Source organism: Nuphar pumila, chromosome 5, assembly GCF_984573655.1.
Source record: "Nuphar pumila chromosome 5, dmNupPumi1.hap1.1, whole genome shotgun sequence".
NCBI lineage: Eukaryota > Viridiplantae > Streptophyta > Magnoliopsida > Nymphaeales > Nymphaeaceae > Nuphar > Nuphar pumila.
This window is the reverse complement of record NC_143253.1, coordinates 13,440,485-13,584,663: the sequence shown is the minus strand read 5'-3', so window position 1 is coordinate 13,584,663 and position 144,179 is coordinate 13,440,485. Positions and strand designations below refer to the sequence as shown.

Below are 144,179 nucleotides of genomic sequence, written 5' to 3'. Positions count from 1 at the left end.
AACGTTGCAAATTGGACACACAAGTTTTTCTTTTATAGACCACCCTGATAAGTTGGCATATACTGAAAAATCGTTGATAGTTCATATTACCGCTGCTCGTATATGAAATATTTTTTTAGTTGATGTATCATACATGCTAATGCCTTCATCTCATAACTCTTGCAAATCTTTGATTAACGGATGCATGTAAACATCTATTTCATTTTCAGGTGTCTTTGGTCCAAAGATGAGTAAAAAAAGTTGTATAAAAAGATTTTTCATACACATCCATGGAGGTAGATTATACAACAATAATACTACGGGTCACATGTTGTATGACAGGCTTATATTTTTGAAAGAATTGAAATCGTCGCTTGCCAAGCCAAGACAAACATTGTGAGGTTCCACCATGAATGATATATGTTTTTTTATCAAACTCCTTCCACACTGCAGAATTTGATGGATGAATTAATATATTTTCATCGTTTGTACGTCGGGTCTTGTGCCACCTTATATTTGATGTTATTTTTGTTGTCATAAACAAGCATTGCAACCTCGACTTTACAAAAAAATATTGTAACACCTTTTGAGGAACTTTCATTCTTTTGCCTTTATGTGGTTTCCATCTTAAAGCATTGTACTTTGGGCACGTTTCTTTCTTCTGATGTTCTTTCCATAAAAGCATGCGTACATCTATCTTCACGTAGTCAAAGTCAGTGCAATTCACAAATTTATTTGCCTCGTAGTAAAAGTTTGACAATCTTTTCCACTCGGGCAACACCTCCTTCAACAAATCAATCACCATATCGAACGATTTGTTACTTCTATTGTTCATTGATTTGATATGTAATAGCTTGAGGATGAAAGCTAGTTATATTAACTTTGTACAGACTAAATATAGATCACTTAGGTCATCACCCATTAAGTCTTAAAGGGGCATACATTCACCATCATCGTCTGGAGTTGGATCCAATGTTATTCTCATAATAACGACATTCAACATTTCTTCGACCCAATCATGAACCTTTATCGTATCCTTGCTCTCATCATGATGTACATGAACTGCATTTATATGGGTTTAGGCCACACTCACATGGGGCTGAATATATTTCATGGTAAAATCATGTCCAATCAAGTGTAGTTTGATCAGTGGTATAAATTTATATTTTTTATTCTTGCAGTTTTGACATGGGCTTCGCATTCTACCAATGGATTCGACATGAGCGCATGATGCTTCAAGGAATCGATCAATTCCAGATGTATAAGGTTCAGAACTTCTGGCATGAATGTGTATTCACGATTAATTCATATTCACATACGACGACCCCACTATATTCAACAAAAGAATCTTTGATCAGTGATATTTATAAATAAAAACATAAATTTTTAAAATTCAAAAAAATGCTCTTGAAATTCTAAGTTTCTAACATTCATATAAATATGACTCATTATTGGAAGTTAATGAAAATTCATTGAAATCAAAGCATAATGAAAACCCCCATAATTAATCTCTTTCCCTCTTCCCTCTCTCTACCAATACAGTGCTAACTACATTGAATATGAAGATTAAATATGCCATAAGAGTCCCAATATATATGTTGTAAACAAGAAAGCATGTAATTCTCTAGAAAATTAGATTTTAAAAACAATATTCTAGATCAACACATTCAAATATATAACACCCTAAAGCCCTAAATCCTTATAGGTACCTAATGCTCCGTTATGCTAATAATGAGCATAACCAACTAAGCAAAAACCCTACATATGCAAACAGATACACACAAAAACCCTACATATGCAAACAAATACACTCTTAGGTTTGGGTCTCATGAAAAAAATGTTTTAACGTACCTATATATAGGGATGGTTCAGAAGCAGTCTGGTAGAGAGGAGAAAGGAGGATTGGAGGTGGCCGGCGATATCGTAGAGAGAGGTCCAATAGTAGTCCGACGAGATCGCAGAGAGAGAGAGGGAGAGGTCTGGCGGTGGATCAACAGTGGTCCAATGAGGAGGAGGGAGGAGGATTAGAGGTGGCCGACGAGATCGCAGAGAGAGGTTCAGTGAGATCGTAGAGAGAGAGAGAGAGGGGTCTGGCGATGGTCCAACAAGATCTTAAGAGAGAGGTGTGGTCCAACAAGAGAAAGAGAGTAAGAGAGAAATATAAAATGGTTATCAAATATTTTTTAAATACGACTCTATAACAGTGACATAATTGTCGCCGTTATAGAGTAAAACCCTATAACGACATGATCCAGATGTCATCATTATAGAGTAAAACCCTATAAAGTTTTTTAATGATAATATTTAATGGCCAAAAATCTTATCGTCGTACATATGTCTTTAATGATGATAATACTCTCGTTGTTATAGAGTATAACCTTATAACAGTGAGATTCAGATGTCATCGTTATTAGTCTATAACAACGAGATTTTATGGTCATTAAATATTATCATTAAAGTGTTTTAACGATAATATTTAACGAACACAGAATCTCATTGTTATAAACATATCTTTAATTGTGACATCCAAATGTCGTCGTTATAGATATGTCTTTAATGAAGAGAGTTATATCAAGGGCAAGGCATTTATGGCGCGATCCAGCTTGCTGTTATTGATTAAGCAATAACGGCGAGATGCATAGCCGTAGTAGAGTAATAACATCATGGTATTTATGTCACATCTATTATCTATCAATTAGCGGGGACACAACTCTCTTCGTTATTGCTTCATCAATAGCGATGAGTTTTCTTCTCGCTGTTAAAGAGTCACTGCTATTGACCCTCATCCTTGTAGTGATTTTTTACAGGGTATGGTTCAGGTATGATTCATGTAATTCTTATTGGATCCTGGTATGGTTTCTCTTATAGTAGACCCGATTAGACCTGAGTTCAGAGTCGATACCATACCTGAAAATCTGGTCTAAGTCTGGTTCCACTTGGGTCCGAACCAAACCTAACCCGTTGACACCCTTTTTAAATCATATAAAAATCATGTTAAAATGGAAAACCCTGGTTCATGTGTTGGGGCTCCAAAGAGAATGATGCCCTATCGTATGGCGTATCACCAAACAATTAAAATCCCCCAGCCGCTCCCTTTGCCACTAATGAGCATCCTTGCGACAAGTAGGGATGGGAAACAGGCCAAGCCACTAGTGACTTGGCTCATGTTTGGCTCATAAAGAGCTCGTTCAAACTCATAAAATAAGCTAGGTAAGCTGAACATAAACAACAGGTACTCAGCTTACTTGACTCATATGAGCTCCTTAAGTAGTAAAAAAATATATTTACCTCGTATATGTAGAACATATGATCAAACTATTTGCTTCGCAAAAAATAAGTATAGTAATAAAATCTTATTACTTTTAGCTCTGAGTCCATGCATTTTTTTAATCCTATTTCTTCCAGTCTAAAACAATGTTCTTGTTTATAAACAAGCCACCTCCGACTTGGCTCATTTAACTCGAGTTCATTATGAGCTCAAACTCGGCTTAGCTCACCACAAGAATGAGCTCAGCTTGAACACTTTGAGCTTGGCTCCTTTACCAGGCCTAGCGATGAGAACTCTTGACATCAACGTCCTAAGCCAACCAACCTAGTCAGGTGTGCAGAGCCTTGTGAGTGATATACCGTATATATGAATCACCTTACTACCAAAATCATGTGCCATTCTACGTATTCCACTTTTTTAAAGATGACTTTCTTTTGGAGCCAACTAGGCCTCGATCATGAGAGGTATGTTGGACAAACATCATACCATCACATCTGTCACCTGTTGGGTTCAGCCTACGCACAAACAGAAAACAACAGGAAAGCGGTGGAGAGCATACCTGAGGCGGCCATCGGAGAACCAGATCTGATGGTGATGGTGATGGTGATGGTGATGGTGATGGTGATGGTGATGGTGATGGTGATGGTGATGGTGATGGTGATGGTGATGGTGATGGTGATGGTGGCGGTGGCTAAAGCAGGGGGGCTTCACTCCTCAGCCAGACTGCTGCCCTCCACGAGCGCAGGCCACTGGATGCAGTCGGTGAGCAGGATCATTGTTCCCTCACTGGATAGAAAAATATTGGATGAAAGGTAAAGTTACCAACCTATTTTTCCTTTCTATTGTTCACTGTATTTCTTCTACATATGGGGTTGCTCATGATACCCCTTTTATAAGCACAGAGTGTGAACAGTTTGCGTAATTGTTTCCCCTGATTCTGTGTGAGTTTATCAGAAGGAGCATCTTCCGTGGGGATGTTATCCACATCGTGGGTAACCACCACCACTTGCGGTGGTTTATCCCAACATTCTCTCACTTGTTTCGACGATAAACCCTTAACCAAAAAACTTTATAGGAATGACTTGAATAGATTGGCCTTTATAATCTATTCTATAGATCCTTAGTTGAATCTCTAATCCTTATAAGATTAACAACAAACAAGTAATAACAAGAATCAAAAAACTAAATGTAATCACTTTATTCACATGCATATGTCAAAAAGAGTTTAACAAGTTCATCCTCAATACATGTTTAAAATATAATCCCGGTGCTAGCCCTTTCATAAGAGAATCAACAATCATCTCTTTTGTACCAATATTGACAATATGCACCAGATGATTCTCTGTCATTTCTTTAGCAACAAAATAATTCAGCTCCATATGCTTGTATGACATAGTACTTTTGTTGTTGTTTGAAAAGGACACTGCAACTTCATTATCGCGGTAGACCTTCAATGGATTCTCAATATAATCAACCACCTTTAACTGTGATATGAAGTTTTTCAACCATATGGCCTGCGAAGTAGTCTCGTACAATACTATGAATTTTGCCTCCATGGTGTGAGCAGCAGTGGTCATCTGCTTTTCACTTCTTCAAGAGATCACACCTCCAGCAAGTAAGAAGATATACCCAGTAGTAGACTTTCTACTATCAAGACATCCTTCTAAGTCCGCATCTGAGTAGCCAATGACCTCGATGTGATCAACTTTATGATATGTCAACATATAGTCTTTTATCCCTTACAAATACTGTAAGACTTTTTTAGCAGCCTTCCAATGGGATATGCTTGGATTGGGCTGAAATCTACCAAGCATCCCTACTGCGAAGGAAATATCTGGACGTGAACAAGTTTGCGTGTATTGTAAGCTGCCAACAACTGATGCATATGGATAAGCACTCATCTGTGCTTTGTCAATTTCGTTTTGTAGACAATCTTTTAGGCTCAATTTGTCACCTTTTGATATGGGTGTTGAACCAGAAGAACAATTCTTCATCCCATATCACTTTAATACCTTATTTATATAGGATCTTTGGGAGAGGCTTAGAAAACCTTTTGCTCTATCTCGACAGATCTCAATGTCAAGTACATAAGCAGCCTCACCCATATCTTTCATGTCAAAATGTGATGCAAGAAACTATTTTTCCTCTTAAAGCAACTTTATATTGTTGGTTGCAAGCAAAATGTCATCCACATACAACATCAATATAATAAACTTACTTCCACTTTTCTTAAGGTATATACATTTATTAATAATGTTTTCTGTAAACTCAAAAGTCACAATGACTTGGAAAAATTTAATATACCACTGTTGGGAGACTTGTTTATGTCCATATATTTATTTGTTAAGCTTGCAGACCAGACGATCATTTTCAGAGAAACCAAGAGGTTGATCCATGTATACCTCTTCATTCAAATCTCCTTTAAGGAACGTTGTTTTCACATCCATCAGATGTAGCTCTAAATCATAATGAGCTACGAGGGCCAAAATTATCCTCATTGACTCCTTAGTTGAGACAAGAGAAAATGTCGCATTATAGTCAATGCCCTCCATCTGGGTGAAACCTTTAGCAATCAATCTTGCCTTATGTCTCTCTATGTCACCTTTGGAGTCATTTTTGGTCTAAAAGACTCATTTACACCCTATGAGTTTCACTCCTTTAGGTGACTCAACAAGATCTCGCACTTGATTCTTAGCCATAGAGTCCAACTCTTCTTTCATGGCTTTTATCTAGTGTGAAAATTGTTTGCTTTCAACAGCTTTCATAAAAGTCAATGGGTCATCATCTATATCTATGAAATAATCAGGCTCCTGAAGATACACCACATAATCAGGATGTATGGCAGATTTCTTAACTCTTGTGGATCTCCAAACAGGTTATTCTTCAGGCTCAGATTGAACATGTTTGTGCTCTTCTACATTGTCTACAATGGGTTCACTTTAGATTTTTGCATCAACAACCGGGCGATCAACCACATCATCATTAGAGATAACAATGTGGTATCTTTCGGTGTTTTTCTTAACAGGTGGTGAGACTGAATCCTGTATTTCTTCAAAACCAAGGTTTTGAAGTGCACTTAATCCTACTGAACCATCTTCAATAAATTTTGCTTTTTCTGTTTCAACAATCTGTGGTGAATGAGATGGGCAATAAAGCATGTATCCTTTTGATCTCTCTGGATAACCAATGAAATATCCATTGGTTGTTCTTGGATCAAAGGCCTTAATGTAGGGGTTATACAACTTAGCCTCTACAGGACATCCCAATATGTGCATATAGGACAGTGATGATTTTCTACATATTCACAACTCGTAGGGAGTTTTAGGTACAGATTTCGTAGGAACCTTATTCAAAATATGCACAACAGTCCTTAAGGCTTCACCCCACAACTTCATGAAAAGTGTTGAATAATTCAACATGTCCCTGACCATTTCTTTAAGCGTACGATTTCTCCTTTCAGTTACACCATTCTGGTAGGTACTACCAGGCATGGTATACTGAGGCACATGCCTTCTTCTTTTAGAAATCGTGCTAATGGTCCTTCCCTTTGCCCCATCTCAGTAAACCTACCATAATATTTGTCACTTCTATCAGACCTGGCTATCTTAATAACTTTATCGGTTTGTTTCTCTACTTCTTTCTTAAATTCTTAAACACCTGAAAAATATCAGATTTTTCAAAAATCAAGTCGAGATACATATATCGTGAATAGTCATTCATAAAGGTGACAAAATATTTCTCGCCTGTGTAACAGGGGGTAAATTGTTCACATACATCCGTATGGACTATCTCCAATATCTCACTACTATGTTTGGCACCCTCTTTATATATGTTTGTATGCTTAGCCTTTATGCAATCAACACACAAGTCATTATTGGTAAAATCTAAAAATTTCAAGATAACTTCATTTACGAGTATTTTTATTCTCTTTTCAGAGATATGACCCAACCTTTGATGCCAAAGCATGTAGGATTTGTCATTAATCATGCTACGTTTATTCTCAACCGATGTGTATTCCGAAGTCAAAGACTCCTGGGTTTGAATCCTTACGTTCAATTTATACAAACCATCATAAACTGATGGAGAACCAATTTCAATAGAATTTCTGTATATGAATAACTTAAAATTTTCAAATTTAAAGCAATATCTAAATTTATCCAATCTTAAAATTGAAAATAAGTTTCTACTATATGATAGAACATAAAAGACATCATGCAGATCCAAATCTACGCTTGTATCTAAAGTGATCATGCAGGTCTCAACACCCTTCATATGTGAATGCATCTTGTTTCCCGAATAAATGCTCTTCTTATGCATTGTTGGTTCCCTTCTGTTCAGGAACGACTGTAGACAGTTGAAAATATGAACACTAGCACTAGAGTCAATCCACCAACTATTTTCAGAAATTTATAATAAATTACATTCATGAGAAACAAATGATAAATTACCTTTCTTTTCCAACCATTTTTTGTACTTTATGCAATCTGCCTTCATGTGTCCCTTCTTCTTGCAAAAGAAGTACTTTATGGGAGCAGAGTCGGATTGCTTGCCTTAGGATGTCTTATCCTCTGCTGGCTTCTTCCTAGCATTTTTCTTGAATGCATTCTTATTTGGTCATACCTTGGAGCTATGAGAAGCCATATGTGCACTTTGCACCTTCTCTTCTTTCAATATCTCTTCTTTTTCAACACACTTAGACATAAGTTCATTGAATGTCCATTTATCATTATGTGTGTTGTAAAAGATTTTGAAAGGTCCATACTCCAAAGGTATGGATGCTAGAATCAAATGCACTTAAGAAAGAATTAGAAATGGTCAGCTTCATGTCATTCAGTTGAGACACTATGTTCCTCATTTCCAAAATGTGCTGGCAAATATTACCCCTTCCAGACTATTTCATAGTTATAAGCTTTGACATTAGGGTACTCGCTCTGGCCTTATTTGAACTCACAAATTGTGCTTCAATAGCACTCAGAGATTCCCTCACTGTCCTGCATTGTGGGATAGCACTGCGAATATTTTTAACCACTTTAGATTACAAAAGAAACAGGCTAAGCCTATTCGAGTGCTCCCACTTCTCAAAAGCAATTTTTTGATCAGCAGTGCTTTGATCAGCGAGGGCAGCGGGTTAATCTATCCTTAGGGCCAAATCTAAATCCTTATATCTTAATGTAAAAAGAACAGTTTATTTTCAATCATTAAAGTTAGATCCATCAAGAAAATGTATAGAACTTGAGCCATCTAAAATCACAAAACTAGAAATTGTGTGACAAAAGACATGTATCAAAAGAAAGCATATACGAGACAAAACCAGATGAAAAAAATAATAAATAAAATGCCCTAAATATACTTATTTCCAGTCGAGTGTAGGGGGGTCATCGGAGTCCTACTTTGGTAAGAGCTCTGACACACGTAATCACTACACCTACATACCATAGTTGGTAAGACCGTGGCTCATGTGAAGCTAGACCATCAACACATGGTACCTTTGGATACACATGTGAATGTATCTCAATACATTTGCCTCATTTTACCCTACCTAAATTTTGAACACAATAAAACTACCTTTGGGTCATTTATTGTTTCATGAATCTAAGTACAACAGTAATATTGGCTAAATCTATATGACAGTACAAAATTTTGACAACATATGTGCATTCAGTCACTTTGGTGACATGAATTCACTAAGTCATCTAGTTATCCTTGATGCCAATGTTATACATTCATTTATGCATGCATAATTTATAAATAAAATGCATGAACAATAACCAAAAGTCAAGCTTAAATGTGTAAAACCTTGGGTCCTTAAGTAGGAACCGGTCTGAAAACACTTTTAACCGGTCTGAAACAGCCCCAAACTGATCATCCAAGGGTCTGAACCGGTTTTGAACCTTATGAACCAGTGTCAAGTATGAACAAAAGTTCATAAAAATCCTATAACCGGGTGCCAAAATCCCTGTATCTTCTTATATTTATGAAAACAGGGTCTCAGCATCTCAGAACCGGTGAGAAACTGAAAGGAACCAGTCAAAATGGCTCTGAACCAGTCCCGAAAATGGCTGAATAAGTTCCCGATCCGGTTTAAGCCAAATAGTGCATTGACCCTTACTGGATCCGGGTCTGATCTAGTTATAACTTGATCTGGGTCTGACCTAGTTACTAACCGAATCTGGGTCAGACCCGGTATTAACCGGATCCACTCGGTTCCACCGATAAAAATAAAAAAATAGAAACCTGAAGGTTTTTGTTTATAAAAGTCGGTGAAACCGGAAGGAGGGGGGGTTGCCCTTTCGGCTTGCTGGCGTCCAATGTCGCATGTCGACGACGCACCGCCGATAAAGCCTGTCGTCGACGACATATATGGAGCCCCGCCAATGACGCACCACCGACAAAGCATGTCGCCTAACACAACCCCACGACTGAAAATGAAACGGCGGAGTGCCCCGGATGTCGTACGTCGTAGATGGCCCTTGACATCGGCGAATTGGCCATTGAAGGCCGCTATTTTCTCGGTGACACGCCTTCATGGCAACCCCCATCGCCCGACGGTAGAGGGGAAAACTGAAAAAGGGTTTTTCGCCGCCCTGGATGCTGCGTGACGTCGAACGAACCACGACGCCGGTGAAGCGGCCGGCGAAAGCCGCATCTTCCCGACGACACACCCTCAGCGTCGTGCAGACGATGGTGAGAAAACCCTACTGCCCGACGACAGATGAAACATGGAGAAAGGGGTTTTAAAACCCTTATACTGCATGTTGTCGGACAAAATACCAACGATCCGACGAAAAGCAGCCCCCCCCCCCTCTTTGCGACAGTCCGCGGCTGCCCCCGGCAACGGTGGAAACTCCTGCAGTCCGATGGCCATAGGTAAACAACCAGATCAGTTGTTGTTTTTTTACTATGTCGTCCCACGACGATAATCGCCATCTACTGGTGGCACCATGTCTCCCCACGGCGACTTGCAGTTGACTGCCAACAATGTCGCCCTACGACGACTCCGCTCTGCCGAAAAAACATTGTCGCCCCATGGTGACAGTCGCTGAAAAAATGATCGTGCAACGGAAGCGTAGTGTGGGTCCATAACCCATTGTTGGGTTCAGCCTGCACACAAATAAAAAACAACAGGAAAGCGGTGGAGAGCATACCTGAGGTGGCCATCAAAGAACCGGATCTGATGGTGATGGTGGCGGTGGCTGGAGAAGGGGGGCTTCATTCTTCAGCCGGACTGCTGCCTTTCATGAGTGCAGGTCATTGGATGCAGCCAGTGAGCAGGATCACCGTTCCCTCACCGGATAGAAAAATACCAGATGAAAGGTAAGGTTACCAACCTGTTTTTCCTTTCTATTTTTCATTGTATTGCTTCTGCATATGGGGTCGCTCATGATACCCCTTTTATAGGCACAAAGTGGAAATGGTTTGCGTAACCGTTCTCCCTGATTTTGTACAAGTTTATCGAAAGGAGCATCTTCCGTGGGGATGTTATCCACATTGTGGGTAACCACCACCACTTGCGGTGGTTTATCCCAACATCACCACTCCCGCGGCACATTATTGAAAATGCACCCTGCACAAATGCGGGACAACTCCATGTCCACACGGCGCTGTCCCTGTGCGGCATTTGTCCCACATATCAAACACCCCCCAATGCCCCCCAAGGGAGCGTTTGAATCGCAGACAGCATAGGACAGGACAGGACGTGCTGTCTCTCACTGTCCAAGCACCCCAGAAAAAAAAATAGCGTCCATGCCTGTCCGTCCTCCGTTATTGCGTCTGTAGGAGGGACCCCACGTTTGTGTGGGCATGTCTTCAGCACATCAAACGCCCCCTTAGTTTCACCCTACAATTGAATTGGGAAGTTGGAAGCCACAATCTCCTATTTCTGATTGTATGACCTATACATATTCCGAATTGTAAATTCTTGGGGAAATGAAACAGGAAAAAAAAAAGAAAAGGATAAAAAATGAAAAAAAAAACATTAGAAAAGTTTTTGGTCCCTTTTCTTTGTAGCAAAAATATTGGGAGATTGATGTGATATAGCCAGCCTGACGATCTAAATATCTGAATATTTTGCTGAATTACCAAATTAGCACTCGTCTTTCTCCAAGCGGGCTTTTGAATCCTTAGGGTTTCTTCATATAAATATAAAAAAATAATACAATGTAAGAGATGTTGTGGCATGTATAATACAAGTGTGGTCCTTCCCATATATTTGATGGACTGTAATGTGCATACGGAGGGAAGGAAATCCTAGGGGCAATGGGACTTTTGGATGCCCAACAAAACGTATTATTCATGAAACTTTGGTTGGTAATTTGGACACGAAAACTTTTACAATGAAAGGATAATATGGACCACCACCTTGACATAAGGAAGCAATCTATTAATAATATACCGTTGTTCTAAAGGCATCAACCCATAACCGAGGGTGTATATATAGATGCATTGATGAGTATGCTCATACCAACCTCAATGACATGTTTGTATTTTTTCTCAACAATATCATTTTGTTGAGAGTATGGGGACAAGTCAACTACCTAACAATACAGTGTGCAAATGTAGTTTTGAAGACCTCAAAGCATTTAAAAGCATTTGACTTCTTTACTAAAGGGAACCATGAAAAGAGAGAATAATCATTAACAATTAGCATATAATATTGATAGAGTTCACAGGGGATGGTCCCTATAGATCCACATGTATCAATTCCAATGGCCTGCTAGTTGAAAATTTGGACTCAAAAAGCAATTTATGCATCTTAGCAACAGCACAACTCAAACAAAAATCAACTGAACTTTTATCACTACTAAAATCAAGAAGTTTATTCTTATGTAGAAAATCCAAAACACTATGACTAGGATGATCCAAAAGACAATGTGGCTTTTCCTTAGAGGCAACCTGGGCAGGATTAGCATGAGACCTTTGATCCTAGCCGATCACCTTAACTGCCCCACGAGTAGAGACCACCTTCACGCTTTCTTGGGTGGAGGACACACCTGCTCTTTTGATCCTTGACATAAAAACCATCACCATCAAATTCAAAAATACAACTATTATCTTTTGTGAACTTTGTCTAAGGATAGTAGGTTCTTTTTAATTTTTAGAAGGATTAAAGCAGTTGCTTATCATAATTGAGTCTGGCACATGATACTCAGTTTTGTTGATTATAACCCTGTCATTTGTGGTCACGTGATTGGGTTGCTCTTATATTAGGATACCAATTTTCTCCAAAAGACGAAGTATTCATGAGCATGGCTACAAATGCTTTAGGAATATCGTAACATTGTCTTGTGTGATTTTTGACAGATCACATGTTAAGTTTCCTCTTGAGAGCGGGAACCATTACCACCTTTCTGATTGCCTCTTCCATTATGATTCTCACGTCTATGAGTGAAACCTCAGCCTCTTTTATGACCATGGCCTCTGAATTGACCAAAACCATGCCCCCTGCCTCTTTGAGCATAAAAGGCAGTGGACCTAGACTCTTAGGAGGACACCCTATGATGCATTACTTGTAATTTCTTCTCTTGATTAGGAAGCATGTCATAAATTTCATAAAAAATGGTTACAAGTAGTCATATATAGTAGTAACAAAGCTCTCGTAATTCATTGGAGAACTCATTTAGCATGTATTAAATGAGATCATGCTCTTTAATGATTTCCCGTATTACACTCAAGGAATCAGCAACAAACTTAACATGGTTGAGATAATCTACTATAATATTTTCCTCTTTTCTGGATGTCTTGCATGTCCTTTTTCAATTGAAGAATCTTGAGAGATGAGTGAGAAGAATACGACTTCTCTAAGGCAATCCAAGCCTCTCGAGCAGATGGAATGTCTATGATTTGGCTAAGCACATGATCGATAACAGTGGCCTTGAACCAGCTCAATGCGAGTTCCAACAAGCTACACGGCTCAGCCCAGTGATGGGCTCCGATACCATGTAAAGCTAGAAAATGATATGCACACATGATAGACACTCACATTTACCTAGTTGGGTTTGACATGAATCTATGTCCACAGGACCAAGTAATTTTCTCTCACACACCTTTTTCATGTTGAGAAGGTTCCCCTATATAATTTAGTCAGACATATTAGCTTGTCAAGGTACAAGTTAACACCCCATGCTCTCTAGGACTCTTTCAGAGTTCTGTTTTACAGTGTGAAGGACTCTTTCAGAGTCCTGTTTTACATTATGCAGAATGCTCTAGAGAATTCCTCTTATGACTAGGGACTCCCTTGGCCTGAGAAATCCTAACAAGATTTGAAACCTTCTTCATTAACGTTATGAAAATATCACATCCTTAGCACATTATTAATGTGTTAAAATAATGGTTTTTGCGAGTTTTGTATTATTTATCTTTCCTATATATTTTTCTATAGCTTTTAACATATGAGATTTTTTTTGAAATGTGGAAAGATTTTCTCTTGCCGAGATTACTTTCCGGAAAACGAAATTTTGTGACTAGGCAAAAACCTTGTTTGATCAACAATTATGTGATTTTAAATGGTATAAGTACCTACTTAGTGTAGAACTCTCATAGTTGCTGTCTCAAAATAATAGTGTTTGATTGAGTTGTGTTTTTGGTATCTTTACTCGTCTAGGTTGTTTCTTGGCATCTACCTACCAACTGCTGGTTCATCCAACGACAAACAGTAGGGCCAAGTGCCCTTTTAGTCAGAAACAACAAAAAGAAACTCTAGGATACGTACTTTCTCTCCCTCTCTTTCTCTTTTGGTTGCATGGTCATGTGTTTTTTCCTTCTTGTATTGCATGGTGATTTTATCAATCAACACATAAAACTATTTAACTTTTGAGAATCATGACGGGCCTGCGGATAAGGTGTTGATTCCTTTGTCACAGGTTCGACTCCCATTTGGGTGTGCAGGTGTCTTTCACTGGTGGGCTCTGTAAGGGCTTGGGTGTCGGTAACCTCACCTGGAGATTACCGTGTTCATCAAGGAACTTCGTCGTCAAAGAAATGATATAAAAATAACTATAATAACTACAACAAGGTAATTCATACTTTAAAAGAAAAAGGAAGAAAAAAATAATAGTTGCATAACCAACACAACTCTCTTTCTCTCTCTCTCTCTAAGCTTTTAATTAATAATAAGAATAATAATAACTATAGTAATTACATCAAGGCAAATGAAAATAAAAAGGGAGAACCAAGAAAACACAAGCAAGACACAAACAAACCCAACAAATCTCTCTCTCTCTCTCTCTCTCAATTGAAAAGTTAAAAGGAAGAAAAAAGAAAGCATAATTACTCAACAAACCTTCTCTCTCAAATGAAAAGAAAAAGAAAGGGTGGGTCAAGTGCAATCAGATTGTATGAAAAATGCACCACCCTGCTTGACTGTGTCGGTATAGTTCATGGGCCCCACCAATTTTAACCAGTCCAAGTGCAGGCTGGTGTAGTGGGGTGGGGCCTTGGCTGCTAGATGGGCAGTTAAGGATTGATTCTCTTGAGGGTTGCCCCTCTTCTCAAGCCAATGGGTAGCATAAGCCCCATGGGCAAGGGTCCTAATCTAAGAGTTTTATGTCGCCGGCACGACGACTATAGGTATGTCAGGCTGAGCCAGTGCAACCAGATCTTCATTCCAGGTGTGATTTCTTCGGGTTATAAATTTAAAAAAAAAGAAGTGCTGGCTGGGGAGCCACATTTCGTTTGTAAATGTGATTGCATATGACTGGCAGCCGTGCACATTTGTAACCTAGTTTTTTTTGGATTGCAAATGGGTCGATTGGGGTTGGATCCAGTTGATTCCTGGTGTGGGAAGCACGATATGTAAAATTGGTCTACGTATGGATCCATATCCATACATGGATAGCAGAAAATTGGTCCGTCTAAAACCAAGTTCCAAACCCAATTTTTAAAGTTCTGCAGGAATGCCTTAACCCCACATCTTGGCCTTGATCTGATTGGATTTCGCCTGATCACCTGCATCCCAGTCCAGATGTGATGGCATCCGACTATCTAGATCCGAAATAAAATAGCTTAGGTTTGATAGCGACTTCAGGTTGGGTGGGTCGCAGCCAGTTCATGCTAGAAGTTGGCTGGACTTAACCAGGTCAACTTTCCACTTCTATGATGCAATTTGGTCAATGTTCCAGCATCTTTTGACCATTAGAACCGTGAAACTGGGCCATCGTTGACCGTGAATGAATCTGGTATCACAATGGATTGACTTACAATAAGGTTGCCAACTGATCATATTAGGGTCAGACCCAGACCTGGACCCACAAGATTACATACATAACCTTGTGTACGCTCGAATTCTAGACCAGAATGGTTGGAACCCAAACCTGACCCAACATCTTGGATGTCAACATCTTGGATGTGGTTCTACTACCTTTTTTTTAAAGGCTCCATAGAGGAAAAATGAGTGGTATCTAGTTTGAATTGGATTTAATTGGATACGGATCCAATTCACACGCACCTGCCACTGACAGAACCTAGATAAGCTACATTTCTAGTGTCTAGGCGTGAGCTACCTTTTTAAAAACTCCAAATATTTCTGATTACATACATATCTCTCACCTGATAATGTAAATCATTGTTAGTAGTTGGTTAAGTTGCATTATCATTAGGGGTGTCAATGGGTCAGGTTTGGACCCGATTTTTGGGTATGGTACCGGGTGATCAGGATTTGGGTCTAATTGGGTCCACTATAAAAAACCATATCCAAACCCGATAAGAACTACATGAACCAGACCCAGTCCATACCCGGTAAAATCATATTTTTTATCATTTTTACATTGAAAAATTACGGTCTGGTATTAAATTTCACAAACTATACTTGGGCCCATGTATTAATCAGACCTTCAAGTCCAAACCGGGATCTTAATTGGGTCTTAATATTTATCATCATACCCAGACCCTATAAGGTTTGGTTTGGGTTGAGTCCAGGTAAACCCGTCCGGTTGACACCCCCAATTATCATATTCGAGGGGTCATGGTTGATTCTTTAGCTAGGCTATCAAATAATCATCATCACCATTGTCAGTAGTTTGCGACAAACTTTAGATGGAACTCGTAACGATGGGACAAGGCTTGATGATCATTATCATCATTAATAGTTTTGGCATGGAACAAGGAGGTTGCCTTTTTGTTGTTGTTGTTGTTTTGTTTTTAATCAACATGTTTATATTATCAGGTTGGGATGATAAGGATGAAGTGAATGATGGATTCAACAAATGAGATATTGTTTATAACTGGTATTCTAGTCCACAAATTATAGGGTTTTGGGGGATAAGCTTCTTTAAGAGTTTCATTGTTTGGTATATCAACCCAAAAAATTAAAATGTGTTGGGTTTGGAGCTTCATTGTTAATTTGATTCCTGGTAGATGATAAGCTTGGCCATGTTTTCCATGACTCAAAATGTGACAAAAAACTGCATGTACTTGTGGGTGTGGGATATCACCGCAAGCATCCATTTCATATGTTTCATTCTCAGCATGTGCTTGGCCATCTGGATTGCAATGAGTGGACACCTACTTAGTGTGAAGTGGATAGAATTGCCTTGTTAGATATTTGTCATTTGCTTGATCCAGCCCCTCTCTCTCTATATCTCTCCCATTGCCTTGGTAGATATTTGTCATTTGTTTGATCCAACCTCTCTTTCTCTCTCATTGCCTTGGTGGATATATATTTGTCATTTGCTTGATTCAAACTCTCTCTCATTACCTTGATAGTTATTTGTCATTTGCTTGATCCAACCTCTCTCTCTTTCTCTCTCTTATTGCCTTGGTAGATATTTGTCATTTGCTTGATCCAACCTATCTCTCTTGTGTATACGAGGCAAGGATTGGTAGGGGCGGCAAGTCCCGTCCAATTTAAAGGGTGGTGCAATCAATTGAAAGGGCCCCTTACATGTGAGGACCATGCTTGTCTTGCTTTTAAGACAGTGTCCTCTGTCTCTCTCTCTTTATATATATATATATATGCGAGTCACTGGAATATGAGAACTAATATGTGAACAGCTATTTTCATGGATTTTTTGTTCATTTCTCTTGAATCTAACCTACCTAACTTGGTTTTATAAGAATCCTCTCTTGAATCATCCCATTTTGATGCATAAACAAGATTTATTTTTTAAAAGCTTTAAAATAAATGGTTCATAATCTTCATAAATATTCAAATATTCAAACATTCAAAAATCACATTTTTCATAAAAATATATACTATCCAATGGTTGATTCCTAGCAAATTCACCATGTCGAGCACATCCACATGGTTGGATTTCCAAGAAAACTGTTGAAAATGCTCATATTTCTAGTTTTCATATTTCAATTCTTATATTCTAGTACTATATATATATATATAGAGAGAGAGAGAGGAGAACCCATATCATCAATCAGGGTTTCTCGTCAAACTCAGGTAGCAGCGGTCAAGACTGCCACTAAAAGTCTCAGGCGCATTAAAAAAACTGCACCGCTGATCGTGCACTATCAGCAGCGCACAAGTGTGAATTTTTTGAACACTTTAACTGTTTGACATACAGGTTTCTCTCTCTCTCTTTATATATATATATATATATATATATATATATATATATATATATATATATATATATGTTGGGTTGGGTACCGGTTCCGCCCATGATGGGCGAGATCCGAACCCGGCCCACCATTTAAGGAGGGGACGGTTTTGGAAACCGATGCCCCCCTTCTTTTTTGGTGTCTCTCTCTCATTTTGAATACACAGAAAGAAATAGAGGGAAACAGGGCAGAAAGAGTGGCTGTGCACATTGGCTGAGTATGTACACAGTGATTGAATGTGCACAGTGGAAGAAAGAAAAAGAAAACGGTGATAGTGAATCAGTGGGCATTTGGTCTGTGGATAATCGTTCTCTCCAAGTGAGAGCACGAACTCGTTGAGCAAAGCAAGCATCATCGATCCGTTGTTTTTTCCGCTTCCGCAACAACCTGAAAGGTATGTATTCGTATCTCTTCATTGGTATCAGAGCAATGGGTTTTAGATGCTCGTTTTTGCTTGCGAATATATTTTTTTTGATTCATGGCCGGAACAAAAGAGGTTCGTGGTGGACGCATGCTATGGGGGCTTGTTTATATCCCTAGTGCCGAGGGCAACCCGATGGGCCAAGCCTACTCGGCTTGCCATGGGACAGGTTAGGGAGGGAATGGGCTGGGCATGAGCCATGTTGGGTCTGACCTGCAGCCAGAAGGGCATGGGCTGGGCACACGCCACAGGTCATGCTTTGGCCCTGCAGCACAGGCCACAAGACTGCCCAGAACCTGTGGCAGCAATGGCCATTTTTTTTTAACTCCCAACCTGCGGCATATGCCGCAGGCTCAGTCCGGCCAGCCTGACCCAGTTTTGCGGCTCGAGCCGCAGACTTGTTTGCTCCTGGCCCTGCGGCATAGGCCGCCGGCTTAGCCCGGCATGACCGGCCTTGCGGCAAAGGCAGCAAGCCGAGTTCTTGGAACTGCAATGCGGGCTGAAAAAAAAAATTTTTTTGAACCCTAGAAGGGCCAGGGTCCTTGTGGGTCGAGGCATTTTAACTAATGGTTGGAACCACGAATGAGTCGAGCATTCATGAATCCATTTTATTATATATTATATATATTTTATTCATGAATGTGTATGAATATAATATAATCATATTGATTATACGATGATTTTTTTAAGTACTTTGGAAGTACTTATTCCATAAATTAATATCTTATTCAAACAGTCATAATACAGTTTAGATGAATATAATTATCTTAGGGAAAGTGGGAGATGATTGTGAATGTAGTGATCTTTCGATTCCACACCCTATGAAAAATTATATGTTATCTAATCGTGTGATTATAACTGCATATAGATGTGCTAATGATGAGATCATAACATGCTTGAATAACATTATTTTTTTTGCATTTCTTTATTCTTATTTAAAAGGACATGGCTGCACCAAGTAAATCAATAATGGACTTGGCACGAATTGAAAAACTGAATGGTGATAATTATGATATATGGCATAGAAAGATTCAGTTTACACTGGAGGAGGCTGAGGCCTTGGAGGCTCTCAACCATACTGTGGAACGACCTGAAATTGGTACTGGAGCACAATCTCGTAAGGATATGGAAACCTATGAGAAATGGAAGTGCATGAATACTGTTGCGCGTGTCACCATGCTATGTTCTATGTAGGATGACATCATGTGTCAATTTGAGCATTATAAGACTGCTCAACAGATGTGGATGGCTCTTAAAGATAAGTTTGGGGGAACATCAGCCACAAAACTAAGGAGGTTGACCATCAGGTTCGATTCATACAGAAAGTCCCCTCAGCACACTATGAGCCAGCATCTCAGGGAGATGGCAAACATGATAAGAGAGCTCAATAGTGCAGGGCATACCCTTACAGATGAACAACAGGTCCAGGTTGTGATTCGTTATCTGCCACACAGTTGGGAACATATGAAAATTAATATGACTCATAACGAAAGTATTAAGACTTTCGATGATATCGCCCGTCATGTAGAACTGGAAAATGATCGCCTTGAAGCGACTCAACAATCTGGCATGAGGGCATATGTGGCAGAAAGTTTGAAAAAACAAAAATCTTTTAAGAAGAAATTCTATGGACCAAGAAAGTTCAAGAAGGGTAAGAAGAAGGGACAAGACAAAGAGCAAGAAAAGAAGCCTTATCAGCGCTCTGGGAAGCGTGGAAGCAAGAAAAATCAAGCAAATGCAAAATGCTTTAAGTGTGGAAATTTGGGTCACTATGCTCGTGAATGTCATGAGCAGGAGAAGGTACATTTTCTTATGACTCCTATTTTTTGTGCAAATATTTGTAGTTGTGCACTAATTATTGAATCTAATCCTATGTGGATTGTAGACTCAGGAGCCACTGACCATGTGACCAAAGACCGCACAAACTTCGTCGAATATAGGAAGATGCCATCTGGTTCGAAGTGGTTGTTCCTGGGGAATAACACTAGAGCAGAAGTCAAGGGAATCGGGACTTGCAAATTGGATTTGCGAGGAAGACGATCTCTATTATTATATGATGTTCTGCATGTTCCAGAGATTCGACGAAATTTAATTTCAGTTTCTGCTTTGTCTATGTTAAACTATAAACTTGTGTTTGGGGATGTCAATGTTGACATCATTTGTGGACAAACTTCAGTTGCTTCTGGTTTCTTGATGAATGGTTTCTATGTGTTGGACACATAACTTATTAATTTGAATGTTAATAATGAATGTTTTTCACTTGTTTCAACTGCTAATAATATGGATGTGGATGTATCTGTATGGCATGCTCGGCTTGGACATATAGGGCAAAAGAGAATGGATAGGCTCACACGAGAGGGTCTTTTGGGATCCCATGCGAAGATTGAAATGCCTATATGTGAGCATTGTCTTGCTGGAAAAGCAACTCGATTACCTTTTGGAAAGGCAATTAGAGCAACCTATCCTATTCAATTAATTCATTCAGATATATGTGGGCTAATGAATGTGACAACGAGGCATGGAGCTTCATATTTCATCACTTTTATTGATGATTATACACGATTTAGACATGTGTATTTAATTACGCATAAATCTGAAGCATTGGATTGTTTTAGATCTTTTATGAACATGGTGGAGAATCAACTTGATCATAGGATCAAGGCTTTGAGAACAGATCGTGGACGTGAATATCTATCCGAACAATTCAAGGGATTGTGTGATGATAAAGGGATAGATAGACAATTAACTACTCCTCGAACTCCGCAACAAAATGGTGTTGCAGAAAGGAGGAATAGGACCCTCTTAGAGATGGTCAGGTCCATGATGGCGCAGGCAAATTTAACTATTTCCTTTTGGGGTGATTGCTTATTAACTGCCGCTCATGTATTAAATCGTGTACCATCTAAATTTATTTCTTCAACTCCCTATGAATTGTGGAAAGGCAGAAAGCCAGAATTGGCTTATCTCAGACCCTGGGGGTCTGCTGCATATGTCCATAATCTTTCCCATCAATATGGAAAATTGGGTCCTAGGGGAAAGAAGTGTATCTTTATAAGATATTGTGAACATTCAAAAGGATATGTATTCTTAGGAGAGAATACTGATGGGAGTATTTCTGAAATAGATTCTAGAGATGCCACATTTATTGAAAGTGAATTTTCTAAAAGGGGAGAGATAGAGCGTCACTTCCATTTCTATGAATTGGATGATGAAGATCAATCTAAAGAGATTGATCATCATGTTTTAGAGACACAAGAGGATGTGTCTATACCACTATTGGATAGTGGGAGTAACACTCAAGTGGATATTGATTTTGATGAAGATCTGACAACTCGAAAGAGTCTGAGGAAGAGAATTCCTCGTCGAAGATTCCAAATTGAAGGGGAAGCCTTTGTGGTTTTGCCCCAATATGATAATATACCTAAGAGTGTTAGAGATGTTCTATCTTGTCCTAAAAGGAATGAATGGCACAAGGCAATGGAAGAGGAAATGAAATCCATGGCATCTAATGAGGTCTGGGATCTTGTTAATCTTTCAAAAGGAAGAAAACCTATTGGGAGCAAATGGGTTCTCAATATTAAAAGAAATGCTGATGGATCTATCGAGCGATATAAAGCTCGTTTGGTTGCTAAAGGATACACACAGATGGCAGGGATAGACTATGATGAAACATTCTCACCTGTGGTCAAATTGACCTCTATTCGCCTTTTGTTAGCCATAGTGTCACATATGGATTTAGAATTACATCAGATGGACGTTAAAACTGCATTCCTTAATGGAAAACTGGATGAAGAAATATATATGGTACAACCCGAGGGGTTTGTTACTGCTGGTTTTGAGCGCAAAGTGTGCAAGCTCAAACGATCCATTTATGGATTAAAGCAGTCATCCAGACAGTGGTATTTAAGGTTTCATGAGACCATCATGAGCAATGACTTTGCTATGATTGATGAGGACCACTGTGTTTATCTTAAGCGTCAAGATCCAAAATTTGTGATTCTAACTCTATATGTGGATGATATTTTATTGGCTATTAATCATTTGGAGTTTCTAAAAACCATTAAAGAATGGTTGTCTATTCATTTTGAAATGAAAGACATGGGTGAAGCATGCTTTATGTTGGGCATAGAGATAAAAAGAGATCGTTCAAAAAGACTTCTTTCTCTTTCACAAAAATCATATATAAAGAAGGTCTTAGAACGATTTCATATGCAAGATTGTAAACCCATAGATACTTCTGTTGCAAAAGGGAATGATTTAAGTCTTAAGATGTGTCCAAAGGAATCTAAAGAAATAGAAGCTATGTCCAAAGTCCCTTACTCCAGTGCAGTAGGCAGCCTTATGTACCTTATGATGTGCACCCGACCTGACATATGTTATGCAGTAGGGTTGGTGAGTAGATATCAAGTTAATCCAGGAAAAGACCATTGGAAGGCTGTCAAGAGGATTATGAGATATCTTAAAGGCACATCAGATTCAGTTCTTTGTTACCATGGTGGTAACATGCGTGTGATAGGCTATACTGACGCAGATTGGGGTGGGGACCCTGATGAGCGTAAGTCTACGTCTGGCTATGTGTTCTTGATGAACAATGGAGCTATATCTTGGTGTAGCAAGAAGCAGACGTGTGTAGCCTTGTCCACAATGGAAGCTGAATTTGTTGCAGGATCGTTCGCAGTGCAGGAATGTGTTTGGTTAAGGAGATTTATCAAACATTTGGGACTCTCTTCTGAAGCAAAACTGCCAGTGACTTTATTCTGCGATAATCAAGCGCCAATTGTGTTTGCTAAGGATCCCAAGTTTCACAATAGAACCAAACATATTGATACGAGATGCAAGTATATGCGCGATATTGTATCTAAAGGCAAGGTTGCCTTGGCATATGTTAATACTCAAGATATGGTGGCAGATCCCTTTACTAAGTCAATCAATAGGGATTCTTATGTTAAACATGTAAAATCTATGGGTATTTGTAAGATTTGATATGCTAATGTTATTCATATTTTCTTTCTATGATCATTGTATAGCATGTTGCACATCTATATGAGTATGCTACCAGGTTTAAGATAAATCTTCTCACACGGATTTATCGCCTCAGACGCTGCTTGTGGGCAGGCTGAGATGAGATGTAACAAAATCCAGGATTGTTGAATTAAGAAGCATGTCGGATTTTGGGGATATCATGTGATTATAACTCAAAAGAGTGGGAGTATAATGAGTTATGATATCCGCCATATATACGTATATGGGATGCATCGCCCTAACCGGGTTAGGATGAGGTCTTGTGTATATTTAACTATATGGAGAGACCGACCTTGATATCTAAATATCAAGGGTAACCTGGTTGACCAGATCTGAGGACTTGGATAGACATTGCATGGGAATGTGCATCCTGAAGAACTCAAGTTAGTTTCTCGGGGAGGAACTGAACTAATAAAAAATCTGTACGACAAAGAATTTATGGTGTATGCATACACTCACTGGAGTGAGAAAGTCTTGCCGTAATACGTGAGTCATACCACGTATGTCACACCATGACTATAAGTCGACCACAAAAGGAAATGAAGAATGGTCCCTGCTTCTTCATTGTGTGAGTCCTTAATATATATATAAATATAGATATATATATTTTGATGTCCTTATTGACTTTTAACCTTATTTTAAGGAGAAAGATGAGTGTTGCTACTTTAGCATGTTGCTTAAGGCCATGTATGATTCGGTCTAAAAGAACATGTCTGGGAAAGCAACATATATTGATTCAAAGAATAAGAGTTGGAAAGGAAGATCATTTGACATTTTCAGATTATGCACATGTTAAAAGTTAGCTTATTTTTCCGCATCCTGGCGATGTTTTGGGTTTATGATGAAACATGTGGCATAAATGAAAGGCCTTGTCTAGCATAGCTTAGCACTATTATATGTGCAGAGGGATTCAGTATGCTAGAATATGAAAAATGTATTTGATCTAGGACACAGTGAGCTTCTTACTTGGCTTGTGCAGGTATACCTTGTGTTATCTTAGTGTTTGCAGGTTTAGACTATTATGTTACACTAACCGGTACATAATATGTCTTCACTCCCTAAGCTCATGGATCGCACGGTCCATTTGCCAATATGAATATCTGATGTTATTCACCATATGAACACTTTTGGTGTTCTTTCTTCTTATATCTCTTCCCATCATGTACGAGTGGGAGAATGTTGGGTTGGGTACCGGTTCCGCCCATGATGGGCGAGATCCGAACCCGGCCCACCATTTAAGGAGGGGACGGTTTTGGAAACCGATGCCCTCCTTCTTTTTTGATGTCTCTCTCTCATTTTGAATACACAGAAAGAAATAGAGGGAAACAGGGCAGAAAGAGTGGCTGTGCACATTGGCTGTGTATGTACACAGTGATTGAATGTGCACAGTGGAAGAAAGAAAAAGAAAACGGTGATAGTGAATCAGTGGGCATTTGGTCTGTGGATAATCGTTCTCTCCAAGTGAGAGCACGAACTCGTTGAGCAAAGCAAGCATCATCGATCCGCTGTTTTTTCCGCTTCCGCAACAACCTGAAAGGTATCTATTTGTATCTCTTCAATATATATACAGTAGCCCAGTCCTGCCTCCCGAAACAGTATTTTTTTTTTTTTTAAAAGCCCAATCCTAGCCCAGCCCTGATTCCATATGAAATAGATTTTTATCCATTTTTGTAGCCTAGCCCAGCCCTGACTGCAGCAAATAGTTTGATTTGTCCATATGAAATAGATTTTTATTAATAATTGTAGCCATTTTTTATTTTATCTAAAAAAATAATTTCGGGGCCGCTGCCCCCGAACCCCCGACTATCGCACAGATAAATTTTTTTTTTTTGATACACCTCTCTTTGCCCCCGCCCCCCTCACATGAATCCTAGCTACGCCCCTGTATATATATATAAGCTGTAGCCTTGGTACTTAATTCCCCAGTGTCTGAGTGATTGCTTGCACAAGTTTTGAATTTCCCTAACCGATACCTTTCAATGGGTGTCAGCAGTGGCAGATTCAGGATTTTGCTTAAAGGGGACAAACAATTTTTTGTTTTTAAGATTTAAAATTTTTAAAACTTTTCAAGGGGGCATCACTTAATCCCTTGAAAATTTTCTAAAATTTTTTTTACTAATATTTAAAAATTTCAAAACTTTTCAAAGGAGGCATCACTTACTAGGTTGAAATTTTTTGCTTAAAGGAGGGCAAAAAAAATTTGGTTTCTAATATTTAAACTTTTCAAAGGGTGCATCACTTACTCTGTTGAAAATTTTCAAAAAATTTTGCTTAAATGGGGGTAAAAAAATTTTGGTTTCTAATATTTAAAATTTTCAAAACTTCTCAAAAGAGGGCATCACTTGGTTGAAAATTTTCTATACTCTGTTGAAAATTTTCAAAACTTTAGGAGGGGCTTGAGCCCCTCCTCGCCTCCTCAACTCTGGATCCACCCTTGTGTGTCCGGGTTAGGAACTACTTTGCCCTGATTGTAAAAAGCTTTGCTTACTGTAGGGATGCAAACAGGTCGGGCTCGGGTCAAATACAGTGTTACTCAGTTCGACCTAATCGGATCTGCCATAATCGGATTTGAGTCGGATGGGGATCAGCTAAGTCCCGCTCTATATCCAACTTGCTTAAAATCCGACATTTACCTGTATTTGGATTTGAAATTTAGTTAGATTCGGATGCAACACTTGATGCCGAGTCTGGATCTATTGTTAATTGGGTCTGACTTTGAAGCTGATTTTTATTTGTTTGGATATCTGACCTGAGTCATACCATTTAAACCCCTTGTGTATTGTGTATTGCTTCCCTTTTGCCACTCAAGTCGGATCTCACTCGTACCCATCTAGGGATGGCAGTGGACCGGGGCGGGGGGAGGGGAACAAGGTATCCACCCCAACCCCATTTCAAAATTTCGTTCTTCGTTCCCGCTCGGATTTTGATTTTAACCTCCATCCTCGTTTCATGTCCTCCATCTCCAGTCTAAACAGGGCGAGGTGGGGCGGGGCCCCATTTTTCCTCGGTCCATTGTCATCCCTGAAGAGTGTTTTAGCATTTTACTAACCCAGGGACGGGATGGGACGGGACGGGGTGGGGCAAGGCGGGGTGGGAGAAAGTTCATCCATGCCTCCATCCCCACATGGGTTTTGATTTTAACCTCCATCCCTGGTCTAAACGGGATGAGGCGGTGCGGGGTCCGTTTTCCCCAAGTCCACTGCCATCCCTATACCCATCCCCATCTTTAGACTGAAGAGATGCATGCAAGTCAAATTCAACGTTTTCCATTGAACCTTTTGTTGTGGAAGTTTGGACCCAGATTCAATTATCTGGGCCCTGGCAGGAGCCTCATTGAAAGTGCTTGAGATGTAAGCTGAGTTGGATTCTGATCTGGACCCACCAGTTGATTTGACCTAGATAGATTCTATTTATATATAGATCTACTACTACTTAGATTAACTTGGTAAACACGTGCTTTCCAGTGGTGAAACAATTCACACACATAGCAAAATCCCCTTTTGATTGTACCTGAAGCAATTCAGATCGATGTAGGACAAGTCATGTTGATCCAAATCCAGCAGACAGGGGAGAACATGTTGCACTTTGGATGGCCAGTTCTATTAACAGCTTTAGGTTTAGGCTAGCTGTAAGCAGGTAACCTAAATCAAGTTGGATCATTGCCCAAAGGGTTTCGCTCATTTGGTAGGGGTCACTTGTGAACTTTATCAAGTTCACAGGATCTCCCGAGTTCAAAACCCACAGGGAGCATCCCTTGCTGCAACATTGAAGCTAGGTGTACTCCCCAATGAGTAAAGAGGATCTCAAGGTTTTTTATCAATAGGAGGTCTGTCAATGTACAGTTTGGGGGTATTTGATTGTGCAGATAGAACTGTGTAGAACAGAGTCATGTCTGGACACTGCTAGCCAAGCACGGAGATGTCTTGGACAAGTTAAGTTTTTGCCCCAGGTGTTCTTTTCATTTTTAAAAATATTTTAACGTTTTTGTTTTTGTCCCAATGTTACAAACACTATTTTTTTTCTCCAATGATAAAGGTGAAACACCTAGGGGGTGGAGCCAAAAATCCAAGATAGGGTGGGCACACACATTAACATATATATATATATATATATATATATATATATATATATATATATATATATATATATATATATATATATATATATATATATATATATATATATATATATATATATATATATATATATAAGAAATGCGTTCAACCAGTCCCTTGTTTTGGGCTGGCCCAATTAGTCTGGTGTGTAGACAAGGATAGCAGAAATCCGCATACTACTGTCCCCCCAATCAAACACCCCTTTAGTGATTGTCTTTTTTTTCCTTTAACTTGGCAGAAAAAAAATAAATCAAGGTGGATCATTGGGACATGGATCCATGCAAAGCCCAATAAATCAAATCTTTAGGGGAACTAGACCAGGCCAGCTGGTTCTCTGTGCAAGAGGGAGAGAATGTCAAACCCGATTTGGGGCCAGGTTGGCTCGTGGCCCTAATCTTTGCAGACACGATGCCGACATTAGAGGCGATGAAAAGGGGATATCGTGTGGGGTCAGGATTTTCTAATTACAGCTTGGCAGTTGCATTTTCCAGTCCCCCAAACAACTACCTTTCTTGTTACAAATCCCAGAATTTTGCCCTTGAGAAAAGAAATGGCAGTGGTGTCCCTTTAGGGTTTTTGTGTGTGGGTGTGAGGGGGTGGCTTAACCATCTAGGAAATGGGGCCTACTCTTCGGGATCATTTTGTCCTCATCAATGCATGGGTAGGGATGGCAGTGGACTGGGGGAAACGGGGGCTCGTCCTGCCTCGTCCCGTTTAGACCGAGAATGGAGGACATGAAACGGGGATGGAGGTTAAAATCAAAACCCGTGCAGGGATAAAGGTAGGGATGGACTTACGCTTTCACCCACCCCGCTCCATCCCCGTCCTCGATCCCCTCCTTGCCCTCCCCCACCCCGTTCCCGATCTTTCTTTAGAGATAGCAGTGGACTGAGGAGAAACGAGGTCTCGCCCTGCCTCGCCCCGTTAAGGACATGAAACAAAGATGGAGGTGGGATAGAGGTTTAAATCAAAACCTGTGCGGGAATGGAGGGCAGGATTTTGAGACGGGGCAAGAGTGGAGAGCTTGTCCTCCCTCCCCACCCTCACCCTAGTCCACTGCCATCCTATTCTTGGGGGGTTATTTTAATTTGAAAATGGACTCTTGTTGAATAGATCATGGTCTTTGATCAAAGGCTCAACCATCTAGGACATCGATCGGGTCCAACTCTGGGCCAGTGGTGATAAAAGAGTTGCAACTTTGGAGTTAGATGATGCAACCCTTGTAGTTTTTTCTCATGTTCCCTTGCCTTAGCATGATAGCATCCCATGCTTAGTGCCTTACACTATTTTAGAATTTGGATCATGTATTTTAATGCATCCTTTAGATAATGCAATTGCATTGACCAATTCAATGGGTGCATGCATTATATTATCGTTTTATTGATTGTGTTATATGCAGACTTTTTGAGTACCATCAAAACGTAATTGTTATGTTGTAAACCAAAGTAAATGTGTCCAAACCATACTTGTTATAGTTGTTAAAGTATATGCAAGAAACGGTTAGGGGCTTACGCAAATGGGTCCGATTCGGACCGAATCCTGCTAAATCGGAATCTGAAATTCAAATAGTAGATCTGAATTCAGATCCAAGGAGGATAGATTGAATCCTAATCTGAAATACATGAAGTAATACTGGATCCAGGAAAAAATAATAGAACAAAACAAGCCATTTACATGTAAAAAAATGCATTTGGGTCGAATCCAAAAGTGATCTGTTGAACAAATCTGAATGCACATTCAGATTTTACTTAAAGAATCCATATCTGAAAAATATGTCGGATTCGAATCAGATATCTGATAATATTGATCCGTTTGCAGTCCTATAAAACAATTATTTAAGATATGTGTTGCATGAAGTGTTTAGGAAGAATGGAAGAAAACAAGAAAGAAGTGACAATGAAGCAATATGGCAATAATAAAAAGTGTAGATAAAGCCATAAATGCATCTATTAAGCTTTTTTTATTAAAAATGTGCATCATATACATAGTTTTAAATTATAAAATTAAAATATGATATTTAAAAACATAAAGTTTTTAATATAAGAAATCCATATCAAAATTGACAAGGGTAAATATTGGTTACCAATGAAGGTAAAGAACTAATGAGTAGAAATCACTTTTTTTTTAAAAAAAATCAATTTTATGTAGATCAAATGTTAAGGATGTGATCTACATGGTTTGTTTAGTAAGAAACTTATTCTTAATCATGTGATTATGACAAGTAATTAGGTTTTTAGAGGAGTCTAAAAATCAGTAGCCCATAATGTGCCAAAATTTAATAACTCAAAAGATTACATTTTTACATCGGAAAAGGATCCAAGGCTTGATCATTAGCAAACAAACCATGCTTAACACATTTATGTGGTTAGATTGAATTGATACAACTTGTAGCTCATTAGTTAGTACCTTCTTACTAGCCAATATTTACCCAATTGACAAAGATATATGTTTTTATCGATAGGACGCAAGCTTTCTCATGCTTTAAAAATGGATCTCTTAAAGTTTTAGAAACATGAAATATATGCATCACCATACAGTTCTAAAATAAAAAATAATGTTAAAAAAGAAAGTATAATGTTTTAATATGAAAATACATATTAAGCTCAACAATATCATATTTTTATTAAAAAATCAAACTTTTCATTCTTTAAAAACAAATTTATCATAAAATTATGGAAGCAAGAAAGTAACATGAGTTTGCACTTCCAAAGCAATCTTCCTCCATTAGTTTTACAATCATTTACATACTGTTTATATCACACAAATACTTCTTATCAAAGCATGAAAGAATCTAGTAGATTCGTGCTTCCAAAGCGATCTTCCTCCAAGATTTTTGCAATCATTTGAATGCTATTTATACTACGCAGGTGTAATCACCATCTCATCCTGTGATTTCTTATCGCTTAGTACTGTTTAGTGACTTCTAGCATGATGTAATTCTTTCTATTTTAATTAAATCTATGAAATATTTTTCCTTAAAAAAACAATTTATACCATGCAGGTACTCCAAATGTTTGCTACACTCGTGGGTAAAAAAAACCCTAGTAAAACATTTTTAGTTTTTAAATATTCGTTGTACATCAGACCCTCCAAGGTTACATATTTGGGTTCGGTAGAAATCAAGCTGGGATCATGTTGTTCTATATATAAGATTTTGCAGGGGTTAAAAAATCCTACAATGTATCAAATTTTCAACCTATATTAAAAAAAAATAAGATTCAAGAGTCCTTCCTTACTATTTTGACTATCTTGAACACATTTGTGGGATTAGATTTGGTCAAAACAACCTATCACCCTGAGTTCCAACTAAGGTTCTTTACCCACGAGCGTACCAATATTAAACATATTAAAGCCTTCATAAAACAACCATATATATCTCAGTGGCCATGTGATGTAATACATTAACCATGACACAGATATATATATATATATATATATATTTTGAGCCCTAAACTGGGATAAGTTCATGGAGTTTTTGGCTGCCAAGACAGTGATCATAAGGCAGGCAAAGCCAGCTTGGTTAGGTATCTGATCCAAGGGTGGTTTCTTAGTATAAATATCTATTGACAAAATTTACAACATGAAGTTTTTCTCTTCCAACATTTTTATTCAAGAATAAGGATGGCAGTGGACAGGAGGAAAACGGGGGCACGCTCCACCTCGCTCCATTTGGACCAGGGATGGAGGACATGAAACGAGAATGAAGGCAGGGATGGAGGTTAAAATCAAAACCCTTATGGAGATGGACTTACGCTTTCCCCGTTCTCGATCATTGTTAGTAAAATAACTAAAATATTTTTAAGGATGGCAGTGGATCTAAGAGAAATAGAGTCTCGTCACGTCTCTCCTTGTTTGGACCGAGAACTGAGGACATGAAACGAGAATGGAGGAGAGGATAGAGGCTAAAATCAAAACCCGTGCTAGGAAAATTACAGTAAATGAACAGTCCGTGAAAAAGCAAACCCTTGTATTCTTCTTATTTTTTTGTAATTAACCTTTTTTTCTCCCTCTAATTTCCAGTTCAGAAAGCAACAAAATTACAGAAAAAGTAATTTCGGATAGAAAAGAGAGATCCAAAAAAAAGTACAAAAATATTATTAGAGAGAGAAAAGAGAACCGTTAGAGAGAGAGAGAGAGAGAGCAGTTGCAGAGGGGAAAGGGTGGGGAGGGGTGGAAACGTCGCCCTCTTTTGGTTTTTGACATTATTCCTCTCTCTGCCCTCCCCCACCCTTCAATTTTCTCACTTTCTTTATCAACCCATTTGGGGGTTTTTTAATCGCCAAATCCCAATTTTAAATAAAAAATATATATTGGCGATGAAGAGAGAGAAAAATAGGATGGAGGTGATGATAAAGAAGGGAGTAGTGGGTCGTCACCCACCACAACCACCCGCGGATGCCGTCTTCTTCCCATCTGGACTCGTTCACTGTTCGGACTTTCCCTTCGTGGCTCCCCCGTACGAGTAACCAATCGCACCCCACACCCTCCCCTTTTCTTCTCTTTTCTTCTCTTTTATTTCTTTCCCTTCTATAATAAATGTTTAGCCAATGACCGTATAGAGAAGGCTAGAGTGGAAATCTGAGTGTTTGTTTTATACGTTTTCCTTCTTTTGCTGAAGGAATTTCATGGGTGATTCTCAAGGTAGGCCTTTGTTTCCATTTATTTTCCTCTGTTTCTTTGGATTTCTGAATTTGGTGTTTTTTATGTTCTTCTTTGTTCTTAGGAGGAAGAGGTTTTGTGTTTTATGAGTTCATGGTTGTTGAAGAAATTTAGTTGGGTGTCTTCATTTTGGAGAACCATGAAGAGGTTGAGATGTTGAAGCATTGAGCTTTTTTTATTTTTTTCCTTTTGTTGGTTCAATTGGTACCTGTGTTTCAAGAGATTATCGAGAAACAAAAATGTTTTCATGATTAGTTTGTGGTTGAAAATTGTTCCATCATCGAGTTCTGTAAATTAAAATTATAAATTCCCGAGTTTGTTTGATGATGTCTTCTTCTTGTTATAATTTCAAACTTTTCGATAGTTTATAATGATGTTTGATCTGTTTCTGCTTTTACTTGATTTGATTGATAGTCTTGATGGTGGCTTTGGTTGTGCAACGCTCTAATGGTTTGTCTTATCCGTGAACCAAAGCCTGCTTCTCTAGATTCGTTGTTTACCCGCTTCACGACTTTGAAAATCTCTTGATTAATGACAATAATTATTATGATTGTAAGTATAGTTATGATTATTGCTATGATAATTATTATTATTATTATTAATGGTTAAATGTATTTGATCTGTTGTTGGCTCCTTATATAAAACTCGAATTGTCTAGTGTGGATTGCCAATTACTGTCGGATTTGAAATTTTCCATCTCTTTAATCATTAATTCGGGGTGCATATATTTCTTTTGATATGCTTGGTTGGTTGAAGATTCCACGAACCATGTTTTAATTTCTTCATGATTGCCACCTTTTCTTAACAATCTTTCCAGCTTTCTTAGTTATTAAACGTTCAATTGGTTGCTGTTTCGTTGCTGGAATCAAATGTTCTTTTTATGGAATTTTGACGTGAAATATTGTGTAAAAGAAATACCGAGTAAAAATGTCTATTATTAGCAGGTAATTTTATGATGAGGAATTTCGTTTTCTGTGATCTATTTTTGAATTTCCTGTCTATTGCTTGGTGCATCAATTGAATGTATGTTTCCCTCCTGCAGAGGACAGCAGGATACTGTTTGTGTATTTTTCTTGCACATGCTGAACTGTTTGTTGGACGTTCCTTGTTTTCTTATTTTTCATTCAATTATGCTTATAGCATTCCTGAATTATATGGATGACGAATAGATACAGAGGGAATCCGAACACAAGTGAAGGTGGGCCATAAGGTGGATGATTTGCTTGAGAGTTCATCACCTAGGAGTCCTCTGAGTCCCAAAAGGCTGCCAAGCGGACGTAAGGAGTTCCCAATGGTGGGTGTACCTATGGAAAGTTGTGTTGACACATCGATAGAAAGACTGTATGATAATGTTTGCCAGATGCAGAGTTCTGGTGAACAAAGCCCGTCAAGGCAAAGCTTTGGATCATATGGCGAAGAGTCCAGGATCGACTCAGAGTTGCAGCATCTTGTGGGTGGTGAAGAAATAAGGGTGCTTGATGATGTTGGCCATAATGATCAAGCTGAAATAAAGATGGATGAAGAGAAACTGGAGAAAGAAAGTGCTGAAAAAGACAGCGAGAAAGAATTGTCGGCTAAGAAAGAAAATGAATCTATTAAGAAAACTGTGAAAAAGCCGAAGCCTAAACCTTCATGGTCCAGTTCCACTAAGATAGATCCAAAGGGGTTTCAGCAGCCAAAAGATGAATTTTCACCAAAAGCCAGTACTTCCAAGAACAAACCAACGCATGGAAAACCACCTGCAAACCAAGAAGATGATTCTTCTGTTGAAATTTCAGGCGAATCTCAAGTTGAAAGAAGCCCTGGCAGGGTCCAGAAGAAGCCTCTTTCCAGTCCAGATAGTAATACAGCTAAACCACCTACTGATACTATCAGTTCTGTGAAGAAACGGAGGCCTTCATCTGTAACATCAGGCAAGTCACAAGGCGCAACCGACGATCCTTCAGAAGCCGCTCTAGATAACCCGGACCTGGGACCTTTCCTGCTTAAGATGGCAAGGGATTTGATCTCGTCTGGTGACAACCCTCAAAAGGCTTTGGAACTTGCTACAAGGGCTGCAAAATCATTTGAGAAATGTGAAAATGGGAAACCGAGTATGGATCTGGTTATGAGTTTGCATGTTCTAGCTGCAATCCATTGCAATTTGGGACAATATGATAAGGCTATCCCTATTCTTCAGCATTCAATCGAGATCCCAGTCCTGGAAGAAAGCCAAGATCATGCCCTTGCTGTTTTTTCTGGGTATATGCAATTGGGAGACACGTTTGCAATGCTAGGTCAACTTGAACAGTCCATTGAGTGCTACACTATGGGTTTGGAGATTCAGAAATGTGTTCTGGGAGGAACCGATCCAAGAGTTGCAGAAAGTTGCAGGTACTTGGCTGAAGCCCATATGCAGGCTTTGCAATTTGATGAAGCCACAAAACTTTGCCAGCAAGCTCTTGACATCCATAAAGAACAAGTGTCTGCTTCTCTTGAAGAAGCTGCCGACAGGAGGCTCATGGGTCTTATCTGTGATGCAAAGGGAGATTATGAAGCAGCTCTTGAGCATCTGGTCTTGGCCAGCATGGCCATGGTATCTAATGGCCAGGAAAATGAGGTGGCCTCTGTGGATTGCAGCATTGGAGACATCTATTTATCACTATCTCGGTATGATGAGTCAGTTTTTGCATTTCAAAAAGCACTTACTGTTTTCAAATCCACAAAAGGTGAAAACCATCCAGCAGTTGCTTCAGTGTTTGTCCGTCTTGCTAATTTGTATAATAGGACAGGAAGACTCAGAGAATCAAAATCATATTGCGAGAATGCTCTTCGCATCTATAGCAAGCCTATTCCTGGAAGCCCAATGGAAGAAATTGCTAGTGGATTCACTGAGGTGTCTGCTATCTATGAAGCCATGAATGAGCATGAACAGGCCCTTATGCTTCTACAAAAGGCTTTGAAGACATTGAACGACATCCCTGGTCAGCAGGGCACAGTAGCTGGAATTGAGGCTCAAATGGGGGTTTTGTACTATATGATTGAAAACTATGCTGAATCCTATGCATCATTTAAAAATGCTGTTGCAAAGCTTAGGGCCAGTGGGGAAAAGAGATCTGCCTTTTTCGGTATTGTCCTTAACCAAATGGGCCTGGCATGTGTGCAGCGTTATGCAATAAATGAAGCTGCAGATTTGTTTGAAGAAGCTAAGGCTATTTTTGAAACAGAATATGGACCATACCACCCCGAGACACTTGGAGTATATAGCAATCTTGCTGGAACTTATGATGCTATGGGCAGGTACAGCATCCCAGTTTCCTTATTTTTGACTTGGTTGTTATCGTTGAACTTCATCTTATTCTTGGACAGCCCACTAGCAATAATTACTGACAATGAACCTTTTTCACGATGGCTGGTCTATTAGGCCACATACTAATCATTTGCTTGTGTAATTTCTGAAGTTTTCACTGTCATTGTTCTCTTTGGCTTAAATCTCACCAAAGTTCAGAGTAGTTAGCGAAAAAGGATATATCAGGTGGTTGGATTTTTCCAAAGCTATTTGAAGCAAACAATCATGCCTTTATTTGTCATTTGATTCAAGTTTCAGTTCTTAAGAATATTGGATCTAGATCTCACAGTGAATTCATTTTGAATAATAATTTATATTAGCTACCAATTGAAACTTGAAGTTGCACCTTCTTTTCTTGGAAAATCTTTCTTTTGTTTGGAACATTAATCCTTTTTTTACACAAAAGATATGTAGTTCTCTCGTCAATCCGAAAAAAAAATGAAAAGGTACAGTTTTCTTGAACTCATGGCATAGAACTTTCTATCTTGCAAACAATACTAGGAGTGTGGAAAATTTTAATTGAGTTTGCTCTTGATTCAAGATTCATGTTCAGGTATGTAGACATGCTTTAATGTCATGAGGACTTCTACCTTAAATCTGCATAGTATATTTTTGTCACACTAACTAAACTATTAGCTTTTTTGTGCCATTAGCACTCAGTAGCACAAAGACTTTTGATTTACATTTGTTTTGGGAGGCTTGTCGAAGCATTGTGGGTTGTTTGGCCTAGGTCCATATTTTTAAACTTGTAGGCTAGGAGTCATTGAACTTTGATTGTTGAAAACATGTTCACTGTGCAGACATCAGCTGCTGGAATCTCAGTATATGCTGAAGCATGTATGGGATCAGTTGATTTCAGTCTAGTTTTGCATATGCCCTGCAGTTTGTCTATCATCCACCTCATCAACCTTCGATTCAGGTCACTCTTGCCTCCTGTTAATGCTGTTGGCAATAATGATTGTGTTCAATGTGCCTCTCTTTTTGTCAATGTTCATCAATGTGGCTTTCTTCTTTCATTGGTGTTCTCTTCCAATCATTCATTTCCTAGATCATCCCTTCCAACGGACTCTCTCTTTAACATTCGCTCTCACCAGGGTGTGGCTGCATGTAGCTCTTGATGCTATTTTGTACAACCAGCCCAACATAAATCCATTTTTTTATGGGCAATGCTGTATCTGCATCCATTCCACCACCTTTTCTACAAGACAAGTAATCTCTCCAAGTTTCATTCCAAGGCCAATAAAATGATTGTATTAGCTAGAGATGCGGCATGGTTATGACTCAAAACAATTGCTGGATGATTAGGTGAAACTTCCATTAGATATCTCAGGCTTTTTTCCACCAGTTGTATAGACGACTGGGAAAGGACATTAACCTAATTAAATGGCCAAACTAATGCAAGGACCAGCCATCATAAATGTGGCTTTGTCTATCCTCTGGCCAATAGCAGTAGGAAAATTGAGTAGAGATATCGAGAGCTTTGTTCAGGTGGTTTGCTCATCCAGTGAGGCTAATCTCTAAGATCGTTGATGGTATTTCTTCAATATGGCCTAGCTTTGTGTCAGATGGAAGATGATAAATACAAGCTAGTGATCACCTTGGCATTCCTGGTACTGAGAGGACAGAAACATTTTATTTTATGGTGATAACTTTGGAAATCCATATTGGTCGGTTGCCACTATTATGATGGATTACAGTTGACTATTCTTAATTAGAATGAACTCTCAGAAACCCAAGATTCCATCTTTTAAGGCTAGGTCACTTGATATTCATATGGAGTTTGCATGGGTGATTCACTTGCTCTATCCTTAGTGTACCTCATGAATTGATTGGTGCCGTTGACCTTTTGGGGGAGACATTTCCTGAGGTGAATACTTCAAAATCTCTGGTTGCCATATGGAAAATATGGTGTAAGATCTACTAAAAGTTTAGATGACTCAAGCTATTCAATGTCATTTCTAAACTTCAAATAGACCTCATCCTTGTCTCAAGAGACTCAGGTTGGCTGGAGCGCTGATCAACTTTCAAAACGTCTTTTAAAATGGAATCACTTACTTGATGGTGTTTGTCTTATTGTTTTTTCGGAAGAAAGATTGTCGACCCATTAACATTGTATGTGTCTGCTTTCGCTTGCATAATCATTTCATGAAAGCTTTTTTTACAATGGACATGGTTTTTTTTCTGTTATTCTGTTTCACTCCCTTGACGCAACTCCATTGATTTTGTGTTCCCTTGGCAGGTTGGAGGATGCAATTGAGATATTGGAGTATGTTCTAGGAATTAGGGAAGAGAAGCTGGGGACAGCAAACCCGGATGTAGATGATGAGAAGAGAAGGCTGGCTGAGCTATTAAAAGAAGCCGGTAGAACCCGGAACAGGAAAGCAAAATCACTAGAGACTCTCTTGGAATCCAACATTACAAGGAAAGAGACTCTTAATCACATTTCTAGCTCAGGTATAGCAACTTCGTGAAGAAGATGATGATGAAATCTTGACAGTGGAGGCGCTGATTATAAATGTATATCGTTAACAAATTCGAGTGGTGGAATTAGTTTCCATTCCAGCAAGGACATATGAAAATCAGGGGAGCCTTTGCATGTTATTGTTTTCATTTATTTACCGATATTGTTCATTCTGTTGGCCAATGATTAAGAGCTTTTGTATTTGTTTTGTTTATAGCTTTGGAATCTCCTGCAGTGTTCTTAGTCTTCCCCATTGGATTTCTTTCCCTGAACTGAATTACCTGTAGGATGCCTACTTTTGGAGCAAACTTAATGGCTTCTGCTGCCGCAATCATGTTGTTGACGCACAAGCTGAACAGGAAGAAAAAGAAAAAGCATATGGTTTCACTCCTTGCTCATGTATCTACCATCCTTCTTGGGGTTGAATGCGGTAGCTGGATGGTTAGGTCACACTATTATAACAGAGGGGGGGGGGGGGTGAAGGTTGGTCTCGGATTAAAAACCAATGGAGCAATATCCCCATCAACTTGCCTGTTAAAAAAAAAAACTCAAGTCTAACCTCCTGATTGTGAGATGTTTCTGGTATGTAGTATTTTGGGCATTAGTTTTTAGTTATTTTCACTCACTTGCAAGTTCATTAGTGTGAAAACCTCAGGTTCTCCTTGCCCACCAGAGGGGGTACATACAGCTTTGGCCTTGAAGCAAAGGATGGGCACCCATGGGTTTTTGAACTTTTTATTTGGTTATTTGACTATTTATGTAGACCCTCCTGCAATGGCAGAGGTGGAATTAAATATAGCCACCCTCATACTATGAGTTGCCAACATCACTTGGCCTCAATTAAATGAGGAGCTGTTCTTGGTATGGACTTTAATAAAGGCCCTTAGCTGGCGCTTGGTCATGTTTCATGAGCATGTTTCCAATAAATTAACATGTTGGCTGTAACTCTGCACAGCTGGTTGTGAGCATGGCTAGGCCAGACAGGGACCTCTTCTAAGTAACGGCCTGTTTGTTTCTCAAATGGGAAAGCAAAATATGCTTCATGGGGAAGTTACTTTTTCTCGCGAGTTGAGAAAATAAGGCAGAAAAGTGTTTTTTATGTAAGAGGTAAGATTGAACCTTCATGGGAAAACCACAGTTTCAAGCTGTGGACTCTACTTCTTGAATGTTCGTTTCATTCAAATGTGAGAATGGACCACTTTTCCTTCATGCTCGGTAAAACAAACTAGCCCTATGACTAGGCTCGGGCTTAATAACAAAATTTGGTTTATTATCTGCTAAATTGGACATAGGGTGGATATCTGGGTCACCCTAGACTGCCCACGTTAGGGCCAAAAGTTTAGCCCTATACCCAACAAAACCTCGCCCTAGGCTGACCCAATGGTTAACCGGGTCAGGTTTAGGTTTGAACATGTCTCAATTGGGGCCATTGATATTTACAATAGAAAAAAGGGAAAAGGTGTATTGATTCAAACTGTAAACCTGAAATGAGGTTTCTGCATCAAGAGAGAGAGAGAGAGCATGGGATATAGTAGCTGTAACTTTGGTTCTCTCTCAATGCATATGCATACGTGTGTGCGCATATACACACACGTGTCAGTGTATCCGGTCATGTCCCCAAGCAATGTTGTCAAAATCATATCGACTATCGAATCGTTTGGCCAACGATTCAGGTGAATTGGCTGATACCGATTCTCAAGTGAATATATTCTTGTTTTAGAGATGCAATTCTTTGCCTAATATGAGAAAGAGAGGTGAAAATACAACACTAATATGAGAGATGAAAATACATGCAAAATGAACACGTAAATCATCCTTTATTCAAGTGGATCTGCCATGTGAATGCAACAGGACCTTTTCTTTTATTTATAACCCAAAAAAACTGCACCCAGCATGAAGATCTGGTCCCGCTGGCTCAGCCTGCCCTACAGTGGTCGTGTCAGCAGCATAAAACTCTGAAGCTAGGACCCCTACCACCGGGGCCTATGCTGGTTAGTTGTGCCTATTTGCAACATTTCAAAGGCTAACAATTTCAAAAGCAAGCAAAAATATAAGTAAACTTAACTTTCACTTAGTGACACCCATCTTTTAGCCTATACGTTTTAAAAATTCTAAGATTTAAATTCAATGGTGATATATTGTGTTATCTAGGCTACACATAGCCGATACTGTTATAATGCTCCCAAAAGCATAAACTCATTTCAGCTACCAGTTTCCAAACATCCACTATGAAGACCTTTTCCGCCAAGTGCATAAACTTCCATCCCAACTATACCACAAAAATCTTACAAACTGTAAACAAAACTTCCATGCCAGCAACTACAAAAATCGTACAAACTGTAAATACTTGATTGGTTGGTAAAAACAAAAAAAAATGGAACAAAAAATACACGTATTACCAAAAATATCGCCAATTGAAAGATGAACAAAACGGACAAAAATCCTATGGAATTACACTAATCCATTTGAGCATAAAACGTTATTTGCTCACCTTTTTCTCATCTACAATTTTACTTCCTCTTTTTATTTACAGCATTCCGCCTCTCCAAGAAAATTAGAAAGAACACAAATAACAGGGGAAACATGAAAGAGGAAGCTGAAAAAGAAAAAGAAAACAAAAATAATTATAGAACGAACTAGCAGCCCTCTTATTATCCCACATCCACTAGAAACCTAGATCATGGAAGTCACGAAATCCTCCCATCCCCCCCTCGTCCTCACTGCTTAAGGACTCCATCACCTGACTGTCATCATCATCATCATCCTCTGAAACAAGCTCCAATATCGCAGCACCACTGTCAAAATCCCCTTCATCGTCACTGTTGAAGTCAGCATCATCAAGCTCATCTCCGCTTTCATCATCATCATCGTTGCTTAGGTCAATACCATCACTATCAACATCTGCATCTAGACCAGCTGCAACCAAAGGATCGTCATCTGCCTCTGAATCATCCTCATCATCCTCTTCATCCGTCTCTACTCCATCATCTGGGTCTGAGTCATCATCAGTCGAGCGCCGCCTCCCTACTTCGTATAACCTTGCTGAGGAGAACATCTCCTCATGGTCATCCATCGCCACAACCCCCACAAACGAATCTGTTGGTTCAGTTGTGAAATCTAGCACACAACGATCCACTGGAATGGTTGCAATATCTGAATAGTTCACGGCATCCACTGTTCGAAATGACGCAAACAGTGGATGCCTGACACGTCGGGTGTGCACAGCTGATGTTATGTCTTCCAAGTTTCTCCTCAACATAGCATAAATTATGCCACCTCCTGCATTGAAATTTATCACTGTCTGGTCCAAAGAAGGCACGCTCCGAAGGAGTTTGAATTTCTTCAGATCCCACACTTCTGAGTTTATAATCACCTGTTTATTATGTAAGAAACAGCACGTTTTGAAGATATCAGATTAATTTGGAAACTCGTAGTTAAACAAATTATCAAGACATGAGCAACGGTTACCTCATTTCCTGATGGATGAAATCCGCCACCTCCATAGTCTGTAAACTGATCAAAGCGGTGGATGGGCTGAGAGACCCTGAGGTCCCACAAGATGCCATTCCAGAGAACCATCTCATCTGAAGGACTAAAATGGATTATTGACTGCACATGACTGCGGATGGGCCCTGTGGAAGCAGAGGTATCAGGGAGTTTCTGATCTAAATGGAAAGTCTCCACATCATACAGGAGAATTTCCCGACGAGATGATTCTGATGACACTGCTGCAAACATATTTCCCATGTGGTTGAAGCGTGCCGCCTTGCATCCTTCAAATGCATGCATGGGGCCTGCAGTTAAGGATGATGAATCCCAAAGTCTAACGTCGAAGGTGCCAGATGAGAGCAGAAGCTCTGGACCACCAACAGAGTTGTCTGACCGGGTTTTGCATACACGAGAAGACTGGACCAGCATCACTGGTGACTGGTGGCACAGATGGCTCTCAAGCACATTACTACTGTTTACGTCAAATATCTTGAGCTCCCCAGCATGACTGCCAGTCACAATTCGGGAAGCATCTCCAAGAAATGAAATGCAAGTAAGGAGGGCTGCCTCATCTCTGCATGTTCGCCAAGGCCTGAAGCGACTGAAGACAAACTGTCGATCACGGCGATGGCCGTGCATACCACCATATCTAGTCCTGCTCCCACGGGTGCTCAGTCTGGCAACAAGATTCACCGGCATGTCCAGCCTTCGACTTGGTTCGGGGCACACATGGGGATGCAAGAGGGACAGTGGTGGGAGAGTGGTTATTGGAGCTGGACACTGTCTGTGCTGATGCTTCAGGTACTGTACCACCAATGAATCAAGGGTTACCCGCTCCACGTGAGAAGACGATGTGTCAGGCACAAGCCCATGTGCACTAGAGGCTACTGGTAATGTCGGAGTGGTCTGGCCCTGAGTATCATCTGAATTATCAACCATAGTCGTAGGAGTTTTGCACACAACTGGAGAGTGAAATACAAGATCATTTGTAGCCAGACGCTTAGATAATGGTGCCAAAACCATATCCCTGTCCATAAACTTTCTCTTCAATGGAAGACCTATAGGAGTCTTTAATGGTGTTTCTATATCCGAACCAGGCCTGGGAGAGGATGCAGGGATAACTTCAGCAACCCTCAAGGATATAGATGGAGTCTTTGATGCACTGGATACCTTAATAGTTGAGGAGGGTTGAGCTGGTAGCTGGCTTTTAATCTGACATGTTAAATTGGATGAGAAAATAGGCTTCTTTCTTGAAGATGCAGATGAATCCCGCTTATTACCAGGGTCCTCAGTACAGATAGATACTTTTGAAGTGTCAAAGAGGAATCTCGCAGAAGGGCGTGATGGCCATTGGAGCTCCACTGCAGAGTTCTCCTGGATAGCTGTTTGATGCAGAATAGGACGTGGTGCTGCTAAGGATGGTAACGGTGCCAACTGTGCCTCCTTCAATAATGAATCAGCGGTTGCAGTCATGCCTGATGCCACAAGATGTTCGTGTATAAGAAGTAACAACTCCCTGAAAAACAGGTGTACACATTAAGATTGGACAGAAGATATGTAACTCAACTAAGATATGGGAGTGATAACTACCTGGCATGGTAAGTAATAGGAGTTGCTGCTGCAATTGCTGCTCTTTCTATACGCCTAAGAGTAGGTGCAGCTGCATCGGTGGCAGCCAAAGTGCTTGCACGTCCTGCATTTGTTACAATCTGCAATAGAAACATTTCAGAAATGCACTCAAGGAACAAAAGAAATTGAATGATAGAAACTGACTCAATGATAAGAGAGAGAGAGAGAGTATGTGTGTGTTTTATAATGCTTACCGCAATAAGCTCCATTGCAACTTGGCCTAGTTCAGCTTGCCATCTTCCCTGTTCACTGGTGGAAGACTGGCTTCCTGAATCCCGAATAAGTTCAGACAGCAACTTCCCCACCTTGCATTTGTATGTGAATGGTTAATCATCAATACAAATTCAAGTTTGAAACACAATAAATAACCAAAAAAAAGACCTGAACTAATTTAGCATCGGCCACTAATATCAAAAGCTATGGGACAGTTCACCATTATGGTAAAGATTATTTAACTTTCTTTTTCCATCTGAGTCTATGAAAGATGGTTTATTAGAGGTGGATCAAGAAAAGGGGTACATGAGTTAATGGAAGTCCAATCTTTGTTGTAGTTGCTGACAGCAGTGAAGGTAGCTTTGAAGCATTAGAATAGGTTGTCTGTATAGAAAGAAATGTTACTCAAGTGAGGGAGGCTCTGTCCAGAGTTCTCCAAAAAAAACTGAAGAATATGTGATATGCTGTGAAGTATATCTGTGGCATAAAACTTTGTCAGCAAAGTGCGAGATGAATTATCTGTTAAAATATATGTATACCATATATGTATATATGGTATACATATATTTTAACATCATCCATCACAATCCACCGAACAAGTGAGATTTCCACATAAAAAGGAAAACTGGCAATTGCAGACCCATATAACAACTGCATATAGTTGAATACGTAGCTTGCCAATTTTGCTATTAAGTTTTAACACAATACTGCAACAGCAACTAGATTAAACATTATAAAAAAGAGAAGCACTGTGCACACAATTATCATTGTAGTCAACTAAAGCAATGTTTTGGCTAGTTCTAGGCATGGTTGCCAGTTGAGGAAGCGGGAGCGGGAAGCGATACGGGAAGCGGGAGCGGGAAGCGAGGCACTTTCAAAATTTTAGGAAGCGGGGAAGCGTGGGACCACTTAGGAGCGATTCGGGAAGTGTCTCGGAAGCGACCTAGGAAACGTCTCGGAAGCGACATAGGAAGCGTCTCGGAAGCGAGGGGGAAGCGAAAAAAATTAAAAATACAAAAAAAATGAATAAAACAGGGGAAGCGTGGGGGAAGCGAGGGGGAAGTGTGGGGGAAGCGCGCTTCCCATTAAAGGGAAGCGCGTCCCCCATTAAAGGGAAACGCGTCCCCCATTAAAGGGAAGCGCGCTTCCCAAAAAAGAGGGACGCGCTTCCCAAAAAAGGGGGACGCTTCCCCCCACGCTTCGGAAGCGCGACGTTCCGCGCTTCCCCTTTTAGCTAGGCGCTTCCGGTAACCCTGGTTCTAGGGCATGTGAAGTGTTCCAGCTCCACACACACACATATATTGAGAGAGAGAGAGAGAGCTTGGGTGCTTGGAACAGATGGATAATGAGAATCATTGCCTTATAATCTGTACTTGAGGTGTCTTAATTATGGTATATTTCAGTGTTTATACCATCATACAAAACTAAATATGTTATGAGAACCTCCTCAATTCCATATGTTCAATCCATAAGAACTGAATTCAACTATGACCATTATCCTACAAAGCTCATAGAAACTGATAAGTGCAACATCGACTCAAACAGTAGGGAGGTTCACTCACCTGAAGTTTTGTCAGTATGTGCGCAATGGTATCATCTCTCGCTAGACCAAGCAAAACACAACATGCCAGTGCACGGATACAATCAAGAGAAGCAGGAGGAATGAGTATCCGTGGATGTAGAAGGTGCAAGAGAACCTTTATACCATTATTTGCTCGGACAGCCTCCCATGCTTGACGATAACCTTGTTCCATAAATGTAGCAAATCCTGCACAACCGGTTCCAGAACCCAAAGAAATTCTGCGGTCGCCAACAACTCCAGATGCAAGAGGAATAGAGGATTGTGAGCCATGAAGCGGACCACCTCGTTCACTGGTACCTTGCTCCCCAGTTCGCTCCCTAGCCTCAGAATGGGTAAAGGGTACAGCACGGTCTGAAAGGCTTCTTTCAGTATGCCTTTCTTTGTGATCAGTCCCAGGTGGAATATTTGAGTTCTGAATCAATGTGTGCCCTTGAGCAAGTGAAAGTTTATTACTAAGAGAAGGAGGAGGACAACAAAGATTAACCAACACATTCAACGCTGGCTGAATCACCTGCACCAACAAAATATTATATTAAATTATATAGGGAAAAATGCATATATACAGATTCTCTGCACAGCATAACCAATAGTTTCACCAGCTTAACTAGTGCAAAAATTTACCTCAGGATCCCCACATCCAGCACCATTAGCCGCATCAAGAATCACAGCCATACCCACACGCTCATTGCTCAATGTAGCAGTAACAACCATTCGACGACTGTAGGGAACCAGTGTCGCGATATGCAGAACTCCCAAGGCATACTGGGCCAGGTCATGCAGATACCGATCAACTGGTGGGGCCTAGAAATACAAGAAAAATTGAGGCAGTGGAATGAATATTTAGTATAGTCTGTGTAGAAACTGCAAAATGTCAATGTGAATTAACACTATCCATACTTGACATAACTCCAACAGTGTGGTGTGCCCGTTGAAACTAAGAAATTTTTCTACTGGTGGCCAACGAACCCGGACAAATGCCGGTCCAAGCTTTCTATCTCGCTGCAGAAGAAGAAATATTGCATCCATAGCCTCATTACTTATATCAAGGGGTTTATAGGCAGCTCTTGCACTCGAAATATTTCTTGCCCCACTTCGATGATTTTTATTTGGACGAAGAGAATCAACAAGCAAAAGAAGGTGAGATCGGAAATACTGACGCAATGCAACGCATGTATGATATGCGATTTGCTTTTCTGATGCAGATAGAACTTCTGTGGGTGCTCTGTCATTTCGAAGATTTGTTAAATTGGACAAGCCCAATGTTCCAGAATTAACACCTGATCTCACTGAGGCAGCACCTCTTAAAAGATTCAACAGTTTTGGCAAACCATCTTGTGTATCAAAAGAATCCAAAACAGCTCTAAAGACAAAAGCAGCACCAAAAAATAAGGCAGCATTTTTTCTAGCTTGATCTTGGGAGCATTCAAGAAGTTGAAGAGCAAGCTCAACAACTTGATTGACAACATCTGCAGGAAGAGCACAAACTCTCTCCATAATTCCCTGCATACACACAGATTTGAAGGAACTTAGCTCCAAGATTATTAAATTTTAACCTTAAAGTTGGAGAAAAAAAAGACAAACAAACAAACAAGGAGTACGGTCAGCATCAAACAGTTAAGTAGCTTACCTGAAGAGAGCCAATGGCAAATAAACATGAAGACAGACCAACAAAAGTCTGAGAGACCCTTTGGACAGCTAGAAGTTTTTGCATACCACCTCGATCCACAAACAATGCAGCAAATTTACGGTGAGCAGCTAAAGCACAAATTAGTTTCAATACATCTGACAGAAGCGGCAAAGCTTTTGAAGGTTCTGTGGAGTTGTTGCTACGCTGTAGTAATGTCAGACACACATCTACCCCTTTTTCATGTAAAACAGGACCTAAAACTTCAACGTATTCTCCAAGTAACTGAAGACACTGAATGCAATACTTTTCCCTTAATTGTGCCAGAGATTCTACATCAGGGATGAAGAAACCTTCTATTTCTTCTTCTTTTTCAGGCTCCACGTTACTTGATTGAAGAGCTTCACCATCAAGTTTCATCCGGCTCCTGTGATTAGTTTTAATAATCAGTTATATATTGGGATCCAGAAAATTTTCCAAGCTTATAAGCATATAATACAGACCTCGAAACTTCAGTTGCTATTGCTGCCTCAACAACAGTTGATGCAGCCTTGTCCGCGGCTTGACGTACAGCTTCTTCATTGTTAGTGCTACTAAAGGACTAATATAGAAGAGGGCAAGAAGTCAGACAAGTAAAACGCAAAACATAATGAGCAACTAATAGAAGAAAAAAATGTATGAATTGCTTACCTCTAAGGCAGCAGTCTTAACAAGTTCCACTGCAGCATCACCAGCAGCTTTAATTGCTTCAGGAGGAGCATTGGCTGCTCGAGCTTCAGCTTCGGCAGCCCTTTTTGCTTTCTTCACCAGGTCAGATATATCTACTGTTCCGACCTTAAATTCTATAACACCATCATCTCTATCATCTCCCTCAGGCATTGAAACATCAGCATTGGCATTGCTTGGATCTTTCTTTGCCTCAACTGTCTTTTTTGAATCAGCTTTTGTCTGATTACGCTCTCTTGCACATCGTGTTTGTGAACCTAGTCGTATTCCAGCAAATGGAGAGGTTAAGGGCCTCTCAACTTCTGTAATGCCTTCACCAACCCTCTCCTTCCCTCTGTGGCGAGCACCCAGTCGACCGGCCTTCCGCCTTGAAGACTCATCTCTTATATTATCATCCACATCTTCATCTCTCATGGATCTTCCAAGACCAAAACTTTCTCCCAAGTTTGTTTTCCCATCATAGAAATCCTTGTTGTGTTGTCCATCCACATCATCACTTATATCATCTATTGGCATGTCCCTGGAACTTATTGATACCCCATCCTCCCAACATTCCTTCACATGCATTTGTTTTGACATGGTTTTATCATGATCCTTCTCAGCAATCTGATCACTAAATAATCCCTCCTCACTCACTTTTGCAGCATCTAAACGAGCAGTATCGGTTACTTGGCGAATTCTAGGCCTACTTTCATCTCTTCCTCTAACAGTAATAACCCCTGTTGTATGTTTGCTCTCAGGTGGAAAACCAGCATCCTTCTGACTTGCATTCGTCTCTCCAAGAACTCGTAAACGAAGGAAACGCATAAGCTTGGCAGACAAACCAGACATCAAGACATCCTCCACCAGCTGACCGCCCCTGAAATTATCAGCAAATATATGAATATGTCAAATAGTTAAGTAAGACGACTTAAGAGACAAGGAAGACTACTAGATAATGGCATGTACCCAGATAAAGACAGTGTAAGAAGTCCAGTCGCATGAGTCCTCAACATTTCTAAATCAGAGGGTGTGTTTGCATCCAACTTGGGCTTCATGTTACGCTCGGAAGCAGAATTCCTCAGGGTTTCATCCATCACCCAGTGTTTGATATTTTCCAGAACATCATCTTCCAAAACATGAGGGTACTGAACAAAATAACATGTGGTCATATAGATACAGAAAACCATTTGGCAATATGTGTGGATGCATGTGTGTGAAATGTGAGATTTCCAAATAGGGCCCAATTCTACCCATTATTTCAAAGACATAAGCAGGTTTTGAAAAACGATGTTGTAGCTTCGATGTTTTAGAGAAAATAGTCAAAGAGAAGCCCCACACGTAACATTCATGGCTATGCATATGAAATGACTTCTTTGACCCTTCTTTAAAAAAGCAATAGAGGTATTCTGGCAAAGTTTCTATAGGTAAGTCATGGATAACCTGACATAAAAAAGACAGTCACTGTATGTCTATTTCTTGAAAGAGATGGGTCTTAGAACATCATTTTTGAAGAGATGGTTCTGTTTCTTGAATGTACATCCAAGGAGGGGTTCTTAATTGGAGAATATATATATATATATATAGAGAGAGAGAGAGAGAGAGAGATTTGAGATCCTACAAACCCAGATCCATGAAAACCTGCACAGAGCAACATGGCCCATGCGACAGTAAAACAAGGAAACAAAAAACAGTAGAAAGAGACCTTTAGCATCAGTCAGAACCCTTTTACGGTGGCTAAAAAAATTTAAAAATGCCTCTAAAGGTGATTTGCATGCTGCGCTGTGCAAAAAAAAAATTGATTGGATGCTTGCAATGACTGATTTTTTGTTTGTATTTCTGGTTTGTAAGATCCAATCACTATGTGTGTGTGTGTAGAGAGAGGGCAATTACCATCCAAGCTGTGGAGCAGGCCAGGAGAAGCCTGGAAGCAGCTGCACGGATGCTTATGGTAAATCTGCTATCCGAGAGGAACTTCGTAGCCACCAAATCAAGGAACTCATCATTCTCCTGTGGAAAAAGGATACATAAATTAACAGTCAGAGCCATGAAGGTTCTCTTTTTTTTGTTATTTACTAACATCAACATATTTTTGCGTTCCTTTTTCAAGCATAATGTACTTTGACTTATAATATGCATAGTGAACGTAAAGTATCTGTTTTATATGTTTGATTTAACAGACTAAGTTGATACCAATTCTCACGTTGCTAGCAAACCTCCATATTCCACAATAACTATCCTAAGAGTTAAAGTTGAATACACTTCAGAAAACAATATTCATACTCCTTCAGCAGAATACCCTTGTTTCCAGTAATTTAGGCAGGGCGTTTGATGCATCTACTTGTTAAATGTCTAATGGGATCCCAAATGATAATCTTACACTTCATTCTAGTCGGGAAAACCTTGTTTTCGCTTTCTCAAGCCTTCACAAGCAGGAATAAGCATGAAAAGGAAGATTTTTCAGAAGTTTAATAGTTAACAGATAAGATGACAAAGTGACAACCATAAAAATTATCTACTTTCAGTAAGTCCACAGTCCATAAAGACCACTTGCATCCTATGGCTGCCATGTTTGATGAATCAAAATTCACACGAGTGGGTGAGTCAAGAGCGTATACTATTCAATCTTCTTTGTCACTTAAACTGTTGATATGCAAATAATGCAATCATGACATAAATCAGGTTCTGGATGTTCTAATAATAATCTATGAGCATATGAGCATCCGGATCTCTCAACATCGATGAGGATGCCTTTGTTGATCTCTACTCCACATTCTCCTTAATAGTGTCCACAACAACCCGAAGTTAGGGCCATCTCTAACAATCACAGGAGCAAGGCAAGGACTGGTAAAGAGCTTCACAGTGGCTTCTGTTTCTAACAGCCATGAGACGCTGCTCAATGACCCCATGAGGGCACTAGGGATAGGGATTTTCTTAATAGAGAAGATGGATAGGGGAAGAGAAAGAGGGAGAGATGGGGTCTCAATAAAATATGAACACGACTAAAAGCATGACTAAATAAAAGAAACAGTGACTCCCATATTTTAAGAGAGAAAGCGGGGGGTTGTTTCTATCTGTTTTCTGTTATAAGTATACACAGAATAAACAAAAAGAAGGCAGGAAACATGGAAACATACATGATTGGTGTAAAATAAACATAAACATATAAAGGATGTTGTAAATATTCATCTCTTGCTCAACAGCACAAGCAGGCATATTAGAGAATGAATGAAGGATAGGACACTACATCTTATCTTCCATACGGTGCATTGCATGCATTATGTGATAACATACCATACAAGGTGATTTTTATAAACAAGGAACAAATGTAATCCTCAGCAATATCATTTACATTGAGGACATATCTAAAAGTATCTTGTGATCCATTTACCCGAATTAAGCTACCCAGGCGACCAATGTTTTGAGAAGCCCGAGCATTATTGAACGAAGAATGACCAAACTCCTGTACATATCTGCAACAAAAAACAGTGCATATAAAGGTAAAGGGATCATCCTGGGAAATATCCATAACCAAAACTGCATCAATTTTCCCAGAGTTATAAACAGCTTCAAAGTGTAGGAGAAACAAGAAAAACAACATGAATGAGCAAGAAAAAAACATCTGCTTTGCAGGGCCGGGTGAATGGAAAAATGTCACCAAACAAGAAGCACATCTGTTGCACTATATAATAATGCTTCAATCTTGTAATAAAAGTTAAAACCAACGTAGCATGTAAGATATAACAAACAGCCAGGTGCTCATTCTTATAAAACCAAAACAAATAGTTCAAAAAGATAGAAAAATTGGCAATTCAGTTTAACAATCCAAGAACCATAAGGGTGCAGCAGTAAAGCACCACTATAGTAGAAATGCAAATAATTAATCAAATAAAGGGGATAGCATCATAGCAAAACATAGAATATATGATAAAAAGGCCAAAATAAAGTTTCACTTACAACGTGATAAACATACTGTCTAAAAATGTGAACTTGGTCTACCTCGTAAGTCGCAACTCAAATCAATCATGCATGATTGCCTACACCCACTGAATTCATATCATACAGGATTCCATTGTCTATGTCGTATTAAAGTCATGACAAAAGGAAAATGGAAAACAATACACAGAAACAACAGTTACCCATAATACTGATTCCAGCAAAAAACTAAAGCACTCTAAGCATCCCAAGTTTTGAGATAACGAAGCCATGTTCATCCAATTCATAGACAAGTAACTGAATGCTATGTCCTAGAAGCAGCTAAGAATTCCAACGCTCAAGATAATGCCCTGAACTCTGCCCGCATGCTTCAACAATTTACTTCTTAGTCTCACATTAATAACCCAAAGTTTGTTCATCTACTACACAACCTGTACCTAAGGACTTGAAATTTCTGCTCTGCAATGCTCTCGTGGCCACCTTACCAACCCGTTGAACACAAGAGCCCAAAAAACAAACAACTTTGAAAAAGATCATAACTGTTTATGCCACAGATTTTTCTCATCCATATCTGTATATGGACGTCATGTGGACACAGCATCTACCTCTTCGAGTGTGTAAGCTTTTGCTCAGGACCCAGATCACAAAATAATAAGTGATTTTACAGTGTCCATATCGTGTCCAACTCATACTTTTGTCATCAAATGAATGAAAACAATGAACAAAAAAAAAGTGAATCAAATAAGCATGTGACCACCAAATGGTTTATTTTGGACGCCTATATCCATATGAACTTTTTGCAGTGACCCTTCAATCAGATGTATGATTCAAATGATTCAGTTTGATCAGAAAAATGATTGATCTAGTTTTGCAAAAAATATCTTGAACAAAAATTTCATTCAAGAAAAAATTTATAAGGGCTGACCTAATCCCCTTTGATGGTTCAAGCCTCAATAAATTCAAGGATAAACCCAACTTTTGCACCACCATATTTCATTTTCATCCATGCAACATCTAGCTTGTCAAAAATCAAAACCACATGTATATTACACAAGACCCGAGGACTCAAATATTCTCTATATTTTACCATCATGCAAGACAAGGAATAGGGTTCATACAGCAAAAAGAGCATAAAACTGAGAAACTTGTTGGAAACAGAAATTAACGGTGACATTAACGTCAAAAGCTAGATATACAAGTCAAGACAGATGTTGAACAAAGAAAATGGCATGTTTTAGCCTACTTCAGCTTATTGGGAGGATGCAACTTATGCACTAAAAGCATAAACAAATAAAGAATGAATATCCAGGTACTGAACGCTTCAAAATAGATTCTAATAATCATGGTGCATTTGAAGCAAAAAATTAGGTTCATACGATTCCAAAGAAAATGCAACCGGAAAGAGAACGAAAATGATTTTTGAAATTAGGTTGGCATTTCACAGAAATTGCTCTGTGAGAAAAACTCGAAGATACAGCCACTCTTAATAGTATACACCAGTCGTAACTGGCCCTTGAGTGGTAATACACGTGTAGAAGGAGAAACCCTAGGAAGCATGTGGAATGGCACAGGGTAAGCCGAAGGTGAAAATCTTCAAGAAGTGCGTAGAAAATGCACCCTTACAAATTTTCCCAAGTGATTGGAAACCGAAGCAATAGAAAAAGGACCGGCTTTCTTAGCAAGATAAAAAAAAATAGATTATGCCGGGAGCGAAAACTTACCGTAATAATTACTATTTTTGTACCAACTCATTTCTGTTTCTACATTCTTATTATTATCATACGAAGACGATGGAGGCAGTGAACTACGAACAGGACTGACTATAGCATTTTACCGATTTCCTAATCGACAATGGCCACGAAAACCCCAAAACTCTCAGTAAAATGCTCGTCTGTAGAACAGGGTTCCCAATTAGAGTGACAACAATATAAATGTTTTCAAATTTTTACGCCCGCACGCCGCATAAAACCCCTACACCCACACCACCTGACCACAAATTGCCCTAGAAAAACCTCCGAAATATACGCTCAATTTCCCCAACCAACTATCCACCACCCACATAGCCAAAAAAACCCGAAGAACACGAACCCTTCGAAACGAAGAGAATTTCCGTCCGACGAAAGAAAAGAAAAAGCCAAACTATCCGACCGGCAAAACAAAACCACAAAACAAACGGAGCAGTCCACCAATCTCATCGCCAAAATCGAAACAACCCACGATTCAAAAACCTTATGTAGAAATTACCGTGCGCTACAATCGAGATTAGGGATAGAACGAAAACCTGGATTCTTCGGTCTCGAGTAGGGAGGCAAGGGCGTGGAGGAGTCTAGGGTTAGGGTTGTGCTGCGACGAAGTGATCCTCGCCATCAAGCTCTGCGCCCTCACCATCAACGCGTCGGCCTCCGCTGCCCCTTCACCGGCCTCCGCTGCCGGAGCTACCACCGCCTCCATTGCAGGAATATAAAGGGATTGGTGGAGATTTCGGCAAGGAAGGATTTCTTCTGCGATTCTTTTGCTGATTTTCTTGTTTTTACTTCTTCTTGGGTTCGAGATTCTTATTCTTCTTCTTGCTTGTTCCTCTTACGAGGGTTTCTAATTTGTACACATTCTCTCTGCCCTTCTTTTGCCTTCTTCTCCCTCCTCTTCTTTTACGTCTCTCTCTCTCTGGTACGGCCTTATATACCACTACTTGAGGGTTCGATGCCTGTCCCTTTGACGAAAATGCCATGCATCTATTTTTGGTATGTCTTTTATGTCCCCACCCCATGACAGTCTGCAAATTGGAATGTGCAAAATGATAAATAGTAATGAGGCCTCCCCCAATTAGTCACGTGATGAAAATACCGATGTAAATGGTTCGAGTTTGGATCGGATATCTGTTCAAATCCAAACTTGTTTGACCGTATTTGGTGCATGAAGTATTATTTCATTTAGGAATCCAAATCTGAATCCGGCTCAAAATTCCATATAATTAGGTTATACTTAACCAAGGTATATGATTGATCCAGATTCGATGGCGGCATTCTTAATTTGAGTTTGAGTCAGGGACCTAAACCGATTAACCTAGATATGGTTATATCTTAGCCTAGTCCAACCAGGTCATGTCGGTGAGTAAAATACCATAGCTGGGTGGTTATAACTACATGGAACAGATTTGGGTTGGATATCTGACTTAATCTGAGTCCATTTAGTTTGATTTGGTAGAGCAGGTAGCATCCGATTACCACTGCATAGTTTTACGTTTGAATCTGCACTGTATCCAAATCCAATGTGTAATCCAATCCGGTTAGATATAAAACATATCTGACTCTAAATTTGAATCTGAAACCAATTAAGCAATATTAAATCAGGTTGGGTTCGGTATACCTACAGCAGAACCAAGCTGAGCTGTTCATGGTTCAGCTTATGTTCGGCTCATAAAGATCTCATTCGAACTTGTAAGATATGCTCAGGTTAACAACCATCATATTTAAGGGTAGGCAACCGAACCGGCATCCCGATGGGCCAAGCCAACTCGACCCAGCCCGCAGGCTAACGGGTCGGCCTGATGGGCTTGAGTTATTTATTAATTTTTTTATAAATTAATTATTACATTTAATCCATTTTTTATTAATTTTAAAAATAAAAATTTATTGATAATTATAAATTTTATGTTTTTCATTTAATTGTCTTTTTTGGTATTCTAAAAATTAATGTATTAATTTTATTAAAAACTAACCTATAAATGGTTTTCGAGCGGCCCGGCCAACCCCTAATCACATTGTAGGATGTGAGTCCTTTGTTGGTTTCTTGTGTTGTCTTTTGAAAATTGAAAAGATTTTACTTACACTAAAAAAAAAAAGTGTAAACTTTTAATGATGAAAATTATTGTTGTAATTTGAATTACTTTAGTTAAAGAACAGGCCCTTGTTTGAGAAAAAAGATTAGGTCTGATGTGATTGCACACTTTTACTGTGCCGCTACACCTCAGAGCCCAGCGGCATTTTAAAAGTGTGCAATCACATTGCACCTGATCCTCCCTACTTGTTTGACAGTTTTTAAGAAAAATTTGACCTAGATTTGAAATTTCAGAAATGTGTGGTCATATTTATAATTAAGGGCAAAAGGTTGACCGCTAAATGAAATTCTCAGGAATACATTATATATATATATATATATATATATATATTACATGTATTTTCTGTAATCTTATATTGCCAGCTCTAAAACAGTGTTTCTTTCTGTAAACAAGCCAGCTCGAACTCAGCAGATTGATTATAAGCTCGAACTCGGTTTGTCTTGCACTCAACCAAACCAAGCTTGAACATGTCTAGTCCGGCTCATTTACCAGCCCTACCAATATGGACGGTATTTTGAAAATGTTACAAAATTCTGTCATTATTTAAATTTGATATAACTAAAAAAAATCATGATGCTGTCAAGATATTGTTTTATTTAAAGGTGACATTTTCGTAATTTGGACCTGGCTAGGATGCAGATTCAGATAGAAAAGGGGTAGTACAGAATCTGGACCTGGTAAGGATTGATAAATAGCTAATCCCATACATATTTACATACAATCCGATAGGGATATCTGTCATTTTCAGGCTCAGTTCGAACTCAGATTCAGATTCTAATATGGAATCCAAACCGAAACATTAACCGATCGTGAATCTGACACCCTTTAATTTGGCGAATGTGATTGAGCAGATTCAGTTTTGCTTAGCTATCTTACTCAAGCTCAAACGGTTGACATCCCTGTTGAAAAACAAGGTACCCCTTCATATGTGCTTCTTTACATGCATCATACCTTTTGAGTACGATGCATGGTGACCTTCCGGAGGTATCTTTTGGATATCTATATATACACCATATGATGGGCAGTAGTGTGTGTGTGAAATTTAAGGCTAACAGAGATCGGTCATTTCTCACCCACTGCTTGAAGGCTTGTACTCATCGACAGGAGCAGTTCGGTTGAGAAGATCGTTTGTCTCCCACATAATCGCAATGGCGGAGACAGGTATGTGACGATACCCCGCATCAAATGTGTTATCCATAATGTGTTTTCGCTTCTGATTCTCCATATTGTAGTATCAGAGTTAGGTTTCTTATCAGGTTCGTCTCTCATACGGTTCCTGTTTTTCCTCTTTCTGTTTTAACAGAAACACAAAGAGGGGAAAACAGGAACTGGTTCTGTCTGTTCCAGGTCGTTTCTGTGTATTTTGGACTGTTTCAAAGCTTTTTCAAATCGATTCAGAAGTTTTCTAGACCGGTTCACTGTTTTCTGACTGGTTCAAAGGCCATTTTCACTGGTTCATCATGTTTTTTAATATTTTTATGTATTAAATAATCGGTTTGAATGGTTTTTAGTGTCGATTCAATATTTTTAAGGTTCTCTTGGACCATTTTGGAGTATCGTTGTGATTGATTCATTCAGTTTTAGAATTAATTAAGGAGTTTTAAGTACTTTACATGTATAACACTTAGTTTATTCCACACATTATGTTATGATGCATGATATTTTTCATTAATGTCTTAGAAATATGTATTTTTTTGCATCGTATGGATAATATTGACATAAAGAATGGTATTTGAATTTTGATTAAGATCATTTGTAATCACCAAAGTGATCAAATGTATGCTTAATTAAGTTATTTTGTACCAATAATGGGATGAGTCAATATTAGAATTGTGTTAGACTTGATGAAATGATGGACTGCCCAAAGGCAATGATGTCATGTTCAAAATCTAGAAGGATAAAATGAAAAGAATGTATTTCAGCACATGAAACATGTAGCACCCAAAGGTGTCATGTCGACTTGTCTATGGCTACATGTCTTTTCAGTTTTATCAAATAGTGGGAGGTGAAGTGCGTTTGCGTGTTATAGGTACTCACCAAAGTGGGACCATAATGACCCTTAGCACTTGCCTAGAAAAGTGTAAATGATAAAGAGGTCTTATTATTGCATTTACTTTTTCAAATCTTGAATGTGCTTGAATATTTATGAATGTTCTTTTGTCATTACAATGTTCAATTATGTGGTTTCTGATGGTCCAAGTCATATTCCTTTTCTGGACAGCTCGAATTTTAATGATTGAAATGAAACTGTATAATTCACATTAGGTTGTATGGATCTAGATTTAGCCTTGCGCAAGCCTGCACCTGCACCTTTAACTGACAATAACACAACTGAACATAAAACTGATTTTGATAAGCGGGAGCGCTCAAATAGACTTAGCCTACTGTTTCTGCAGTCTCGTGTGACTAAGAATATCAGGAGCGTCATACCCACATACAGAACAGTAAAAGAATTTTTGAAAGCTATAGATGCGCAATTTGTCAGTTCACATAAAGCAAGGGCTAGCACCTTGATGACAAGGTTAATATCTATGAAACATACCAGTGGGGGGAACATCCGACAACACATTATAGGAATGAGAAATATGGTAATTCAATTAAATGACATGAAAGTCAACATATCTGATTCCTTCCTAGTCCACTTAATAATGACTTCTTTACCTAGTGAATATAGACCTTTCAAGATCTCCTACAACACTCATAATGATGAATGAACATTCAATGACTTGATGTCCAAGTGTGTTGAGGAAAAAGAGAGACTGAAAGGAGAGAAGATACATAGTACTCACGTATCTTCTCATAAAGGTCACAAAAGACATGGACCAAAGAAGAATGCCATTAAGAAAAAGGCAAAGAGGAACTCAGATGCATCTGTGTCCAATGGGTCAGGCGCCAAGTCCCATGAAGAATCTTCTATCAAGTGCTTCTTTTGCAAGAAGAAGGGACATTTAAAGACAAATTGCATGAGGCACAAGAAATGACTAGCAAAGAAAGGTAATTTGTCATTCGCTTCTCATGAATGTAATTTAATCAACATTCCAACTAATAGCTGGTGGATTGGTTCGGGTGCCACTGTTCATATTGTCAATACCTTGCAGGTCTTCTTGAACAGAATGGATCCAACAGATCATAAAAAGAGCATCTTCTTAGGAAACAAGATGCGCTCACATGTTAAGGCCGTTGGAACCTGCAGAGTGACTTTGGGAAATATTTTATTTTGGACTTATTTGATACATTTTATGTACCTATATACAGAAGGAACCTCATTTCTGTATCAAAATTGGATTCCATTGGATATTGTTTTAAATTTAAAAATTAAAAAATGACTATGTATAAGAATTAAGTTCTTGTTGGTTTTGTGAATGTACGTGATGAATTGTATCGTCTGAAAACTAATGTCCAAGTTTATGAAACCCTTTCCTCAAAAAATGTGTTGATTGGCAATAAACGTGGCTTATTAGATGAGCAATCCTATATGCTTTGGCATCGTTGTCTCAGACATATCTCTAAAGATAGGATCCAATGACTTGTGAAAGAAGGGATTCTTAAATCAATTGATTTCACAGTTAAAGAACCGTGTTTGGTATTATGGGCGTTTCATTGAGATGGAACAACGAAAAGGACCATTAGCACGATTTCTTAGGGAAGAAGGAATAAACTATCAGTACACCATACCGGAAAGTGCATACCAGAATGATGTAACTGAAAGAAGAAATCGTACGCTTAAAGAAATGGTACGTGCAATGTTGAATTATTCAACCCTTCCCATCACCCTGTGGAGTGAAGCTCTGCGAACAATTATACATGTCTTAAACAAAGTCCCTACTAAGTGATCATACATTTATTTTAGCATTTTATCATATTAATTCATGCATGATCCGATGAATAATCGCATTAAATTCCCACGTTTATCGTTAGTTTCGAGAAAATGCACGAAAAAAGGTAAAAAAATGAAAAAAACATAAATTGTGAGTTAATTTGGTGAATTAGGTCGTTTAGGAATTAGTTAGTGATATTTTCTTTAGGATTTAGATTTTTAATAAAAAATAAATAAATCGACAAAATAGTTTTTTTTAGAAAGTCTTAGTAGTTTAGTAAATAGTGTAGTTTTTTTTAGAGTTTTAGAAAACATTTTCATTTTAAGCCTTTTTTGAGAATTTTAGAAAATAAGTGGGGCATTTTCTAAAAAACCCTCTCTTTAAATAACCCACGTAGGGTTTGAGAGGGGTGGTCTTTCCCTTTTGCCTGTTGCCCTCTCTTCTTCCCCTTCCTCTCCACCACTTCTTCTTCTTCTCCCTCTTTCCCCTTCTTTCCAATGGAGATCTTCAATCCGGCGGCAGCAATCGTGGAAGTCCACCTCTCTTCTTCGCCTTTCTTCTTCCACTACTTCTTCTCTTGTTCATGTTTTTCTCATGAGTTTCTCATAGCTTAGCTTAATCTGATTTCTATGTTGGAAAATGAAAAAAATATATAGTGTTTTCCCTTCTGCATTTCTCTTACTGTGAGTGTTTCTGCATGCCTTCCCTCGCATCTGTCACTATTGTGTTTTATTGTTCTTCATTCAACATATTCAGTCTCATTCAACGTATTTCTTAGTTGCATTGGCGTTTTCATTTTTTTTTACTGATTTCATTCCGCGTGTTTCACTAGTTTGCATTTTTAGTTTTTAATTTCATTTCTGCATCCATTTTGCATTTGGGCATTCTCTACCTCACCTTGCATTTGCATCCCCTTTCATCGTCGGCACCATCACTGCATCCAATTCATCTGTAACCCCTGCATTAGCATTTACCTCTTAGTTGTAGATCTCTGTCAGTGTTATCACATTTTTCCTTTCTGAGTGCATCGTATCCCATTGTCATTCAGCATCCCCATTTTGCATACTCTGCATTGCTTGATTCCATTTGTTTTCCTCTACATATACATCGATTCATAACATCATCCACATTATTTGTGGCTGTTCTAAGTTACATCTCACCACACAACACGTTAGTTCCTTTGTTTTTGTTTTTTTTTGTCCTCTGCATTGATTAGCTAGCGTCAGACCACTCTACCATATCACAACATCATCTGCAACCCCTGCATCTCATCATAACCCACATCTTTTCTTTTCTACATCATCGCACATACTTCTGCATCTTTGCATTTTGATTCAGCATTAGCATCACACATCATTCCACTTGCAACTCTGCATATTTTTAATATTTCATTCTCATTTTGCATTTCCTTAGTTCTTCTCCACATTTGCATTTTCAATTTCAGTCATCTGTGCATTTACAAATCACTGTTGCAATTTCATTCACCGGCATTTGCATATGAGCATCACATTTTGTTCTTTTCATTTCATTCTCGTTTGTGCATTTGTATATCCTCGGTATTGCATTATGTTCAGCATCCCTACATTTAGTTTACAGCCTGCATCTTCATTTTCTTTATTGCATTAGATGCAATCCAACATAACAACTAGGTGATTCTTAGTGTGTTTTGGATGTAGCATTAGATTAAACAGTATAGGCTATTCTGTTCAATGAGTGCATAGTTCATATCAGAGGATTCTTGTGTTAGTGTTTTTAATTTTTTTATTAAATAGTTAGTTATGGTTTCTAGCATTTAGTTTAGTAGCTTAGCTCTGTGTGTTGGTTAGTTTCAACTCAAACCTGGTACATAAATTAGTTAGCCCGTAAATATTAACTGATGACTGGTTTTATTTTTGGTTCATAGTATAAGTTGATTTAATGAATTAGATAAGTCAGTAGGTTAACTTTTGCTTGTGTCCAGATGTTGTTAGTTTACCTGCAAATTTTGTATAGCATAGAAGTTAGGCTAAGTTAGTTGTTTTTATCAATCATTAGTTGGTAATTTTTGTCTTGCACATAGTTAATCAGTAGTTGTAATTAACTCAAGTCAGCCTATTAGAGTAGTTACCTTTAACTGATTTTTAGTTCTTGTTCATGATATTAGTTTGTTAAGCATAGTTTAATTAATTAGTTAGTAAGTTCAGAGGCTTATGTTTTTTTTATCTTGTAGCTTGGTTTAATTTCTTAATTTCTTGAATTAGCTAAGCTTAGTTGGTGGCATTAGCTTCCTTGATTACTTGCGTAGTTAGTTAAGTTTACTATTATGTCTTGTAATATTTAGTTTGTCAACAGTTTGCTCATAGCTTGTGACTTGTTTTTAGTTGTTTATAGTAGTTTGAATCTAGATTTTGCTGATCTATTTTCTTCTTAGCCCTTAGATTTCTTGTATAGTTTTTGTTGTACTGCTTTGTTGTGTTTTTGTGTTTCGCAGGAAAGCGTGGAGGCAAGCAAGAGAGGGAGACATGTATTGACACGCCTTCGATACGAGATACGAGGCGTAAGCACAAAAAACATTTGAGTTTTTTTTTAGATTAGGAGTTTAATATCATTTTAAATTAAGGGTTTGTAATAAAACCATTTTAATATTTGTTTACGCCCTCTGCGTAGGGTAAACATTTGATATAATAGTTAAGTAGTTTTATTTTCTCATAATTTTCCATTTTAGGCAATAAAGCATGGTCTAGTTGCGTGTTTGAATATAAGTATTCACGTTCCCTAAGTTCGACTCGGTCTCTATCACTAGTGAGAACCGGTTTTTATTATTTGATGTCTCGTTTTCACATGCTTTTCATTTAAAAATCTTTTCAAAACTATAACAGATTTCAAAAAAGACATCACTAAGGTTGTCTCAATAATATCTTATGAGTTGTGGATAGGTAGAAAACCATGTCTAAGTTACATGCACATATGAGGTTGTCCTGTAGAAGCAAAATTATATAATACTCACATTAAGGCTTTTAACCCCAGGACAATCAGTGGTTTCTTCATTGGTTATCCATAAAGGTCAAAAGGTTTTAGGTTTTATTGTCCCTCTCATACACCACAAATAGTAAAAACGGATAAAGCTAGCTTTTTAGAAGATGGTTCTGTTTGTATAAATGCATTGCAAAACCTCTGTTTTGAGGAAATTCTGGATAAAGTTACTCCACCTGAAAATTTAAAACTTCTTTTCATTATTCATTCGAATAATGAAACAGAAGTTGATTCTGTTAGTGATGCACCAACTCAAGAAGAACCATTTGTGGATCATGTTGAAGAGCATCCACAGATTGATCAAGTTAGTTCACCTGTCAGGAGACCCACAAGAATTAAAAGAATTGCTATTCATCCAGATTATGTGGTGTATCTACAAGAGCCCAATGATTTCATAGATATTAAAGATCTACTTTTTTTAAGAAAGCTGTTGAGTGTGAGCAATCTTCATCTTGGATAAAGGCCATGAAAGAAAAGCTAGACTCTATGTCCAAAAACCAAGTATGGGACCTTGTCGAATTGCTTAGAGGAGTCAAGCTCGTAGGGTGCAAGTGGGTCTTCAAGACCAAAAGAGACTCTAAAGACAATATTGAAAAGTATAAGGCAAGGCTGGTTGCTAAAGGTTTCACTTAAATAGAGGGCATTGACTACAACGAGACATTTTCTCCTGTATCGGCTAAAGAGTCAATGAGGATTATTTTTGCCCTAGTAGCTCATTTTGATCTAGACTTACACCAAATGGATGTAAAAACAACTTTCCTAAATGGTGAATTAAGTGAAGAGGTATACATGGAACAACATCTAGGTTTCTATAAAGATAAGTCAGACCGTTTGGTTTGCAAGTTAAAAAAGTCAATATATGGACTTAAACAGGCCTCCCATTAATGGTATATGAAGTTCACCAAAGTTATATTGACCTTTGGATTCACAGAAAACATCGTTGATCTATGTGTATACCTCAAGACAAATGGGAGTAAGTTCATAATTCTGGTACTTTATGTGGATGATATATTACTTGCAACCAACGATAAGGATATGTTGACAGAAACCAATCAATTGCTATCCTTTTATTTTGAAATGAAAGACCTAGGAGAGGCTGCCTATGTTCTTGACATTGAGATCTGTCGAGATAGGTATAAAAGTGTACTAGGTATCTCTCAGAAAGCTTATATTAATAAAATTCTTAAAAGATATGGGATGAAGCATTGTGCTCCTACTACGACACCCATATTAAAAGGGGATAAATTGAGCCTTAAGGACTACCCACTGACTCAAGAAAAAAAAAAAGATAAATGACCATGATATCATATGCATCAGTGGTCGGCAGCTTGCAGTACGCTCAAACATCCACTCACCCTGACATATCATTTGCAGTCGGGGTCCTTAGCAGATTTCAGTCGAATCCTAGTCTTGCTCAATGAAAGGCTGCTAAGAAAGTCATGCGTTATCTGCAAGGGACAAAGGACTATATGTTAACCTATAAAAAGATGAACCACCTTGAGGTTATTGGCTATTCAGATGCAAACCTGGGAGGTTGTCTTAATAGTAGAAAGTCTACCACATGATACATTTTTCTGCTAGCCGATGGTGCAATTTCTTGGAGGAGTGGGAAGCAGTCCACTACTGCTGCCCACACCATGGAGGCTGAGTTCATAGCTCTATTTGAGACAACTTCACAGGTCATTTGGTTAAAAAACTTTATCTCAGGATTTCAGCTGGTTGAATCCATTGGGAGACCACTGAAAGTATTATGTGATAATGAAGTCGCTGCATCCTTCTCCAATAACAACAAAAGTACTACATCTTGTAAGCATATGAAGTTGAAGTATTTTGTTGTAAAGAAGATGATAAATAATCTTTTAGTTTATATTGATAACATAGGGACTAAGGAATGATAGTTGATCCTCTTACTAAGGGTTTGGCCCCGGATGGGCTTGTTTGAAATCCTGCAATCACGTACACTGACTTTTATGTGATCACATTTTGGTAATAAAGTTATGATTTTTTCTTTATTTCTTTTGTTGGTTATGCATCAAGTTTGCTCATAAAGTTTAAGAGTTTAGTATAACAACAAATTTTGGACTAATAAAGTGGACTTAAGACCTATCCACATGAACTTTCACATACTCGGGTCAAGTGGGAGAATGTTGAAAAACAAGGTGCCCCTTCGTATGTGCTTCTTCCCATGCATCATACCTTTTGGTATGATGCATGGTGACCCTTCGGAGGTATCCTTTGGATACCTATATATACACCACATGATGGGCAGTTGTGTGTGTGTGAAATTGAAGGCTAACAGAGATCGATCCCTGCTCACCCACTGCTTAAAGGCCTGTACTCATCGACATGAGTAGTTCGACTGAGGAGATCGGCCGTCTCCCGCATTATCGCAATGGCAGGGACAAGTATGTGATGATACCCCGCATCAAATGTGTTATCCACAATGTGTTTTCTCCTCTGATTCTCTACAATCCCTAGATACAACCAAGTAATGCAATTTGGTTTCTTTAATAGATGAGCCAACTTGAGCACAATTTATGGCTTATTCAGCTAAACACGCCCGGTTAAAGCCTAATTTATAACCAACTAAAATTTCAATAAGCTTGTTTGTAGTACTAATATTTTTATTTTAAAAGGCAAGCTGGGGTTAGGCAGTCCCACACCGGTTATTATTCAATGTACCACTGGGTTTTGAACTTGCAACGTCCCACCACAACCAAACATGCACTGACTGCTCCAACAAACCACACAAGCCCCATTAGTTTGTAGTACTAATATTTAATTAGGGATGACAGTGGAACGGAGCGGGTGCAGGAGAAAGGTCTTCATCCCTGCCTCATCTCAAAATAGTGACCTCTATCCTCATGAGGGGGAACTTTGGACTAGGGATGGCAATGGACCGGGGCGGGGGAGAGGGTCTCCACCTCCGCCCCGTCTCAAGATTAGAACCTTCATCCCTGCACGGGGATGGATTTTAACCTCCACCCCCGCCTTCATCCCCGTTTCATGTCCTCCATCCCCGATTCAAACAGGGATGATGCAGGGTGGGGCCCGTTTCCCCATAGTCTATTGCCATCCTTTAGAAGGGATGGGGCGAGGCGGGGCTAGGCAGTGATCGTGGTGGGGACGGGGCGAGGAAAAGTGTAAGTCCGTCCCCGCCTCCATCCCCGTTTCATACCCTTCATCCCCGGTCCAAACTGGGCGGGCCCCCGCTTTTCCCCGGTCCACTGCCATCCCTACTTTGGACCTCCACCCTTGCTCTCAAATTTACTGTCCCTGCCTCCATCCTGGCTCTCACCCTTGCCTGTCCCATTCTCGTTCTTGTTTTCGTTCTCGGGTCTCACTAAATTTATTGTCCTGGTCTCGCATTCGTTAGAAGGAGGAGAAAGAGAAGCCGAGTGGATGAGAGAGTCGAGCATGAGGAGCCTTGAGAAAAGGCTAAAAGGGTCGGCTGCGACTACCCAAAGAAGAAGAGAAAAGAGAACTAAAGAAGCCAAAAGGATCGTTTCTACTCCCCCGGGATTCGAACCCGTGATCTCTCTCGCTGGCAGCCCAAGCACCTTACCATTACACCATACAACGGCTCTCTTTGCCTTGCAAAGATGAATGACACTAGACAATGCTCCTCCAAAGGAAGGGTCCTTGGATGGGTTCTGCAAGCCTTTGCGACTTCGTCAAGAATGGCATCAGCCACTTTATCAAATTTTGCCAGTTTGGAGATGCATTCACACTAAAGGAGTGATGCAAATATGCTAAATGAAACATGCTAAGGGTTTTTCATTACTTTTTTGAAGATTCAGACCCCGTATCCTGAATTATGTGTTTTTAATGAAATAATTATATTTGAAATCTTGGAAATTGACAAAGAATTTTGACCATTGATTTTTTTTGTGAAAGGCAAGCTGGGTTAGGCGGACCCTCCCAGAACAACAGCCGCCCCATGTGGCAGAGAGATTCGACCCTGGGTCTTCAGTGACAAAGGACCCCGCTTACCACGTGGGACCTGAGGGAGGGTTTTTGGCACATAGCCTTTCTGGGGTTTGTATCTCTCTCTCGCAGATTGAACCAGCAAAGAAAAATGGCATCGTCTGCTGCCTGTGTGAGGAGAGTGGTGCGTTCTTCAGTCGGAAGCAGCAGGTCATTCATCGTGTCTCGAGTGAGGCCCAACGCCGGCGTTCCTTCCGCCACTCCCCAACTCGCTCGCTCTCCCCTGCGGCAGCATGCACACATCTCAAGGTCGGCTCTCTATCTTGTTTCTTTCCACCAGTTTACGTTTTGCTTGAGAAAGATTCTATTCCTCAATTGCCCACTTTCGTTTTCTGCTTCATTCTCCGCGAATTCGTTCGGAAGTATGATTCGTTTTTCACCCGTTTGTGGTTATTCATCTTGATTTTCATGATTGCTTCTCTGAAAATTATGTGGCCTTTTTGTTGTTTGTAGGATAGCTAGGATGTTGGGGCCCGTTGAGTCTTTGATGCCTCTGCACAGCGTTACTGCATCCGCTTTGCTGACTTCCATGCTTTCCGTGAAGTCTGCCAATTGGGGATGGCTGTCTGAAGGTACCATCCTCCGTCTCTTTCCTCTTTCCCTTGTTTTGTTTATTTGTTCGTCGTTCCCTTTCATGGTTTAGTGTCTGGACTGGATGATTTTTTTGTGCTTGATGGAATAATTCCCATCTTTGCTTTTTGTAGCTTTTTCTCTTTTGCCTTTATGTCGTGGATATGTCTTTCTACTTGGATTCACTCTTTTTTGCTAATAATCTGACTTCTTTTAATCGATTTGTTTGAAAATTTTATGACCATTACGTCCTTTTTTAGCACCTGTAACCTTGGAAGTTATAATTGCCTTTTTTTAGCTCATCATGCTTTCATATGTACTGGTTTTGGTTGGTGCAGTAAACAAACCAAGATGATTCCTAGTACCTTAAGGTACGCTCTTCCTAGAGACTTTTAGCTGATAGTGGGAATTTTCTAGTCTCAATTTGCATATCAATGATGGATATGCACATTTTTTAAACTCCTAAGGAGTATAATTTCTAATACAAGAATGCCCACCAAAATGATTGGTGCTTCTTGGAGGTGTTACATTTTTTCTGCTTGATCGCAACAGAGGTTTTCTTTTTTCTCTAATTTGCAAGTTTTATGTTAATAGTAAATTCTGCTCTGTTAGAAAGTTACACACACAGAGAGAGAGAGAGAGAGAGAGAGAGAGAGAGAGAGAGAGAGAGAGAGAGAGAGAGAGAGAGAGAGAGAGAGAGAGAGAGAGAGAGAGAGAGAGAGAGAGAGAGAGATGATTTACGTGGTTCGGCCAAAGATCTACGTCCACGGGCAGCAGAGGAGTAGATATTTTCACCGTAAAAAAAAGGATTACAAAGGTAGATGACTCTCTATCCGAGAAAACCTAAAGCCACACAAAATACTCATACTCACAAGACCTTCTCAATATAAACCTTCTGAGTCATATACAACTTTTCTGCATTTAGGTCTCTGTGTATTTCCATGCCAAGAATCTTCTTAGCTGCTTTGAGATCTTTCATCTCAAATTCACTACTTAATTGAGCTTTGAGCCTTTCAGTCTTAAACACGTTTTTGGTTGTAATAAGCATATCGTCAACATAAAGAAACAAGTGGATGAAGGAACCATCAAATATTTTTTTAAGATACACACAATTATTATAGTTGCTTTTAGAATATCCGATCAACCATAAAGGAGTCAAACCATTTGTACCACTACTGAGGTGATTGCTTCAAGCCATAAAGTGACTTCTTCAACAAGCACACATGATCTTTCTTTCTTTCCACTTCAAAACCCTGAGGTTGTTGCATATAGATCTGCTCCTCTAGCTTACCATGCAAGAAGGCAGTTTTGATATCAAGTTGTTCCAAATGTTGATCATGCATGGTTATCAATGTAAGCAAGATACAAATAGAGCTATGTCTAACAACTGGTGAAAATACATCATTGTAGTCAACACCTTTCACTTGGCTATAGCCCTTTGCAACCAATTGTGCCTTGTATCTGGTATTCTTCACACTTGGGATTCCTTCATTTGTCTTGAAGACCCATTTACAGTCAACGATCTTCTTTCATTGTGGCTTCACCAACTCTCAAGCTATGTAGTCAAAAGCCCCAACTAGGCACCGACTAGTTTGCCTAGTCGGTTGGACGTAAGTAAAATGCCTAGGCTATGCAATTCCTAGGTGAGTACCTTAAAAAGTACCAATTTTGCGGACTAGGCACTGACTAAGGCACCTAGTCGATGACTAAGCTGCCTCTGCCTAGGCACGAGGGCAATTTAGCCATTTATTATTCTTATATATTGTTATTTTTTTTGTATATATATAATTATATCTACGTGTGTGATAGGAAAGGATATGAATGCTTTGAACCTCACCGAGGACATGGCATTGGATAGAAATGATTGGAGGAGAAGGATTCATGTGGAAGACCTAGAATGATTTTCTTTTTTGGTTCATATCGCCGACCCCAATTGTTTTGGGATGAAGGCCTAGTAGTAGTTGTTGTTGTTGTTGTATATCTACGTGTGTGATAGTGTGATTTGTTTTATGAAATCATGCTTATATATATATATATGTGTGTGTGTGTGTTACTTTGCTTTTGATTTTTTTTTTTGTGAAACATTGAAAGCATGCACAATTAATTTTAATTTATTATGTTTTTTATATATGTGTGTTTGTTTCTGATGAATTTTTCTATAAAATCCTGAAAGCATGTTTAGTATTATGAATTATGTAATATGTTATTTATATATGTATGTGTTATTGTGCTTCTGTGAAAGGTTGAAAGCATATTTTGTTGATTATACTGAATATATTATGAATAATTAAAATATATATATATATATATTTGTTTGTGTACAATTATATATATGTATAATAATATATTTTGTGAAAGTATGTGTAATTTTGTACTTGTGTAATGAAAACATCTTATTAGTAAAAGAATTAAACATATTTTTATGTACTTTTTTACATTTTAATTGGGGTACCAACTAATCCGACTAATCTTTTTAGGGGTCTAACGTCCAGGTACCACCTAGCGCTTTTGACTACATAGCTCCCAAGTATTGTTCTTTTGAAGAGACTCAATCTCTTTCTCCATTGCAGCAGTCCACTGTGGTGAATCAACACAAGAAACAACTTCTGCAAATTTGGAAAGCTCACTAACATCAACTGTTTCTTGAGCTATTGATAAAGCATACGCCACCAGTTCTTCAAACCCATATCTCTGAGGTGGCCTGACCTCTCTCCTGGATCTATCTCTAGCAAGTTTGTACCGTGGTTCTGTTGTTTCTTCCACTTCACCAACATCTTGCTCTTGGCCTTGAATGGGCTCTTCAATATGATTTTCTGAAGGAGCTTGGTTTGCACTCTCAAGCTCCACTTGCATTGCAATGCTCTCCACCCTACCTTCATCACACAAAGATGACTCCTTTATTGGGTAAAGCATTGCATTTTCTTCAATGGTAACATCTCTTCTGATTATGATTTTAGGTGATTTATAATAAAAATATCATAACCTATATCCCTTCACCCCAGAAGCATAACCAAGAAATATGCATTTCTTAGAAGATATCATAACATATATCCCTTCACCCCATAAGCATAATCAAGAAATATGCATTTCTTAGCCGTAGGCTCTAATTTACCGTCATTAACATGAGCATAAGCAGGGCAAAAAAAAACTTTTAAATCAGAATAATCAAGTGTGTTACCAGACCATACCTCTTATGTCGTTTTGAATTCCAATGCTATAGATAGAGAACAATTTACTAAATAGTAGGTTGTAGACACTGCTTTTGCCCAAAAGTCTTTCGAAAGGCCTCCATGAAAGACCATGCAACGTGCTCTCTTCAAAAGAGTTATGTTCATTCGCTCTGCAGCTCCATTTTGCTGTGGTGATCCAAAAATTGTTTTGTCATGAAATTCCTCGTTCTTGCAGACTTCATCAAACTCAGAAGAACAAATTTCTAGACCATTGTCAGTTCTCAATATCTTAATTTTCTTGTTCGTATGATTTTCAATAATTGCCTTCCACTACTTGAAGTTCTTAAATACTTCATACTTATGCTTCAGAAAATAAACCCAGACCTTTCTAGAAAAATCATCAATGAAGTTAAGCATATAACTGCCACCACCTTTGGATGGAACATGAGATGACCCTCAAAGATCAAAATGAATGTAATCTAGAGTCCAATTGGTTCTACGAGTTGCCTTTGAAAATTGAACTTTTTTATGTTTTCCAAACACACAGTGTTCAGAGAAAGCTAATTTGCTAATGCTCTGGTCAGAAAGAAGACCTCTCTTACTCAACATCGTCAAGCCCTTCTCTTTCATGTGCCCCAATCTCATATGCCACAACTGGGTAAGTGCCAACTCTGATGAACTGGATAAAGCTAAAGCTGAACCACTACCTTCAAGCACATAAAGGTTTCCAACCTTCTTTGCTTTCATCACAACAATGACACCACTACTGACTTTTAACACTCCACCCGAAGCTGTGTATTTGCACCAATTTTAATTAAGAGTGCCCAAAGAAATCATTTTTTTCTTTAATTCTGGAACATGCCACACATTTTTTAGAGTTCTCACAATGCCATCATGTATTCTGATTTTTATTGTCCCCTTATCAATTGTCTTGCAGGAAGCATTGTTGCCCATCAAAACGACTCCACCATTGACCAAATCATATGTGGAGAACTAATCCCTATTGGGATGCATATGATAAGAGAAACTTGAATTAAGAACCCACTCATCCTTCGGTCTTGAATCAACAGTAATAGACAAAACAATATCAAGGTCCACGAAATTCATCTCTGCTACACTAGCCTCAGCTGGCTTTGAATTTTGCTGATCTTTCTTTTCAGCCATTTTTTATTTGTTTTTCAATTTATAACAATCAACTTTAATGTGTCATTTCTTCTTGTAATAATTGCAGGTCAAATGGCTATGTCTAGACTTCGATCTAGACTTTTGTCCACTACTAGGTCCTTTTTCCTTTGTCCTTCCCCTGACAAATAAACCTTTAGCCTTACTGTCTTCGCCCTTAGTCAATTAATTCCCAATCAACTCTCTTGACAACAACAAAGATCTCACTTCTTTAACAGAGATAGTATCTCTACCATACAACAAGGTATCACACATATGTTTATAAGAGAGAGGCAAGGAGAATACTAGCAATAGGGCCAAATCCTCATCTTCGGACTTAATATCAATATTAGCAAGATCCATAACTATGAAATTAAATTCATCAAGATGGGATTTAATATAAGTACTATCTGACATATGAAACATGAACAACCTCTGTTTTAGATACAACTTAATGGTGAGAGACTTCGTCATGTAAAGTGACTCCAGCCTGAGCCACAACGAAGCAACAATCTTCTCGTTTGCTACTTCTCGCAAAACCTCATCAGATAAACATAGTTGTATCACTGTCAAGGCTTTGTCATCCATCTCCTTTTGATCATTGGTCAATGTAGTCAGTATCTTTTCACGACCCAACAATGCCTTCTTCAACCCTTGTTGAGTAAGGATGTCTCGCATCTTCACTTGCCATAAACTAAAGCTGTTGATACAATCAAACTTTTGAATATCGAACTTAGTCGTCATCGTGCTTCTCAGAACAAAACAGAGCTTTGATATTAGTTTGTTAGAAAGTTGCACAAATAAACACAATAGAGAGAGAGATTCAAGAAGAAACAAGCACACACAATAACACAGGATTTATGTTGTTCGGCCAAAGGCTTACGTCCATGGGCGGCAGAGGAGCAAATATTTTCACTATGTCAAAAAAAAAGGATTACAAAGGTAGATGACGACTCTCTGTCACAGAAAACCAAAAGCCGCACATAACACCCAATCTCACAAAAAGTTACCTAAGCAAGAAAATCCTAAAAGAGTATTTAAAGGACCTTATTACAAACGGATTGTGTCCATACCGCGGGGGGCTTCGCCCCCGCACCCCCACAAAGCCAATGGTGGGCTACAGTCCCGAGCCTAACAACCCAGTCACTCTGCTACCACAAACTTCCAAAAATTCCTCAATATCGTTTTCTTCAAACGCCATGTGTTGGGGTTGTAACATAGAATTCAAGGCACATCTCAACCGGCTCTTTAGATGAACGTGACTTACTGAACTCAAGGGGAGTGGGATATTATATAAGTGGGTTATATAGTTGCCTTTTTAGTTAGTTAGTTATTGCGTGGTTTGTACCTGCATGCACTCACAGGTGCTTGGATTATTCTTCGTCACTTCTCCATGCTGACTTTCTATAGATTTTATAATCTTGATTCTTTTGGGTTAAGGGTAGTAATTTGTTGAACTGTAAACAGTATTATGTTTGAAATGACTGGATAATATCGTCTGTATGACTTACCCATTTTTTCCTTCTTCATCTTTCACTACATTAAACCACCCGTCCTTATGGAGGGAGAGAGAGAGAGAGAGAGTTACGACTTAAACATTTAGCTTCATACTAAAGCAATTCATATGAAAAAAACAGCAGTTTCATAGTCAAATTAGACATTCCTTTCCTTTTACATGGATTGAATCATGGTCACAAATATCGGCAATGTTTTGAAAATATCATGATATTATCACTGTAAAATAAAAAAACGATTTTACAAGCAAAATCTCATAATATTTTGAAAATACTGGGAATCTAATTTATCGTGATAATACTGGGAAAATCTGAGGAACTTATATTTATGTTTTGTGTTCATGTTTTATTGCTTCTTAACATGTAATTTTTCTTGTTTATATTTACATTCATGTTTTATTGCATCTTTACTTAACAAGTATTTTTTTCTTAATACTCCAACTTTTTTTTAAATTTTTTATTTTTTGAGATTTTCCTGATATTTATCGAGAAAATGATAATATCCCAAGATTTTTCATTGCTGAAATATAGCTGAAACTCATATTTGTTACTATGGGTTGAATAATGGTATTTGTGTAAGAGATCACACTCCAGCATTCAGCCACTACAGAAGAGAAAGAAAGTTGAGAGAAAGAGGGGCGGCAGTGAGAGGTGTGATTCCTCTCTTGTATCGTGCCCTATATTTCACAATATATATACATGTTACAAGTTGGATCGGGTTTTACATTAGCCCAGACCCGATAACATCAAATATTGTTACAGGTTACATAAAAGGTCCAGACCCAGATCCGTAAACAATATACATTCTTAATACCCTCCCTCAAGTTGTGCATGATCTTGCACCATGTACAACTTGTTCTTTAAGAACCAAAAGCGTATAATGGTAAGGCCCTTAGTAAACAAATTTGCCACTTGATCAACCGTGGGAATGTAGACTGGTTCAACTTCTCTATCTTCTGTCTTTTGCCGAATGAAGTGTTGATCAATCTCTATATGCTTGGTGCGACTGTGGTGAATGGGATTGAAGGCAATCTGGATACCCCTCTGATTGTCACATAAGAGAATGGTGGGTAAAATAAATTCTCCGACCTCAGAGTAAAGATGCCTCAGCCATGTAGCCTCTGTTGTAGCAACTGCCATAGATCGATACTCATCTTCAGTACTGGATCGTGCAACTGCACGTTGTTTTTTGCTACTCCATGTGATCTAATTCTCATCAAGAAAGGCACAATATCCGAAAACCGAACACCTGTCATCTGGATCTTCAGCCCAATCTGCATCTATATATACATCCAGTCGATGTTGCTCCCCTTTGGATTTGGACTGGTGATAAACTAAGTCATCCCCAAGAGTTCCTTTTAAGTATCGAAGGATCTTAACAGTATTCATATGCTTTGTTCGCGGGTCATGCATGAATTGAGAGACTTGATTCACTGCATACACAATGTCTGGTCTAGTGAAAGTGAGATATTGAAGCATACCCACAAGACTGCGATATTGCCTAGGATCTCCATATGCCTGCCCATCCTGAGAGCTAAGCTTATACTTTAGTACACTAGGAGTGGATATTGGTTTGCAATCTTGCATGCCTACCTTATCTAATAAGTCCAAAGTATATTTGTGTTGGGTTAATGAAAGAGATACCCAAGAAATAATGCAAGACCCCCAAATCTTTCATCTTAAACTGTCGGCTCAGTAAGTTCCTAGTAGCGTCTATGTGTTTATCAGAATTCCCAGTAATGATAATATCATCCACATATATAAGAATCAAAGTGCGTACCTGACGATCTCGAAAAATGAATAGTGAATGATTAAGGTGAGACCAAATAAATCCATGTCGTTGAACTTCAAGGGAGAAACTATCAAACCATGAGCGAGAGGCCTGCTTTAACCCATAGATGGCTTTTCGTAACTTGCAAACATGTGTGTTGGGGATATGTTTTGCGTAAACAAGGGGTTGCTCCATATACACCTCTTCTTTCAGGGTGCCATGAAAAATGCATTTTTGACATCAAGTTGGCTGAGAGTCCATCCATACTGAACTGACAAAGACAAGATTAATCGAATAGTTCTCATTTTGACCACAGGACTAAATGTCTTGTCATAATATTGCCCGTATTCTTGAGTGAAACTTTTTGCTACTAGCCTCGCCTTGTAGCGTTCAATAGATCCATCAGGTTTATACTTTATTTTATAGACCCATTTAGACCCTACAACATTTTTGTATGATGGTCTAGGAACAATCTCCCAAGTCCCAGACTCATGTAAAGCTTCCATTTCCTCATTCATAGTCTCAACCCATTTGATTGACATATACGCTTGTAGAAAACTGATGGGTTCATCCTGCTTTGCAATCTGGGAGATAAACATCTGTAAGTCTGTGGAGAAGTTATCATAACTGACCTATTTTTCAATAGGATGACGAATCCTCTCAGACCTCCTAGGCTGCACAATAAGTCACTGAGCATTGCCTTTGTTTCGCGGCACATAAATAGCCCCTTCAAGCTTTGTAACATCTGAAACGACCGGCATAGTAGTATCCTGCATATTTGACGACTCTTTCCTTTATGGATGCACGTCTTCTCATTCCGTTCAACGGGTAATGTATCACATGAGGAAGCGTCGTGTGTCTCCATTTGATCAAACAACTCAACGACGAGTCATGGCTGATAACCTTCAACGTTCTTGCTGTGTCCCTCTACACTCTTTGGGCCCTCAGTATTGGTCAAACTCTGATGCGACCAGTAGTAGGGTCATAGCAGCGATAACCTTTGTACTGATCAGTATATCCAACAAACTTATACCTGTATGCCTTATCCTGGAACTTGTCACGTTGAGAACTGTCAATATGAATATAGCATGTACAACCAAACACTCGCAATTCATTATAGTCAGGGTGAACCTCAAAGAGTGTAAAATAAGGAGATTGATTCTCTAGCAATTTCATCGGCAGCCAATTTATGACATACACAACGGAATGAAAAGCTTCTGTCCACAAGCTTAAAGGAGTATGAGTGCCATGTAACATGCTCAATGCGGTTTCTACAATGTGTCAGTGTTTTCTTACTGTCACACCATTTTGTTGTGGTGTATGCGAACAAGATATTTGACGACTTATTCCATTATCTTGGAGAAATTCAGTAAATTCCTTTGATAAATACTCTCTCCCACCATCACATTGAAAATATTGAATTTTAGACGAGAATTGATTATAAACTAAAGTACAAAATGAGTGAAAAAGCTTGAACACCTCAAATTTGTGTTTCACAAAATAAATCCAAGTGTATCTAGAATAGCTATCGATGAATGTAACATAATAACGGCTGCCTAATAAATAAGATTGTGGGGCAGGTCCTCAAACATCAGAATAAACAATTTCAAAAGACATAGAAGCTCTTTGATTTATTGAGTGAAATGGGAGAACATGACTCTTACATGGTTGGCAACTGGAACAAATTTAAATATCAGACTTAACACTCAAACTAGATCGTGGAACAAGCCCATCAGACACAAGTTTCTCAATAAATGAATGATTACAATAACCAGACGACGATGCCAGATCTCTGACTTATTACATTGAGATATATTAAAACAATTTTTGAATGACACTGGCTGTGAATTTGTTGAAGCATCACGAACATGAGGAGACTCCTTGAGGACGTACATATTTTCCTGTCGTTCTCCTTCAACGAGCGTCTTCTTCGTGAGAAGATCCTTAACACATACAAAAGGAGTAAATTCGACAAAAGAATTATTATTGTCGACAAGTTTCGAAACAGAAACAATATTTTTGACAATATTGGGAGTATGATAAACATTAGACAAACGTAGAGAGGAATTAGAGAGTGAAAGGGAAACATTTTCAACATGAGAGATAGGATGAAGAGCACCATCTCCAGTTTTAATACTAAATTTACCACGATAAGAATTGGGTTTTGAAATCTTACCAACATCACATGTCACATGTGCAGTAGCCCCAGAATCAATGTACCAAGTTCCCTGCTCAGTCTATTTGAAGTTCAGCCCTGAAAGAGCAGAAATAAGGAGATTCTTCACATTCTCCTTTTCATCATCTTTAGAGCCTTCCCTTGCTTTTCCTCTATTAAAAGATCCCGCACCATTAAATTTGCCTTTGTTTTGTGGATTATGCCAGCAATTCACTTTAATGCGCCCCCTTTTATTACACTGAAAACATGTTGGTACATTTCTAGATTGCTGGTTCTCTGAAAATGAGTTAGGTAACATGGTGGGCGCGAGAAGCAATCCACGGCCTCCTTGATTGTTTCTTTCTTGTCCACGTCTTCCTCTAAAACCTCCACGTCCTCGGCATCATGGTTACTAGAATTCAGTGCCATCTCCTCACCTCTAATGGTAACCTCATACTACAGTAGTTTCGCACGTAGATCTTCAAAACTGGCCAATGAAGGAAGACATAGGAGAGAGGTAACCAATATGTGGTAGTCAGATCCAGGACCAGTCAATGCCTGTTGAACTTTTTCTTTGTCAGGGATTTCGCAACCCACCATGGCTAGTTGATCTGTGATACTTTTGACTTTGTTCAAGCATTCTGTAATTGATAAACTCTCTTTTTTCAAGAGCTGAAATTATCTCTTTAAATGCAGAATCCTAGCTTCTGAAATCTGTGAGTAGGTCTGTGCCAATATCTGCCACAACTCTCTAGCCGAACATTCATCTGGAATGACCACTAATACCTCTTGGGAGAGAGTAGAGGTAATGTAGGCCAAAACCGCCTGATCTTTTTTCCTCCATGCTACAAACTCTAGATTACGAACTAATTTGTTGGAAACCTCCCCTTTATCATCTCGTTCTTCCTGCAAGACAAACTCTGGTGGTGCATGAATTGTTCCATCGAGGTGTCCAGAGAGATCCAAACTTCTAATAAAAGGCAAAATTTGCCTCTTCCAGGTTAAGTAATTCGAGTTGTTCAACTTTTCAGATATGAGTTGGCCAATAAAACTAGACGAAAGAAAAAAGGAATCCATGAGGAAAGATAAACAGGGGTTGATGGCACGAAAGCTAATAAATAGAACATAGCAACCCAAGGGAACACTCAGTCCAGCAATACAATTCTCGCCCTTTTTTTTAGGTACGAGTACAGACAGTCTTTCTGCAGCAGTCAGAAATAATCAGCAGTGCTCCCTAGCTCTTGAGAAACAGGTCAAATCTGGTCTGATTCTGATTTGACCAGGTCTGCCGTTAATCATCAAAAGTGGGGCAGACGTTAGGGCAGAACACACCCCTTCTTAATATATATATATATATTTGTTTTTGGATCTCACGACAATGATCAGAAATAATGTTGACGATAAATGAGAGGGAAATCAAATCCGATGGATGAAAGAAGCAAGAAAAAGGAGATCAGGTCTGTCAAGAATTGAGGTCTGTCGACAATACCAGATCAGACGTTATGTGAACAGATTTCAATCTGTTTAAAAAAAAAGAAGAATCGATCCTCACACAGCTCTGATACGTGGATCAGATCTGAAATCAAGACCTAGCTAAACTTAGGAGATTTAAAACGACAGCTCTGTATGGTGCCTGAAAAAAATTGATTTGAATGAAAGAGAGACAGATTTGAAGTCAACAGAAATCCGATTCAATCAGGAAAACAGAATTTGATTTTGGAGAAAAAGAAAGGATCACGGTAGAATAGAGATAGATGTTGAGGAGGGAGATAGAAACGAGAAGGAAAAGGAGAAAAAGGAAATCACTATACCTGTTAGATTATTGGATCTCGCAGGACATACCTTCTGGAATCAGATTCACACACTTGGGTGGTGATCAGACACGAACCTGCTCTGATACCATGTAAGAGATCACGCTCCAGCGTTCAGCCACTACAGAAGAGAAAGAAAGTTGAGAGAAAAAGGGGCGACAATGAGAGGTGCGATTCCTCTCTTGTATCGTGCCCTATATTTCACAATATATATACATGTTACAAGTTAGATCGGGTCTTACATTAGCCCAGACCTGATAACATCAAATATTGTTACAGGTTACATAAAAGGTTCAGACCCAGATCCGTAAACAGTGTTATTAAAAACGCGCTTCAAGGCGAGGGGCTTTATGCCTTGAGGCGCAAGGATAAGGCGTAAAACCCCTGAGGCATGCGCCTCATAGGCCTTGAGACGCACGCCTCGAGGCGAGACGCGCCTCAAGATGAGGCGCACATGCCTTGAAATTTTGGTCAAATGAGGGGTCAAAGTCCTCATTTGACAAAAAATTAGGGTTTAAAAAAGGGCCTCCGACCCTATATCTGTTTTCACGCAGTATTTCTCTCTATCTCTCGTATTTTTCTCACAAAGTCTCTCTCGTCTCTCACACACAGTCTCTCTCTCTCTCTCGTCTCTCACACGCAGTCTCTCTCTCTCTCTCGTCTCTCACACGCAGTCTCTCTCTCTCTCTCGTCTCTCACACGCAGTCTCTCTCTCTCTCTCGTCTCTCACACACAGTCTCTCTCTCGTCTCTCACACACAGTCTCTATCTCGGCCACACAAACTTCTTCATTTAGGTAATGCTCCTTCCCCTCTTCATTTACAAAATTTCTTTTCTGTTATTTTTCTGTCATTTAGATATGAAAGAAATTTGTATATATTTTTCTGTGTGAAATAACAGTCTTCAGTTCGATTGAGTTCTACTCTCTTTTAGTGTTAAATTTTGGTCTGGTATACAACATTAAATAGATAGAATTTATGTTGTACAACATGCATTGTATATACATTTATATGTATGTGTATGTGTGTCTATGTGTGTGTGCATGCGTGCATGTTTGTATTGGCAGCTACTGATTATGTTAAAAGCTCGGTATAACATAATGATTATTTGTGAATATCTGAGTTGCTAGTTTGGCCTTGCTGTTGGTCATAATGTTTATTCTTAAAACTGGTAAAAAACAACATTAGTGGTTGATTTTTACTATATGTTGTTTCTAAATTATTTTTGTTGTTTTCTTATCTTGCTAAGTATGCTTGACACCTTATTTTCTTATAATTTTAATTGTGGTTTTAATGTTACTCATCTTCAAGCCATTGTATTGATGCCTCTTTACTCATAGACCGCTGCTTGTATTTTGCATGTCACATAGTAGAAAACAGAATTAGATTGAATTTCAAATCTGTGTATTGCAGGTCACATAGTAGAAAATAGAATTGTTGCATTAATGTTACTTTTACATGTTAATCTCATACTTTTCAGTATTTATTTGAGATTTTTTATTTCTTGTTGGTTGTTGCTTCATCAATAAAGCATTTTTTTATTTATTTGTAATTTTAGATATTTTTATAGTTTTTTTTTAAGTTTTAATTTTTTTTTTGAGGCTTACGCTTTACGCCTCGCCTCAGATTTTGGTGGAGCGCCTTGCTACACCTCAACGCTTTTCACAACACTGTCCGTAAACAATATACATTCTTAATAATTTGATCTCATTCTTATGAAAGTTACACCAGTAAGTTGACAAGATCTCCAACTAATCAGAGATGTCGGCAAGTAATTGTAGCATCACAAAACATTTATTTTTGGTCTCCTGTTTAGTGAAAAACTTCACCTAGCTATAACATAGTAAATTGCAAGCAATGTCTCAGTGCTCAAGATCATTTCTACTCAATGTTGTTAAAAACACGCCTCAGGGCGAGGGCCCTTGTGCCTTCAGGTGCATTGATATAAGGCAAATGCTCCGAGGCGCACGCTTCATGGGTTATGAGGCGCACGCCTTAGGGCGAGGTGCACCTTAAAGGTTTGCGCCTCGCCCTAAGGCGAAGTCCCTTGTGCCTTGAGGCGCATTGAAATAAGGCAAATGCCTCGAGGCGGATGCCTCATGGGCTATGAGGCGTACGCCTCAGGGCGAGGTGCGTCTCAAAGGTTTGCGCCTCGCCCCAAGGTGAGGGCCCTTGTGCCTTGAGGCGCATTGAAATAAGGCAAATGCCCCAAGGCACACATCTCATGGGCTATGAGGCATATGCCTCAGGGCGAGGTACGCCACAGAGGTTTCGGGTCAAAAGGGGGTCAAAGCTCAAGCGACAGGCCTGACCCTAATTAGGGTCTCTCTCTCTCTACAGCTCACCTCTCGCTCTCCCTCTCGTCTCTCGTTCTCTTTCGCCTCTCTCTCTCTCTCGCCCACTCTCGTCTCTTGCTCTCCCTTTCTTTGCCGAAAGGAATAATAATAATAATATGAAGAAGAACAAGACTCTCTCTCTGCCATCAGGTACAATTAGCCATTCTTTTTTTTTTGTTTCTGCCAACACAGGTAGTTCAGCCGTAACACACCTCTGAAGCTCTGTTTCATTGAGCAGTAGAGGTGGTTTTGTCCCATTTGAATGAACTATGGTCTGTAGCAGAATTTGATGTTCAACAAATTTGTTGCTGTTGTGCTTTGAGTGCTGTCTGTTAAATTATGTAATCAAACTTGTAATTTCGTATATATATTTTATATATATAAGGTAATACATATACATATATATAATATATGTATATGTATTTACCAATTATATATATAAAATATATATAGTCATAGTAAGGGTAGTTTAGGAATTTTACACATTCTTTTTCAAGAATATGTTTTTTGTATTTTCTTTTTTTTCTTTTTTCTTTATTTATTTTTGCTTTTTCATTTAATGCATTATACATGCATTGGGAGGGGCCCAACCCACTAGTCGTTGGACCCCTCCAACGGTCACATTTGTGACCGTTGGAGGGGCTTCAACGACTATGTGGAGCCCCTCCCAAGGCCTTCTCCAAAGCCCTATATATATGGGCATCTCCTCTTGTATTTCTTCAAGGGATTTGGGATTATAGCCCAACCTCTTTAGTGTTTATGAAACTTATGGGTGCAAGTGCACATTTGTGATTCGGTGTGTTGTGTTTGTTGTGCACAAGTGTTCTTGGGTGTGTATGTTCACACATTTATTCTTAAGGTTGTTGTGTTATCGACTAAAGTATCTTGTTGAAGATACTTTTACATGGTATCAAAGCCAGGTTGAAGAAGAAGAATTGCGACTCGCCTTCTTTTGCATTCCTCGGGAAGCGTGCCTTCAAGTTTTTTAAAATCAAAGAGGATCATCTTCTTCGAGCAATATTTTAGGAGCTCCTTTTGTCAAGAAAGACGCAAAAAGTAATTAAGGTACATACTATCTCTTGCATTCTTTCCTCTCTAATGGGCGAAAAAGACTCCCATTTCTCTCTTGGGTTTAAGCTTAATGGCTCAAACTATCATATTTGGGCCGGTAATATGGAAGCCCATATTAAAGGAAAGGGGCTTTGGGGTTACGTTTATGGATCCATACCGGAACCGGAACCCAAAATTACCATTGTTGAAGGAGGTGATATTAAGATTCTTGAAGGGGATGAAAGACAAAAGGCCCTTGAAGAGTATTCTAAGAAACATGATGATTGGGAAATGAAGAACTTCAAGATATTATCTTGGATTTTCTCATCCGTTGAGACCAAGATAAATGCCAACATCATCAAATTTAAAAGGGCTTTCGAAGCTTGGGTATATCTTGAAAAAATGTACACCTCAAGAGATCTATCCCACAAGTACTTTCTTCAAAAGAGGGCTTTGACTCTCCAACAAAATGACATGACCATTCGGGAGTACTTTGCCGAATTATCCTCTATTTGGGACGAGCTCGCAATTCTTGAACCTAAATGGAGTGGTGAGGCTATCGAATTAAGGCACAAACAACTTGAAGAAGACCGGTTCTTCAATTTTTTAAATGGCCTTAGACCCGAATTTGAACAAGTTCGGTCCTCTCTTCTCTTCGCCTTCACATCCCCCTCACTCGAAGATGTTATCACCAAGCTAAGTGGTGAAGAAACCCGTATGGGGAGTGGCAAAAATAACCCTAGCATTCTTGTTACTTCTTCTACTCAAGAAGATGGTGAAATGGCTAATGCCGTGTCAAGACCGGGAAATAACATGAGGACCTATAGACCTCCTCATTTCAAGAATCAAGGTCAAGGAGGAAATGATCGGTATGGCAAAAGAGACTATAGCAAAGTAACTTGCTATCATTGTAAAGAACCCGGACATATCAAACCCTTGTGTCCTAAATGGAAGAAATTGATTGCAACGGCTATGGCATCTCAAGTTGAAGAACGACCCCCTTTATCAAGTGAGTCTCTTTCTCTTCAACAAATCGTGGAAGCCCTACAACCTCTTCTCAAGGGAGGTACTTCCGGAGCCGCTATGTCATCCTCTTCCCCCGGTAAGACATCTTGGCTTTTAGATTCCGGGGCATCCTTTCACATGACCCCTAGTTATTGCACTCTTTCAAATTTTTCTAAAAGTGCTTTTCCATCCTTTGTATCAACCGCGGACGGTACATCTCTTGAGATTAAAGGAATAGGTAATTTTGAAAAACAAGACTTCTTTGTTCCAAAAATTCGTTTTATCCCAAACCTTAACCTAAATCTTCTTTCCGTTTCCCAACTCTCGGACCATGGTTGCGATATAAAATTTTCTTCTAATAAATGTTGGATACAGGATCGCCAGTCCGGGAGATTGATTGGGGAAGGCTCTAGAAGAGGAGACCTCTACTACGTAGATTTTCTTCAAGTTCCCAAGAGTCAATTTTGCAATGTCGTCCAAAACAAAGACATTCATGTATGGCATAAGAGATTGGGTCATCCCAATATTGTTAAAATCTCGTATTTGCCTTTTGTTAAACATCTTTGTAAAAGTGACTTTTTGTGTAATGAATGCATTCTTGGAAAAATGAAATGTTTGCCTTTTCCTCAAAGATCCATGTTTACGACAAAACCATTTGAAATTGTCCATTCCGATGTATGGGGACCGGCTCCGGTAATGTCAAAAGGAGGTTTTTCATATTATGTGATCTTTGTGGATGACTATACTAGGTTTTGTTGGATTTATTTCCTTAAACATAAACATGAAGTTTTTTCAACCTTTAAAAGTTTTCACATGATGATTTCAAATCAATTCAATGGATGTTTAAAAATCTTTAGGTCTGACTCTGGAGGAGAATACCTCTCAAATGAATTTAAGAGTTATCTTGAAAATTTTGGAATTCTTCACCAAAAATCATGTCCGAAAACCCCTCAACAAAATGGGTTAGCCGAACGAAAACACCGGCACATCATTGAAACAACTAGGACTTTGCTCATTTCTCAAAACATTCCAAAAAATCTTTGGGCTGAGGCAGCCCTTACCTCTGTCTATCTCATAAACCGACTTCCATCGAAAAATTTAAACAAAATTTCTCCCTTTGAAAAACTGTATGATAAGGAACCTGATTATAGCAGGTTAAGGGTCTTTGGGTGTAAGTGTTTTGTTCTTACTGATAAGAATGACAAACTTTCTCCAAAAGCCATTCCTTGTGCCTTTCTTGGCTATTCTGAAACCCAAAAGGGGTTTCGTTGTTATGATATCAAAAGTGATAAATTGTATGTTTCCAGGAATGTGAGTTTTTTGGAAAATGTTAGTGGATTTGAACGTTGTGACCCCCATAATGAAAATATGGATTATTCTTTTTTATTTGATTTATTGAATAAGGACGATGATACTAGTGATAATGAGTCAGATCAAAGTAACCCAAATGAACTTGAAACCGAGGAAAACATCTCCTTGTCTCCTTCGTCACATCAACCTATTGAATTACCTAGAGACCCTATCACCTACTCTCATAGAGATCAAAACAACTTTAGGAGTGCTCTTGACAGATATAATGATGCCAGTCCCAGTGCCTCTCAGAATGAAGTGATCCCTCGTAGAACTGAGAGAAGTAGAAGGCCTCCTTCTAGGTTCATTTCCTATGACTCTTTCTCCCCAAGATATAGAGCCCGCCTTAGTGCCATCCACTCTTATATAGAACCTAGAAATTTTGAAGAAGCACGTAAATGCCCTGAATGGATTAATGCCATGAACAATGAACTTGAGGCTCTGAGAAGAGCCAAAACCTGGGAATTCCAAAATCTTCCTAAAGGCAAGAAAACAATAGGGTGCAGATGGGTTTTCAAAGTAAAAACTAAAAGTGATGGATCCCTTGAAAGGTATAAAGCTCGCTTGGTTGCAAAAGGATATAGTCAAGAATATGGTATTGACTATGAAGAAACTTTTGCTCCTGTAGCTCGTATGGTCACTGGTGTAGGATCCAACAGGGGAACTCCATTATCAATTTTCATCTTTGCTCCTACAACCGCAGGAGTTTCACACAGCTTCTCATCTGTAATACCTGACCTGTCAATGATCTCAGAAGCAAGCTTAGTTTGAGATAAGAAATATTCTCTAAGAGAGTATGCCACTTCAATTCCCAAAAAATAAGTTAAAAAACCCAAGTCAGACATTTCAAATTTGTCTTTTAAGATAGATTTTATACTTTTAACCCCGTTAGAATCACTCCCAGTGATGAGCATGTCATCAACATACAGAAGTAAAATTACAATCCCTGCATTGGATTTTCTAACAAATAGAGCAGTGTCAGTAAAACAAGAGGAAAAACCATTCTCAATCATAACAGAGTTAAATCTATCATACCAAGCCTTGGGAGCTTGTTTTAAGCCATAGAGTGCTTTCTGAAGACGAAGCACCTTTCCCTTAGGAGTCTCCATTCCAGGAGGAGCATCCATGTAGACTTCTTCGCTTAAATCGCCATTTAAAAAGGCATTTTTCACATCCATTTGATAGATGTTCCATTTGTTGATTGTAGGATCTCTGATGTATCTGAGTATTACCAGACCAGATATATCCCATGCAGTCCATACTGCAAGTCAGTTTCAGCATGCGCCTACATCCGTTCACATGAGTGCCATCTTACGGGTCGTAAGATACATAAAGGGTACTCTAAATAAGGGAGTTTTTCTGTCCTCTTCCTCTGACTTAAAATTGATTGCTTATACTGACTCTGATTGGGGAGGTGATCCAAATAACCGTCACTCCACCACTGGTTTTTGTGTGTTCTTAGGAGACTCACTAATTTCGTGGAGATGCAAGAAGCAACAAAAGGTGTCGCTCTCCTCAACTGAAGCTGAATATCGTGTCATGGCCACTACTACTATGGAGATTGTTTGGATTCACCAACTGCTAGAAGACATGGGGATCAAAATTGAAGGACCCACCAAGCTATGTTGCGACAACAAAAGTGCAATCTACATTGCAAAGAACCACACCTTTCATGAACGGACAAAACACATTGAAATTGACTGTCACTATGTTCGTGAAGCATATCTCCGAGGAGTTATCGATCTTCCTTATGTCACGTCCGAATATCAGTTGGCAGATTTCTTTACTAAAGCCTTGTGCGCTCCGCGGTTCAACTTCCTTGGCAAACTATCGGTCATCTTGCCCTAAGTTTGAGGGGGGGTGTTAAATTATGTAATCAAACTTGTAATTTCGTATATATATTTTATATATATAAGGTAATACATATACATATATATATAATATATGTATATGTATTACCTTATATATATAAAATATATATAGTCATAGTAAGGGTAGTTTAGGAATTTTACACATTCTTTTTCAAGAATATGTTTTTTGTATTTTCTTTTTTTTCTTTTTTCTTTATTTATTTTTGCTTTTTCATTTAATGCATTGTACATGCATTGGGAGGGGCCCAACCCACTAGTCGTTGGACCCCTCCAACGGTCACATTTGTGACCGTTGGAGGGGCTCCAACGACTATGTGGAGCCCCTCCCAAGGCCTCCTCCAAAGCCCTATATATATGGGCATCTCCTCTTGTATTTCTTCAAGGGATTTGGGATTATAGCCCAACCTCTTTAGTGTTTATGAAACTTATGGGTGCAAGTGCACATTTGTGATTCGGTGTGTTGTGTTTGTTGTGCACAAGTGTTCTTGGGTGTGTATGTTCACACATTTATTCTTAAGGTTGTTGTGTTATCGACTAAAGTATCTTGTTGAAGATACTTTTACTTTACACTGTCTACAGGTGTCATTTCTGAATTCCTTGATTCTATAGGCCTATTAAATATTGGGCATCTGAAATGCACAGTTCTTATCATTACAAACTAACTGCAACATCCTAATAATTGGAAAGATTGCACCTTCAATTCTGTAGTCGTTTCTTACAATAGGTAACAATGTTTTTTTCCCTGTTATCAGTTTTATTTTGTGATATCAGTGACTAACGATAATTTATACTTTGTATTTCCTTTGGAAAGAAAAAAAGTAGTTGTGTTTATATTCTCTTCAAGCTTTCTCTGGCATGTTTTAGGTTGTGGGTTCTGTTTAGTATTGAGGTCGAAAATTTTATCCTGTTTCTTTTTTTATCAGCTAGAATTTTAATTGCAATGCCATGCTACGTGCTTAAGTCTTTTCCAGTTCAATAAAGCATTTCTTTTGAGATTTTCTATTTCTTATTTGTGGTTGCTTCATCAATAAAGCATTTCTTTTATTTATTTGTATTTTTAGATATATATATTTTTAAGTTTTTTTAAGTTTAAAAAAAAAATTGAGGCTTACACTTTACGCCTCGCTTCAGTTTTTGGTGGAGCCATACGCTACACCTCAACACTTTTCACAACATTGTTTCTACCTCTTCCACCATTGCTGTTGCATCTAAAAATGGCTCTTGAATGATTTAGCGACCTGCAATAGGTATCATGACCAGTGGATCATACTCTGAACAGCTCTTTTTCTCTTTATCTCATGGGGCACTAATTATCACAGGTACCTGATGAAAACTCTCAAAATATTTGACATTTCTCAGAACAGTGATCCATCCATTGGCACATACTCCCTCTTTGTCATTGCTGATGCATTTTGCATGGAAAAAGTTTGTCACTTGGACTAGTTCTGCAAGATCTTATGAGATTCAGCACAAGTTTTCTATGTTACAGCTTCTGTTGTTTTTTTTCAAACCTTATCTCTCCATTTTAAAAATCTTCCTTCTCCATATCTTATGCATACTTCAAGCCCTTAATCATTATTTATTCTTATTTATCTTTGACTAGAAAGGAGTTTGCTACTTTCTCTCCATTGTGGAACCCTCCGTAGTTGTTTCAATTGAAATACTAATATCTCATGTTTGTGACCATAAGTTACCTACTTCAGAACTTTTCAGTAAGAATTGTTGTCAACTCTTATATGGACAACTCCTTTTTAGTTCTAGACTTCATGGCAACAGCTGTTTCCACTGGCTTGCAGTGGGTTAAGTTCTGTGACCAATCTATTTATTGCCAACACCCCACCCTCACCCCCTTCCACCAAGGTTAAAACAAGAAGGAAAAGAAGAAAATAAAGCAAATCCCACAGGTTATGTTGATGTCTACTGTTCCTCGCATCTTCTGTATCTGCTTTTTGTTAATCATGTCGTTGGGTTCCCATCCCTTGGTGCTGCCAGCTGTATCTACTGTAACGGATCTAGACATTTAGCTGTCAATTTTGGTCCAAGATAAAATACTTGCATGATCAAAACTTCAATTACTTTACATTCTGATTTTATCTACCAGTAAGATTGTAATGTAAAACATGAGTGTGTGAGCTTCATCTTTATTCTGCTTGTATACCATATGTTCGTCTTCTATCATATCAATAGTTCTACCTAGTGCAAAGTCTGTCTTTCCCCCTATACGGCTATAACCCAAGTAGCATGTAGAAAACAAACATGAATTCAATACAACATGGTGGAGGACCTCTTAGTGGTGGGTGGTTCTCCTATGTGACTTGTGTAAGGAAGAGAAGCCCACAACAAAAATAGCTCTGAAATAATGCTCACTTAAGCACAAGAACCACTAGGGTTCATACAAAATACCCGAAAAAGGGTATGCACAAAGAAGAAAAATAAACTTCATTAAAATGGGAGAAATCCCAACTCAAAAGTATATTTTACAAGGGGACAAAACCCCATATTTATAATGTTGAAGAAGGGAGCCATATAAAGAGTTGTTGGACTCTCCAACCGCTCTAATAGAGCCGTTGGAGTGTCCAACGACTCTTTCATGGACTTTGCTTTTTGACTTAGTCAAAAAGTAAAGGTCTAAGAAAGTGTCCAAAGGTTTTTGCTTTATGCTTTTTGACTTGGTCAAAAAGCATAAGCTTAGAATGGTCCAAACCAAAAAAATAAAGTTAACTAGCTATCCTATTGTAACTAAACTAAAAGATTACATATGATGGGGTATTTACATATGAGATTGTCTATGAGATTACAACTTTTAACACTCCCCCTCAAACTTACGGTTGAACAACCAAAAGTTTGTCCAAAAGAAAGTGGAATCGTGGAGCAGCAAGAGGTTTGATAAAGAAGTTTGCCAGTTGATATTCTGAGGAGACATATTAAAGTTCAATGGTGCCTTGCAGAAATTCTTCACGCACGTAGTGGCAATCCATTTCAATATGCTTGGTTCGTTCGTGAAATGTCCGATTGCTGGTAATGTAATTGGAACTTTTATTGTCACAACATAACTGTGATACTTTGTGATCTCAACACCCATATCTTGCAACAGTCGCCTCAACAAGACTACTTCCATGGTGGCTGTAGCCATGACTCTATACTCAGCTTCGGTTGATGAAAGAGAGACTTTTTGCTGCTTCTTACATCTCCAAGAGATTAATGATTCTCCTAAAAACACACAAAGCCTAGTAGTTGAGTGTCGATCATTTGGATCACCTCCTCAATCTGCATCTGTATAAGCAGTTAGTTCTAATGAGGAAGAAGCAGACAAAAAAATCCTCTACTAATAGAGGTTTTAAGATATCTAATAATTCGCAATACTGTTCTCATATGAACATTAGTGTGTGCATGCTGAAATTGACTTGCTTTGTGGACAACATGTGCAATGTCAGGTTGAGTGATGAAAAGGTAAGACAATGCCCCAACAAGCTGTCTGTAAGGTGTTGGGTTCTCTATCATCCATCTTCATTTTGCTATTTACGATCTTAGGAGTGTCTACATGTCTTTCATCTGAAATACCTGACCTGACAATAATATCTAAAGCAAATTTAGACTGAGTTAGTAAATATCCTCTAGAAGTGTATGCAACTGCTATACCAAGAAAGAATTTCAAAAATCCTAAATCACTCATTTTAAAATGCGTTTTAAGAAATTTTTTAATATAAACTCCCTGTTTATCACTTCCGGTAATGATTATGTCGTCAACATAGAGGAGAAGGATAATAATACCTGCATCAGAGTTCTTAACAAATAAAGCTGTGTTAGTAAGACAAGATTGAAAACCAAAATCAAGCATAACCTTGTTAAACTTATCATACCAAACTTTTGGAGCTTGTTTAAGTCCATACAAAGCCTTATTTAAGCGAAAAGTTTTTTCTTTAGGGATATTAATTCTTGGTGGTGGATCCATGTATACTTCTTTGGCTAAACTTTCATTTAGAAATGCATTGTTAACATCCATTTGAAAAATATGCTATTTCTTTATAGAAGCAAGAGCTATCAAGATTCTAGCAATGATCATTCTAGCTACTGAGAGAAAAGTTTCTTCATAGTCTATTCTATATTCTTGAAAATAGCCTTTTGACAACTAACCGAGCTTTAAATCTCTTAAGAGTGTCATCGCTTTTGGTCTTAACTTTGTATACCCATCGACAACCCATAGGTTTTTTGTTGGGTGAAATGTCTTGAACGGTCCAAGTATTTGCTTTTTCTAAGGGTTCTAATTCTATTGCCACCACTTGGGGTGATCTTTGGCTGTAGCATAACTAGAAGGTTCTTCATAAGAGTGTATTAAGGCAATATAGGCTTGATACTTCGGTGAAACAGACTCATATAACACAAATTTTGTAGGAGTTTTTGAGATTCTAGTGGACTTTCTAGTTGATATTTGGCTGTGTTTTTTTGTATATTTTTCAAAGGCACATGGTCTTTCTAAGTTTCCTTGTCTAGAATATTGAATACACTCTTGATTGCTATTAACTGGTTTTGTGTTAGTCATATCACTTTGATCATCTTGATCAATATCACTTTCATTACTCCTTGGAACTAGGTCCAATAAAAATGAATACTCGTCTATTTCCGTAGAATTTTTATTTTCAAAAGGACTTTTGTTTTCTAAAAATAATACATTTCTTGAAACATATAGTTTGTTATTTTTAGAATTGAAACACCTGTAACCTTTTTGATGACTTGCATATCCTAAAAAGGCACATGTAATAGCACGTGGAGAGAGTTTATCATTCTTATCTGTAAATACAAAGCATTTGCACCCAAATACCCTCAACCTAGAATAATATGGAGTTTGCTTATAAAGTTTTTTAGTTGGAGAAGTATTGTTTATCGAGGAAGAAGGCATCCTATTAATAAGATAAACAACAGTTAAAGTTGCTTCGGCCCCAAAAAAATTTGGTACTTGATGTGTAATGAGTAATGTTCTTGATGTTTCTATAATATGCCTATGCTTTCTTTCAACTAAGCTATTTTGTTGAGGGGTGTAACAACATGATTTTTGACGTGAAATCCCTTATAAGTTCAAATAATCTTTAAATTCTTTTGATAAGAATTCTCTCTCTGAATCAGTGTGAAATATCGAGATATCATTCTTAAATTGATTTTTGACCATATTGTGAAATATTTGAAAATACGATAACACTTCGGATTTATGTTTAAGAAAATAAATCCAAGTGTGTCGTATAAAGTCATCTACAAAAATCACATAATACATAAAACTACCTTTTGATATAATCAGTGTGGGACCCCGAACATCAGAATGTATCAACTCAAGTGGTCGTGTAGAAACAAAGGTTTTTTCTTGAAAAGCTAGTCTTTTCATTTTTTTAAGAATACATTTTTCACGTGTAAAAGCTTCAAAATTACAAAATTTTTTCATATTTGGAAAAAACTGAATATTGGATATACAAGAATGATCAAACCTTTTGTGCCAAAGATCCAAGTCTAATTTTTGAACATTACAACATAGTGTATTCTTGGGTATTTCCAAAAAAACCATGTACTACAAGCCTCCTTCTCTATGACCAATCAACTTCCCTGACTGGTTATCCTGTACTCAACAATCACGAGATGAGAAGGAAACATTACACCCATTGTCAGTTAATTGAGAAACAAATAAAAAATTTAAATTAAGTTTAAGAATATATCTAATTTTTTGAATACAAAAGCCTTTTGAGTTTTGTGAAATATTTTCAAAACTTCTTATTCCTTTAATCTCAAGAGATGTTCCATCTGCAGTAAAAACATTTGATCCACTTGAGTTATGACACTGTGATAGCAATTTTATGTTGGGTGTCATATGAAAGGAAGCACCAGAGTCAAGAAGCCAAAGAAATTTACCGGGATCGGAAATGCCGACGGAAGAGACAACGACTCTTGCAGATGAAAAAACTCTTTTGAGAAGTGGTTGAAGTGCCTCCACCAATTGAGTTAGAGACATGTTTCCAATAGATGTCTCACTTGATTCTTGCGGAGATTCAACTGTAGCTACTTTCTTTTCATAAGGCCTCTTTAATTTTGGACAGTAAGTCTTGACATGTCCCAGTTCACGACAATAATAGCAAATGACTTTTTTTCTTTCAAAGTCGCTTCTTTGTTTTTATCATCATTAGTTCTCCCAACGTGTGAATGTTTGTATGAGCGAACATGATTTCTCGGTCTAGATACGGCTCGAACTAAATCATCATCACTTTTGGAAATTCTTTTCTTGAGTCTATTCTCTTCCATACTCAATTCTTTTATTGTGTCTTCAATGAAAGAGACTTTTCTCCGATGGAGAAGAGCGGATTTGGTTGATTCAAATTCGGATCTCAATCCATTAATGAATTGAAAAAAATGTTTCGCATTCACTTGATTTTGACGAAGCTCTATGTCTTGTGGACAATGCCACTTTGGTTCAAGGATGGCCAATTCTTTTCATAACTCGGATAAACTATTGTAATATTCTCTAATACTCTTATCCTCTTGAACCATATTGCGAACATTTTATTGAAGATTATATACATGAGCAATATCCTTAAGAGAGTACATTCTCTTAAGATAATCTCAAGCATCATTAACATGTTCAAACTTTGCAAGGCTTGAACACTTCTTTATGTCAACACTTGATATGAGCCAAGACATGATTTTGACATGTCCCATTATCCATTCTTTCCACTTTTTTTCATAAGTGGAGATGGATTTAACCTTTTCTACCTCCGAGAGAGGTATTTCTTTCTCTCCTTCTTCTTTGGTGAGGATTAGTGTAGGTTCCACATCGATTCCATCCACTAACCCCCATAATCTCTTTCTTCAAATGAGACGCTTTATTGAGTTTTATGAGCTTAATGGTGACATTATCATTATCATCCATTTTACAATTTGGAAAGAAAATGATAGGGAGAAGAGAATGATAAAATATAAAAGAGAGATTAGAGAAGATGATACTCTACCACAAAACGGTGAATACAAGTAATCCTCCAAGCTTTCAAACCTTCATACGATTACACCTTCAAAGAGGCCACTTTTTTTGAAAGAAACTTGAGTGGCACACTTCCCAATGCACAAAAAAACTTCATTTTGATTGCTTCTACCAATGGCTCTAATACCATGTAAGGAAGAGAAGCCCACAACAAAAATAGCTCTGAAATAATGCTCACTCAAGCATAAGAACCAAGGTTGTTAAATGCGATGAGGCGAAGCGAGGCGTAAGCCTCGAGGGGTTGAAGCGTAAGCTTCATGATCAAAATAATAAAATATATAATATTAATAAATAATGAAAATTTTAAATAAGAACTACTAATAAACAACAGTATAAAATAAATACTACTTTCCTATAATTAACTCGTATTATTCATTGATTTTAAATGGTTGATGAAGAGTATTTTTTTATGAGATTGTTGCACATTATATTCCCAAGTTGTCGCAAATTGGTGCAATTATCAAAATTGCATGAATCTCGTTTCTCCTGCAACAACAATTGCTGTCAGGATTACAAAAATTAAAAAAAGAAAAGAAAAAAGAAAAACAACAACAACAACCGTCAGAATTCTAGTTTCTTCTATATAAGGTCCGATCATATGACTGATGCAAATAATTCTTTTCTTTGATCAGATTGAATATCTACGTGAAAACTCCTTTTTTACTTACTGACTTCCTGGAATGGTATGTACATATTATAAGGCATTGTTGTCTCAAACAAGCACCATTTGGTCTGGGATCTTGGTGTGGTAAATGCATTCATTTCCGGAAGCGTTTGATTTCATTGAGTTTACAGTGTCTTTTAGAGGCTATGCTATTCTTCTACTTCATCTTTCTGATGTAATTATTTGTGGTGATGATCTATTGAAGGCATTCATGAGAAATTGTAGATCATTGGCTTTCACAGATACAAGATTCTAACAGACCATCATTTCAACATGCACCTGCACAGAAGGTCATATATGTGATTGGTAGTTTGGTTGATTCCTATTTCTTGGTGAGATATTGGTCATGTGGCGCATAGAGTAGTTATTATCATGTAGTGCATGGAGTAGTTATTTTGCTTTGTAATATCTTTTATAACTGTTTAGTACTTGTCATTTTATTTGCTCTATGCAAAGCTTCATGCAATTGTTGTTGGCGAAGACATCAAATATGCTATTAGTATATATGTACTATCACTCTGCAAACAGTCAACCCCAGAATTAGATGCTCTCATTGGCTGGCATGCTGCCCTGTGACATATCACCTATCAGCCATGCAGAAAAGCACAAAGCTTTCAGAAAGGGATTTTATTACCTGATGAGTCGTTTTAAATTTTCAAAACTTGTATTGGGACTTAGGATTCAAGTAAATGTCTTCTCAAGATCTTTAGTTGTTGTAAGAACCATTGCATAACAAGAAAATGATTAAATCCTGCCAAGGAACTAAAAATTCATGTACTATTGTCTGTATTAGATGAGTTGGAGGAGGATCCATGTATTTGTTAAAATGTATACTCAAAAACCTTATTGTAAGTATAAATATATATACTTATATACATAGAGATACGTATACATATGTTATACGTATACGTATCTCTATATATAAGTATATATATTTATACATTTTCCCCTTTTTTTTACCCAAAAAGGGTATTTTAGTCCTTTTACTGTTTTGCGCATATTCCAATTGGAATATGTTGTAACTTTTTTCTTTCTTTTTTAATTTCTTTATTTTTTAATTTTTCACCTCCCATTTCTTGTATAAATAGGGGTGTTCCCCCTTGTAAATCTTTAAGCTTGAGAGTCTCAAGCATTTCCTCTTTTTTATGAAACACATGCATTATTGCATGTTTATTATTTTTACGCTTTTCGCGTATTGTGTTCAAGTGTTGTGAAAGTGCCTTCGTGCACTTCCTTTTTAAAAGTATTTATGCTTGTATGCGTATTGTCTCTTCATAGACAATTTCACATGGTATCAAAGCTCGGTTGGTGATTAAGGATCGTGGGATTCTTCTTTTTTCGAGTGCCTCGAAAACCGTGCCTTCGGATTCTTGGAAGTTGAAGTGGTGGATCTTGCTTCTCAAATATTTTAGAAGGAGCTTGTGCAAGCTAGAAGTTGAAACATTGTGTTGGTACGCCTCCTCTTTTTCTTTACTCCTTAATGGGTGAAAAAGAGTCTCACTTCGCCCTTGGCTTCAAGTTGAATGGGTCCAAGTACCATATTTGGGCCGGGAACATGAAGGCTCACATAAAAGGTAAAGGATTATGGGGTTATGTGCAAGGCTCTATTCCGGAACCGGAACCCAAAATAACCGTGATGGACGGAAATGAAATCAAGGTTCTTGAGGGAGAGGAAAGGGTCAAAGCTCTTGAAGAATACTCCAAGAAGCACGACGAATGGGAAATGAAGAACTTCAAGATTCTTTCTTGGTTCTTCGCATCCGTCGAAACAAAGATTAATGCCAACATTATCAAGTTCAAGAAAGCATCCGAAGCTTGGCATTATCTCGAGAAAATGTATACATCAAGAGATCTATCCCATAAGTATTACCTTCAAAAGAAGGCCCTCTCCCTTACTCAAGGTGAAATGTCCATTAGAGAATATTATGCCGACCTCTCCTCCATTTGGGATGAGCTCTCCATGCTTGAACCAAAATGGAGTGGAGAGGCAATTGAACTCCGCCACAAGCAACTTGAAGAAGATCGGTTCTTCAATTTTTTGAATGGGTTAAGACCGGAATTTGAGCAAATAAGGTCATCTCTTCTTTCCTCATTCACCAAATTAAGTGGTGAGGAAACTCGTATGAGCTTATGTAAACAAGGATCAAATGTTCTTGTGGTTCCTTGTAATCATGAAGAAAACAATGAGGTCAATGCCGTATCAAGACCCAGAAATAATGTAAAGACCTATCGTCCTCCTCATTTCAAATTCCAAAATCATGGAGGAGATGGTGGACAAAGAGGAAAAAGAGACTATAGCAAGACTATTTGTCACTTTTGTAAGGAACCGGGGCATATCAAGCCCGTATGTCCCAAATGGAAGAGGCTTCTCGCTATGGCCACCACCGATGTACCACAAAAGGAAGAGGCATCATCAAGTGGGTCACTCTCGTTGAATCAAATAGTGGAAGCCCTTCAACCTCTTCTCAAGGGAGCTACATCCGGTGCCGCCGTGTCTACCTCTTCCATTCCAGGTAAAGTCTCTTGGCTTTTGGACTCAGGTGCATCTTTTCATATGTCCCCAAACATGTTTTCACTTTCCGATTTTTCAAAAAATGTTTCTCCATCCTTTGTTTCCACTGCGGATGGGACCTCTCTTGAAATTAAATGAATAGGTAATTTTGAAAATCAAAGTTTTTCCATTCCAAAAATTAGATTTATACTTAAACTTAACTTAAACCTTCTCTCTGTTTCTCAACTCTCGGACCATGGATGCGATATTAAATTTTCATGTGACAAATGTTTAATACAGGATCGTCGGTCCGGGAAATTGATTGGGGAAGGCTTTAGAAAAGGAGACTTATACTATATGGAATCTCTCCAAGTTCCAAAATCATTTTGTAATGTTGCCCGGAACAAAGATATAAACATATGGCACAAAAGACTTGGTCATCCTAATGCCACCAAGTTATCTTATTTACATTTTGCGAAGGATTTATGTAAAAGTTCATTTTCCTGTAATGATTGTATTCTCGGAAAAATGCAAAGTTTACCGTTTAAGCAAAGAACTATGTTCTCATCTAAGACCTTCGAAATTGTTCATTCCGATGTTTGGGGACCCGCACCTGTTGTTTCAAAAGGAGGTTTTTCTTACTATGTTATTTTTGTGGATGATTTCTCCCGGTATTCATGGATCTATTTCCTAAAGTACAAACATGAAGTTTTTACATGTTTTAAAACCATCCATTTAATGATCAAGAATCAATTCAATAGTAATATAAAGATTTTTAGAAGTGACTCTGGAGGAGAATATCTCTCCAACCAATTTAAAACATATCTTGAGGATCACAGAATTATTCATCAAAGGTCTTGTCCTAAAACCCCTCAACAGAATGGATTGGCCGAAAGAAAACATAGGCATATCATTGAGACCACTAGGACCCTGCTTATTTCTCAAAATATTCCTAAGAACTTTTGGGCTGAAGCAGCCCTCGCTTCTGTTTATCTGATAAACCGCTTACCATCTAGGATATTAGGAAAAATATCCCCTTTTGAGATCTTATATAAACTTGAACCTGATTATAATAGGTTACGTGTTTTTGGGTGTAAATGTTTTATTCTTACGGATAAACATGACAAGCTCTCTCCCAAAGCTATCCCCTGCGCCTTTCTTGGGTATTTCGAAACTCAAAAAGGATTTCGTTGCTATGATCTTCGAGGTGATAAGTTATATGTTTCTAGAAATGTAACGTTCTTAGAAAATGAGAGTGAATTTGAAAAAAATGTTTCTCAACAAGAAAATTTTGATTACTCATTCCTTTTTGATTTATTGGCTAGTAATGATGATATATCTAGTGATGATGTATCATCAAATCACGATGAGGAAATTAATGGTGATGTCGAAGAACCTAACCCTCTCAATGATCAAGAAAACAGGTTTTTAAGTGATCCGATAACCTACTCCCGTAGAAACCAAGACACCTTTAGAAGTGCCATTGACCAATACAGTGAGCTTGTACCTACTCTCGATCACAGGAGATCTGAGAGGAATAGGAGACCGCCAACTCGTTTTGTCTCTTTTGATTCTTTTTCACCCTGATATAGGGCTTGTCTTAGTGCCATTCACTCTTATTTTGAGCCAAGAAATTTTGAAGAAGCTAAAAAATGTATAGAATGGCAAGAAGCCATGCAAAAAGAACTTAGTGCTCTCAAAAGTGCTGAAACTTGGGATTTCCAAACCCTACCCATAGGAAAGAAAACTATAGGTTGCCGATGGGTTTTTAAAGTTAAAACTAAAAGCGACGGATCCCTGGAAATGTATAAAGCTCGCTTAGTTGCAAAAGGGTATGGGCAAGAGTATGAAATTGATTATGAAGAAACCTTTGCTCCTGTAGCCCGAATGGTTACAGTTAGATGTCTCATTACCATTGCATCTATTAAAAATTGGAATATTTTTCAAATGGATGTGAAAAATGCTTTTTTAAATGGAAAACTTAACGAAAAAGTGTATATGGAAGCCCCACCAGGCATGACGATTCCTAAAGATAAAGTTCTTCGTCTTCGAAAGGCTCTTTATGGTTTGAAACAGGCCCCCAAAGCCTGGTATGACAGATTTACCAGTGTAATGCTAGAAAATGGTTTCTCCTCATGTTATACTGACACTGCTTTATTTACTAGGAAATCTAAAGCAGGGATTGTAATATTGTTACTATATGTTGATGACATGTTGATTACAGGTGATGATGTTCAAGGAGTCAAGGGTATTAAGTCCGTCTTGACTTCAAAATTTGAGATGTCAGACTTAGGTTTTCTGACATATTTTCTTGGAATTGAGGTTGCTTATTCGCAACGTGGTTATTTTCTATCTCAGTCTAAACTTGCTTGTGAGATTATTGATAGATCAGGAATCTCTGATGACAAAGTATGCGAAACTCCTGAAGTTGTGGGAGCCAAAATGAAGATTGACGATGGTGTTCCTCTAACCGATCCTACTCCCTATAGGCAGTTGGTAGGTTCTTTAATGTATCTTAGCATTACTCGACCTGATTTGTCACATGCTATACACATCGCCAGTCAGTTCCAGCATGCTCCCACAACCGTTCATATGAGTACTGTGCTTCGCATTATCAGATACTTGAAGGGAACGGTGAATAAGGGAGTATTCCTATCCTCTTCTTCTGAATTAAAATTGCTTGCTTATACTGACTCAGATTGGGGAGGTGACCCTAGTAACCGTTACTCCACCACTGGCTTTTGTATTTTCTTAGGAGAATCTTTGATCTTATGGCGATGTAAAAAGCAACAGAAGGTCTCATTATCATCCACTGAAGCCGAATACAGAGCCATGACATCTACCACCATGGAAATAGTATGGATTAGACGCCTTTTGGAAGATATGGGAGTAGTTGTCAAAGAACCAACAAAGCTTTGCTGTGACAATAAAAGTGCAATTTACATTGCCAAGAACCACACATTTCACGAGCGAACAAAGCATATAGAGATGGACTGCCATTATGTCAGAGAAGAATACTTGAAGAAGGTCATTGATCTACCATACGTGACGTCTAAGTATCAACTTGCGGACTTCTTCACAAAAGCACTTTGTTCGTCTAGATTTCATTTCCTCCTTGACAAACTTGCGGTTATCACACCGTAAGTTTGAGGGGGGGTGTTAAAATGTATACTCAAAAACCTTATTGTAAGTATAAATATATATACTTATATACATAGAGATACGTATACATATGTTATATGTATACGTATCTCTATATATAAGTATATATATTTATACATTTTCCCCTTTTTTTTACCCGAAAAGGGTATTTTAGTCCTTTTACTGTTTTGCACATATTCCAATTGGAATATGTTGTAACTTTTTTCTTTATTTTTAATTTCTTTATTTTTTAATTTTTCTTTTTGTAATTTCAAAAAGGTGCCTTGGGGGTCTCCCCAATAGAGTCATTGGGGAGCCCCCAACGGTCACAATTGTGACCGTTGGGAGCTCCCCAACGACTCCTTTGCCATAGGCTGGTACTCGTGAAAAGCCTTTGACATAGGCTGGTACTCATCGTATGAAAAACCTGATGCGTACGCCTTAGAAGCGAAGCGCGCCTCGTTGTGAGGCGTGCGCTTCACCCATGAGAAGCATGCGCTTCACCCATGAGAAGCGTGCGCTTCACCCATGAGAAGCGTGCGCTTCACCCATGAGAAGCGTGCGCTTCACCCATGAGAAGCGTGCGCTTCAAGACTCAAACGTCTCACTACAACGCCTCAGTACCTTGAGCGTGCGCTTCGCCTCTGAGGCGTACGCTTCAGGTACTGAGGCGTACGCCTCTCACAACACTGATAAGAACCACTAGGGTTCATACAAAATACCCGAAAAAGGGTATGCACAAAGAAGAAAAATAAACTTCATTAAAATGGGAGAATTCCCAACTCAAAAGTATATTTTACAAGGGGACAAAACCCCATATTTATAATGTTGAAGAAGGGAGCCATAGAAAGAGTTGTTGGACTCTCCAACGGCTCTAAGAGAAGTGTCCAAAGGTTTTTGCTTTATGCTTTTTGACGTGGTAAAAAAGCATAAGCTTACAATGGTCCAAACCAAAAAAATAAAGTTAACTAGCTATCCTATTGTAACTAAACTAAAAGATTACATATGATGGGGTATTTACATATGAGATTGTCTATGAGATTACAACTTTTAACAACTTGAAACTGTTAATGACTGTTAAGTGGGTTGTATGGATGGTGGCACTTCTTGACAAGTCACTTAGAAAAGGCTCGTCTTGTTGCTAATGAATTGATCAATACTTTTTTCTTTCTACATGGTGCATACTGTAAGTTTTCCTTGTTCCTGTTTGAGAAAGAGAAGAGAGAGAGCTGTATCGGCTGTCACGATTTCTGTTGAAGAAATCGTGACCTAAATGTATATTTAAGGTTACATTATACAATGGATCCGGGTCTGGTATATCCAGACCCGATAACAAAAAAACATTAACAAAATACATGATCCTTGGGTCGGATCCTGCAGATCCTGCACCTTTTTCACCCCCCTCAAGTTGATCATGGTTTTGGATCATGAACAACTTGCTTTTAAGCATCCAAAAGCTATCCTTGGTTAACCCTTTGGTAAATATGTCTGCAACCTGTCTTTCAGTACTGACAAACTCAGGCTCAATCTCTTTTTCTTCAACCTTCTGTCTCACAAAATGTTGGTCGATCTCAATGTGCTTGGCACGACTGTGATGTACTGGATTGAATGACATATTGATAGCACTTTGATTGTCACAGAGCAAGGTAGTGTGGGAGATCTTTTCTCCTACTTCAGTTAGAAGATGCCTGATCCATGTGACTTCGGCAGTGGCAGCAACCATGGATCTATATTCAGCCTTAGTGCTTGATCTAGCGATAACTTTTTGTTTTCTACTGCTCAAAGAGACTAAATTTCTTCCAATGAAGGCACAATATCCTGATGTAGATCTCCTTTCGTCGGGATCTCCTGCCCAGTCTGCATCACAGTATACAGTAATTTCGTGCTCGTTTTGGCCATAGGACTGTGGTAAGTATATCAATCCATCCCCAATAGTCCCTTTCAGATATCTAAGGATCCTCTTGACCGCTTCCATATGTCCAGTGCATGGCGCATGCATAAATTGAGAGACTTGATTGACTGAATAAACAATATCAGGTCTAGAGAATGTGAGGTATTGTAACATTCCTATTATGCTGCGATACCTGGTGGGGTCATCACACAGATCTCCATCATGAGCACTAAGTTTTTGATGAAGTACACTCGGAGTTCCTAGAGGTTTGCAGTCTTTCATGCCTGCCTTGCTGAGAACATCTACAGTGTACTTGTGTTGAGTGAGTGTCAATCCATGAGCCTGGTTATCAACTTCTACACCTAGGAAATAACGTAGAATTCCAAGGTCTTTCATTTTGAACCTTTGACCTAATAAGTCTTTTATTTTTTGAATGTGTTCCGCAGAGTTTCCTGTGATGATAATATCATCGACATAAATTAATAATAGAGTGGTCACAGACTGGCTTTTAAAGATAAATAATGAGTGGTCCAGCATGGAATGTGAAAATCCATGTTTCTGAATCTCTGATGAGAAGCTATCAAACCAAGAGCGAGATGCTTGCTTCAGGCCGTAGATGGCTCTTTTTAGCCTGCATACATGGGTTTTACAATTTTGTTCTTGATATCCAGGGGGTTGTTCCATGTATACCTCCTCCTTCAACTCCCCATGTAAGAATGCATTTTTTACATCAAGCTGACTCAACTTCCATCCATGTTCAACAGCCAGGGAAATGATAATTCGAATCGTTCTCATTCTTACAACCGGACTAAAAGTCTCATCATAGTCTTGCCCTGCTTGAGTGAATTCTTTTGCTACAAGCCTTGCTTTATATCGTTCAATGGTTCCATCTGGCTTGTACTTGATTTTGTAGACCCATTTGCATCCGACAACATTTTTGTCAGGTGGTCTGGGAACAACTTCCCATGTTCCACATTCATGGCCTCTACCCATTTCATAGAAGTCGCTGCCTGGTAATACAAGATGGGCTCTTCGTCCTTATTGATGGCAGTTAAAAACAGTTGAAAATCCAAGGAGAAGTTGTTATAACTAACCCACCTGTCAATAGGATGTCGTATGCAGTTTGATTTTGTAACCGCAAGGGTATGAGAAGGAGTAGAATTAGCGACTGAGGCATGATCTGAATGGCTTGATGTTGTCGGTCTCTGTCTGGAATAGACAATGCCTTTGTATCTGCCCGGTACTTCCTCTGCATTCTGTGACCCTGACGCTCCAGTGTTCTCAAATACCTCTTCTTGTTGCACGCAATCTGAGGAACATGTTTCATTGGATCCAGCAAAAAGTTCTGAGCTTAGCCAAGGATAGTAAATTTCTGGTGGCATATTCGTTGTGTCAGCTCCGTGATCAAAATTTTGTTCATCAAATACAACATTTCTTGAGGTTCTGATACGTTTGTTGGTGGGATCATAACACCTATATCCTTTGTAGTCATCTGCATATCCCACAAATCTGCACTTTTGGGCCTTGTCTTGAAACTTGTTTCTCAGGGACTGATCAATGTGCACATAGCAAACACATCCAAAAACACGCAGATCATAATAACTAGGATAAGTTCCAAAAAGACAGTGATAAGGAGACTTATTTTCCAGAATAACCATAGGCAGTCTATTTATCACATGCACGGCAGAATGGAAAGCTTCTGTCCATAGGTTGATGGGAAGATTGCTGTCATGAAGCATACTCATGGCACTTTCAACGATATGCCTGTGTTTTCGTTCAACAATTCCATTTTGTTGAGGGGTATGAGGACAAGACACCCTTCTTCCTATTCCGTTATTTTGAAGAAAAGAGATAAAATCACGGGATGAGAATTCCCCACCTCCATCACATTGGAAAAATTGAATGGACTCAGAAAATTGATTTTTGACAAGGGAAAGAAAATTTTAAAACAAAGAGAAGACTTCCGACTTATTTCTTATGAAATATATCCAAGTGTATCGAGTATATCAACAAAGATTAGATAGTATTTGCTCCCAGATCCAGAGGCAACTGGAGCGGGTCCCCATACATCAGAACAGATTATCTCAAAAGGTTTTGAAGCTCTCTTATTAATGGAATGAAAAGGCAATACATGACTCTTGCATGAAAGACAACTGGAACATTTGTGACTATTCTCATCCCTATTTAGACTTTCTTTTGGGATGAGATTATTAGATACAAGTTTCTCAATGAAATGACCTCCACAATGACCTAATCGACTATGCCATAAGAATGGCTTATTACATTCAGCAATACTAAAAACATTAGCAGAAGAGGATGAACACGACTTTAATGAAGGCTTTGAATTCAGGTGGACAGGACGAACAACATGACAAGGAGCTTCTTCAAAGACATACATATTGCCTCGTCTCTTTCCTTCAGCGAATGTTTCCCTCGTGCGTAGGTCTTTGACCTGCACAGAGAAGGGAGTGAATTCAACTGAAGCATTATTATCATCAATAAGTTTGGAAACAGAGACAATATTTTTCTTAATATCAGGAGCATGAAGAACGTCAGAAAGAGTGAGAGTGGAATGTGACATAGGAATGACAGTTTTTCCAACATGAGAAACAGGATGGTGGGATCCATCTCCAGTGACAATCTTACTTTTTCCAAAATAGGGAATGAGATTAGAAATCTTACCTGCATCACCAGTTATATGAGTCGCTGCTCTTGAGTCGACAAACCAGGTGCCTTCATCACTCTGCTTCAATTTCAACTCTGTCAAGGCAGATATCAGCAGATCTTTAATCTCTCCACTACTTGAGAACCTTTTTTTGTTTTCTGTCTGTGGACCCTTTCCTTTATTCTCTGGATTATGCCAACAATTCGCCTTGATATGCCCCTTTTTGTTACAAAAGAAGCAGGTATGAATGGATCTTGACCCTTGCGCATGAGTTAACATATTTAGAGTGGGAAGCAGACCACGCCCTCCGTGTCCACTTCGCCCTTGTCCTCCTCGTCCTCTACCACAAGACACCCCTGTGGCAAAAACTTCCTGAGAATTTGTGTGGACGTGAGATTCCTCAAGGAACCCTTTCAGAGTCATCTCATACTGAATTAATTTTGCTCGTAACTCATCAAAGGTAGGAAGGGCAGGGAGACACAATAGGGAAGTGACGATCATGTTGTAGTCGGATCCCAATCCACTCAGAGTCTGTTGTACCATATCGCTGTCGCTCACCGCACATCCTATAACTGCAAGTTGGTCTGTGATAGTCTTCATCTTGTTCAGATATTCCATGATGGTCATGGAATCTTTTTCTCAACATCTGAAATTCCCTCTTGAGAAAAACCATTCTCGCCTGCGAAACTTGTGAATATGTTTGAACCAATTTTTCCCAAAGTTGCAAAGCAGTACAGTTGTCGGGAATTGCAACAAGAACCTCTTGGGACAAGGTGAAAGTGATGTATGCAACCACTGACTGATCTTTCCTTTCCCAGTTGAGGTACTCAACATTCTTGACATACACAATTGAACTTACTCCTTTGTCGTCTTTTTCTTCTCTCATAACAAATTCGATTGGGGCGGGAGAGGTTCCATCAAGGTGACCTAAGAGACCTTGACTCCTTATAAAAGGAATGATTTGTTTGTTCCAAGTCAAGAAATTTGAGGTATTCAACTTTTCAGAAACAAGTTGATTGAGAAAGCTTGAAGAAAGATTCGATTGAGAAGAATAAGGATCCATTGAGAAATAAAATTCAACAAGAGTGTTCACGGAGTGCTCAGTCCCTTTTTTTTTTTAAATTAAATAAGCAAGAGACCGCAGACTGTCAGATTCAGAAAAATATTGAGGCTAAACATTGAACTTTTCTTTACACTCTTGGAATTTTTTTTGAGATTGACGTGATGAAAAGAAAATTTCACACGTTAAATATGTTTTCAGATAAATATAGAAGATGAAAGTCAGGGAAGAGGAACGGACAACAAAAACTGGTATATCTGGATATGCAAAACAGATACAAAAGAGAAGATCGGACAAAGAGAACAAATCAAGTGATACCAAACAAAGGCAGATCTGAAATAGGTATCGATTTGGCGTTTCACGTGGATCGATTTCAGTGATTCACGTGAAAAAAAAAAGGAATCTACCCTTTTTTTGCACAGTTTGTATTCACGTAAAGAGGGTTTACGTGAATCTCAGATTACCACAAAGAGATCAAGCCCACGTGAGATGTGGGTCAGGTGTACAAAAAATTTCAGGAAGAAGGAGAAGAAAGGAGCCACGTGAATCTCAAGCCCACGTGAGATGTGGGTCGAGTACACAGAAAATTTCAGAGAGCAGAAATAAAAAATGAAAAGAGGGAGAAAGGAAGAAAAGTAGAAGGGGAGGAACGAAAAACCTCAAATCTCCGATCGTCGCCCCTGTCGGAAACCCTCTTCGGCCCTCAGATGGATCTCGGCTCTGATACCATGTAAGTTTTCCTTCTTGTTCCTGTTTGAGAAAGAGAAGAGAGAGAGCTGTATCGGCTGTCACGATTTCTGTTGAAGAAATCGTGACCTAAATGTATATTTAAGGTTACATTATACAATGGATCCGGGTCTGGTATATCCAGACCCGATAACAAAAAAACATTAACAAAATACATGATCCTTGGGTTTTATGCTATATATATTGGCATTGACAGTTTTCATTATCATGGTTTGAATTTTGCACTTCTCTTGTGGAATTGGAATTGGAGATACATTATTACTCTTGGTTGTGCTTTTTACATGAACCCTTTTCTTGCAATTGAAATCTTGTTTTCCAACTTAGAAGAAAATGCATAGATTCATGAAGTCATCAAGTTTTCTCAGCAGATCAGATATTTCATTGTTTGTGGATTTTATTCCTTGATCTCAAGGTAGTGTGGATACCTTAAGGTCAAGTGCAGTATCTGTTTGTACGAGATCTGATATCTGGTCCATTGGATAAGTTTATGTTAAATAAAATTTATGATTATTTATCTTAGTGTTATTTAGAATACAATATGTGATGCATTGGGGGAGACCTCAAAGCTTTTTTCAGAAAATTGAAAAAACTAACGCATCAGGACAAGGTTGAACTATGAGAAACTTGACACCCTGTTTCTCTCTCTTATCCCTGGCCTTTTTTCTACGAGATAAGTACCTTCATCATTTAGCATGTAGATTTGTCAGTGTGTCATTTAGCATGGTTGGGAGCCTTGCGTCAGGCTCCACTTCATGATTCAGAATTGAAGACTGTCAGGTGTCTTGAGGAAGTTCCAAGTTAGCCGTCCCCATTAGGGCAATAATGATAGGAAATGTCAGATTATTAGAAAACTCGGAAGTCTCCAGTATGAAGCTCAAGGTATGATGCAAAAAGCATGAGAAGGTAAAATCTGTCTCATAAAAACCTTGGTAATCACTACAAGCACATCCAACTCGAAGGAGATAAATTATGGTCAAAAGTGAATTCTGCTATAGAAGTTTTTAGAAATTTCCAACGACCGAAATCTTGTAAAAGAAGATAATATCAATTTAGAGCTTGCTTCACTTTGTACAAGAAGGAACTTAATGAGTAAAAGTTTTATCAATAAGTGAATATGCAAATGGACATGGAAAGGCTGATTAAACTACATTTTTGTATCTCCATTACTGTGATCCTTGGAAAGTTGTGTTAGACATTTTTGTGTTGCCCTATTGCAGTCCTTCAACAGAAAGCCCCTTCAATTAAGAGACCAATATTGCTTGGAAACTCTAACTTAATAGAGCAACTACCATGATGGCTTTCGTGTCTTACTTTCCTGAGCTTATAGGCCATCATTATGGATAACATCGGTTCTGCCTTTCATGAATGGAGGGTGAAAAGTTCAAACTGTGAGTTTTAATGTATAAAGAATAAGTGCATACCATTTCATCAAGCACCTATTTCTTCTCCTATGGTTCTGCTGTTTTCTTTTGCTTAACATATTGTTGGAATGCAGAAACTCGTTTATGTATACTGCAACTCCTTTGACTTTATTATTTTGGAGTTCCAGCTGCTTAATTTCATTCTTTCAGAAAAGAGTGTTTATATTATTTAAAACTTAAGAAAATTTAGAGAACAGCTAGATCCTTATCCTGGTTTGGCATGACAGTGCATTCTTTGATGCTTGCAGATATCTAGGTTGACAGACCATGCATCATGCACTGGATTGATCTTATCTTAATTTGAGCTGGAAGGATCATCTGTCTTTTTAACTTCTATTGCAGGTTTTGCTACACCACTGTAACATGGCCCATGTAATTTTGTTGGGATGCGCTGAACAAATGAACTCCATTTTTGGGTAATAAGTGGTCTTTACTTGTTGAAGTATATGTTTTTGGCTTAGGAAGTAATGATAACTTTTGTGAATGTGTTCATTCAAAAACCATGGCAGAATATTGGTATTTGCTACCTTTCCTAGTCAGAGTTTTTTGTTCTTATACTGTCTGACAAAAATGTCCGTCTTTCATTTATGTTTTCCTATTACCATATGGAGAAAAATGGTATAATAAGTTTGATTGGTAAAAAAAGGATTTCAGCCATGTGGTTAAGTTAGAGTTTGTCTACCTGATTGGTTCTTGTTTCTTTGGTATGAAAGAGATCAGGAGGTTTTTGGGATATCAACTTAGTGCACTTTATTATTTTGAGCTGGTGGGTGGTAGCATTTCACTAGCAGAAAGCTCAGTCTCTTTAGTTGGGGTTAGTCTCTCCACAGGTTTTGAAATTGTCATAATAAAAGAACAGAGGATGGATTTTTCATGGATTAATGAATTATATTATTAACAAGGAAAATTTATGGAAAATGAGTGCTTCATTGCTAAACAACTAATTGCAATAACTAGCTAGAAAAGAACAAAGAACACCTAAATGTGGATCAATGTAGAAATACTTTGAAATAGCAAAATATACTTGCATCCATTTAGAAAACAGCTGGATATGTGGGAATTGTTAATATGTATTGCTATCCGTGGACGTTAACACATTCACCTCAAATTTATACCCCTCTGAAATAAAAAAATGACAAAATGATTGTGTGTTGATATTCACTAACCATAAGTATTTTAGTAATTTTAAGATGAGAAAAAAACGAAGACTCGTTTTGTATTTAGAAAGATACAGCTAATAAATGTGTCGTATATTCTTTATAAATTCATAAAAAAATGTCCACGGTGGTGGCAACTAATACATGAAACCACCAGTCTATAAGTTTGTGATGAGCTTGTTAATCTCTCTCTCCCCCGGTTGCACCATCCCCCAACACCACAACCAACACACTCTCTCTCTCTCTCTCTCTCTCTCTCTCTTCAAATTGATGTGTTAGAAACTAAGCTGTGTGGCAACTCTTCCGATGGCTCTGCAGTTCAAATGGTTCAACTGCTGGTCTGGTCCAGTTTGATGTAAACACAGGGATGCCCGATGAAGTGTTTGAACTTGTGCTTAGATGGATTTTTGCCACTCCTCCAATCAACTCATGCATAATCTTGTGAAAATTTACTCCTCCAAACCAGGTGCTTTGTGATAAATCCTAATCCTAATCCTAATCCTAATCCATTTCTAGCGAAACTGCATACCTTCCTCCTTTTCTTTCCCATTTTCGGCCTCTTTTATGTTAAACAATGTTGTAAGCCACCAAATTGGAAAGCTTCTAATTTGCTCAGTTCCTTCCATCCTCTTCAAAATAACCCCTCCTGGAAGAGTCCTATTCTTCCATTCCACCATTTGGAACACCTGTGTGTGTGTGTGTGTGTGTGTGTGTGTGTGTGTGTGTGAATCAGCCAATCTGTTCACCAGTTTAAAGGTTGAATGATGATCAGTTGCTATTCCACTCGAATTAGTGTGAGTGATTTGGCATACTACACTATGACATGAGAAAAGAATTCTCCAATGGTTTTAACAACAAAGGTATACCATAGACTCAATGTGTCCTCTGCACTTCTACATGATGGTTCTAGTCTTAGCCAACAATGAGGTCATTAAGCCAGCTCCTGTAAGCTATCTCATGGTGGTTGCTGTAGACAACACATCCACCGGATTATATTGGCTACAATCGACTGCATCATACTGTCTAGCACAGAACTCTTAGATGCAGGTTTCATTTAATCAATCTCACCAGATATGTTCATGGTTTGTTTATTAGGAACCAAAATTTGTAGAGTGGTTTCGATATAAAAGCGCTGTTTGTGTGTTGCGGATTGTCTAGTTAACGAATTTACACAATGCGATTGAATAATTCAAAATAGGATTTTGACTAAAGTAACCACGTAGATCATATTCACAAGGCATGATTCACCTAAAAAAAGGTGAAAAAATAATTGGTTTCTACTGGAGAGTACGATATAGTCGATTGTAGCCAGTATTTTCCTTTCAACCTTCTGATTTTTCTTTCTGTTTTCCAAGTTACAATCTTGCGACACAACAATTAACAAAGATCAGGATTCAAATCGACGTTCTGATCACGACATAATACTCAATTTGTCCTACTTTTTTTTCTTTTTTCGCTTAACCAAGTTAAATCTATGATAGCATGTTGCGAATCGTATCTGGAAACTGGAGAAATTAGTATTTTGGTTCACGGGAAGCAGGGTAACAATTGGAAGACAATAAAAAAGGGATCAAAATAACAGATTCAAATATATGCAGAATATTTGAAATGGCGCACGTACCCAAAAGTTCATCAATCTACCTTCTACTGAAGAAAATTCCATTCCCCACCATTGAAATCGGTGAGTAACCAAACACCAAAAAGTGATCGGTGAGAAAACTATTATCATCTATAGCAAGTTTCTCATCATTGACAAATTTGTGAGTACTTGAAAATTCGATAAGACGTGCTTGCCAAACCATTAGTAGCAAGTCTGGGACCATGCTCATAAAGGCTTTGCACACCTGGCAGGCATTGTAGCTGAAGGATGTTGGGGGTTTGATGCAAAGGGTGCATGTCCCTTGTCTCAAGACTGAAGCAGCAAGATCCCTGGTGGGTGATGGGGTTGGTTGAAGAATTTTAAAGTTAAGAAGTGCGCTTGCAAATATAGGTTCGACCTTTGCAAATCTATCTTGCGATTGTCTTTAAACTTTGCATGTTTTTTTATTAAAGTTCAGCAGATTTGTGTCACACATTTGTAGACGTCATGACCTTTGCATAGATACCATGCAAACCTCCTTTAAGTAAAATTTACATAAATTTTGAATGTACATTCACAAATGTGTGTTCTAACATTCACAAACATATGTTACAAACATCCTTACCTTCGTGCACATAACATGTGAACCTCTTTTAACTAAAATCGCATAAAGTCTGACCGTATATCTGCAAAAGTCTCGCATTCGCAAGCGTTATATGTAGGCCACTCTTGTTAATGCAAAATAAATATAATTAAGATGTGAATGTCCTTATCTTCGCATGTGAATGTCCTCCACATATTTGCAGATGTCCTACTGATGTTCGCAAACATCTTCCATACATGTGTAACTTCTAACCTCAATTGTGAATATTATGAACATTCAATATTCAACACACAATTCACAAATATTCTCATGACATTTCTATGAATTTCCTCATCCTCTCCTATAATGTTTGCAAATCTTCATACAAGCATTAAATGTGATACTTCATATGTATGAAAGCTCTTTTTTGTATTTGAGGTCATTTTTGCATAAAATTAGGGTTTCTTAGCAAGGGTTTTGTGGTCCTTAACCTGTTTCCCTAACAAGTTTTTTCCTATAAGGTGTAATTTTTCTGGCCTTATCTTCATCATGTGATGACATATCATCGACAAGTTTTTGAGCATCCGACACATCGTCAACGATGAGATATTCTAGTAAATATAAGTTTCATTCTTTATAACAATTAAATTAATGATTTTTTGAAACAGTGACATGAATCAATTATTTTGTGAAATAATGGCATGGTTCTCAAGTTATTTTTGCATATTTAATAACATATTTCATTTTTTTTTGTTTGATTCAATTTTATATGAGTTTTCTTTGCCCACTTTTTTTTTAATTTGGTATGTCTCTATCATCGATTTGGGTTGTTTATCTTATATTATAAAAATAAATAGAGCACAATGACATAATTTTTGCATTTTTTATAGCTTATTATGTTTTATTTTTGTAATTCGATTTTGTGTCTCCTTTGCCTACTTGTTCACCTCTGTCTTTGGATTTGGTTGTGTATAAAATTATGCATCTTTTATTATAAAGATGATGAATAAAGAAACTGTTATAGAGGCACCAACAACCCCCTCTTATAGATAAGAGAAAGAGGTAGGATATGTACATGCTAAAAAAGGCTATTTGAATTTACTCTCTTTATCATAAACCTTGTGTAATATACTGAAGTTGCTCCATCTTTAGTACTATTTTTTTCAAAAAACAATACTAAATGAATGATGGTTCATACTGTGAGGTACAAAAAAGACTTGATACATGAAACCTATTATATGGCCAAGAACATGGGTTTCTGATATAACTTACAAAAAATGCAACATTAGTAAGATAAGACTGAGATTGTTAATCATTTATATTCATAATGCATTTATATTCATAATCATGCCTTTCGTTCAAGACGTATTTACTAAAAAAAAGGCTTTAGTAAAAAAAATCTTGTTGTAAAAAAAGATAATGCATTTATATTCATAATCATGCCTTTCGTCCAAGAAACATCTAAAGAGGTTGATGTTAGTGAGAAGTCAATGGTTAAGGAGTGTATAGAGCCATTGACTTTGGATTCCTCGATAGTTGCTAACCTACAAGCTTAATTGAAGGAAGTAAGAGATGTAGTCACATGCTGTGGCAATGATGCGATAGAAAGGAAGAGGATGAACACCACGAGGGTGGAAAGGATGAAAGAAGAACCTTAACAAGGGAATGATGCCAAGACCGAGGTGAAGAGTATTGAGAAGAGAGAAGATCCGCCTCATGAAAATAATACAGCCAATGCTAAGGTTGAGAGTAAGGTTGTTGATTGTGAGAAGGCAGACAAGGAACCTCAACAAAGGAAAGGCAGAGGAAGAACTTCAACAAAGGGAGGAGGCTAAGGTGGAGGAACCTCAAGAAAGTATGCATGGTATTGCTAGACAATTCATACTTTCTAGTACATCTCAACAAAATGATATTTCTGAAAGCATGAATCATACCATTTTAGAGCATGGTAGGTGTAAAATGAGTACTGTAGTTATAAAACAATTTTTTTAAGAAGAGGCGATTATCACAACTTGTTTCCTTATTAACCGGTCTCCTAATACTATTCATGACTATAAGACATCATAAAAGATTTGGACGAATAAGCCTGTTGATTACTCATTTCTTTGTATTTTTCGTTGTGATGCATATGCCTTGACTCCAAAAGAGAAGAGAAGTAAGATGGATGAAAAATCCAAGAAGTGTATTTTTCTTGGCTATGAAGATGGAGCAAAGGGGTACAAGTTGTGGGTTCCTACTGACCACAAGATTATTACTAGCTGAGATGTTATTTTCAATAAAAAATTCATGCAAAAAAAAAGAATACAACAGATGACAAGATTGTTGAGATTGAGTACTTGCACGATACTCGGCAAACTACTTGTCAACAACAAGAACCTACAACAGATGCACTAGAACCACCTTCAAGTGGTAATGAAGTTAAAAGGTCAGATCCAGTTAGAAGAGCTCCTATCAAGTATGATGATTATATCTTATCTTGTGCTTGTTTAACTGAAGAAGGTGAACCAATTACATATAATGAGACATGTGAAATGGATGATGTGACTCTTTGTAGATCATCCATGGAAGAGAAGGTGGAAGCACTTTGAAAGAATAAGCCTTGGGATCTTGTTGAATTGCCATAAGAAAGAAAAGCAATTGGTTGCAGGTGGATCTTGAAAAAAAAAGGAAAGGTCCTAATGATGTTGTTGAGAGGTAATGTGCTCAATTGGTTCCAAAAGGTTATGCTCAAAAATCAAGTATTGACTTTAATGAAATATTTTCTCCTGTAATGCACGTGACCACCAATAGAGTTGTTTTGGCCATGTTTGCTATTCTTGATTTGAAAATAGAACAATTAGATGTAAAAACTGCTTTCTTATATGGTGAGTTTAAGAGGATATTTACATGACCCAACCTGATGGTTTTGTTGGAAAAGGCAAGGAGGACTTGGTTTGTAAGCACAAGAAATCGCTGTATGGTACAAGTGGTTTAACAATTTCATTACGAGCTTGAATTTTCGTAGATCTAAAGCTAATCATTGTGTTTATTTTCATAGTCATGATGATGGTAGCTTTATTATCTTGTTATTATATATTGATAACATGATTGTTATAGGACAAAATAAAGATAAAGATTAAAACATCAAAAGCTCAACTGGCTAGGGAGTTTGAAATGAAAGATTTAGGAGTGATTTGGGATGAATATACTTAGAGATAGAAAAAACAAGAAGATTTGGTTAACTTAGAGGAGTTATGTGCGAGCTTTTTAGTGCTTCAACATGCAAGATGTTAAACTAGTGAGTACCCAATTTCCTGTACATATGTATTTGTCTTCAAAACAATGTCTAAGCATTGAAGCACAAAAGGTAGTAGGATGCCTTATATTTGCTATGGTGAACACCAAACCTAACATAGCACGCAGTGAGAGTTAGTAGATATATGTCAAATCCTGGACATGATCATTGAACAACTGTGAAGTAAATTCTTTGATACTTGAAGGACACTAGTGAGTTTAGAATTTGTTATAATGATAAGAACTTAAAAGTTACATGATATGTTGATTCAGATTATGTGGGTCACTTGGATGAAAGGAAGTCTACTACTGGGTATGTGTTGTTCACTTTGAAAGATGGAGTAGTAAGTTGGTCGTCAAAATTGCAATCGGTGGTAGTGTTGTCTTTTATGAAAGCTGAGTACATATCATTGACTCCTGCATCTAAAAAAGCAATTGGGCTTACTAGATTGCTTGGAGAATTCCATGTTGAGCAGAAGGGAGTGTCAGTGTTTTGTGATAACCAAAGTGCCATATTTTTGGTGCATAATCCTGGTTCTCATGATAAATGCAAGCACATTGATATTCAATATCATTTCATCCTTGTCATGACCTTTTTTCAGAGGTTCGTGTGGCACCCAAGATATGGACTAGGCAAGCCTGTGGAGAGAAAGTGGCATGCTAGAACGACCTAAGGTGGTGCGTTGAGAGGCAGCACCGAGGAGCAGAAGCGACTTGTAAGAGGCAGCATATCGAAGGCCACTACCGAGGAGCGAATGCCCAATCAATGCTCTCAGCACTTGAGAGGCCCAATGAGGCTAGAGGCTCGTGGGCAAGCAACAACTTGAGAGAAATGACCACACATGAAGCCATAAAAGAAAGCAATATGGCAGGCAATCACCAAAGAGCATGAACAATTTGCAAGCAACACACACAAGCACCAAGTGATGCGGCAAGGCACCACACAAGCAACTGAAGGAGCAACGACACAATGTCCAAAAAATACAACTTGTATTCATAAGTTGGCCAAGCGACACTTACAGACATGGCACAAAAGTGGCATGGAGACTCACTGTGGGGCAATGTGAGGTGAGACACTTTTTGGAGAGTGGGCTTTCAAAGGGAACTCTAACTACCAACGAGTCCCCCTCTTTGGTTGCTTGCTTGCTTGGTGCTTTGCCGCACCACTTGTGTGCTTGCTTGTGTTGCTTGCAGCTTGTTCATGAGGTGGTGTACCAATGCAAGTTAAGAGAAAGGTTCCTTATATCTCATGAGTAGCATATCGGGGTGCATGGAGGAGCTCACGAGTATGCAATTTTTTCATAGGCATTAGGAGGCATGCACGGGGCCTGCTCTTATCGCTCGCCTTGCCACCTAATCTTGCACCTTTGCGAGGGACTCGATGAGTGCATGTTGAACGATGGTGATTCCTAGTGAGTTTCACTACATCAAAATAATAACTAACATAGGTTGGGGGACGAAAGGCCTTCTCCATTATAGCAGAAAGTTACCCGTGGGGCATGCACTGCGTTTCATGGGTCCCACATGTATTAAAATGTAATATACCCTTTGTTCGACGTGTCTTTTAAACTCAATGCTTACTCTAATGTCTGTAATTTTTATTCGAATGCGTAGCTAGCTATATCAACCCTCGACTGCTTGGGCGCTCATCACAGAAGGGAGACATACCTGTCTTTCATAGGCTTGAATGCTCATACACTAAAGACTTTGCCGTTGTCCCAATCTATTAACCTGTTCAACTTTGTTGCTTTCGATATTCTGTTGTGCTAAGTGTGCATATGATATGCACATCTCTAAATTCATTTCTTACTCAAGTTGGAAGGAAAAGAAAATACATGTAAGTTGTAAGTTAGTTACTGGTTACCACAAATTTAGCATATCTTGATCACTGTTCTATACCCACCATTCATCCTTGTACACGTATGCCCCTCTGATTTGGTTGAATGTACCTAAGGTTGTCAAAGGTCCAGCTTATATTGGGTACTTGACCGAAACCCGAATTCTTGGGTATGGCCATGTAAAGTGCTAACCTGAATAATATTCAGGTCAACCCAAACCCGACCCAAGCAAGATGCAGGCTAGGTTTGGGTCACTATTTTTGCTAGTTACTCAACACGAATTGAGTATTATATATATATATATATATATTAATAAAAATAAATTTCTAAAATTATGTTATCTGAGTTTGGGATTCTATTTTCGTGACCTGACAAAACATGAATCTGGTTATTAGTTATATGGGCAGGTCCTGGTCAACCTTGACTTGGCTTTGAGCGACTTGTTGACAATCATAAATCGAAGCAGGTTATACCCCCCCCCCTCCGAACACGCAAGTGCGTGTTCGGGGGTCTGAATGAGTGCCACATATATAAGCATATAGAGCTCGTATCCCCGTGTGTGTCAGCATCACTTAGCATCAGAGTCTAGTGCGATTGCAAAGACTTAAGTACCCTTTTCTGCCATTTCTGCCATGAAACGACGGTTCGAGCAAAGGACAAATGTCCTCTATCTAGAAAAGGGAGGATGATCTTAACTCTTTAAAGTCCAAACGTTCTGTTTTCGCCATAAGTAGTAAACTCCTATGCTGCTGCAGATCACTCTTTGACGAGGTACCATCTGTTATATATGGAGCTCCCTTTGACAATGCACCCTTTGTCATCGTCTGTTGTCGTCGGAGCACCCTTTGCCGTCGTCTGCTGCCATCAAAGCAACCTTTGCCATTGTTTGCACAGTGGGAGCATCATTGCCACCATCAACTACATCTACCTTCTGGGTGTTTCTCCACCACTATCGGATTACCAATACCTCTGTCATTTCGGTGAGTTTCGTATAAGGTTTTGTTATATAAACAAATCGAATTATAAATCTGAATGCTAAATCTTACAATTGGTTGTACTATTCATGCTAACTGACACCTATTTTCATACTGAAACAAATTGATTTGTACCTATCCACCTTCTGGGCATCAAAAAATAGTTAGCATGATTTGTTATTATGAATGCCAAACATTATAACGATATGTACTTATGGAGGCTAAATTTTTACAACAATTTGTACGTTTGAATGCAACAATGATTTATATATTTAATGCAATAGCGATTTGTACGTTCGATGCAACAACAATTTATACATTTGAAGTAGTAGCGATGTGTATTTACATTATAAGAAATCTGTGGATTAGCGATAGATGTAATCTGTTGCTAATCCATCATAAATCCATCGTCAAACAATTTAGTGATGGATAACTTTTATCGTAATTTCTTAGTCGCTAATTAGCGACAGAAAATATCTGTCGCTACTTCCATTGCTAATTTGCGATGAATTAGCGAATGCCATGATTTGTCGTGAGGTCGTCGTTAATTCACAGAGATTTGGTTTTGCGACAGATACACATCTGTCGCTTATTCCGTCGCTATTGTAGCGACGAAATTACGATGGATTACAATCTCTCGCAAAACATCGACCAATTTAGTTTTCTGATGGATAAATATCCATCCCTAATCCGTCACTAAATTAGAGACCGATACTAATTAGCGATGGATAATATCCATCGCTAATCTGTCACAAAAAATAAAATAAAAAATTAAAAAAAATGTTTGAAATATAAATATCAATTTTTTTTCTCGTTATATAATTTATATATCCTGCATATAAAAAATAAAGTACACATAAAAAATACATATACAAAGCAGATGAAACAAATTTAACACAAGTTACAAGGGAAAAATTTATCGATCCACTATAATCCTCGCCAAGTTCTAATTATTTACAAGTGAACATATACAAAGCATCTCGTTTGAAATAACAAGAAGGTGCAACAAATTCAACACATGAATCTAATCATCGCCAAGATTCAGAGCATCATCCTCTTCATTGTCTCGATCTACCCCTTCATCCATGCCTCCATCAGCTCCTCTACGCTGATTATCTCCAGCATCCTACAAGAGGACCGAAAGGTTAGTATTGATAAACAAAATATAATGAAATAAATTATATGCAATGTACCTAATCTAAGACAATCAAAGTAACATGGATGAATGACACATAGACTAGCAATAAAGTGAAGGACATTAACATAATTCAGATATGTGTTCTAAGGCTAACAAAAAAATTCATAGTGATTCAATCATGCAGATATGTGTTCTAAGGTTGTCAAAAAAATGTCATAGTGATTCAAGCATGCATATATGGTTTATAAGGCTGTCAAATAAATGTGTTATGTATCATAATCATGCATATATGTGTTATAAGGCAGTAAAAAAATTTTCATAGTGATGAAATCATGCTTATATGTGTTCTAAGGTTGTCAAAAAACTTTCATAGTGATTCAATCATGCATATATCTGTTATAAGACAGTCAAACAATTTCATAGTGATGAAATCATGCTTATATATGTGTTCTAAGGTTGTCAAAAAACTTTCATAGTGATTCAATCATGCACATATATGTTATAAGGCAGTAAAAAAACTTTCATAGTGATGAAATCATGCTTATATGCGTTCTAAGGTTGTCAAAAAACTTTCATAGTGATTCAATCATGCATATATCTGTTATAAGACTGTCAACAATTTCATAGTGATGAAATCATGCTTATATATATATGTTCTAAGGTTGTCAAAAAACTTTCATAGTGATTCAATCATGCATATATGTGTTCTAAGGTTGTAAAAAAACTTTCATAGTGATTCAATCGTGCATATATGTGTTATAAGGCAGCCAAAAAACTTACATAGTGATGAAATCATGCTTATATGTGTTTTAAGGTTGTCAAAAAACTCTCATAGTGATTGAATCATGCATATATGTGTTATAAGGTAGTCAAACAATTTCATAGTGATAAAATCATGCTCATATGTGATGAAATCATGCATATACTAGCTTGAAATCTAACAACATGAAACAAATGACATGCAACTTTTATACCTGACGGGCACCTGCAGACGAAGTTCTTTTGTCCCCAAAAAAGTTGCACAACTGATTACGAACAACATCGAAAATCGATTAATATAAAAAGTCATGCACTGACAAGCTGTCAAACACCATCCCAAGAATTAGTAGGGTCAATCAGACGTTGGGAGTTGATGCTGGCGAGAGAACTCTGAGAACCCTGGCTGAAGGAGGCAACCACTGGTGTGGTGTTCATATTACTCCCAAACCCGAACACACGACCCTTTTTTGGTTTACCGATTGCAGTCACCCATGTTGCAGGATGAAAAGGCCGATGCTGAGTGGAGTCATCGCCATGTCGCTCTACTATCTGCTGCTCGTATGACTCCTACAAAATAATGATTACAGTATGAATTAATAATTAAGAATTACAATATTCATGGTAACTTATCGATTATAATATTTATTAATACAATAAATACATATCATTATCGCTCTCGCCTTCTCTGATACAAACTCTTTCATGCTCTTACATTTATGTGTTTCAATAAACACATCCTTGTAAGACACAATGCCTCATTTTTCTGCCACTGCGAGGTTAATTGATAAAAAAATCAATTAAAAAGTATGCAACAATACTTATAAATTTGACAATATATATTGATGAGTTGCCTTTTTCTTCTGGTGGCTCCCAAAAGTCTTAGATCCACCTGTGTGTAGATGGGTATCAAGCATCTTTGCTCGGTTTTGTGCAGCCTTTGCTGAGCAGTTTTAAAATTCATCGCTCGCCCACTTGTTGCACATTGCATCCCAATAATCTGACCTGGTAGTAGTAGGGCTATGACCCTTCCACTGTAGTGCATCATCTATCCCACCAAATGCTTTTATTGTTGCAGTCTTCATATTGTGCAGAATGTTGGCAAATCGACTGACAGCCACCTTCTGCCATACCCGCTTCGCATTCTGCTCCTCCTTCGCAGTCGCGAAGCAATTCGAAGCCTACCAATAATTTCAGAAAGTTAGTATACATGACTATAACAAAAAATTAAATATGAAATACATTAGCTATGATAAACGATTGTATACCATGAATGAGGATCATAATCTGTCCAACACCTTCTTCAGGTACTCTTTTCATTGAGCGATCGATCCTAATTTCTCATATTACTTCTTGTGGCTTGAATCTCGCACTGCATATGAATTGATATATATTAACAATCAACTATCGATATACACTATTTATAAGATAAGTATTTGATAAGTGAAAATAAAATACTTACGGTCGACTATCGATATATACTATTTAAATGAGTCATCATGTGTCAGACTAAGAAAACCCTGCATCCAACATTGTCTCGTGATGTGTATGAATAGCTGGTGTAGGTGGGTCATGTACACGTGAAACATCATTTATAGAAAAATGAGTTAGAAATTCACATAATGCATATTTAAGCTAATCAAGTATATAATTATTTAAATGATATACCTATCGAAGCATTACGTAAAGACGAAGGCTGAGACTGACTATCACAGCCTCCACTTGATCCTCCACCACTGGGTGCTGAACCACTGTGACCTCCACGAACCATATTCTAACAAATAAAAATATTATTTGGATCAGTTACATAACTCTTGATCTTATTATGGACATGACATATGCATGAAATGTAAAGATTTAAAGGTCCTACATGAATAAGTTTTATAACTATGCATGAATTATGCATGTACATGATAAGTATGCATGAAATGTAACATGATATACAATTTTATGAATATGGATACATAATCAAATAAAAAATAAATTCATGCAAACATGCATACAGTCACATCAAACATTGCAATACATTCAAATCATTCATATCACAACAATGTCAAACATGTACCTGCAACAAACATACTCCAATATCCTGCTAACTACAACCATGACTAGTATGGTCTCCGAAATACAAACATAAGAGCATATGAGAAAGTGTTGTAGTATGTATTACAAGATGTATTTCACTAGCTCGAGTATGGTTTCTCAACACTTGTTTGACTTTCATATTGTTCTTCTTCCTCTTCCTCCTCTTTGTCTTCTTCTTCGTTGGGCGTCCATCCACTTGGTGTATCATTTGGATCACATTCTTTCATACGTGTGCTATCGAACAATGAAGATATGACATGCAGACCATGTGTGATATCGTGACCATAAGAAAAGTCATACATATCATCTGATTGATAGTAATCACCCTTTTCAGCAATCTTGTCTTCCTGTAACTGATCATACTTGGGGTATAGTTTAGACTTCACCTTGTAAACTGCCGACCATTCATTTCTATGTGACTTTCTTGTATTCGGATATAAAGTATAGTAAACTTGTTGAGCTTGCAAGGCTAATATGAATGATTTATATGCTCCAAACCTTGATTTATGATTCACCTCCACAATGCCTGAAGCTTTGTCGACTCTTGTTCCTGTGGGATCAAACCAATGACACTTGAATATAGTTATTGTGTTATTTATGCCTAAGTAAGTCAACTCCATTATTTCTTCAATAACACCGTAGTAGTCATATTCATTTTCACCGTAGCTGCTACCCTTGACACACATGCCACTATTCATCATTGACTTGTTTACACCGTAGTGTTTTATATGGAATCGATAACCATTTACGATGTACCCGTTGTAACATTACACAACTTTGGTCAGATCATTTTGTAAATCACATATTCCTTGATCATTAACATCACCATGGCGGACCTACAAGCATAAACAATGACTATGATCACGACCAATTAAGTAACATATTGTTGTCTACACAGAAAGAGTGCATGTCATCATCCTTACCAACTCTTTCAAGCATGCCCCAAACTTATTTTCACTTCTTTCTGTACTTCTGAATCACTGAGATGTGAAAGTTCTCTTCGTAACTCCATATCAAATCATCTGCACTTAACAAATATTTATATTACCAAACCATGTACGCACGTATAGAACTTAGTGTTACATATTAAGTATATTTACTCGATGTAGGGGTCGATCGTTGAGCAATTAAAAATGATATAGATATGTATTGCATCTTGCTCTCGATCTTGCAAGAGTCTTGATCGGCAACTGCCAAAGGCATGCCCAAGTGGTTGAAATATCAATAGTTTGTCAGCCACAGTAAATTATTCTCCATCATCATTACGAGGTGGGCAAGTGTAACATGTTGGAATGTGAGGTTCAAAGTACATAGATGAGAAATTTGAAATCTCTTCTAAAGTGTATGCCTAAAAAATTGAACACTCCACTCTTGCTTTATTCTAAACCTTTTTTTTAGGTCAAACATGCATCTGTCAATAATATACATCTCGTAATACAATAAATTTCCAATAGCATTAGAGAGAAAAGTATAAATAAAAATATACCTTTCAAATAGGTACATCCACTGATATTGCACAGGACCACCGACCCTAAGTTCATATGGCAAATGTATGATCACATGTTCCATAACATCGAAAAATGCTGGCGAAAATATTTTTTCTAGCTGACAAATAGTGGTGACGATAGAATCCTCGAGATTCTTTACCTCAGTTACTACAACTTTTGATACACACAATGTTCTAAAAAATCTACTCAACTCGGATAATACCCCCCCATATAGATTTGTCTAACATATCATGAAATGCTAGAAGAATCAACCGTTGCATAATGATATGACAATCATGGCTCTTCAACCCATATAATTGTTCCTCGTCTATCTTCACAGCCCGAGAAATGATAGAGACGTATCCATCTGAAAATCTCAACTGTCTCAACCACTGACATACCTTCTTTACTTGATCTGTTTCAAGCACGTACCTTGCCTGTGGTTTCAGTACTTTGCCAATATACTCTTGGAGTTCTAATTCTGGTCTTTTACATATTACTTTTAAATCCATATGGGACTTCGAATTATCCTTCATTTTTCTTTTGACATTCATTATCGTGTTGAACACGTTATCAAACACATTTTTTTCCACATGTATCAAATTCAAATTATATCGTATCAATAAGGTCGGCCAATATGGTAGTTCCCAAAATATAGATTTCTTTTTCCAATTGTGATGATTCCCAAATCCAAGTAAGGGCGTCGAATTACAGGCATCTGTCAATCCATATGAAAAGTATCACAATCGTCTTAAAACCTCTATGCCAGACAACCGTATGAGTGAACCTTCTATTTCAGTTATGCATAATCGAAACACATTTCTTTGTCGTCGAAACAGATGGTTGCTGGGTAGAAATCGACGGTGACAATCAAACCAGCACGACTTCCTTCCATGCATCAATCTAAAAGATTTTGTATCCTCCATGAAGTACAAACATGCCAACCTCTCATGTGAGCTTAAACCAGATAATATACCATACACAGAGAAGTCACTAATTATCCATAGAACAACAACTTTCATATTAAAGTTTTGTTTTTTATGGGCATCGTACGTGAGAACACCATCATCCCACAATATTTTTAGCTCATCAATCAATGACCTTAAATATACCTTAAGATTTTGGCCCAGAGAGGTCAGATCAGGGATAAATAGAGACAAGAAAAGATTTTGACGCTTTATACACAAGCTTGGAAGAAGGTTGTATGGGGTGACAAATACTGGCCAACACGCGTATGGGGTTGATCTAGCCCCAAATGGATTAAATTCATCTGTAAATCTTACTTTCATTGCGAAGGTCTGATGAGTACGATTAAAGTACTTTTAAACTTCTGCGTCAACAGAATGCGTGATCTTGTCTTCATCATGTCAAACTTTATTTGCATGACATCTCATGTGTTTAGTTGTTCTCGAAGACATATACAATCATTGCAATATAAGGGTGAACAGAAAGTAGCGGAGTGACTTATATGACACTTCTTTTGACTTCGTGCTACCATTGCTCCTTGTCTTTGATTTGAATCAAGGATGCCCATACTACGGACATGATCTACGATTTTCTTGATCTTTGAAATACAACATGCAATGATTTGGACAATCATCTATCTTTTAATACCCCATACCTAAAGCGTTGATCGTAACCTTCGCACGATAGAAATTTTATGGTAATTTCTCATCTTTGGGCAACATAGTCTTCACAATAGATTATAGAGGGTCAAAACATGATTGACTCAAATTATACTCTGACTTCAAATTCAGTAGTTGAAGAACTGCAGACAAGATAGTGTGACTCTCGCAATCATTCCACATTGGCTCATCAACATCTCTAAGTAAGTCATAAAATCTACTAGTTACATCGTTTGCTGCTTCTTCCTCTACCCCAATTTGTACATCACTAGGACCCATAGCAGAACTCAGTTCTGGTCCTGCAACATCAAATATCAAATTCATATATGGATTATCGCGCACCACATCTACTCGTATGTCAAAATTGTTCTAAAATTCTTCACCATGAAACATCTAATTCTGATAACCACTCATAAAACTCTTCCTGTATAGGTGATGTCTAACGCCATGAGGTTCTACAAATCGATTATTCTTACACATCGTGTAGAGGTACCTGATCCAACCGATGAGATCCACTGTACTGATACTTTTCGTTGAAAATTCAATAAAATTGTCAACACTATCCATATATTCAAGCAATACCTCATTATCCATTATCCTACGATACATCCATTCACGGTTCACAGTCATTTTATCTTATAATGTTACAGATATTATCTTCACCAGTTAAAAGAGAATCATAATAATGCATCGATGAAAAAAATATCAAATTTATTATGCATTGTTAGATATATATATCACAAAGATATTTAGAAAGATGAAATCACATTCATAAACACAATACATTCAATTTAAGCATGTTTTCATAATATAATTTCACATAGAGGGCATAATAAATTCGAAAATAACTTCATGCAAGCATGAATACATGATACACGACACACACACACACACACACACACACACACACATATATATATATATATATATATATATATATATATATATATATATATATATATATATATATATATCACAAAGTTATTTAGAAAGATGAAATCACATTCATAAGCATGATACATTTAATTTAAGCATCTTTTCATAATATAATTTCACATAGAGGGCATATTTAATTAAAAAATAACTTTATGCAAGCATAGATACACGACACACACACACACACACACACACACACACATATATATATATATATATCATAAAGATATTTAGAAAGATGAAATCATATTCATAAACACGATATATTCAATTTAAGCATGTTTTCATAATACAATTTCACATGGAGGTCGTAATTAATTTGAAAATAACTTTATGCAAGCATGGATACAGTCATGTCAAACATTGTAATACATTCAATCACTCATATCACAATAATGTCAAACATGTACCTGCAACAAACACGCTCCAATATCCCACTAACTACTACCATGACTAGCATGGACTCCAAACTACAAAAATAAGAATACTTCTATTTCTATATATTTAAATCATGCTCAGCATGATCTCTGAACTCCAGCAAAGCAATCCTAGATATCCACAACTAAGTAAGTATGTGAACAAGAAAGTGTTGCATCCAATAAAGTAAATAACATGTGATGCACTTGCATCACTTACTCACCACGGGTATTTACCCAATTTGCATTGCTTTTTCTTTTGCATTTTTTTCATATTTCTTTTTGCATTACATTTTTAGCCGCATACGATGCTCAATACTAAGCATCACGCAATTAGCTCAGCTACGTATCTACAATGCACATTTATATATTGCAATGCATATTTATATATGACGAAGAGGGACGAAGGTGGCAGTGAGAGGGGAGGCACAGTTGGGGCTGAACCCCTCTCTCGTAACTCAAGCAATAAGGAGGGGGTCTCGGCCCCTCCCTTACGAAGAAGAAAAAATGAAAAGGGGCTAAGCCCCTCCATCAAAACCCAAGAAAAAGAAGACAGAGAGGGAACTCGACCCCTTTCTGGCGAAAAAGAAGGAACGGGTGGGGCAAGGGCCTTGCCCCTACATGCCAGAAACACTCAGGTAGTAGGGGCAAAGCCCCTGCCTGTCGAAAAGAATGAGGGAGGTGCCCAAAGCCCCTACCTCATTCTTTGTCACAGGCGCCAGGGGGTGTCTCCCTTGCCGACCTGTCAAAAAAACTGGCAGGGGTGTCCCTGCTTGCCGGTGGGAAAAGAGAGACAAGCTGGGGAGCAGCCCGTGCCTGTCGGCTGAAAAAAAATAGTGGACATGCAGCCTCTGCCTGTCGGCCGAAAAACAGGAGACGAAGATATATATATATATATATATATATATATATATATATATATATATATATATATATATATATATATATATATATATATATATATATATATATATATATATATATAGAGAGAGAGAGAGAGAGAGAGAGAGAGAGAGAGAGAGAGAGAGAGAGAGAGAGAGAGACATGAGGGGGGCCAAAAGGCAGAGGGTGTTGCCAACGACAGATGGTGCATGGGGGTCTTGGCGTCGGGTGACCTCTAGTGAGGCGAGGATCAGGGCTCAGGGAAGGGAGCAACGGCTGGGTGGATTAAGTGTGGGCTGCTAGCGGCAGGTAGTCGGATGCAGGGAGGGTCGATGGAGGTAAAGGGGTTGGCGTAGGTTAAGGGGCCGACATAGGTTTAGGGTTCTCTTACTGAGAAGCTGATTTGGATGTAATCAAAGAGTGAGGAGAGAGAGAGAATTTCGCGCCTTAGATGAGCTTATATCAAAAAATAGCGACGGAAAAGTTCCGTGTCAAAATTCGTTGCTAAGCAGCGACAAAAAAATTCTGTCGCTAATTTGTCACTAAGTTGCAACGGAGTTTGACACAAAACTTTTCCATCGCTAATTAGTGACGGATTTTGACACAACTTTTTTCTCGTTAATTCCGCAACAAATTTCAATTTTAGCGACTACTTTTCTCTCGCTAATCCATCACAACTTTGTGATAGAAATAATCCATCGCCAATTTCTGTGGCTAATTAATGTTTTTCTTATAGTGTTATGAATTATGAAGTTACCACGATTTGTACAACGATGTTTACTTATGAAGCTCAAACGTTACAATGATATATACTTATGAACGATGCGATTTCTACAATGATTTGTATGTTTGAAGCATGAACGATTTATACATTTAAATAAGTAGCGATTTCTACAATGATGATGGCATCTTCTATGTAAACTTCGATGATGATGGTCATATATTGTATCTAAGTCAAACCATTGGTCACGATGTATCTATGAAACATTTGTGGTTGTAAATCGTGTAGATGAACTATGATATTTGTTGCAACATCTATATCTCATAACTAGCTTGGATCAATACAAGCTACCTGGATCTGAAAGTACAAGTTGACATGCTACTTGATGACTTTAAAATACAAGTCGAAAATGATTTGTCATATCGTGATTTACACAATGACTGATAAAAGGCAAAAAGAGAAAGAAAAAATAAATCGATATGATGTTTATTGGTAAAGTACAAATCGAGGTAACTTGATAAATATAAATAGACTTACAACCATATCGACTTAAGTTTTATACTATAACAATATTTTAGTAACAAAGGCAAATCGTTCTGGCGAACATAGACGTCATTGCGTAAATCGTGATATATGTTGCAACATCTATATCTCACAACTAGCTTGGATCAATACAAGCTACCTGGATCTGAAAGTAAAAGTTGGCATGCTACTTGATGACTTTAAAGTACAAGTCAAAAATGATTTGTCTTATCGTGATTTACACAATGACTGATAAAAGGCAAAAAAGAAAAAGAAAAAATAAATCGATATGATGTTTATTTGTAAAGTACAAATCGAGGTAACTTGATAAATATAAATCGACTTACAACTATATCGATTTAAGTTTTATACTATAACAATATTTTAGTAACAAAGGAAAATTGTTGTGGCGAACATAAACGTCATTGTGTAAATCATGATATATGTTGCAACATCTATATCTCACAACTAACTTGGATCAATACAAGCCACTTGGATCTTAAAGCACAAGTTGACATGTTACTTGATGACTTTAAAGTACAAGTCGAAAATGATTTGTCCTATCATGATTTACACAATGATTGATAAAAGGGGAAAAAGAGAAAGAAAAAACAAATTAACACGATGTTTATTGGTAGAGTATAAATCGAGGTAACTTGATAAATACAAATCGACTTATAACCACATCGACTCAATTTTTAATACATATTATCTAAAGATCTAAGTGAGAAGGGAAAACTTGACCTGAACCATCGAACTGACCAAACTAGACCTGACTATCCAATTAGGTTTGATTAATGGGTCAAAGTCCAAATTTAACATCCAGCCATAAAATTGGATGTTATTATAAATTAAAACTTGGTGCAATCAACATCGATGTCAACAAAACCTTGATGACTACACCTGACTGGCATGAACCCAATTAGCAAATCCAAACTTGGACAATATTTATACACAATGTGTACCTGATTCATATGTTAACTAGTTTCGTCTGATTGAATATTTACCCAGCCTAACTATATGAACTTATTATTGAAAAAACAACATGAACTTATATTATAGCTATATACATCATTATTGTCTTTATGAATAGCTATTGTACTTTTCAAAAATTAAGTTATTACCAAGTAATAAGGCCTCCCATGACCCAACCCAACTGTGATCAAAACCATTATTGACCATCCTGCCTGTCACCTGAAATGCTATATGCATGGACCTGAAGCAAAAATAAACCGTATACAAAAAGCCTATATTGGTCTAATATGAATTTTGAACCAGAATTGGATTGACTCAATCCAAACAGGTTGAGGTTTGCATCCAGTGTCTAGACCTAATGCAAAATTAGGTCTCATGGAACATGAACAAAACCTGACCAACTCCAGGCCACTTACACTACTAAAACTAATACATCAGAAAGGACAAACAGACAATCACATCTTGAATCTGGCTTGCTCCTTGTTGAATTTTTACTTGACTTCTTCCAACCTTCCTTAGAACAAACATATGTATTTCTCACTGCGACACCCTATGCATTTTTTGACCAAGAATACCTTCTAACACTGAAACCAAGTTTTAAGGCATAATCATTGTAAAATTTGTATCTAATTTCCTCATTATTAAACTACATTCCTTATACGAGAATAGAGTCAAGTGTACTATCATGTACATTCTCAGTGTCTGCACCTTTATCAAGTGTACTGTCATGATTGTCTACCTCATTATCGAATTGCATTTCTTCTGTTGGAACATTCAAGTCAACAGTGAATCCAATGCCTGCACCCTTCTTATCATGTGCATCATTAGTGCACATGTTCACTTCTTTAGGTGCGTCATTAGTACAAATGTTCACTTCTCCATAACTTTCCAATGATTGAGATACATCATCTTCATTGCAACTAGATGATAAGCTCACCACTGTCATAAGCAATATATCAATTTACGTTAGCCAACGCATACGTTTACTACAATTTATTTAAGATGCATATAACAACGAATATTGATTAGTTAAGCAAGTCGAAGAAACGATTGAATGAATCATTGTATAAAAGCAACAATGATTTGTTATTCGCTTATACTATGCATCGAGTTGTTATTTACCATGAGAATAAAAGAAACGATTTATCGTAGATGTGTGTTGATGATAGTGATTCACGTGACAACAATTTAATTATATCTATGATGCTGTGAAGCGATTTTAATAAAAATCGCTAAATAAGCAATGATTTGAATACACAAATCACCATCGTAAGCACGTAACAATATAAATTATGCACGCACATGTTTTAAAATCATACTACAAATATCTTACAAGCTGACACTAGAAAATACATAATATCTTACAAATTGATATACATATCGCATAATATATTATAAATCAATATAGAAATTCAGCATAATAGCTTACAAATCGATGTTAACAAATAAAATAATATCTCATAAATCGACAATATGTTACTATAACCGTGATTTGCATTACATTACATATAGAGTGAATGAACAATATCGAATGGAGTAGAGGTCGTTCCTCACATCTGTAACCAAGCATTCTTGTCAGCAAGTCCTAACGTCTTAAAATATATTCAATTTTCCAACCGTCGAAAAGCTAATATCGACCTACAATAACAAAACAACGCCTTAATGGCACTTACGATGACATTCAATCTTCAACAATAACCTGACAACATGGCAAGGTACTCACGATTTCTTAATAGGACTTGTTGGAATGTTTGTGCGTCATTGCTTTTTTCCATACTGCCTAACGAAAATAAAGAAGAAGAGAAGACTGTAAAAAGATATGTCTGATAAATCCCCCTATGACGCCCACCAATGATTGAACCAGTTGATCAATTTATAGTTATCTCCACGAGGTATAAACGAACCCGAGAATGTTTTGTAACACAAGGCAAGAATGAGAAGGCGACAATGTGTTGTAATACAAGCTAAAAACTAAGGCAAGAACCTGCACAAGCGTATATTTATCTTTTTCATATGTTATTTATTTTTTTATAAGTTATTTTATTCTAAAATCATCGTAAACAACATTATCATATGAATTATCATGGGTCACAAGATATTCCTCAACACACAATTTGTCTTAGGGGGAAACACAGAACACCCTCCCGTCGTAAATATCCAGTTTAATCACTGCAAATGCAAGTTAAAGACTGATTCTAATCTAAGGCCAACAATGACCGACGTTATGCATCAATTTGAGAGAGAGAGAGAGACCAAACTTTTACATATATATCAGTACTACACAGAGCGTTGAAATTACATACTTTTCCAGACGAACACGTTAAACTGAAGATTTCAACAAATAAATGTCACAAAAGAATTTCATGATTCGAAAAGTGTGAAAAACGAAAAAAGAAAAAAAGAAAAAACAGCAGCAACAGGAGACGAAGGAACACCACGAATGGAGAAAAAACGGGCTCGTAATTTGGTTTTTGCTTCTATTGTTTAGTTGGTCCTCCTGCAGTTGAGCCTGACCTCACCTTGGGTTCCGGTCAGCGGGCTCATCATCGCCATCTTGGCCATCGCGTTGGCAAAGTCCACGTTGAAGGCATTGGCGTCGCCGGCATAGGTCCTGACGACATCGTCGGTGGGGCCACCATTGAGGAGGACTTGGTCCGAGTGAAGCAGCCCCCTCCTGTTGAGCAGCGCCTGGTAGTAGTTGTTGCCGAACCTATTGGGGCTCTGTGGGTCGAGCGGCGCCAGGTTGCCATCCTCCTCACCGCCGTTCCTAGGGCACCCCGCCTGGCGCATCGCGGCGAAGTCAGCCTCGATGTTGTTGTTCTCGTTGTAGATGCGGTCCCGGAAGAAGGCGCACCGGGCGAAGCCGACGGTGTGGGATCCCGAGAGGGCCACCATCTCCCTGCTGCTGAACCCTTTCCTGCTGAACTTCTCCGTGAGGTTGTCCAGGTCCTCGAAGGGGGTCGGCAGATCGCTATTGGCAACGTCCTTGTTTGATGTCCAGGCGTCCCTCCTTCCCAACGGCACCTCGTAAGAAGGACCTCCCATCTGATTATTTCAGCGATAATTAAAAGTTCACCAACTTGAATCAGTTGTTAGGATCACAATCTAACTACTAAAAAAGAACGAATTAAGATTCCATAATTTGTCATATCAATTCATATTATATACATACAGACCTCAACGACGGAGTCGCGAGCAGCAATGACCAGAATGTCCGCACAGGAAACGACTGACCCGCCGCATGCACTGTCCACTTGTGACTTGATGCTGTCGATGACTTCGAAACCCCTCGCCGAGTTGGCGTTTGGAGTTGCAGCCTTCTCCCCATCATCCCCATCCAGAAGGATGCCTCCATCGCATCCCTGTTCAATCATGCATATCAATCACGCGAGAGAGAGAGAGAGAGAGAGAGAGAGAGAGAGAGAGAGAGAGAGAGAGAGAGAGAGAGAGAGAGAGAGAGAGAGAGAGAGGTTCTCACATTAACAAAGCAGTCGTGGAAGAAGAGGCGCATGATTGATGCCCCCATGCGAGGCTCTCGATTGAGGGCCGACCTCACACCCGACCTTACGGTGGTGAATACAGACGGGCAGGTATTGGCATAGAACGAAACAGACAACTGTGCTGTTGCAATATTACTTGAAAACAAGAAGAAGATGGCCATCATCACTACGACTGATGAGGATGCTGAGAAGAAGCCACTGGTGCCTGAAGGGGCTGCCATCTCCCCCAACCAAACGTACAGAAAGAAGTGATCGACCTCAAAATAATGGATGGATGGATTGCCCAAATCTTATGGAGCTCCTCTTAGGCTTGTGAAAGCTAAAGGAATGATTGGTTGGTTACCTCTGGTATGTTTTTGTTGATTAAGCATTGCATGACATTGCAATTTATAGGGCGTTATGCTTTTGATTATTACAAGAAAAGTAAAAGCCTTAAACGTTTTTTGAAAAAGTATGCAGGCAGTCGGAACTCGGACGCTTTGGACTAAGACTTGTAGAAATGCTGTCCTTAACCACACCGGATCCAAGGCTCTCTCGTGACCGTTCATCTTCAGGATGAACGATACACCATGATCTACATGAATCTTTAGTATATTAAAATAAATAAATTGTGACCAACCATCCGCGTTTAAGCCGTACGTTGATCCGAACAGCGTTGCAAAAACCTTACGGGGCCCATTCACGTGAATGAGATTCTGCTCGGTAGGTAGGTTTTGGCTGCCGTTCATCTTGAAGATGAGCGGTGATGAGGGAGCCTTGGACCTGATCCGCTCAAACTCTGATCCACGTGATTCCTGCATACCCGGAGAGACGGTCAAGCTTCGCCAGCTTTGCACCACCCGATATAATGAATATTGGGGGGAAAAGAAAAACTTTTGTATATGTTTATAAAAAACCCACCCGAGGTTTGGTTTATTACGTTCAACTGCATTACTTTATTTTAATGCATTTGAAATAAGAATAAAATGAAACTTTTGTATATTTTTTTTACTATGCAACTCATCTAGTGTCATCTTACGTACGGTTAGGGATGTCAATGGGTCGGGTTTGACCCTGACCCGACCTGTACCAAACCCTATAGGTGTCAGGGTTTGGTGATAAATTAATTAAAAGGCCCGATTAGAATCTAGGTTGGACTTGAAGGGTCTTATTAATAATATATGGATAAAAAATATTATTTTTTTTGGTATATATGGTATAATCCATATAGGATTTGGGTATGAATTCTTTTATGGTAGGTCTGAATCTGGTACCATCATCTCAAATCAGTTTTTGAAAACATGAGCACATGCATGCAAAGAGAGGGCTCTAAAACCTAAAGAGATAGAGATTTTGAATTTTTTTGAAGAAGCAAGCATTGTTTTCATATAATTCCTAGTTTGCGGAGTATTGTATTTCAGACCTAAGTCTAAGTGAGCATGAATAATTCTCCTCAATTGGTCCTACCAAACTATGCTTAGTCTACATGCAATTTATGTCAGTTGAGTTCAAGCCTATGCTTCTAGGTTCACGTGATATCAGAAAGTAAAAACTGACATTCCATAAAACACGATTTTGATAATTGAACTAAGTCAAACATACAATTGATGCGCGAAGATAGGTCCCATCACGGTCGTCAAACCTGTTACCATCACAAATTTTTTTCCTTCCTCCCTCTGCGAGAGTGAGAAGAAACGATTCTGCGAGTCAAACTCGACCAAAGTTTTGAAAATGGTTTTTGAAATTACTCGCCTCCGTTTTGAAAATTTGTGGGAAAATTCTCTGGAATGGGATCCGCCTGTCGGTACGAGGTTCAACCGTTCCTGGCGCCTTTACCAGGGGTAATTGAACCAAGGATCAAATGTGCGCTTTGACTAATTTAAATTATCTAAAATATGCTCTATTTTCCTAAAATGCATAAAGAATCAGGCATGTGCTATGAAATTTTGAAAAGATGCAAGTTTTGAAAGGATGATGTTTGCTTTGAAATATGCTTAGAAAATAATTGGAAAAGTACTTGAAAATTGAATTCCTGGGAAAATCATTGAATTTCATTGAAAATTGGAAATTGAATTGAAAAATGAATTCTCAAGAAAACTTGGACTTTGGGAAAATTGATTTTGAGATTAGATTATTTTTCTGAAGAAATGGATTTGAGAATCTTGAGAAAGTCAGGAAGTTCATTGGAAAATAATTTTTTGAAATGGAAAATGGATTCTCAAGAAAATCACATATTTGAGAAAATCAATTTCTGAAAACTTGGGATTTTGAAATTTGAGAATTTTAAAACATTGAAAAATCCTGATTTGAACTTGGGAAATGCTTTTAAGTTTCATGTGAAAACTTAGGATTCTGAGAAAATCAAATCCTGAGAAAGACTTGGGATTTTTTTTGGGAAGATCGATTTCTCTGAAATTGAAATTGGAGAATGAATTTGAAAATAATGCAATTTGAATGATATAAATGAATGAATATGAATTTGAAAGATATTTCATTGAGGAATTGGGAAAATCCTTTTGAAATTTTGAGAATTGCAATGCATTTTTGAAGTTAGCCTAAGAGCGTAAGCTGAATGTGGCTAATACGAAGATCATAAATCTAAGTTTCATTCGTATTCTGACTATGGCAAAAAATACAAATTCCACCAAGTTTATAAACTCCATAAGAGCTTGTGCACGTGCCATTCGTGTCAACCATAGTGATTTTGAAAAAATGTAAATGAATGATGCATCAGATATCAGAATTTGCAGAAATTAAACTATATGCAATGCATTCCTATTCTAAGCAGAAATGTAAATTCTTATTCCAAATTATTTCATATTTATATTGAATAAAAATAAAAAAATAAAAGCTAAGTCTTCTTCTTGAATGTTCCTGCAAAACTAGAAAATAGTGTTAGCACAGAAATGTAGGCTTTTCTGAATTTATCCAAAAATATTGGAAATTATCGGATATTATTCAAATATAAACACAAATTCATACCCCCTTTGATATAAACATGAGAAATAATGAATAAATTTTGAAAATAAGCTTGGAAATTGGGGTCAAAATGACCAAAATGCCCCTAATGATCTTAAAATCAGTTTTTTTTGAAAGAATTTTTGTAAATTTTAGAATTTTGAAAATCAATTGAAATAAATCAAACACAATATGATGAAATATGATGACATGCATGAAAATTTATGGAATTAATAATTGAAATTTCGAATTTTAGGTTAAAATGACCAAAATGCCCCTGATAACAAGACTATGGCCTTGAAACCAGGGTTTTCTGAAATAAATTTTGCAAAAATAGAAAATTAAAATGCAAATGAGATTGAAATTAACCCTAATATGGAATGACATGCTTATTTACATGAATAAAACTTTAAAATGGTGAAAATATCATAAAATATCAAATTTAACTTGATTTTCGCCTGATTTTCGCTTCTGAACTTAAAGATAAACTAACATATGAAGCAAATAAACTTGGAATTGAGCCAAATTTGGCATGGACACCTAGAATAACTCTAAAAACAGAATAGAGATCTAAAATCTATTTTTTTGTTATTTTCTTAATATAGAAAATAACTAAAATACTAAAAAATCAGAATTTTGCCTAAAATGTTGACAGAAGATAGTAAGTCGTCTGTCAAAACTTCCATAAAAATCTCCCAAATTTTATGGGGTGACAGAGGACAGTAAGGCGAATATTTTTCCTTCTAAACATTCTAGTTTTGACCAATGGTAGGAGCTGTATAGCTCCGACAAGTCGGATCAGAATCCGACGACTCTAGGATTTAGGGTAAACAGACAGGTTTCAGGAGAAAATGTGGGAAAAATAACAGACAAATGGGAAAATAGCTAAAATTGTGGAAAAATGTCTATGACAAACATAGGCAAATTTCATATTTTTACATCATTGGGATTCGGGTTACGGTTTGGAAATGGGCACACTGTTATCAGAGACCTGGATCTCTTGAATTTCTGGAAATTAGAATCTGTCAGACATAAAAGAAAATTTTGGAAAAAAAACTGTCAATCCCAAAAATTCCCAAATTTTGCTAAATGACAGAGTAATGGTTTAGAAACAACTTTTGTGTTGAAAGTTTTGACAGACAACTTATGGATTGAACGGACACAGCACATTAGGGTCGGTCTATACCCTGACAAGGAAAAATCAAGGTTTTCCCAAAGGTCTGGGAAAATCAATTTTTAACAGAAGTCAAATCTACTTATAAAGATCTCAAAATTTTCAAAAATTTAGTAGATTCCACCTTTAATCTACTGTAATCTTTAGGAGGAGATTCAGATTTGTCATGAGGGTGATTCTGGAGGTTTTTGTCTGCTAAAACTGGACTTGAAATTTCGAGAGATGTGAAAATAGATGCTACTATCTTATTTTTTTCGTAAAGCTCTGAATTTCAAATTAATCCAACTTTTTCATCGGAGTTTAATGACACATAGACCTAATGATCATAAAAATACCGAAATTTATTGATGAAGAAAACCACATGAATTAATATCTGAACTTTGGGCATAAATGAAAATCTATAAATTCTAAATTAAACAGTAATAAAACCTATATAAAATGAATGAAATGATTAATGAATTGAACTAAATGCACTTTTTAAATGTAAAATAACATGAAATATATGACAAAACTAAAAACTAACCGGGATATGATTCACTTTGATGTTGGTTTATGAAATGAAAGACCAAATCCATCGAATGGATGGATCTTTCATCCTCTTAACCCATACATGAAATACATATATGCTTAAAACGAAAGCTGCATAAAAAAAATGAAAATAAAGACCATTATGACATCTAAAGCATTTCGATTTCGGAGATATCAAAGGGATGTCATGGTGCCAATTTGAAGTGGCTGCTGCTACTAACCGAGAAGGATGGTGAGCGCCGGTTGAAGAGCCTCAAGGCTTAAGGCTGTAGGAAGGTGGAACCGTGGTGTTGAAGACTGGATCCGGTTGAAGGAGATGCTGGCTGGTGAGAGGCAGCTGCAAGGTTGTGGTTGGAACAGTAAAGAAGGCTGGGCGTCCCTTGTGTGGGCTGGAGATCGGTTGCAACGGAGTTGAAGTGGATGGAACCACTAGGTGGTTGCTGTTGATGGTGGTCAAAAAGGTTGCTGTTGGAGGTCTTGAAGGTGGTGAAGGCTGGATGAAAAGACCTTGCTGGAGGCTGCTATGCTGCTGTGGAGGTGGCTGCTGCAACCAAAAGTTTGGGGAGAAGAAGTAGGGTAGCTGTGTAGTTATTTCTTTCTCTCTCTCTCTCTTTCTTTTTTAACAAAAACAAACAAACTTAGGTCTTTAATTTGCCTCAACTTAGGGTTTAGAGGGGATATTGAAAGAGAGGTATTAAGGTTTACGTTAATGTGCTGGAAAATAGGGAAAGGAAAAGTGGAGGGAAAAGAGGAAGGAAAGAAAGGGAAGAAGAAGAAAGGAAAGATGGAAGAAGAAGAAAAAGAAAAGGAAAGAAAGGAAGAAGAAGAAGGAAAGAGAAAGGGAAAAAGAAAAAGGAAAGAAAGGAAGGGAGAGGGGGTTGGAGGTTTGGTCGACCACCTTGTGGGTCCCACCTCGCAAAATAAAATAAAAAATAAAAAATAAAAAATAAAAACAAACAAATAAAAACAAATTGAAAAGAAACACAAATTTTTTTAATAAAAAGGGAAATGTAAATGAATAAGCCATCTCAGAGTGGGCTTATTTTTCAAATTTGAATTTTGTTTTGAGAATCTTAGGGGTAGAATAGTCTTTTAGAAAGATTTCTGACGAAATGAGCCATTTTTGGCAGTTTTTGAAACAAGCTCAGAATTTAAAGTTCAATACCCCATTGCGAAGCAAATCCAATGTAGAATTTGAAAATTTGAGCTTGAAAGAAATGCAAATTGTTTTTCTCGAGAAAATATTTCCAAATTTAGAGTCCCGAGGGTAAAAATGTCAATTATGAAAACCCAGGGTTTGAAATGGGTTTCTAAAGGCTTTTAAAACTAAATCTGGATTGGAATTTATAAAACTGGAGTTCTGGACTTTGAAAATGAAATGAAATATGATGAAATGTTATGGAATGTTGAGAAATAATATGAAATGATGAGAAATGACATGAAATGCTATGCAAAATGCAGACCTTGAATGAAAAATTTTGGATGTTAGACACCGATTGGCAGTTGTACCAGTTCAAAAAGTGTTAAAATTGATAAAATTTGCAAAATGATTCAAGAAATGGTTTTTGGGCTCTACCGGGTCCGAGTGATACTGAAAATTAGGGTTTGAGCTGAATTGAACTGAAATGAGTTGGGTTTTAGAGTTTCAGAACTCAAATGAACTGACAAGACACTGATTCATCTGACCTTTCTGACTAAATTTTCAAGAAAAGCTATCATTTTTAGAGAAATGATACAGAATGGTCACTGGAGTGAAGTGAATTACGAATCTGAGCTGGTTTTGAGCTAAGATAAAATTTGGTAGTATTGAGATGAACTAAAATTGAAGCTCGAACACTAGCTCAATCGACCAGAATTAGCTTAATTTCAACTGAAAGAGCTGAAACAGGCTAAAATTGGCTCCTGGACACTTGGAAATGGTTTTGAACTGAAACTGGGGCACTTGAACTCCTGGTAAGCTCAAGCTAGACTCTTGGGAATATGACTGACTGTGAATGACTGACTCAGAGACAATTGGCTTGGATTTGAGTGAGAAATGAGCTCATTTATGAAGAAATGATCCCATTTTGGCAGGAATGGTCAGAAATGAAAATGGTCTATTCATTGTGAGCTCAGATGAGCTTGAAATGACTGATATTCTAACTATTTTGAGCTGACCAATGAGCTTGGTTGACTCCGACTGACTGGGGTCTGGGATGATCTAGGGCTAAAATGGTAATTTTCCTATTGAAAATGGGTAAAGTGGTGATTTTCTGAAATAGGCTTGGGGTTTGACTCCTACACTGACTTAACAGGGTGGCACTGCACGAGGAGGATTGTTGGAGAATGGATGAGGAAAATTTGGGGTGTTTACAATTTCTCAACCCAATCTTCAATTTTTATTCCAATTCATCTTTTCATCTGATCTCAAAATCCAAAATTCAATTTTAAAGTCCAATTTGACTTTGAGATTTCAAATTTATTCTTATATTCAAAATGCAATTTCCAATTCAAATCAAATTTCAAAGTTCAAATAAATTGTGGAATTCCAAATTCATTTCCAAGATCAGGATTCAATTTTAAAATCAATTCAATATTCCAGATCGTATTTCAAAGTTCAATTTAAACTTTAAAATTCTGAGATTGATCTCCCAGTTTCAAAATTCAGGTTTAAAATCAAGTTTATTTTTTATTTTTTTTCAAAATCTTCAAAGTTCTATCTAAGGATTGAGTCTTGATTCTCAAGTCAATTCATTTATCCAAAATCAAGGCTTTGAGATTGATTCTGAATCTCAAAATCTGATTTTCCCTAAATTCAAGTCCATCTTCAAAATTCAATCAGGGTTTCTCAAATCCAAATCCATCTTCAAGTTCTTTCTGGATTTCCTGAATCAAAATCCAAATTCTATCTGGATTCCCAGATTCATCTTCTAATTTCATATCGGATTCCAGATTTCAAATCTCATCCCAACTTGGATTCCAGATTTCAAATCTCATCCCATCTTGGATTCCAGATTTCGGATCCAATTCCATCTTGGGTTCCAGATTTCAAAAATTAAATTCCATCTTGGATTCCAGATTTCAAGTCCAAATCCATCTGGGATTCAAATTTTTGAATCCAACCCCATTTTCCAAATTGATTCCAGACTTAATTCCATTTACAAATCTCATATGGACTTTAAGATTCCAATTTCAATTTCTATTTTCCAAAACCACTTTTTCCTCCAAATCTAAATTCAATTTCCAAATCAAAGATTCCTATTTTAGTTTTTGAAATTAAAATTCAAAACCAAAGATCGCTTTTCAAAATCGATTCTTGGGAATCAAATTCAAAGTCCATTTTTGACTTTGAAACTTCATTTTACTTCGAAATTCTATCTCAGCTTCAAAATCCCCCCTTTCTCTTCATTCTTTTCAATTCAAGATTTATTTTCCCAACTCTGATTATTCCGAGAATTAGAACTTCAAATCTCTTTTCAGATCTATTTCAAGTTCTCAGTTAGATTCAACTTTCAAAAAATCATTTTCTTCACCATATTCTCAAATTTATTTCAAGATCATTTGGAAAAATCCCAAAATTTTTAAATCATTCCCCTCGAAAGCATACATTTCTGCTTTTGCATTGCACACACATGATTCTTTGTGCATTTAGACATAGAATAAATTCTTAGATAATATTTTAGCAAAGCAAAAAGGCATAAATTCGATCCTTGGTTCGATTACCCCTCGTAAAGGCGCCAGGAACGGTCGAACCTCGTACCGACGAGCGAATCCCACCTCTCCCTTTTTCCCACAAATATTTCAAAACGGAGGCGAGTAATCTTTTCAAAAATCTTTTCAAAATTAAGGTCAAGTGAGACTTTCGCAAAAGAGTTCCTCTCACTCTTCTTTTCTTTTCTTTTCTCTCTTCTTTTTGTCTTTTATTTCCCCTTCAAAAAGGGAAATATAGGTTAGAAAGGGACAGAGAAGGAAGAGAGAGGACCTACAAGAGGAAATTTTTTAAGATGATCACAAAAGTTGGCGACCGTGATGAGACTCATCTTCGTCTGGTCGGATTTTTGCCTTTTTTGCTTTGCTTTGATATTGTCTAACTTTTTATTCTACAAATGTCAGCTTCATTTTCATGCAAACCTTAGGAGCCTAGACTCTGTCCTAGCTGACATCATTGAATATAGGATCTAAGTGTGGTTTGGTAGGACCATATTGAGAAGATTATTCCATGTTGACATTAGACTTAAGTCTGAAATGAAACTCTCCTCAATTTTAGGGATTGAATGCAAACAATGTATGCAAGTATATGCTTCTTTTCTTTTAAAATCTATCTCTTTAGGACTTGCATTAGAGCCATATGATTTCTTGCATATTGAACATGTTTTTTAAAACATCCCTACCTATATTGTCCCGGTCTTAACGTTGCTGGGCTGTCTCACTGAACCATAGTTCGGGAGAGAACCTCACAACTGAACCACTTATTTGGGTTAGCGCCCCCCGACCACGTACCTAAGGGCCATAGTCCGAGGTATATCGGTAGGAGCTCAAGGATGTTGGGAAGCCATTACCTTAGAACTGAAGAAATATTTCTATGCCACGTACTTTGAGCTTCAGCTTGAGTATATCAACATACTTTGATTGAAATCATATGATATGAACCATAAAGTTAGGATTAAGGTCCTACAAGTCATTTCAAAATATTGTATTTAGCGTTAGCTTTTAGGGAGTGCTATTCTGTGCATCATTGCTTGTATAATTTGATTCTTTTGTAGATATTATCTTGTAAAATTCTATTTTACTTCATATTTTCAAAACCCTAGATATTTGTTTCAAAATTTTCTCTATTTTTCAAAATCCAGGATTGTATATTTTTCATTCTTTATTCTTTCATAAATTTTTAAAACCCTGGACATTCTTTTAAGTCTTCCTCTATCTTTCAAAAGTCTAGGTGTATTTTTCTTTTTTGTCTTCTGATTTATTCAGTTCTGGCGTCGGGTGACCTCTGGTGCGGCAAGGATCGGGGCTCAGGGAAGGGAGCAGCAACATGGTGGATTTAGTCTGGGCTGCCGACGGCAAGTCGCCTGATGCAGGGAGGGTCGGCCGAGGTAAAGAGGCTGGCGTAGGCTAAGGGGCCGACAGAGGCAAAGGCGGAGGGTTAGGGTTCTCTGACTGAGAACCCGATTTGGGGGTAATCAGAGAGAGAGGAGAGAGAGATAGAATTTCACACCTTAGATGAGCTTATATAAGAAATTAGAGACGGAAAAGTTCTGTGTCAAAATTTGTTGCTAAGTAGCGACAAAAAAATTCTGTCGCTAATCTGTCACTAAGTTGCAAAAGAGTTTGATACGAAACTTTTCCATTGCTAATTAGTGATGGATTTTGACACGGAACTTTTTTGTCGCTAATTCCGCAACAAATTTCAATTTTAGTGACTACTTTTTTCTCGCTAATCCATCACAACTTTGTGATAGAAATAATTCATCACCAATTTCTGTCGCTAATTAATGTTTTTCTTGTAGTGTTATGATTTATGAAGTTACCACGATTTGTACAATGATGTTTACTTATGAAGCTCAAATGTTACAATGATATATACTTATGAAGGGTGCGATTTCTACAATGATTTGTATGTTTGAAACATGAACAATTTATATATTTAAATAAGTAGCGATTTTTACAATGATGATGACATCTTCTATGTAAACTTCAATGATGATGGTCATATATTGTATCTAAGTCAAACTATTGGTCACGATGTATCTATGAAACATTTGTGGTTGTAAATCGTGTAGATGAACTATGATATTTGTTGCAACAACTATATCTCATAACTAGCTTGGATCAATACAAGCTACCTGGATCTGAAAGTACAAGTTGTCATGCTACTTGATGACTTTAAAGTACAAGCAAAAAATGATTTGTCCTATCATAATTTACACAATTACTGATAAAAGACAAAAAAAAGAAAGAAAAAATAAATCGATATGATGTTTATTGGTAAAGTACAAATCGAGGTAACTTGATAAATATAAATCGACTTACAACCATATCAATTTAAGTTTTATACTATAACAATATTTTAGTAACAAAGGCAAATCGTTGTGGTGATCATAGACGTCATTGCGTAAATCATGATATATGTTGCAACATCTATATCTCACAACTAGCTTGGATTAATACAAGCTACCTGGATCTGAAAGCACAAGTTGACATGTTACTTGATGACTTTAAAGTACAAGTCGAAAATGATTTGTCCTATCATGATTTACAAAATGACTGATAAAATGAAAAAAAGAGAAAGAAACAATAAATTAACACGATGTTTATTGGTAAAGTACAAATTGAGGTAACTTGATAAATACAAATCGACTTACAACCACATCGACTCAATTTTTAATACATATTATTTAAAGATCTAAATGAGAAGGGCGAACTTGACCTGAACCATCGAGCTGACCAAACTAGACCTGACTATCCAATTAGGTTTGATTAATGGGTCTAGGTCCAAATTTAACATCTGTGATCATCGCAAAATTTTTCCTGTCGTAATATTCTCTCTCTCTTCCTTCTCTTATCCTTTCCAACCTCTTATTTTTCCTCCTTTTTGAAGGGAAAAAAGATAAAAAGAACGGAAAGAAAGAGAAAAGAAAGAAGGGAAGAGAAGAGGAACTCTTTTGCGGATCTCACTTAACCTTAATTTTGAAGAATTTTGAAATGACTCGCCTCCGTTTTTGAAATATTTGCGGGAAAATCGAGAGACGGGATCCGCTCGTCGGTACGAGGTTCGACCGTTCCTGGCGCCTTTACCAGGGGTAATCGAACCAAGGGTAGAATTTTATGCCTTTTGCTTTGCACAGAATTTACCTAAGTTTTTATCCTAAGTCTAAATGCACAATGAATCATGCTTGTGTAATATGCAAAGATGTATGCTCTTTTTTTTTTGAAAAATATTTTGAAGAATTTCCAAGTGAAATTGATAAAGTGAAGAAATGATTCCTAACTTAGAACTTAAGATTAAAGTTCTAAGTTTTTAGAATAATCAAAAGCTTGGGAAGATAAATCTAGATCTGAAAAGAGATGGTTTTTGAAGTTTTTGAGATAAAAGAAGAAAGAAATTTTCTAAGTCATAAATGGACTTTGAGTCAGAAATAGAAATGAAAATGGAATTTGAATGAGTAGGAAAGATAGAGTTGGGAAAAATTGAAAAAAATGGAATTGATTTAAAAGTTGGAATTTCAAGATGAGATCTGAATCCGAGATCTGGATTCAGAATAGAGTTCAAAGTTGAATTTTGGATTTAGGATCTGAAATGGGAACTTTGATTTGAAATCTGGAATGAAATGGAATTGGTTTTAAGAAGTGGAATGGAATATTGGATTTGGAATTTTGAATGAAAATTGGATTCAAGATTTGGAATCCAAGATAGTATTTGGATCTGAAAAGGTGGATTTGGACTCTGGATCCTAAGATGGAATTGGATCTGAAGTCTGAGATCCAGCGTAGAATTGAATTCTAGATCCTAAGAATTGGATTTTGGATCTGAGTCTGAGACCCAAAGTAGGGTTGGGTTCTGGATCCTAAGAATTGGAATTTGAATCTGAATCTGAGATCCAATGATAGAATGAGAATCTGGATCCTAAATGAAATTTGGATCCGTGATTGGAGATCCAAAGTGAAATAAGGGTTTGGACCCTAAATGGAATTTTGGGTCTGTGATGGGAGATCCAGAGTAGAATAAGGATTTGAATCCTAAATGGAATTTGGATCTGTGATTGGAGATCCAAAGTGGAATGGAGTTCTATACTTGGAAATATGGATCCAAGTTGAGACTAGGATTTGATTTTGGATTTGGGTTTTGAGAAGTCCAAAATAGAACTTTTAAAGATGATCTGGGTTTTTGAAGATCCAGATTTAAACTTTGAGAAGGTTTGGATTTTGAGATTTCAAAGTCAATCTCAACTTTGGTTTAAAACTTGAAGAAAACTTGACTTTGAATCAGAGGATGAATCAGAAATTTCAAAGTTAAATTGAACTTTGAAATTGGATTTTGAATTGAGTTGGAATTTTGGAATTTCAAAATTGATTTGAGAATTTGAATTTGTAAATGAACTTCAAAATCAATTTGGACTTTGATATTAGAGCTTGAATTTGGAATGAATCAAGAATATAAAGATTGAATTTTAAAATTTCAAAGTCAAATTGGACTTTGAACTTGAAATTTAAATCTTTAAACTATAGATTTAAGAAAGATATTTGAGATCACTTGGATTTTGGAAAAGAATTTTGAAAAATATGATGTAATTCTATCCTATATGATGAATGAATTTGAATAAGTTTGAAATTGGATTTTGAAAATTGTATTTCATTTTTTACATGAATTGAAATAAGATTGAAGATATAATACATCCTTGACTATGGTCATTGAATGTATTATATAATAATCTATATTTAAATTCAGGTGAAGAATGAAACATATTTTGTGCTTTTATAGAGTTTAAAATGGAATTAACTCTCAATATACCCTGACTATGGCCATTGGTATATATATTGAATTATTTCTAAGTTAAACTCTAATAAAAGGTGAAATATTTGAAGAATATGATGATTTTTGAAAGAGGATCCAATGTGGATCCAGTGTT

The 144,179-nt window shown here is 37.9% G+C and overlaps 4 protein-coding genes across 11 annotated transcripts; 2 read left to right on the top strand and 2 right to left on the bottom strand.

The window, feature by feature from the left end:
- Nucleotides 1–31,601: 31,601 nt before the first annotated feature.
- Nucleotides 31,602–38,009, top strand: LOC149836851 (protein KINESIN LIGHT CHAIN-RELATED 1-like). Of its 3 annotated transcripts, none has more exons than XM_090005614.1 (3): nt 31,602–31,811; nt 33,178–35,287; nt 37,576–38,009. In XM_090005614.1, the coding sequence occupies exons 1-3, from the start codon at nt 31,745–31,747 to the stop codon at nt 37,805–37,807; spliced, it is 2,409 nt and encodes an 802-aa protein (XP_089861740.1). In that variant the 5' UTR covers nt 31,602–31,744; the 3' UTR covers nt 37,808–38,009. The 3 variants fall into 3 exon arrangements, with proteins under 3 accessions (XP_089861740.1, XP_089861741.1, XP_089861742.1); XM_090005615.1 differs by having other exon boundaries at nt 31,689–31,990; XM_090005616.1 differs by having other exon boundaries at nt 31,706–31,990; nt 33,149–35,287.
- A 2,221-nt stretch (nt 38,010–40,230) lies between these two features.
- LOC149836850 (DDB1- and CUL4-associated factor homolog 1-like) lies at nt 40,231–53,625 on the bottom strand. Of its 3 annotated transcripts, none has more exons than XM_090005613.1 (14): nt 53,257–53,625; nt 50,431–50,512; nt 48,933–49,049; nt 48,009–48,187; nt 47,025–47,919; nt 46,838–46,935; nt 46,338–46,761; nt 45,608–46,210; nt 45,332–45,511; nt 44,691–45,221; nt 42,877–43,220; nt 42,381–42,802; nt 41,266–42,248; nt 40,231–41,170 (listed from the first exon to the last, which is right to left on the bottom strand). In XM_090005613.1, the coding sequence occupies exons 1-14, from the start codon at nt 53,424–53,426 to the stop codon at nt 40,463–40,465; spliced, it is 5,736 nt and encodes a 1,911-aa protein (XP_089861739.1). In that variant the 5' UTR covers nt 53,427–53,625; the 3' UTR covers nt 40,231–40,462. The 3 variants fall into 3 exon arrangements, with proteins under 3 accessions (XP_089861739.1, XP_089861738.1, XP_089861737.1); XM_090005612.1 differs by having other exon boundaries at nt 41,266–42,802; nt 42,877–42,995; nt 43,110–43,220; XM_090005611.1 differs by having other exon boundaries at nt 41,266–42,802.
- A 12,041-nt stretch (nt 53,626–65,666) lies between these two features.
- On the top strand, nt 65,667–107,037 carry LOC149836849 (uncharacterized). Of its 4 annotated transcripts, none has more exons than XM_090007148.1 (4): nt 65,667–65,879; nt 66,084–66,202; nt 66,539–66,571; nt 106,827–107,037. In XM_090007148.1, exons 1-3 carry the CDS (start codon nt 65,722–65,724, stop codon nt 66,553–66,555), a joined length of 294 nt encoding a protein of 97 aa, XP_089863274.1. In that variant the 5' UTR covers nt 65,667–65,721; the 3' UTR covers nt 66,556–66,571; nt 106,827–107,037. The 4 variants fall into 4 exon arrangements, with proteins under 4 accessions (XP_089863274.1, XP_089863273.1, XP_089863272.1 ...); XM_090007147.1 differs by having other exon boundaries at nt 106,733–107,037; XM_090007146.1 differs by lacking the exon at nt 66,539–66,571 and having other exon boundaries at nt 65,668–65,879.
- Nucleotides 107,038–129,681: 22,644 nt separating this feature from the next.
- Nucleotides 129,682–131,247, bottom strand: LOC149836848 (peroxidase P7-like). The gene is made up of 3 exons (XM_090007145.1): nt 130,910–131,247; nt 130,608–130,793; nt 129,682–130,476 (listed from the first exon to the last, which is right to left on the bottom strand). The coding sequence occupies exons 1-3, from the start codon at nt 131,150–131,152 to the stop codon at nt 129,916–129,918; spliced, it is 990 nt and encodes a 329-aa protein (XP_089863271.1). The 5' UTR covers nt 131,153–131,247; the 3' UTR covers nt 129,682–129,915.
- Nucleotides 131,248–144,179: the final 12,932 nt, after the last annotated feature.

Bases quoted from the DNA above. Each gene is read 5' to 3' on its own strand.
- LOC149836849 (XM_090007146.1), top strand. From the start codon at position 65,722: ATGGCATCGTCTGCTGCCTGTGTGAGGAGAGTGGTGCGTTCTTCAGTC. The intron at 65,880-66,083 runs GTCGGCTCTCTA...TGTTGTTTGTAG, and splicing joins CAGCATGCACACATCTCAAG to GATAGCTAGGATGTTGGGGC. The intron at 66,203-106,826 runs GTACCATCCTCC...CTTCTATTGCAG, and splicing joins TTGGGGATGGCTGTCTGAAG to GTTTTGCTACACCACTGTAA.
- LOC149836851 (XM_090005614.1), top strand. From the start codon at position 31,745: ATGCCGTCTTCTTCCCATCTGGACTCGTTCACTGTTCGGACTTTCCCT. The intron at 31,812-33,177 runs GTAACCAATCGC...GATGACGAATAG, and splicing joins TTCGTGGCTCCCCCGTACGA to ATACAGAGGGAATCCGAACA. The intron at 35,288-37,575 runs GTACAGCATCCC...TTCCCTTGGCAG, and splicing joins ACTTATGATGCTATGGGCAG to GTTGGAGGATGCAATTGAGA.
- LOC149836850 (XM_090005611.1), bottom strand. From the start codon at position 53,426: ATGGAGGCGGTGGTAGCTCCGGCAGCGGAGGCCGGTGAAGGGGCAGCG. The intron at 46,936-47,024 runs GTAAGCAATTCA...CTTCTATATTAG, and splicing joins TTAAGACTGCTGCCTTAGAG to TCCTTTAGTAGCACTAACAA. The intron at 41,171-41,265 runs GTAACCGTTGCT...CATAATAAACAG, and splicing joins TTCATCCATCAGGAAATGAG to GTGATTATAAACTCAGAAGT.
- LOC149836848 (XM_090007145.1), bottom strand. From the start codon at position 131,152: ATGGCAGCCCCTTCAGGCACCAGTGGCTTCTTCTCAGCATCCTCATCA. The intron at 130,794-130,909 runs GTGAGAACCTCT...ATGATTGAACAG, and splicing joins TCCACGACTGCTTTGTTAAT to GGATGCGATGGAGGCATCCT. The intron at 130,477-130,607 runs GTCTGTATGTAT...TGAAATAATCAG, and splicing joins CTCGCGACTCCGTCGTTGAG to ATGGGAGGTCCTTCTTACGA.